Consider the following 141,985-nt stretch of genomic DNA (forward strand, 5'->3'; position numbering starts at 1 on the left):
GTCTCCCACCTGCTTCTTAAGTTCTCCCAAAGCTGATTTCAGTGGGCGTCTGCCCTCCCCCACCGAGAGCGGTAATCCCTGCTGTGTGCCTCAGCCTCCTGCAGAGTGGGGGGCAGACTGCTGGACCCAGAGCCCTCTTTCACACTTAATTTATTCGTGCAATGTGGGTGCTTTAGGATTTTTAGAGTAAAATTTCAAAAGAGCCTACATATACATAACCCAATTTAGTGTTACATATCTGCTTGGGCCCCTGGAAAGCAGCATTTTGAAATCTGGTTACGTCTTTTGCATTGTCTGGCAATGGGTCAGCAGAGCTTCGTGAGGCCAGAAGCCCTGCACACCTCCTGACAGTGACGTTTCTTCACCTCGGTGAGCACGAAGCCACTGTTACGTGGTCTCTGTGCTCCTAGTTGCCCCTTCCTCCAACACACGGTCCACTCGCCCACTGCCTCCCAAGGCACCTGGTGGTTTCTTAGTGGATGACTAATAAGCATTTAAAGCACTAAAAAAAAAAAAATCATTAGTATCAATGTCAGCAGCAATAGGCAGTGATCATAAAAGATTTTGCTATTTAATCTTTTCTATGTGTAACGCTTTACAGCATGAAGACTTTTGTATTAAATCAAGTTTTGTATTATATTTGACAAGTTCTAAAATGCCATAGTGATTGTTCTTGAGTCACCACTGAAGAAAATTTAATTTTTTAATTTGCAGAAGAGTCCTCTTTTTATCTTCGGAATTGTCTCATGGTCTATTTATACATTGGATGATATTTATTTAATCCAATTTTGTATTAGAAATGCATAGTTATGCCAAAAGCCACTGTGCTGGCTTTTAAAAATAATAAAGATAGTTTTTGTATTATTTTAAAACTCCTGTATATTTGCTTCTTGGGGTTTGGGGCAAGTGATCACCGTTTGGAGTTGGTGGTTTTCTCTGGCTGTCGCCCAGTGAGGGTCCATGCGATGCAGCAGGGTGGCTGTGTGGCCACCTCCTGCTAGGGACGGCCATGCTCCCTCTCGCTCAGAGGGTGCTTGAGAGCAAGCGGGCACGACGCCAGCTTACTGCTTACAAGGGTGCAGACGCTGGCTTTCTGGAAATACAGTGGAGTTGGGTCACAGCTTCTCCCCCTTGGAGACAGCCTGGGATCTGGGTTGCTGTGTGTCACACGGCCGGCCAGCCGTGGGTAGTCTGGGTTGCTGTTGCCCTCCTGCCTGTGTGGCACGTGAAGAACACCATGCCTTGGACCACTCTGCTCCTCACTCGGGAGCAGGCCTGGTGTGGCCAGTGTGGGCACACGCCGGTCTCTGTCCTCAGCCCGCTGTCTTCAGGAAGCCTAGGCTCAAATGGGTCCGAGTGTGCTGGTGGGGGGGCTTTTCATATGGGCCAGGTTATACAACCCGTCTTGGATCGTCTCTGCCCTTCGGTCTTCTCAGAGTGCTCCACTCTCCAGGAAAGCCAGCTGCTTCCTTGGGTTCTGGCAGAGGACAGGAGTGCCCAGGACCAGAGACAAAGGGGTCTGCTACCCTTTTCTGGGGGGTGGGGGGTGGGACCAAAGCTCCTTTGGGGTTATTGATAGAGGTTCGTTCACTCCAGGTTCTGGGACAGACGTCCCTGGCTCAGGTCACAAAGTGAATGGAAATGTCTTCACAGATGTGATTGGCTTACTCCACACCGAGAGCCTTCCGTGATGTCTGGTACCTTTGAATATTAAATCATCCCCAAGGAAGGCACACACTCTCCTCGTGATGCCTCCCACCACTGAACGTTTCCCGTTTCCATTTCTCAGGGCCAAGCAAGAGTTACTAACAGTGTTGACAGAGTTACGTGCTGTTTCAGTAACCCTGGCCAAGCGGTCCCTGGTTCCCCTGGTCTAGCCAAGCTCAGCAGGGGACTGTCTTCCATGTGACACACGCAGCCCCTGGGCCTGACTCTGCCTGGGTTCCTAGTGCTGGGTAGCCATGGACAATGGCTGCCGCTGCTTGGGCCTTTTGATTTGGCCGTGTAATTATTTTGAGTATTTTCTTACTTTCTGGCCCAATGAATTATTCTTCCCCAGCTCTGAGATCACCCATTTTTCCGAGGAGCCCTACTTCCTTTTTGTGGAGAGAGTCATCAGAACCCAAGGCCAATCGCAGGTGTGCTTCCTGCCATCTAACCAGCGGGCAGCGCTGGGGCAATCTGGAGAGGGGCATCATCTGCAACTCCTTGTTTCTTTATATAGAACCGTGCTCCACAAAGGCGCCCTTCGTCCTGGCCAACACAGAGTCCCCCAGCCCCCTTCCACATCTGCCTCCCCTCTCCCCCGGCAGCTCTGTTTGCCTTTTCCTGCCGTCTGTCTCCTGTTCAGGCCCCTTCGCTCAGCCTGGGCCCAGCCTCCATGGCCCCCCGGGAGGGGGAGAGAGCTGTCTCCTTCTGTTCGTGCACAAGTACTTGGGGGCCCTGCTGTTCCACGGCCTTCATTGCTCATTGCTCATTGCCCTGGAGCTTGCCTGTAAGTTAGGGATGAAAGTGTCCCCAGGAGACCATGCAGCTCAGGTTGTCCCTGGGGCCTTGCCCTTGAGTGTGGCAGGTGGCAGGTGGCAGGTGCTGACCTGGTCACCTTGTTGGCAGGTTCTGCCTCCTGAGGCTGGCATGGGCTGGGACGGGGAAGGACCTGGCCGGTGCTGGGTCTAGCTGCAGGATTGCTCTACAGATGCTCGGTCTTGTCCCTCTGTTGAATCCCAGGAGGCTGTGAGCTTCTGGAGCCAGCAGCATGTGTCTGCTGCTTCACAGCAGGGAGAGCTGAGCAGAAGAGACTCAGCCCAGGGGCCTCCACCCTGCCTCCGAGCTGTGTGGGAGGCCCGTGCCAGCTTGTGAGTCCAGTGGAAGAACCAGAGGACTGATTCGGCGTCCAGTGTAGACACTGCCAGAGCATTTTGGAAACCGTAATGACAGATGAAGCACAGCCTGGACTGCACCGGCGGATTCCACCTTGGTTTCGATTCATCTGGAATCCAGTAACTGTTCACTGTTGAGAGAGACCACCATAGAAAAATGCGCTGATTCACTTTACATTACCCTTTTGGAAAAAGAAGCACTGATACTGCAGAGTCTTGGGATTTACTCTTAGTATCCTTCCACGTGGGGTTTAGGAAATATTTGTTGCATGTGAAAAACAGGCACCTGTTGTGCACTGACTTGTCCTCAGATGCAGGATTTGAAGCTCTAACTCCCAACGCGCCTCCTGTAGAGTCGGACCTTGAGGAGCCGCTGACAAAGGTAGCAAGGCAGAGCTGGTGTCCTTGTGAGAGGAGCGCGCCTGTCTTGGTCACTGATGAGAGGCCCACCAGAAACCAGCCCGCCAGCACCTGGCCATTGGACTTGTAGCCTCCAGATTGTGACAGCCTAAGACTTCATTGCTTAAGCCCCTGGCCTCTGGCACTCTGATGTGGCAGCCCTGGCAGACCCAGCCAACACCGAGAACTAACAGATGGCTTAGCCCTCGTGTTAGTGAATCGTGACGAGCAGCTTTTCCTCAGCCCCTTTCTGTCTCTCATGGTCTCCCAATTCCAGTGTCTTGTGCAGGGCCCAATTTATGAAGGCCCCTTCACTAGGTGGGAGTGCTCGTCTTCTGAGCCAGGTCCCCTCCAGCCTGGCCCAACCTCCACCCTCTCTCCAGAGCCACTTGCTCTGGGCCTGGCTGCCCACAGCCCAACCCCTGGGCTCTACCACTCACTCGTGAGTGTGTCCCGCCCCGGGGCTGTGTGGCTGGCCTTCTCCCTGGGGACTGAGCAGCATGGGAGGCTGTGTGGCTTGAGGACGAGTGTCCACGGGGCTGATTCTGATGTGCAGTTTCATGCCCCTCCCATCATCTCTAGATCACGGCAGCAGCCACAAGCCAGCTGTGTGCTGTAGGAGAGCACCCGCGTCCGTGAGGAAGGTTCTGGAACCCTTCTCACAGAACTCAGCCTGGAAATGGATTTTTGTCAGCTTTCAGGAGAAGCCCTCAGACCTGTCCTGATGCACGTTCAATGGCTCAGTTTTTGTTTTGCTTTAAAATATTTACCTGAATATTGCATGATCATGTAAATGCTTCCTTACTGTATTATATACCCTTGGTTTATTTACCCTCTAGGTCATTTCTAGGAGGGGAATGTATGTGACTTTAAAATAGACTCACCAAGTAAAAGAGCACCCGATTTTAAAATGTGATCATCTTTGCATGACTTTTGAGTCCCACATTCAGAAGGGTTTGTGTGCAGAAGGGAAGAGGGAGGACAGTGGACATTGGGCTTTGAGTCAGTGTAACAGCACTTGTAGGGCTCAGGTGTCCTGACCCCCAAATGGTGGCCTTCGGCACCCTAGGGTCCTTGCACTTGGTCCTTAAGCCCCGACTGAGAAAGAGAAAGGAACCCTGGTTCTGTTAGAAGCTACCCAAAAGGGATTCTGGTTTATCTTTCTGGAATAGAATTCTTATAGCCAAAGGCAACTGTAAGCGAAAAAAGAGAAAATCCCTTAATGCAGTCTGGGAAACACTTCCCTCTGCCCAGGAAACTGTTTATGATCCAGAATAAGTTTCCAGAATTCCTCAGGTCACATCCCCAGGGCTCTCACGCTGGCGAACAGCAAGATGGAGACCAACTTTAGCAGATTCTTTTCAAAGCCATGAAAATTCCTTCCTTGAGAGCGGGCATTGCCTCTGATTGTCGAGGTGTGGCATCTGACCATCCACCCCATTGAGGGGGTCAGAGGCTCCGACTGCACCCCTGGGATGAGTGCTCCCCTGGCCCCGAGATGAGCCTTGTGCTCCATGAGCCAGAACACCAAATGAGACAGCGTGCAAAGATGGCTGCAAGTTCATTATTTTATTTCCATATTCAAGAAGAGTGAGGTCCCCGTTGACCCATCTCCGCGGCACCCGCTGTGTGGACAGAGCCATGGATGGAGGTCACGCAGCCTGCACTGCCCAGAGAGGTCAGTGCTCTAGGGAACCATTTGGGGGGTTTGTTTCAGGGATCGGGCTGCTTTCTCTCTTACCCTCTCTTGGCGGAGGCTGGTGTTAATAGGCATTAGATAGATCCACACTGAGCATTCAGAATTAGAGTGGGATTAAGAGGAGACAGGTGGGCATCGGGCTACTCCCCATCTCTGCTGTACAGGAGATGATGCCAGTGTGGGGCTCGGGACGGGTCTGAAGACAAGCTAAATCAAGAGGGGAGTGGGCAGGGCAGGTCAGGAGGGTGCGCAGAGCCCCTCCTCCCGAGGTCGGCCAGGCCAGCCCCGCGTCAGGTTAGTCGTTCAGGAACAGGCACACTCCCAGGGGACGGGGCATTTCTAGGAGGGGAATGAGGGGAAGGTTATATTTTCATGCGGGTTAGTGTGTGCCAATGGACACTGCCAGTGTGAGCCACGCTGGCCACGCCCAATGCTAGTGGCCGAAGTGACTCTGTGAGGCCGCCCAGAGAACTCCTGCAGTGGCACTCTGAGATGCACAGTCTCCTGGACTCTCCTTGGGCTCTGGGGAGGAAGCAGTGCTTCACAGTGGCTGCTCCGGGGCCACATGCACGACGTCTCCAGTGCCTAACTCCCCAAGTTCCCGTTTCCTGCCTGGGGCCCTCGCCCAGCCCGTGTGCCTCCTCTCCCTCCCTCTGCCGCGCTCGGATTCTGCAGGTGGGGTGTGGGGGGCCGGCCTGGAGGCGCCCCCCTCTCTGCACCGCCCCACACTGGTCTCTCTCAGCTGCCCAGCCTGCGTCCACGTACCAAAAACTCCCTGTGTAGTAAGCCACTCCTGGACTGTCTAATCCTGTTAGGAAACAAAAAGGTGCTTTAGGAGGTGGGAGAGGGCAGGGGAAGGAAACCAAGGAGCTCAGATCAACAGTCCCGCGCCCTGTTCTCTGCCTCCAGGCGAGCGGCTCCACGGCAGTGCCCGCAGCGAAAGCTTCAAGGGGCAGCGCTGTCCCGGCAAAAAGAAAGTCCAGGGGTGGAGTTGGGTAAACTAGGGGGACACCAGGGGCCTCGACCTACAGAGAGCAGACCCCTAAGCTTCAGGGCCACGTACAGGGCAGCGAAGGCCCCGAGGAAGCTCATCTTTAAATGAAATGTGACAGTTTTGACCTTTTTTGTTTCCATTTTTTTGCATTTAACTATGGGTCAGAAATGGGCAGTAGGTGCCGTGTGCCTGGCCTGCTGCCCGCACAGCTCCACGGGGTTAGGAGGGTCGTCTGCTCTAACTAGCTAGTCCATGCACATGGAATTAAGGTTTAAGGCAGTTATATTAAGAAGCGGAGGACAGGGTCTGGAACAAGGAGGCAGGGCTTCAGCGTCTCGCCATGGGAGATCCGGAGCGGCTGTCTTTTCCTCCCTGGAAAAAGGAAGAGACAGGAGTTAGGTGACAGCCTGTGGCCCCACTGCTGCCCCATTGCTGGGGTCACCTGATCACAAACCGCTTGAGATGCTCGTGTGGGCATCCTGTGCTGCAGGAGAGGATGCCTCCGTCGCCCGCGCCTCCTTTAGCAAGTGCTGGTCCACCCCGCAGCACTGAAGAGGAAAGACTTGACCTCGACTCCCAGATGACCGCTGTACCTCAGCCGCCTCTGTCCATGGCTACAGTGTTTTGCCTTCAGTGGGCACTTTAGTTCTTCAGCCTGGAGTCCAGGCGACCAAGGGCGATTGGAAACAACAGGGGTGGCTGCGTTGCTGGAAAGACTGCAGTGCCCGTGAGCGCAGCAATCGCCGGGTGCACCAGAAACGCCACCTGGCCGTGGCTGCTCTGGGACCTGGCGCTCCGTGTGGCCCTTCTGCCACACCCAGGCAGGCCAATGGCACAGAGGACGTGTTCACACTGTGACCGACAGGATCTCACCACCATGCCCGACGAGCCATCTCAACACGTGCAATTTGAAGGAAAAAAGAGTTGGCACTCGGATTGAGAGGGAGCCCAGGCCTGCGGTGACCACAGCGTGAGGGAAGTGAGGGCCCTGAAGAAGGAACACTGGTCCCTGCACTCAGCGCCATTCAGACAGACCTGGGGGACCGCACTGCTTTGTGTGTGTGTATTTTAAATGATCAAATTTCACTCAGATTTTGCTCTTTCTCTGTGGCTTTCTGTTTTTAATCTTAGATTGTGCATGAAAATTGATCTCTCAAAGATTTCATTTGTCCCCAGAAAAGCAAAAGGCTCAAGGAGCCTGCTGTTTGCCAGGGGCAGGCCAGCATTGGAGACAGCATGCCCTGTCTGGACCTGGTCCCCAGGTGCCCAGCAAGAGGGTGACTTATGCACGGGGCCAGGGGTGTGCCAGTCAGGGTGGACAGCTCAGGACGAGCGGCCTCGTTTCTCGGCTCTGTGCATGGTAATAGGACTCTGCATTGGAAGCTTGTCTAAGCAGTTTTATTTTCGCAGGTGACAGCTTAGGGGAGACCAGCCCCCCGAGACTCCACGCCAACCTTAGGAGTCGGCTGGGCTGGTTTGCCTGCTGACCGGCTGCTTGGCCTGGAGACTGAGGCAGCCCTCCTGGGCACCCTTGCTGCTCAAGTCCAGGAGGGTAGGAAAGAGATAGTGAGTGTCCCGGTCCCCACCAGGCCCTGCCTGCCTCCGGCCCTCCTCATCGCTGGAACATTTATGGGGTCCACTCTCTTGGCTCCGTGATGGTCATTCAGCCACCCAGCCACAGTGGGCAGTTAGGAGCATTTGTCGCAGAAGTTGATCACAACCATACTAATTGAAATGTATTTACGTTTGATAAATTAAAGCCTCTCCTGAACTACATAGAAATTTAAAAATTTTAGCTGCTCTCAAAAAGAATCTGAGGAGAGTTTTGAACCTATTTAGGAAAACACACATTTCACACACTTGTGTCACCCACACACAGGCATGGCAGACCCACGTGGACACTCTGTTCTGGGGTGGCCCCAACCGGTTCTGACTCTCAAGCATGTGGCAGGAACCAGGAGGCCCCTGCACCTGTCCCTGAGGAGCAGGACCAGGTGTCCCAAGTAGAGCCTCTGGGTGGGCAGTGTCACCAGCCCTGACTCACCGAGTGTGCCTGACCCTCGCTGAGCTGGTACGCAGGAGCTGCCTGGGGACGATGCTGCTGTGCCCCCAGGTGTCCTCACACGCTGCAGCTGGGGGAGCCCCGGTATGAACCAGGTGTCGAGAGGGTTCAGGACAGGTGTCCTCCTGGCTTGAGCATCAAGGTCACTCACAGGAGTGGCTGCCGGGCACTCTCTTGTCACAGCATTTTATAGCTGAGGCAGAGCACCTCAGAATGGCCCTCTTGCTCGAATGTTTGGGGAGTCTTTTTTTTTTTTTTTTTTTGTACTTGGTCACCTCAGACCACATCTTGAGGGGCAGAGCTGGCCCATGTTGAGCCTGGCAGACCAGGCAGCTCAATTACCTTCTGTTCATTTTGTGGGTTTGGGGCTTTCCAGGGACAGAGCCATGCTGCATAGGACCTGTCCACGTCCCAGGACCCTCCAGCTTCTAGGCTAGGGCAGACATGCACCCATGCACCCACCAGGGACATGGAGGGACTGTGTGGCCCTGCTGTGTCTCCGACAAGGGACAGAGCCTAACACACGCACAACTCAAAGAACACATGGAGTTAAAGTGTAGGTGAGCACTTTGTCACACCACAAACCGTGAAACCTGATGTTTCCACAAGGCAGTCAGGGGCACAGGGAAGTAGGTCGGAGGGGTCCCCACGGGCGACGGCATCAGTGCAGGGGCCAGCCCTCCCAGGGCTCAGTGCTGCAGGACAAGGGCGAGCATGGTCCCTCCTCCAAGCTGATAGACCTCAGCAGGGACACACAAGAGGACCCCTTCTGTGGGCCAAGTTGCCTGGGCGAGCCCCACAGAGATGCCCAGGGCAGCCGTGCAGACAGTACTCACTTCTCCTGTGAAATCCCACCTCCCCGACGTGCTGCCACCTCTGGCCTGAGGCACAGAGTAGAAAAGCTGCAGGCGGAAGGATCCAGGCGCCGTCGTCCCCAGACACCACAGGGAGAGCCGCGCAGCCCGGCGTGGGCGAGGTGGTCAGGGGCAAGAGCAGGCGCCCAGCCGACCCCCACTCAAGGCCATCCTCCCCTGTTTTCAGAGAGTCCTGCAGCGACGCTAGTCCTTCACCAAGAAGATGGAAGGGGTCTCTCAGGGCACAGTGGCATCGTGGGCTCTAGGCTTCCTGTCATGACAGACCAAGTGGCCTGGCCTCTGCCTCCTTACTGCGTGGCTTGGCTAATCATGGCGTGATGATTAAACCCTCATTTGCTTGAGAAAACAAATCACAGGCGGAAGAGTCCAGGCGATTCCCCATGGAGAAGCGGGTGGGCCATCACTCAGACAAGGCTTCTTCCGTGACAGAGACCGTCACTGGCCTCCTGGGGTCACTGACCGCCTGGGGCTGGGAGGAGAGGCGCTCTGGCAATGACCGAGATCAGCATTGCCTGGGCCGCCTCCATCAGCGTCCCCGAGGTCCTTGGTCTCACCCAGAAGGCACCATGTGAAGTTTTGCTGGAACCTCGCCTCGATCGATCGTCACCTCCCAGTGCTGCTGTGCGACTCCCAAGGCCGCCTCCCCTCGTCCAGCCAGAGAACCCCAGTCCAGCCACCACTCCTGCCACCATTCTCACTAGTCCTAGCCAGAAACTCTTGATTGTCATTTCAACACTAAAATTCAGGTCGCACCTGTCGCTCCATCCTAGAGCCCGGTGCCTCATTCGTGGTCATGGTCAAGCCACGTGATACCTGCCGCTGTCCTCCTACAAGCCCATGAGGCCTTCTCCCGCTCTGTTCCTGCCCTCCTTCAGGTCTTTGCCAAGTGTTCCTGCTGCGGGGTCCTCTGTGGCACCCGATGGGCACTGTGGCCTGCTCCCCAGCCTGCGGCACACGACCACTGCCTACGCTGCCCTGCCGTCCCCCGAGGGGCCCTAACTCGCTCTACACCACTGGGCACCTCTAGAGCAAGGCCTCTGCCCAGGTGCTGCTTCGCCTGCACTGCTCAGGTGGGCATCCGGGCACCAGGCACATGGTGGGTGCTTTGAATGAGCATCCTACAGGGTCACACCTGGCACCCTTGCCCCGTCCATGGATGCACACCAGCCTGGGTCCACAGCCCCTGGCCAGCTGGGCGGCTCAAGGCCCAGGAGCCCAGGTCATGTGCTTCCGGGCAGTGATGGTCCTGGGTTGTCCCTTTCCCCAGGTCAGAGCATCTGGCTTCCAGGCAGCTGAGGACACTTCCCTTCTCCAGAGGACCTGGGCCTTGGCCTTGTCTGGATGTGACTGTGGCCTCCCCAGGCCCTGGATGGACAGAGGTCAGACAGAGCCCTCCCCACACTGAGAGCTGATCTGGAAGTGAAGGGTGGCTGAGCTGGGCAGAGGCAGGGTCCCCCCATGTCAGCTCCTCCTCTGGACGGGCAGAGAGGCCGAGGGAGGCCCTGGAAGGAGGCAGTGAGGCTGATCCTCCTGCTGTCGCCTCAGAACTGTGGGCCCTGGCGCTGCCTGATGTCCCGGAGGCCTCCCCTGTCTCAGCCAGGGCTGTGCTCACGTGTCTTGCCTGCAGACCTCTGGGGATGTGGCATGACCAGGCACCCCAGAGGGCAGATGTCTTTATGGGGCAGCTTGGGACTTGGCTCAGGATCAAGGCATGGGCTGGGGGTGTGGTCGCACTGCCCCCAGGAAGGAGCCCTGTAGGCCTCCTGACAAAGGCCCCCAAAGCCAAGGAGAGTACCCTGAGAGACACTCCCCGGGCCGCAGCTGCCCTGTCTACCCTTCCACGAGGCCCCTGGGTGGTCTGCGCTCTGCCCGGTTTTCCTGAAGCAGCACTCTGGGCCCCATGGCCGTCAGCAGTGTCCACAGGGGAGCCACGGCCCCTCCAGCTGTGTCACATTGGCTGTGGCTGGCTTTCATGATGGTACAGAGGTGCGTTGACGTCACCCCTTTCATGGATGAGGAAACTGAGTCTCAGAGGTTGGGGGCCAGGGCCACAGGCTTAGGGCCCCGAGCTCTGGGAAGAGAGTGCCTGGGGGCCCTGGTGGTGGACGTGACCCTTTGGCCAAGCTAGCTGGGGCTCCTGGAAGTGACCTGTCTATTCACCAAGGCTCTTTCTGGCTCCTCGCCTCTGTGCTGGGCCAGGCTTTGGCCTGAGCCCCCTTCGGGGTCCAGGGAAGGGGCGCTGTGAACACTGCGTGAAGCTCCAGGCCCCTGCCTCCCAGGGGGGAGGCCCCAGCGTTCCCAGGGAAGGAAGGTTACGTTACCAGCTTAAAGATTTTGGAAAGCGTGCCCTGGGCGTCGTGGGCCCCCTGGAATCCCTTGTGAGCCGATTTATAGTCAGAAGCTCTGCCTCCATAGCCAAATCCTGGCTTCTGCCCCTCGGCCCCCTGCAAGAGAAGACCAGAGCTCAGTGTCCACTCTCAGCTGCCACTGGGGCGCACCAGGGGAGGACCCAGGCCACCAGGTCGAATTGGCGAGTGGCTGGGGAGTCGCAGGTCAGCCCTAAGCTAAGAATGGAGGTGTTGGAGAGGTGCCTGTCCCCGAGTCCAGCAGACAGGGCTCTGGCTTGGCCAGGCTTTGGTGTGAGGCCCAAGCACATGATTTGGCAGACCAGAGCCACCGTGGTGCAGCTGCTTTCCTACACGCTAGGGGTCCTGAGGAGAAGTCGGCCAGCACCCGGCCTGCCCCGGTGCAGGGAGGGTCCCTGCGGCAGCCGCACCTCGCGGACACCGGGAAGAGCGCACAGGCCTGTCCCCACAGTCTGGAGGCCGTTCCCACCCGCCTGGGTCTAGGCACCTGAGAGGATGCGGAGTTCTCGCACACAGTGAGATTTTGAGGCTCATCCCTTTTCTAAAGGGCAGAGACACGCTTCCCAAGTCTCTGGTGCAGAGGAAGCTCTCCAAGGGAGTCAGGAGACAGCTTCGCTTGCCACGGCGTGGCCTGGGCCCAGGCTCTGTCAGCCCTGGCTGCGGGCAGAGGGCAGGGAAGCCAGCGGCACCCAGACGGCAGGTGGGGGCGCAGCGACCTCACTTTCTAGCTAGGTGACCTGAGGCTGCTGTCAGAAAGTCTCTGCTTCAGTCTCCTCATCTACTCCTGGGCTAGTGCCATTTCTTCCCCAGGCTCCTGCCGCTCAGGGCCAGACACCTCCACCCTGGCCACCAAGACCCCGAAGCCTGCCCCTCACTTCAGGAAGGGGCGCGGTTCCTGGCGAGTGATCACTGAGGTGTCCCAGACTTTTCAATACACTGATGGCCAGACGGGAGCTCCCACGGCCAGCGTGAGCTCTACAGGGACATGGACATGGGAAGACCAGCCCCTGGGTGAGGGCCTGTGCCCACAGGAGGGCCACGGGGAGGGCCCAGGATTTTGCCTCTTGCTTTATAAACAAGAATGGAGAACCGTCCTTCCCAAAGACGCTAGTGACGGGATCAGCCACCTCTCGACTGCGCCTGGAGCCCTAAGCATCAGTCCACGGTGCTTTACTAAAGTCACAGAAGGGCCTCGTGTCAGGAAGGACCTTGGAACTAATATGACCGTCCCTTCCTTTTGGAGGCCTCTTCAAGGCCACCTCCAGGGATCTGGGCAGCACTGAGGCTGGACCCAGGGTCCTCTCTTCAGGCACTGTCCACCCTACGGCTGCCTCTCCAGCGCCTTTACTTTCAGCCTGCCTGCCAGAACACGTGTCTCCTTTCAGGTGAAACTGTCACCAGGGTGATCAAGCAGGGTTGGGGACAGGGACCGTGGCACAAAAGGTCCAAGCACCACATACTGGAGTCAAGCCAGCTCCGCCCTCGCACCCCAGAGGTTTCCACAGACACGAGACTCCTTGACGGCACATGGGGACGGTGACAGTTAGGAAGTGCTGTGCCAAACAGACAGACACCGTTAAACGACAGAAACCCACACTTCCCGGACCAATACTAAGTCCTCTGTCTCACTCTGGTGGTTTTCCCCAGAAATAAAGCGCTCTGAGCACGGAGTTCAGAGACTGGCTTTCAGGCCCACCATCGGCTTGCCGCCTCCTCCTCTGGAACCCTTGGTCACTCTCATCTTTGCATGACCTAGAGTTTATCAGGAAACACACAGCAGAGCGAGCAAGACGTCAGTGGGACCGTCTGGAATCCAGCCAGGGAAACAGACGTTCCCACAGCTCCAGAGAACCACCCCCAGACCACGTCGGAGAGGGAGTTTGCTTCAGAAAGAGCGACTCCACCAGCTTTAGCAGGACCAAGCCGAGAGCAGAGGGCATGGAGGCTGTTAGCCTCCGACTGACTGGAGAAAAAGGGGGGTCTTCCCACCCGCACGGCCCCACCAGAGATGGTGTGCATGGCACCCGGCAGTCCACGCCTAGAAGGTAAGAGCAGGTGAGGCAGTGGCTAGCTCCAGATTTCTGGGTCAAAGATGATTTCAATTTTCAACATCATCTTCATCTCCTGCTGGCACAGAAAATCAAAATTAATCAGCTGTGAGCTGGTCCACAGTCATCTCCCACGTGAGCATCACCTGTTTTGCAAACTCATTAGAAGCCCAGAGGCAGCCCCAGCTGTCTGCACACAGGTTCCGGCAGAGGTCTCTGCTCGTCCTTGAGGGTCAGAAGAGTTGGGATGTCCCAGAGCTTCAAGAGCCCTGCTCCTTCTCCCAGTGGTCATCCTCCCTGCCGCCTGCTTGGGCTGCCTTTCTTCCTGTTCTTCTTCCTTGATACTTTTTGGAAACTCATTTATGGGATGCTTATTAATTGAGCGCACAGGTGGCTCTGTACTAGATGGAGGCTCATTGGTTCCCCAGACAGATCCGGTCCCCTGCCACAGGTCGGTGTTTACGCCTTCATTTTATTCTGATAATAATAATTTTTGAAGTAAGAACCAACTGTGTCCGATATTCAGTAGTAATTGAAGTCAAAGAGGTGGTCAGGGTAGACTGGTAGGAATTTTAAGTAGTCTCCGACACTAATTTACCACTTCCTGGAAACTGAACAAATTAACCATTTTATAAATCTTCATGAAAACTTTGCTGTTGGTATTAAAGACCCTAAAATTCCTAAGGAGGCGTTTCTGGACGGCTTTCTGTATGAGTTTTAGTTATTACTGAACACACACACACAAAACCACGGGATCTGTGGGTTAATGGGGTTATCGTAAATCACAGAACCAGATTCAGCATCTTTAGTTTTCCTCAGCTGCATCGTTCCTTAATAAACTTCAACATTTGGGATTAAACGTCAGCCACGGTTCCCCATTTGACCTGATGAGACCTGTTCCCCCCTCAGCGGTACTGGAAGGGAACTGGGAATTCTCTCCAGCACGGGTTGCCCGGGGGCCCAGGCAGCTCTGCTGGGAGCCCTCAGGAGAAGAGGCACTGGCCTCCCAGTGCCTGGTCCTGGAGCAGCAGGGTCTCACGGGCCGGAGGGGAAGACCACGCCTCACCCCCAGCCCCAGGAGGAAGCCACCGTTAACTGCTGTGTGCAAATTGGTCTGGGTAGGAAGAAAAGGCAGGACTGTTAAGCAACTGAAAGAGAACGAACACAAGCGCGGGGACTGTGCAGAGCAGAGGGAGCAGAAGCTGAAGGGGGATGCGTGTCACCTACCCAGCTAAATCTGCTGAGGGACAGTCCTTTGCCCTGTGTGAGGAAGAGAAGCAAACAGTGACATGGCAATCATGGGAAGAAAGATTCTGATAAACAAGCATCCGAATCCGAACGGCAGAGCCCCGAGGGAGTGGACAGGGTCCATCCGGCTCCAGGGACCAGCAGGGTCCCCGGAGCTCTGTCCCAGCCTAGGGTTGTGGGAAAAAGTGCGGGCATCTGCTGGGCTTGTCTTCGTGGTCAAGGAGGCACACGCCCTGGTCTGCCAGCTCCCTCCAGGCTTTGGGGTGGACTTGAGTAGCCCTGAGTCCACCTCTGCTTTTGGTGCATGTTGGAGTTTCCAGGAAGCCCTACGAACAGAGGGAGGACTAACAGGAGTGTTCCAGGTCTTACCTTTCCTTGCGATGGAGGTGGCGTGCGTGGTGTCACCTGGAAGACACACAAGAAGGCTGGGCTGAGGGGAGCCACCCTCCCTCCCAGCATCCCCACTCTCCCCAGGGTCGGAGTGGCCATGTTTGCACACGGGGCTCACACCAGTGGGCAGGAGCCCGCCACCGTCGACCCCGTCCCCATTTCTGTCCAGGTGAAGGGGGGCCGAGCCTACAAGTGCTCCAGGGATGAGCAGGGAGGGTGGGACACACACGCGAGGGTCTCCAGCCGGAGCCAGCTCATCTTGGTCCCTGTGACACTCACCAGCCACACTTGGGTGGGGGAGGCTGGAGGCAAGGCACCCTGTGACAGTTGGGCTTTGAGGGGAAAGCCCCCGGCCCGTGGCCCCCGAAGTTGCTTACCAGAGTCTTACCTTAAAGTGTCTGCTGCGTCAGGTGCTCACCATTGGAAGCCCACCATTTTGTTCTTGATTTATTTCATTTTATTTATTTTTAAGGTTTTGGTATTGGGACTTGAACCCAGGGGCACTTAACCACTGAGCACTTTTTATTTTTATTTCCTATATTATATAATATTTATTATTTTCAATTTTATTTTTATTATGCCCAGTCCTTTTTATTATTATTATTATTTCTAAATTCTGAGACAGGGCCTCACTAAGTTGCTGAGACTGGTCTTGGACTTGCAATCCCCCTGCCTTGGCCTCCCAAGCCATAGTATTATAGGTGTGCACTACTATGCCCAGCTGTTCTTATGTTTTAATAAACTTCATTATTTTGTTAAGCAGCTTTAGATTTATGGAAAAATTGTGCAGAAACTGTACATTTCCCATATACCTATGGAGAGTTACCAAACGCTCTGGGCAGTTTCTGCCATTAACTCTGCACATTTGTTACCACTGAGGAACCAATGTGATACATTATTACTATTAACCAGATAGTATAAGGTTTGCTGGGGTCGCACATCCTAAGGCTTGGACAAATGTCTGTCCCTCCCTCACAGTGTCACCTGGAGCAGACGCCTGTGCTCCGTCTTCCTGCGTCTCTCTCCCTGACCCAGGCAGCCACTGACCCCTGTCCTGCCTCTCAGTCCTGCAAAGCCTGGGCCTGGTCTCAGGAGAAGCAGGCTCCTTGGTAGCGTGCCATCTGCAAGGGGCAAGGTGGTTGAGAAGTGCTGTTTGTGACCTGGGGTCCTGTGGCACGTTCCTGCTGAGGGCTGAGTGTCTGAGGCCACCACACCCAGGGAGGCCGCACGCCAGCCGTGGGGGGGTCCCCAGCCTCGTGACCCCCCTTATGATCTCCGGGTTCCCCTGAGCCCTCACTTACGATGTTCTTGAAGAACTGGACTACAGGGTTTTGGTCTTGGGGCCGGCCATGCTGTGACTTCTGGGGCAGGGAGCCGTAGTGGGCAGTCTTTGCTGCATGTGAGTCCTGAAAGAGAGAGGGTATGACTCAGATGGGCAGGGGCCTGGTCTCTGTTCCTTTGTGGATCGAGATTTTCTTTTTTCTTATCACTAAGGACCTTGTGACAGGAGGCCCCCCGGCAGGTTTGGAGGTCAGGGCAGGGCATTTGGTTGTGTGACTGCGACTTGCTGGGTAGATGTTTGTATCACTGACTTAGCGGCTGGTTCTCCTGAAGCCAGGAACTGACCAAGCAGAAGTGACAGTAATTAAAGGCAATTCATCTAGGACCGGGGTAGGTGAAATGCTAATTACCCCCAGGCTTCTGGTCTGGATAGAGAAAAATGCTCAGGAATGGTGCACAAACCACCGCTAACAGCAAAAGAGGACCCTGACCAGGTCTGAGGCTGTTGGCAACATGCGCCGGCCTGTTTCTCAAAATGTCCCCTGCCACCACGGTGCCAGGTCTGCCCGATCTGGGGAGACGCTTCCTCATCTTGAATAAGAAGGATGTGAAGAGGCACTAGCTGCAGTATGAGCTGCAGTGTGAGCTGCAGTGTGAGCTGCAGCTAGGCGGGGTCCACAGTGAGCAGAGGTCAGCCCTGCACAGGAGGCGCCAGCCAGCGCACCATTCATCTGTGCAGAGCCTTCAGAACAGGACGGTTCTCAGAAAACCAAAGGAAGGACTCAGGAGCTAGCAGTAGAGCACAAACTCAGTTTGACTTCTCCCCTGACCTTTCACGGTCCCTCCCAGAACCCACGTGGACATCACTGTAGTACCTGTGAGAAGCCTGCAGCTGTCGGGCAGGAGTTACACAGGGACGCCCTGGAGACCATGGACAGCAGAGAATTCTGCCATAGCCAGGCAGCGGGCTGTGAGCACCCCGGATCTGGCTCCTCAGGGCATGTGGGAGGGAGGACCCTGCCTTCACAGACAGTTTTACCACCAAAATGCCTGAAGGTGCATCTCTGGAGCTTAAGAGAGCTCGTCTTCCGGGCTTGGCTCAACGGGTGACGATTGTCTTTAGAGGGACAAGGGCCATCGGCCAAGTGTGCCGAGTTTCCCAGGCATGCACTTGGTGACATTTGTGGCTACTCCCACCTGTGGGTCTTTGTCCCTCAGACCCTCGGGCTTGATGCCTCCTGTGCCTCGACTCTTCCTGGTCTACTGCTCCATCACTCCCTTGACGGCTTTCCTCAACGTATTCCTTGCTCTCTTCCTACCGGCTCCTGTCATCACAGGGACACAGAAGCTCAGGGATTCACCCACCAGGTGGAGACCAAGGCTCTAGGCCCAGCCTCTAGTCACTGCCTCCTAACTGATTTCTCCTTCTGAGTGTCCCCTCTGGCCACACTTCACAGGGTGGGCTGCAAGCTTTCTGGGCCATGTGTAAGTCCAGTCCCTTTCTGTCACACAGGCCCAGTGGCCTGCCCAGAGTGGGGTCCAGGCCCCAGGGCTGATGAAAGGCTCTACCCTCTCCTTGCCTGTACCTACCCGCCCACCAGGGCGACACCCGACACCCGCCCTCTCTCCGTTCACAAGGGCAGGCGTGCCCTGGAGGAGGGCCGGAGCACATGCACCCGTTGGGACTTAGTGAGGCCTCCTCACTGACACCTCTGCTGCACAGGTACCTGTGGATGGTCTGTCCACCTCTCCAGGCTGTGAGCGCACCAGGAATGGGGCACTCGTGTTGTCCTGATGCATTGTGTTGGTCCCACTCACTCCTGACCCACGGCCAGGGCAGGTGTGAGCCATGCTCTGCAAATACGGCAGGAGCAAAACAGACCGGCCTGCCCAGAGTTTGGGAACCAACTAGTGGGTGAAAGAATGATCCTGTTTTATCCCTGGATTTCTTAATAACTGAACCATGTGTTGACCTCTTAACTGTTCCCTTCCCTCGCACTTCTCGCTTATCAGCCTCCTGGTCCCAGCTGGGCCTTCAGCCTTGCTCAGCAGAGGGGCTGGCTACCTGTGCTCTTCTCCATACGCAGGTTCTTCTCTGCCTGGGCCCAAACGTCCGCAGTGCCTTGTCCTCTTGCTGGCTGCTGTAGGGAGGTACTTGCTTGTCCTCCTCAGAGGCAGAGCCTGTGACCTTGAACCTGACGATGTTGCCTGGTTCCTGGTCCAAGAACCATGCTATCTGATTCTCATGGGGTCGTCTGTCTCCCACCAGGGCTGGGCTTGCTGACCAGCTGCGGTCAGCCCATGACCAGCGTTGTACCTCCTTCCCCCAGTGGGACGGGGGTGCAGAATGAAGAGTCAAAATGCCCGGGCCAGGGAGCTGGTGAGGTTGTTGCCCTAAGAGGAGTGACTTTGCTTCTCTGGTCTGTCCGTCAGGCGAAGTTACTGCCTAGACCCAGCCCTAGGGCCTGAGGTAGACTTTAACAGCCCTGAATCAGCTCAAGCTGACCCTGCCTGGACTTGAATACCACGTCCACCAGCTGAGAGTCAGGTCTGGAGTCCACCGTTAATCCCTCACCTTGTGATAAACTTGGAAAAATGCCTAGGACCTACGTGGAGGTTCTGTCGGGTAGCTCTCATCTTGTCAAAGCTTGTTCATGTGGTGAGAGATTTAGTGAAGAATTATGTAGACCATGTTATACACGTGCACACCCACTTTGAATAAATAAAAATTATGATTTTTGTAAATTATATTTATAATGAATATGTCACCAAACTTTGGAGGGGGGGGAGCAATTTAAATATTTTAAGGAGCTCCTGAAGTCGGTAGGTTGCGTGTTAGCTGGAAATAGGAAATCAGGCATCAGAACTGTTCACGAGAAAGGAAATCGGAATATCGAGATCCCTCAGCACCCAGTTAGTATGCCATAAGGAACAGCTATCTAATCAGCATGTCGACTGTTCAGGTCACTTTTAATTCAGAGCTTAACACAAACAATAAATCCATGTGTTAGGAATCACACAGACTTTGGTTATATATGCACTGAAGAGTGACTGCATTATTTTGACTTAGGCTTTGGGTCTAGATTGTCAGTTGCACAGATGATTTGAGGGTAGTCATGTAGCTATAATTGTACTGTTATGCTACAGTTGTAGTGGCCTTTTCCCTAAAAGGACATTTAGAAAATCATAGTCTTATATAATAGCAATGAAGAGTTAAGCAAAATTTTTATAGGTTTTTGTAAACAGCACTGTATAAAACAATGGAGAAGAAACAGGATATTAGGTATGAGTCTAACAAAAACTGTCTCCTACCAGTGCTGGGCTTGCTGACCAGCTGAGGTCAGCCCATGACCAGCGTTGTACCTCCTTCCCCCAGTGGGACGGGGGTGCAGAATGAAGAGTCAAAACGGCTGGGCCAGGGAGCTGGTGAGGTTGTTGCTAGATAAAGGCTAGAAGTTCAAGAAGACCTAACTGGAGAAGTCTAACGTGGTAATGGGTTAGAAGACTCCCCATGGTGAAGAAGTCAACCGTCCCCCAGTGACATAGACAAACTGATTCTAAAACTGTACGGAAATGCAGAGGAATCAAAATGACCAAACAAACAGAAAAAGAAGAACAAGTTAGAGAATCCCACTCCTGAAGATCCACGACTTAGTGACAGCACTGGAGCAGATGGCCCTGGAGCAGGGAGAGGCCAGAAGTGTACCCTCACAGAAACACCCCGTGGATTTTTGACAAGGGTTCAATCACAGTTCGGTTCAAGAAGAGAGGACCGTCTTTTCAACAAATGCTTCTGGAACAGTTAAATATCCATATGCAAAACCCCAAACCCAAACCAAACCAAAGAACCCCTTAATCCAGATTCACGCCTTCTATACAAGCTAACTTACAAACGGATCCTAAATCTCTATTGGCAACGCTAAACTCTAGAACTTTAAAAGGAAACAAAATAGTCATGGTCTGGGGGTGGGCAAGAAGGTAGACCTGACACCAAAGGGGCCAGCACTGGAGCTGAGTGTTTGGATGCATGAAGGTCAGGAAAATGGTCTGATTTTAAAAAGTGTTTTCTCCAGTTTAGAAAATTAATACATACTCTACAAAGTGCCAAGTAAAGTTGAGTCTGTGGAAATGATAGCACTCGGGGGACTCGGGTTGACACTTTGATGACCTGATTTTTTGACCTGGCTTTATGCACAAACACAGATAGATTTTCAAGTGGCTTTGAAAGTGATCATGATGTGCACACTATTTTGTTAGCCTGGGTTTTCTCTTTTATTGACTACTATCTCAGGGACCTCTTTCCATAAAATAGAGGTTTGCATCATGGTTAACAAAACAAACAAACAAACAAAAAACCACCCCAACTTCTTAATGGTAAATAACACGTCAAGAGCTTTAGAAACTATGGGTGGGAGTCACGGCCTGACCATTTTATTTATCTTTGGAATAAATGCTTTCTCCTGGGCCCTGTTTCTTTTAAGATTCTTTTCCCTCAAGCTGTGACAATGCCACTCACCAGCAGGGGGTGCTCGCAGACGGGGTTGCAGGTTCTCTAAGTCGGGAAGGGATTTTCATGGTTTTCCAACCTGCTTTAAGGTTGGGGAGAGCCGGGAGTTCTTACATTAGCAAGTCATATCAGACAATCAGCATAGGTGCAGGGCCTCTGAGGTGGTCAGACTGGGTATCCAGTGGCTCCTTGGAATCTAGAGCCTGCTTCAAGGAAGCAGGGCAGAGATGTGTGCACCATTTGCATCTGGGTCTTGTGAAAGGAGACAAACTCTCTGCAGAAGGAAACACGGCATCATGAAAGCCTAACTGGTGCCTGGGTTCCACGGTTAGGAAAGAAAGAGGTTCCTAGCTCTTACTGGGCGTCTTGGCTGTGAGTTCCCTCTCTCCTGACCGACCTGGACCACCAGTGATGAACCTGCAGCCGTACAGGCTTCCGCCAGTGCCCTCCACTTGCTCCTCTGGGTGGGAGTGGGTGGGAGAGGCCCTGCGCCCCCAGGCGCCCCTGCCAGCCCGCTGCACTGGGGCGCTCTCGCTGCTCGCCCTCGGCTCTGGTGTGCTTGCTGTGTCTTCTGGACGATGAGAACCAGCAGACACACGGCATGAATGCGTAGCTGAGAGCCTGCGTGGGCCGACTCGGCTCCCTGTGGCTGCTAGTGGTGCCCGTGGTTCAGAGTGAGCAGCGAGCCCACCGTGGGACTCACGGCCGTCTTAAGGCCGACTCCTGTGGTGGCTGGCCTCTCCCATGCCCCGGGGATCGTCCCCGATGACCTGGCCGCATGCCACAACACGTGTCATATCACTGAAGAGCTCCGGCCCCATTCTGATCAGGAAGCTCATTTTGTTCCAGCACTTTCCGTAGACTTCCTGGTGTGTGAGCTCTCGGGGATCTGGTCCTGCAAGTGTCTGAGTGCCGATGAGGGCTCTGTCCTCATGGCTTGTGGAGAACAGGGGCCCCTGGTGGCACTGTGTCTGCAACCTGAGGACCCTGTGAGCCTGACGTTGGGCTGCTCATGGAGGGTCACCTGCGCTGGGTCCCTCACTCCAGACTTTTCCCACCCTGACCCCGTTGAGACTCTGTACTGTAGAGACAGGCGGATGTGCTAGGAGTGTCCACCTCAGAAGCACTCGGTCCTCCGTGTAAGGAGGTCCGTGCTGCCATGTTAGAATGATACATGGGAGAAATGTCTGTCAAAGATGCCCTGAGAGTCATCTGCAGAGTTCAGAGACAACGTTCTCACTAGCGCTCTCTCAGGTAAGTCAGTGAGTCGGCCGCAATCTTGGAACACACATTTCTCCTGTCCCTCCCCAAAGCCTCAGGGGAAAGAAGTGAAGAAAGCCGTCCCCTGCCTTCTAATCACAGGCCAAGCCTGGCCTCCCTGGCCTCAGTGCCGCCAACCAGAGCTGGGGCTCCGCCCCGCTTTGGGCAGCACGTCCCCGTACAGATGTGGAGACCGAGATGCAGAAGCAACCAGGGGTCTGCTGCCAAGTCTCCTGACCTCATTGCAGGCACCATGCCGCCTGCGGTGCTGTTTGTGGGGGCTGCATGTGGGTGGGACCACAGGCCCAGGGCACAAGCCAGAACCTAGCAGCAATGAAGAAATCCCCTGACTGGTTATGACAGAAGGAAAAGATGAGAAAAGAATGCAGTGTTAAAAATTGTGTGGGGGGGGCTGGGGTGTGGCTCAGCGATAGAGCACTCGCCTAGGACGTGCAAGGCCCTGGGTTCGATCCTCCGCACCACATAAAAATATATAAAATATATTGTGCCCAACTACAACTGAAAAATAAATACTAAAAAATTAAAAAATGAATTGTGTGTGATTTCTTTCAAAAGCTTATAGACTTACCTGTACTAAGAAGCTAAGAGCTAGAAATAACAACATGCTCACATTTGAGAAAAAGAGGTCGACGTCTGCCTCTGGAGTCCGCCAGATGTGCTGGTCACTGTCTCGGGCGCCTGAGGACTCAGATGCCACAGGACACTCCACACTAGAAAACCAGTCCTAATTAGTTTGCTAAACACTGAGCATTTGATCCACAGATACAGGCCTGGTTAATGAGACGAGGTTTTTCAATTGTATCGTCATTTTAATTGATTAAAACAAGGAAGGTGTCATTTCCCGCTTCAAAGGAAAAGTTGAGCCTCGACACTAGCAGGTCGCACTGTGCGGATCATTTCGTGTCGTCCGCGTGGTGGGAAACCCACCCGCCAGCCAACATGTTGCCGGGTACTTGCTCCTTTAACTTGCGACGGGACATCTCAGAATGATGCCCTATCTAGAGGGGACGTGGGGACGCCCTCCATCCTGTGGTGTTCTACAGGGGACGTGGGGACACCCTCCATCCTGTGGTGTCCTTCCTCACTGTCCTCAGAGTGAAGGAGTCGGTGAATCTGTGCTTTCCTTCTTGTCTCTGGAGAAACCTGGGATTCTCCTGCGCTCTGGAGAAGATGGGGCGTGGTGCTCAGCCGCTAATCTGCACAGCTGTTCGAGACCACAGAGGGTGACAGCGCCGTAGTCTTCCTGAGCAGCTGTGATAGGTTCACAGGCGGTGAGGATCGCCATCAATAGCATTATTTTTTTGTGACGGTGAAGATAAAACCAAATACGCTCCTGTGCAACGTTCTTCATCTTTGAGAGCCATGAACCAGTCCTTCTGCCGGGGGGCGGGGGGGGCGGTCTGCTTTTCTTGTGCCCTCACTGTTCGTGACTTATGGGATACTTCCTGTCCTTGAAGACTTCCAGAAACGACCCTCTAAAGGCCTTCTTGCTAGGTAGGGGCCAGCCGGCAGGGCAGTGGCCTGCCTGCCCCGGCCACTGGAAGATCAGGGCCAGGCCATTGTCCACCCCACGGCTCACATGAGCAAGCAGCTGAGAGGCCAGCCTCCAGCAAGCAGGTGTGTTGCAGGTTCCGGATTGGGGCCAAAGACCCAGCCCACCATGGTGTCTGAGACTGTCTTTCCGCCTTCCTTCCTCCCCACGTTCCCAGCAGCGGTGACGCCCGGCCGTCCCGAGAACTCCCAGGCTCCTTGTTCATGGGCTGGTTTTGACTGTGCACATTTCCAGAAGCTACCATACCACTGGTCACAGCGTCCAGTGCATCTCAGGAGAGAGCGTTGGACTTATTTTTCCCAAGACATTCTAACCTGCGATGTGGGGAGGACTCTCTGCTGTCTGAGCACACATACACACCTGCAGATTTTCTCAGGGTGAAGAACGTGCCTGTTTCTGAGCCGGTCTTGGGTCAGTTGTGTCACGCTGTGGGCTTTGGTCGACAGCCAGCCGTGTACTACCAACAAGGAGCTTTCTGATCGCTGGAGTCCCTCCAACCTTTTCTTAAGGTGCAGTTTCCGGTGGCCTGGCGACGGTGCTGTGGTGGATCTCGTGCCTAGGCCATGGATGGAAGTCCACATCTGCACCCCGGGCTCCTGCACTCACACACATTGCCAAGTCCACGTCCTCTGACCTCAGAGGGACGGGCTTTGATGTCTGTTTCCAGCTCTCCTGTCCTGGCCAGCGGCTCCTCCAGTAGAGGACCAGCACGGGGGCCCCCTGGGAACGGGGAGCTCTGTGGGGTTGGTGCAGGGACCATGGCGGGCTGTGATTCCCCGAGCTCTGCCGTCTCCTCTCTGATGCGGATCAGCAGCTAGATGGCCGCTGGCTCCCAAGGGTCATTTTGCTGAGCAGCTTCGCGTGCACCTTGGGTGGTGGTCACGCCCTGGAAGCAGAGCACAGATCTGGGGTGGGAAAGGCAGTGTCTCCTCTTCTTTTTTATTTTTTTATTGGTGGTTCACAACATTACAAAGCTCTTGACAGATCGTATTTCATACATTAGATTGAAAGTGTCTCCTCTTCTGCTGGCCGAGGAGCCCGGCCTCTTCTGCAGCAAGGTTCCTAGACACCTGCTGCCTGCCCTCAGGGCTGTGGGAGCTGGAGCACAGGCACCTGGTCCACTCCCTGGAACGCGGCGTTTCTGACGCTTTGTCCCTCTTCCTGCTAGGACTGTTGGGGGGCAGGTACTGGGGCGGGTCTTAATGCTGCCCAGAATTAGACAGCCCAGTCCTCGGGAAGACGCTGGGGTCCTGAAGTCAAAGACTCCCGCAGGGAGTCTGCGCTCAGTGGAGCTGCCCACAGCCTGGCACCCGCCTCTCCTTGCCGCGACGTCTCTGATTTCACAATGCGCGGGTCTTTCTTACTCGCCCGGACTTTTGCAGAGACAGATTGATAGACGGATCTGTCTATCTGCCTGCCTGCCTGTCTGTCTATCTACCTGTGGAAGTGGGGTGCTGGGCCATCAGCTGGGCGTGGCTGCTCAGCACCTCGGATTCTCTGGTTGGTGAGGGAAGGGCGCTCACAGTTCCTCTCAGTGACTGTGAGCCACTGCCCAGCCCGTGCCTCCCCCAGCAGCTCGACGTCCTCCACAGGCCCACATCCTCTGCGGTAGAACCCTGGGATGTCAAGTAGCTTGAAACCGTTGAGTGCGCTCCTTTCCCTGTAGTCGATGCCATTAAATCAGATCTAACATTCCAACACTTTCTTGAAATAAGAACCCCTCAGTGCCGCAGAAGACCTTCAAACCACCAAGTCTTCCTCAGGGAGAAGAGCCAGGCTTGTTCTTTGCCCCCTGTGTCAGCTCGGCAGACCAGGACTGGGGGTGCCCAGCCTCCTGTGCCTCTGCGTGCTTCCTCTGAGGCGGCTCCGTTGGGCATCTCTGGAACTCGGTGCGCTGCAGAGGACTGGGTGTCTCTGGCACAGGTGCCAGGAGGGTCCTCTGTCCACCAGGAGAGTCCTGCTGGTGCCTCCCACCTCGCCTTTCCCTGGGTTTAGCTTGGCCGCCCTGCTTCCCTTCACGTAGCAGACACGTGAACACCACACATGGCCTTCTAACACGCTGTGCCCCAGGACTGGGGACCAGCCGCGGGTCTTGCGCACGCTGGGCAGGTGCTCTACCACGGAGCTACACCCGCAGCCTTTTAACTTTATTTGACACAAGGTCTTGGTAAGGTGCCCAGGCTGGCCTGGAAATTCTGATCCTCCTCCCTCAGCCTCCTCAGTGACTGGGACTATAGGAGTGTGCCACCGCGCCTGGCCCGATGTTTCCTTATGTGTCCTAAGACGATTCTAGGGTATGCTCAGGAAAGTCGAACCAAACCTGATTGACCAGAATGGGGCATTGGCAGGTGGCAAATAACAGACAGAGCCTGGTACAGGAGCCCCGACGCTTGTCCCCCCAGGCCAGCTCTCGGCAGCCACAGCGGGCACCGTGGAGAGCAGTGATGGGCTCTGACCAGGCTTAAAACACGCATGTGGACATCTGGGACGGTGTGAGAGCACGGGCTGCTTTCCCTCTTCTTGATGCCTTTATAAGGGAGAAAAGTGAAGCGCTCTGTTCAGAGTCCTTGCTGTGTTCTGCACTGTGGTGTCTTGGGATCCCTGGCTTCTCCCTCTGTGCACGGGGCCTGCTTTCTCAGGCCACGTGCCTCAAGTGCAGGGGGGAGGGGTGGTTAGGCTCCTCAGCACCTTGGATTCTGGCCCCTTGGATGTGCCACACACACACTCGTTACAACAGCGTTTCTCACCAGCAGGGAGGTCAGGAGCCTGCCGGCCCTGGAGGGACTGAGCACCCCAGAAACCACTGGGAAGTGGTGCTTGCTCTTAGAATCGAGTCACCAAGTCCTGGAGAACCAGGGGCAGCTACACAGCCAGGCATCAGTCAAGGAGGGGCCGACCGTGGACACCTCCCTGCCTCACCACCGGGACCCTGCGTGGAGTGTTTCCCCTTCCCGAGGCCCGATGAAGGACTGCTTCCAGGGAGCAAAGCCCACGAGCTCACAGGTCATCAGGGTGGCGTCAGAGCTCTCTGTTCCCACAAGGCCCTGGCTCCATGGACCGTGAGCCTTGCTCTGCACCTGTAGGCCTTGGTCCTGGACTGGCCACCCTGGAGGCCAGCAGCAAGCAGGCCCTTTGTTCCTCAAGGACCTGCCTCTCCACTGAGAGGAGGGAGACTCTCCCGCATGATAAGCATCCACTGGACAGGAACCTGCACACTCTGTCGGGGCCCAGCCCTTCCCCGTCTCAACACGAAGGCTTCTGTCCTAGGGCCCAGCCAGGCGGGGTGCTCCTTTTGCTGGGCCCAGCTCACTGAGAAACAGGGCACCTTTCCTTCCCTGTGCTCACCTCAACACCAGCAGAAGGAGGTGCCTGGGCCCCGCGGCTCCCCCGCGGCCCCGAGAAGCAGGAGGAAGATGCTCTAGTTTGGGCACTCGGGCGCACACTGTCAGCCTCCCACATCTGCCCAGCGCCCAGGCCCGGGCAGTGACTTTACCTGAGAGCCGAGCACGGCAGCGTCCATGTGGTGACCCTGGACGTGCGTGGGCAGCAGGCCTGGCTGAGTCAAGTGCAGGCTGCAGGACCCCCTCCCTTCCCCGCCTGCCTGGACATCACTCAGGTAGGCCCATCTCAGGGGTCCCTCCATCCCAGGTAGGCTTGGTTGCGCTTGGTCAGGGCCGAGCCCTGGGGGACGGGGCTTTCTCAGGGCACATGTCACTTGGGAGTGAATTCGGCCGATGTCCAGCAACTACCAACTCCCTGTGGGGCACTGGTGTCCAAAGCAGGTCTGGGCACAGGCATGCCCCTGGCCATTGTCCAGGGCAGTGTCCAAGGCCAGAGTCTCTACTGCCCTCTGGCCTGTGTTGGCACTGGTGGCCACACCATGGTCCTGTAGCTTGTTCCTCTGACTTTTCTATGACGCTGAGCTGACAGTCATGCTCTTGTCACCTGAGCCATTGAGGGACCCTAGCAAGGACTCGAAGGCAGAGGAGGGTCTCTACTCCTCCCCCCCCCAGGGATTGTCCTTTGCTGTATCCCTCAGGACCTGCCGGCCTAGCTTTGCTCCTCTGAAGCCTGCTGTCCTGGGACAGAGACAGCCCCCCTGCAAGGACCCCGCCCACTCAGCTGCGCCCCGCACTTGACGCGTGGGTGGCCCTGGGCGGGGGACGGCGGCCGCCTTACCTTGTACATGTTGCACAGCCCAGGCTGGCTGCGGGCATAAGAGGGCAGAGGGCTCCTGCTCTGCTTTAGCCAGGGTACCTGCCGAGGACACAGAGTGGACGGCGTGAGTCCTGTGTGGGCACCGCTGGCAGAGCCCCACCGTCCTCCAGCAAATCTCCTCTAGGACGGGCCTGGCAGGACCCCAGGTGGGGCAGAGAGGGCAGGGAAGGCAGGACTAAAGGGCGAGTGGTCAGCAGAGAGGGCACGTGGGGGTAGAGATGGTGGATCCAGGAGAGGTGACCGGGAGGACGGCAGGGCAGGGCCAGGGAAAAGGAGCAAGAGGAAGGATTTAGGGAGAAGTCCCTTCTTCCAGAGTCTGTTTTATGGCCCTACTCCAAACTATGTGGCCAAATAGCCTCTCGTTATGACAGGTGCGGCTGCTAGGCTTCTCGGGGCGGAACGAAGGGAAGCGCTTTCCACCCGGGGCACAGGGCCAGGGCTCTTGCAGGCCCTGATGGACAACTCCCACACTCAGTTTTGTTGTGGAGACTTATTCATCTTCCCGTGCAGCACTATCTCAGCTTCTGCATTGGATTTACAAGTAGGGGCTGTTCCTGCTCCAAGGGTACCTGCTGTCACCATGTGGCCTCTCAAGCCATCTGCAGAGCCCCAGGAAGTGTCTGCAGAGCAGCTCTGCACCCTGCACCCTGCCGGGCAGCCCTGGTCCTGCTCCGCCAGGACACCAGCACTCTCCTCATTCCATCTGTTACAGGAGACTCTACCCCTTCATGAAGTTCACGTGACATGGTTGAAAGAATAATATTATAGGACCAAGTTAAAGGTAGGAAGTGTCTATTTTTTGACTATCTACAACAAAATGGAAAAAGAGAGAGAGAAATAGAGAGAGGGACTGACTTGGGGTGGTCAAGCAATGAAGTCAGTGTGACAGGCTTCGGGAGACTCAGTGTGCTGTGACAGATGAAGTGGATCCCTGGTAAGCTGGTTAGTAGGTACGTGGGATGACACCCTGTGACCCAGGGCTTCGCCATGCAGAGGCAAACCTGTGGTGACCGTGTCTCATGGACGGTTCTCCCACCTGCATGTGAGGAGGGACTATCTCCACACCAGCAAAACTCATCAGTGACTTTAACCCATGATGCAGGGGCCTAGAGTGAGGAATCTGAGTGCATTTTAGAGCATGCCCACTCACGCAGGCCTGTGGCAGTTATTGTCTCGCTATGACTCGAGAGACCCCATAAGGAGTGACCCCTCAACTGGAGAGGTGCAGGTTAAGTCCATGCTATCAAGGTGGTCAGCTAATGTCCTTCTTTGTGAAGAAGACTGCCACTGTTGGGCTCTTCCACCTAGCTCTGGTGGGCTGGTGTTGAGCCCCTCTCCCGTCACACCCAGACTTCTGGGGGCCCCTGGCTGTCCATGCACAGGGAAGGCAGATGGCTGGGCTGGAGGCTACATGCAGCTCTGAGAAAGGACACCCCAGGGACAGCTTATAGGAATGCAACCTGTAACCCTGGCCTTGTCAGCAAACTGACCTCCTGGCAGGACACAGAGGGACAGCAAGCCTCTTTCCAGCTCTCTGCACCTGTGTGGAGTGGGGTGCAGTCTGACCAGAAGACAGTACCTGCAGTAGACTGACTGACTGGGGGACAAGAGATTCCGTAGCCCGAGACGCACACCGGGCTGAAGCAGGCCGGCAAGGCTGCCTTGGGAGAAAGTGCGGTGGACCATGTTTAGGGGCTGCCGCCGAAGGCTTTACGTTTCCCTCCCCTCTTACTATTTTGTATGAAGGAGGATATTTCAGAACACTTAAATTTCTGGTGATAGACATAATAGGAAATCTTGAATCTGACAGACTTCTCCAGGTCTTAAATACTAAGTCAGTTCTTGGCGATCTCCTCGGAGCCGGGCTTGTGCCTGTGAGGACTCACCTCCTCAGCTGTCCAGCCGAGCTCCCACTGACCGTCAGAGCTTCCTGTTACTCAATGGCTCTCACTTCACCAAAAGAAGAAGCAGTGATGGAGAAATGTAGGCCATGGAGTGGGACGATGAGAGGAGGGGAGGGCTAGGGCGGGCAAGGGCCATGGTGGGACATGTCACACAGATGAATGGCAGGCCACATCAGAATTAACTCCGTGTCTTTGCTTTCGTTTCTAACTTATCAGCCCTTCAAGTTTCCCCGTATGCACGAGGCACCACACTGGAGAAGAGGCAGCCACCTCTGACTTCAGGTTCTCTAGACTCCCTGTCACCTGGAACATGTCCCCGGGGTGCACAACATGGCCACTGTAGGCCTACTTAGTGCCCAGGCAGGAGGGCGCATTGAGAGACAGTGGAGCAGTGGAACAGGAACTCTTGACAAGGAAGATGAGCCCACAGGCCCCAGAGAGAGAAGACGGCCTCCTTGGGTCAAAGCACAGGAGCTCGACACTGTGGCCTTCGGGTACAGAGGCTGCGGGAGCCCACTGTTCCGACTTACCTGCACATTGTGTCAGGAGGCCATGGAGATGCGCAATTAGTTGGGTAGGGACACCAAAAGAGACACTTAAAAAGTCCGTTTGCAATTCATGCACCGTCACTGGTGTGTTAAACTGTTTAATGTCATAAAAATGCAGAAATATACATAAAGCAGAAGTTCATAACAAAATAAAAAAAAAATCAAGTCATAATACAACCACAGGGAGGCAATCGTCATTAAATACACAAATGCAGCATACAAGTGTATCACTTTTACAGAGGGCGCGGCAGAATCACTGCCAAGACAGGTCCTCCAGGTCCCCCACTGTCCCCCATTTAGATAGCAGTGAGTGACTGTGGCCAGGAGACAGAAGGGCACAGGTGCAGCTGGAGACACCTGTGATCAGTGACTTCAAGAGGAACTGCTGTCCAGAATCTCAGACAGTGCCGGTTTGGGTGTAGGAATGGACACACCAGCATGTCCAGACTTGCTCCAGAAGCTCTCCGGCCAGAACATGGCCTCAGTGAGCGCTCAGAGGGCTCCAGCTTGGGGTGTCACCTGCTCCCTGGACAAAGCCACTGCGAGCTGGTATGAGGGAGTGTGGTCCACTCCCCGTCCACACAGCCCTCCGTCCACACAGCCCTCCGTCCCCACGCGCAGGCGGCTGGCACACACCATCGGGGCTGCCATGCAGGGACCTGTGTCCTTCATGTCACCTCAACTATGATGCTCTGGTAAGACTACAGGCCTGTCTGTGAAATTAAGGTGTGGAGATAACAGTGGACTTACTGTAACGGGCCACTAGAACTGAAATGCTGTGAATCAGGAACAGAGATGCTGGTTCTCTAAGACTCATCAGTAGCACTGAATGACAGTGGCTTTCCTACCTTGTCACAGTTAGAGGCCTAGGAGCAATCTGGATGCTAAATAATGAAATGCTGAGACTAGGAGGTTATAAGCAGAGCTTTTAATGTAAGATACATAGAGGAAATCGGGAAGGCCATCAGTACCGAGGCTTTAAAACCCTTCAAGTGAGATGCTGTGGAGAAAGGGCTCGCTCTGTTCTGTCATTCTTGTGTGAGAATTATGTGGGAGTAGACCACGTGTCCAGCTTAGCTACTCTGTGAAACTGGGCCTCCCCTAGGTGAGAAGCAAGAGTGCCCAGAGCTGGTGTTGCTGGGCACTGGCTCTTACGCCCATAGCCTCAGGGGTCGGTGCTGGCCCAGGTGAGAGGTGAAGGGACAGGGCAGGTACAGTCCAGTCTTTTTCCTGAAGGCCCACCATTCTCCAGGGGGCCTAAGGAGCCTGCCCCTTAAAGGGAACAACACGTCCCCCTTTCTTTCCTCACAACAAAGGAGAATGTCCTTTGTACATGCACTTTCATTATGGCTCTCAAAAGAATATGCCTCTTCAGGGATTTTCTAAAGCGCTTTTCTGAATGTCAGCTCTGGCTGCACAAAGACTGGGTGTTGTGAGTGCATTCCGGGGCCTGGGGGTGGCAGCTGCCTTGTGGCACCACAGGGCCCACGTGACCCAGGGGAAGGAGGACAGGAGGCTCTGGGGATAGGCGGCCCTTTCACGTGGTACTCAGGCTGCATCTAGAGTCTTGCTGGATTCTACTATGAAAAACCTACTCTAAACAGATGTCAGGATAAGCAGTTTCCCAAGGGACGTGCGTGACCCAGGTGGTGGTCTTCAGCACCCCAGGTACACTAGATGCTTATTTTAGGAATGGAAATGGAGAAACGAACTCCCTTCAGGAAAGACAGTAAGCAGGCCCAAGAGTCTCTTCTCTGCGAGTTTCCTAAGTCTATTTATTCAAAGACCTTCCTAGCATATGAGAGCAGAGCCCTCCTGATTTATAAATGGGGCAAAATAAAAATAGAAACTAAAAGAAATTTAAAAAATCACTCCATAGCAGCCCACACCAATGAATATCCCAGACTTCTGGGGAGATAGCGGGTTGTTGCTGGGTATAGGCTATGTAAAGTTTGCATCTCCACGATTTATTAACAAAGAGCCCACAATAAAATAGCTGAGCTGGACAGGCATTGCTGACTCCAACTGCTTGTGTCCCAGCGTTCCCTGAGGATGCACCTCTGGCCTGTGTTTGGAACAAGCAGTTTATGATCACACATGTAAATACCAATGGATTTTTTGGGGTATTCAAAGAAAAGGATATTAATTTAAAATTTTTGTTTATTCAAAATAGTAATGAAATAATTGCTATCTCAATTTTTTAAAAAAAATAATTATTTAAAAATTGCTTTTACTTTTAAAAATCCTTATTTTCCCCCAGGGTCCTTGATACAAGAGACATTATTTGCAAAGACCTTGGCTGCTTCTGAGCCTAGAACTTTTTCTTTGAAATACTGAAAAGCACAAGAGATTTAAAACAATGAAGGGTATAATTATGCATGAAGAAAGAAAAACATCTTTGGAAATGTAGCTCTACTTTGACAGATACACATGCTTTCAAGGTTTTGTTTGAAATTAAAGCCATTGCCACTGAAATAAAGCTTATTTTAGAACATATGCTGGCCAGCTATTTAATCCTTTGTGCACAGATTGAACGCATTCTCCCTGCTGCTCCAGCTGAGCAGAATAGTTGGCGTTTTCAACTGGACTGCTTATATTTGGCTGCCTCAAATAACAGCTGGACTTCCCTAGGCAGCCAGGACCCCCAACAGCTGGGGTGTCTGCAGAGCTGTGCTTGAAAGAGCACCCATATTAAAATAAGGCAGATGACTGAGATTGCCCCGGGGTGAGGGGGCACTGACAAGAAAATGTCTACAAACATGGACAGTGAAGGACGCCAACAGAAGGCCAACCTATCAACACTTAAGACACAGCAAGAGTTATCTGTAAGCAAGTCTCGGCAAGTGTCAGAACCAGACAGCTCAGAGCAGATGACAGGGTATGGCTCCCGGAAGGCCAGTGTGCTTGGATGTGCCCAGAGAAGGTGCCACTGGCATCCGTGTTCATCCTTGACAACTCACTTTGACATCTGTCACCGTAAGAAATGTGGCTGAAGACTAAGCTCTAACACTCCAGGGTTCCGAACTGCCTGGGGTGCTTGGAGGGCACCTCCCACGAGGGGACCTCTGTGCCACACTTTGTTCACAAGCCTCTTGCATCCCCAGAGGCTTCAGGACAAGCATGATACACAGGCAGAAAAATCTTACAGCTGCTGGGAGAATACCCAACAGCAGGGGGTGTTTCTGTAACACCTCTCTGGCCCCCCAGTTACCCAACTCTCCCCAGCTGTGACATGACACCCATTTGCAATCTGAATGCCTCTTGAGGTCCACTCTTAGTGGAACCTCAACCACAGGCCAGTCCAGGCCACCCGCTTCAGAGCCAGCTGGGAACCGAACCACAGGGAGGGTTTTTCCTTGTGAGACGTTTTAAACCCCAGAGCATTTGCTTTTAAATAATGAAACTCCCAAGGTTTGAGATTCAAATCAATGAAATCACAAAATAATAGACTGTTGATTCACAGACATTCGTTTGTCACTCCACCCCATTCCAATCAACAATCCAAACAAAAGAGAAAGTTTGCTCACAGCGAATTGAAATGCAGGAGTTTGTTCAAAAGGCCTCAATCACATCATTGTTGAAAGCAAGGAAGCAGCAGCACTAACTCCAGGAAAAATAAACATGACCCAAGAGAAACCCCAAAGTGCAGCCCAGAGGCCAACCAGCCAAGCTCCAAGCACAGGGCACAGAGACCAAGAACACGGCCCTCTGCAAGGCCCTGTCCCGGGCACCTGAGTCTCATAAGGCAGAAAGTCCTTGAACTCCTGAGCCAGACCCCGAGCACAGTCCCTTGTAAGTAGGGAGATAGGGGGAGTCACATGAAAACAGCCCAGGGGGCCCCCAAGGTCGTTCCTGGGGCCCCCAGCTCTTTCAGCCCAGACAAGCACCTTAGATACTCAGGGTGGTCAGCGCCTCCTCCACTGGCCCAGGTCACCTGCTGACCTTCCCTTTCCTTTTTCCAGTTAAACTACAGCTCCTCTACTCCACAGAGCTCACCTTGCCCCGTTTGGGCGCACCCCTGTCACCACCAAAGAAGCGCCCGATGGAGTCAAGGATGCCCGTGTCTCTGTGCTTCGGGAGGAAGCCATGCCTGGCATGGTCCATGGTACTTGCTGTGGCCAGGTACTTGGACCCGTGTCTCTGTGAGGGTCTCTTCTGTGACGCCATCACATCCAGGCTCTCGGAGGCTCCTGCAGTGTCTTCTTGGATGATCTGGAGTTCGTCGGACTCCGAGGGCCTGTCTTTGAAGGTGTTGTCCTCCCTCCCCGGGGCATCTCGGGAAAAGAGGCGGATCAAGTGGGGGCGGTTTCCTCGGTCAGCTGGGTGGGCATCCTGCCAGGCATTCTTTGGGTCCACTGTGCGCTTGGAGTCTGTCACCGCCGTGTCCTCAGACGAGGGCCCATTGTCCTGGCTTGCATCTGCCTCTCCTGCAAACAACAGTGAGATATGAATACGGGCCTGTGCTAAGCCAAGCCTGGGACAAAGCCGCTTTCTTCCAGGGGTCTTGAACTAGCTGTCTCCTATAAAACCCAGAGCATGTGCACTGCCCATGAAGCCACATGGCAGCCACAGACTGCCTCTGGCAGAGACCGGCCTGCACCGAGCACCTTGGGCAGCTCTGGTTTTGCAGGAGGCCCTGGGGTTACCTGGTGGCTCATGGTTTGGCATCTGGATAAGACACACCAGTGCTTCCTAGCGAGGTGTCTGAGCAGGCACAGCAGTCATGTCAGAACTGCCCCCAGCACTGTGCACAGCACCTGGAGAGCCCAGGAGTGCAGGCACCCAACAGGACGTTTGTTGTCTCCAAGGCCACGGGTGCAGAAGCTCAGCATGCTGGGAGCTTCTATTTGACAAAAGGTGTTTTTAATGTTCTTGGTAAAAATGGAACTTCCCACATCTTTTTGCAATTCATGCCTTTAAGAAACAGGGCATTTAGAGTTTTTCCATTCCCAGATTCCACAGGAGCCTCTAGCATTAGAGAACTGCTTATTCAGGACATTTTGATTGGCTTCTCTTCTGTAAGCAGCAACAATTAGAATGTTCGATGTGGGAATGGGCTATTTCATGATGTATGCTACCATCTCATAGCTTTCAACAAAAAATAGCCATTTCTCTCAAGAATGGAATGAATCTTTTTTGATCTCAAGTTATTGTAAATTAGTAAATCATTTTGTTAATCCCCCCAACTTACTACTTACCTGGACTAAATGTGAATTCACCTACACTTTCCTATAATACCATCTGTTCCATGTATTCATCCACTGATGTTATTCAACTCATCATTCATTCACTCACCCACCTATTCATCCTCCCATCTATCCTCCCATCCATCCATCCATCCATCCAACATCCAAATACTCACTCACCTGTTCATTCATTTATTCATCCATCCACCCATCTACTACTGATAGTTCCCAACTCATCTACTCACTCATTCATCCTCCATTCATTTATCCACCTGTCCATCCATCCATCCACCCATCATTTATTGAGCACCTAAAAACTGTAATGCATTGCTCTAGATGTTTCAGTTACAGTGATAAATAAGACATGGTCCTTGTGCTCATGAAGTTTATTTTTCTTTCTTTATTTTTTTAGTTGTAGATGGACACAATACCTTTATTTTGTTTTATTTATCTTTATTTGGTGCTGAGGATTGAAACCACATGTGAGGCAAGCGCTCTACCACTGAGCCCCAGCCCCAACTCTGAAGTTTACATGTTGGTGGGGGAATCAGATGAAAATATATGTTTCCAATTGGATGGTGTCCCCTACAATGACTTATCCATGTCCTAACTCTCCTACCCACGAGTGTGACTTTATTTGGAAATAGTTGTTGCCGATCTAATTCGATAAAGATGAGGTCATACTGTAACTGATGACTGGTGTCCTTTTGAGAGGGCAATTTGAGCACAGAGACATTGATGCACAGGAGAGAAATGTGGGCTGAGTTGCACAGCCACAGCCATGGACGCCAAGGAACTCCGGCACCGCCCGAAGGCATGACTGCCCCTGAGCCTGCAGACACCTTGGTGGGGGACTTTCAGCCTCTACCCTTGGAGAGAATGAATTCCTGTTGTTGTACACCCGGGCTTCCTGCTGCCTCATCTGCAGTTCTGCAGAATCTCCACAGAGCAAGCCACGGCTTCACAGCAGTAGAGCTGCTGGTCTCCCAGGCTGCTGACCTCAGGGGACTGTGTAAGAAAAATGGCACACGGGGCCACCAGGACTGACTCCAAGGCACTAGCCACTCCTGCAAGGGCTCTGGGTCTAACCACCATGTCCTGCCTTTCTATTGCCTGAGCAGGGACCCATTCTCCTTCTCTGCTCAGGTCTCATTTGGGGCCAGGAAGAAGACAGGCCATCAGCTCTGGGGACAGTAGCCCATGAGGGCCGGGAGTTTGTTTGCTGTGTACATTGTGGAAGTTTGTATAACTGTAACACATACTCCCTCTGAAAACCAACGTGTGTATAATATATCTATACCAAAGGAAAAGGACTTCACACTCTTTCCTCAGAGTCACATGGGTTGAGAAACTGCCCCATGATATTGGCCATATAGTTGATAAAGCTGATCCATGCCACAGATACAGGACCTGTTTCTCAAGCAGAGTCACTCCCATCCTCAATGATCAATGTTTGCCAGTGACAGAGTGTAAGGCCAAGGAGGAACTGGGATCCCTGTGGTCTTATCCAAGACCCTAAGATAGTATGTAGAGCTGTCCGGAGTGTCCACGCTGGCCACGCCAGACACCTTTGACAGAGGCCCCCAAGTCAGGAGGAGTGTGGGAAGACAGGGCAGGTGGGTGCAGCTCTCCTTCAGGACCACTGGCTGAATTCAACTACACGAGAACATAGTTCTAAATGCACCATTGCACTGTGATGTTTGAGGAAGCAACATAAAGAACACTGGGGTTGATACAAAGCTGGGGCCTCTGCAGGGGCGCCGTGCTGATTTATGGGTTGCAGGAGCAGCAGAAGTAACTAAAGAGCCTGCTCTTGTAGCTGAACTTCATCCTCCGTGGCTGATATAAATTAATGCAAATATGAAAGGAAAACAACAGCTATACTGTGCACAATTAAATGCATTAACCAAACACAAGAGCATCTGAATACTAATGTTTTCACAACAGTTGGGCTTTGTGTCCCTGAACACAGTTATTTGTGAGGCACAGAGAAGCCATTTATTTCCCAAAGTAGTTTCTCCCAGCGGTAAGAAGTGTGATGTGAAGTCTAAATCTGTGGACGTGCGACAGTTTTGGGACAAGTAGCATTGAAATGCCTCCGTTTACACATTGAGGCTCCCGAAGACTATTATTTAGATGTTATTTATGGAACAGAGCATTTATTACAAAAACCAGTGGAACACGCAGATCTGATTTTACCTGAAGAGGTGCTCCTATTTCCCGTAGGATTGACCAAATCCTACAATCACAGGAAAACTTCTTTAAAGAAGAACACACCCCAGTCCTCTAGATAGGAGGACCCCAGCTGGGGGAAGCGTCCTGGCCTTCAGCAGGGCCACAGGAGAGGCAGAGCCCATGGGGACCTAGGCCAGTTCTCAGCGCTTCTCAACAGACCACACCTTCGTCCTTCCTGCCTTCGCCGCCTGTGCTGGGCTTCTGCTGCAGCAGGGTGGCGGCTCCCTGCCCTCAGGTTCCCTTCAGCCATCAACAGATGGGAGGGTCCCCTCGGGCTTTGCAGGGGAAGGCCGCAGCGCGGCGCCTGGCCTGGCCCCCTTGCTCGGCTCCCTCGCCCATCCAGGACAGGCTCCTCCTATTCTTCCCTGGTTCTCTAACCAGTGCCAGCATGGGCCATGCCAGCCAAAGCCCATTATGGCCTGCGTCCTGGCCCTGTGCTGGCCCATCCTGGGCAGCCTGACCACACCCCTCTGGACGTGCCTTATCTTGCGGTCAGTGCTGCAGTGATTGCTGTTTCCTTGGAGTGGCTCCCGGTTTGCTCACCTATTCTCCCTGGTTCGGTGACCACCTCTCTGGGGACAGGAGCAATGCAATGTCCAGCACAGTGCTGGGACCTTGATGGAAGCCAGCAGGTACTTACTGTTGGTAGTGGAAGATGCTGGTGCTTCCTGGAGCCTTCTCCAAAGGAAGTAAAAGGGGCCCAAGTCTTCTTCCAGAAGAGCTTGGAGATCGGCTGCTGGCAGTTAATTTGTGGTTTTATTTATGTTCATTTTTAAGTGAGAATTTTTCCTAAATCTCTAGTCTCTATACCTGTAGTCTAAAACGCCCTGGTTTAACAATGCACTTCAGCTGTGTGATTCTTTATGTCCACGCAGAGCCTTTGTGATACTCTAGACAAGACGATTCAGCAAAGCTCTGCAGCGTCAGCAAAGGAACCAGCCACGCCCCTTCTCAAACCGCACACCTGAATGCAGCATCTGAACTCGTCGCTCGTTTGAAAAATGATCTGTGGCGTGGCACAGATTTCCACAAGGCCTTTAGTACACATGTGCCGAGCCGTCTGTGGGGAGCAAACCAAGCCCAAAGCAAAAGAAATGGGTGTGGCAAGGACCAGGGGTCTGTAGAGGATGCCAGGGAAGGGCCCCTGAGGCTGACCTCTATCCTCTGGTAGCCTGCGATATCCTTAGGTGAGTCTGAGCCAGGAGAACCTGTGTTCATGCATGGGAAGGTGTAGCTACATTCTAATCTCTTAAAGTCCCTCTCAGAAACAGCACACTACTGTCTGGCTTGACGTTTTCATCCAGTGTCGCCTGTAGCTGCTGCTGTCCACAGAAAGTGAGAGAAATCCTCGTGGGGTGTCTTCTCTGCCTTTCCAACGACCTGTGAAGCAGGCGGCTCTGTTGGCCCTTTCATCCACCTGTGGAAACCGAGACCTGGCAAAGCCACACAGGGCTGATGCTACTCCCGTCCTCTCCACGTCTGGAGACTGTGGGCCACTGCCCACTGTGGTCGCCTCACACCTGGCCCTTCTGCACCCTGAACTGGCCTGAACCGGCGCAAGGCTTTGCACCTCAGGGTAAAAGTAGCTGCAGACAAGTGACAGCCACACATTCCAGATGACAACTACATGAGGGTGGCCAGGAGGCGAAGGCAGTCACCAGTCCTGACAGGAGAGCTCATCCAGTGTCCCCTGTAGCTGGCCAACAGCAGAAAGCCTGTGTGCACTCCGTGGCCTGTGCACACAGACACCTGCTTGCCGGCCTCCCTGCCCCTCTGGTTACAGTTTACAGTGCTGTCCTTGGCAGAATCCACAAGTGACGTTCAACCCAGCGCCAGCTCAGGAACCCCACACATTCTATCCCGACAGTCTGTCCATCCGACATTTCCCTGGAGTCATCTGGAAACACACCACAATAACTCCGGTGCTTGTTTAGAACACAGCCACTCAGCCCTCAGCATGCTATGACCAGAAAACGACATCCATGACAACCTCCAGTGAAGTTGTGGTGACACAATGAATCCCGTCCTATATTCAAATACGTTTTTGTAACCTAGAGCGTATTTCTTATTCTCTATTCAGTCGTCTCCATAGAAATCGCAGCCCATGAATGGCTTTCATCAAAGCCAAGTGGGCATGTGTGGGCGTGTGTGTTGTGTGTGTGTGTGAGTGTGTGTGCGCGCGTGTGTGTGCGTGTGTGTGTGTGTGTGAGTGTGGTGCAGGTTCCTAGGCACACCCAGGCCTAGCAGGGCAGAATTCGTGCTGCCTGGTTGATGGCAGGCGGGGTGCAGTGGCAAAGGTCCTCTGTTCTCGGGCTAACCAGGGCCCCTTCCATGGCGCACGGGAGCCCAGAGCCGTCCCGAGGGCAGGCCTTGCGGGGAGGCTGCAGCTGCGGAGACACCAGAGCCTCTGCCTCCTCCTGGTCAGGTCTGCAGGCCTTTTGTCCGGCAGGCCATGCTGCCTCCTCTTCAGGGCTGCTGCCCACCTGTCACACATGATGGAGGCCTGAACTTGGGGCCTTTCCACCTGAGGGCCTGTGGGCAGCGGCTCTCACCTGCCTGGAGGAGGAGTGTGAGGCCACAGGGGGCCAGGTCCTGCACACTGGGAGGGGGCAGGTCACACTGTTCCTCCTGGGTTTGCAGTTTTGTGCAAACTTCCCGTGGTTTTCAGGCCCACAGGAATATGAACTGTCCTGTAACACCAGAGCACGCTGTACTGCTGGCCAAGCCGGACGACCCGGTGGGGAAACCTCCCTGGATGAGACTTGTGTTGCCACATTTAACTGGAGCAGGGCTTCTGCAGAGAGATGTGACCCTGTCGTTTTTCTTCTATGATTAGAGATCAAAGACGTCAGACCTAGATCATCCAAATTCAACGTCAGTAGGAAAGTCCAGTGAAACGTCACATTCAGGGCCAGTCAGACTTCAGCAAGTGGTGGGCGTTTTGCTGTCAGGGACCTGAGGCTTTCTGCAGGTGAACTCTGCAGACACGCGGCAGGGGCTCAGCCTACAGGACGGGCACCTTGGCTGGTCCACTTACAGGCACATTCTCATCCAAATGGGGCTCTCAGACCCACAAAGTAGCAAGAACTCAGGAAATGGCCAGCCAAGAATAGATCTATAACTACCACACCAGTCCTGTGACGCTGTGTGTGTGTGTGTGTGTGTGTAGAGAGAAAGAGAGAGAGAGAGAGGACAAGCGAGCGCAATAGGAGGTATGGGAGTCTCTCAGGATAAGGCTGAGGGATGGATTTAGCTTCATGAAGGTCACACTAGGGGTCACTTCTGACCTGCCTGCCAGAAGATGCATCTGCCACACAGCCTTCTGGGGGCCACCAAGCTGGAGGTGGCCAAATCAGACCTGCCAGTGACTCTGGGCAGGCTGGGGCTGGGGAAAGCCTGAGGAAGCCTCAGGTCTCACTTGGAGGGGACATCCGGCTTGCACTCCCTGACCCTCTGGAACATTCCAAGCCCCAGAGACCACAGGGACGCTTCTGGGACTAGCACTTGTAATTTTTCTGCAGGTCACTAAAGAAATTCCTCAGTGGGCCTCTTGGAAACCACTTTCCACACATATTGTCTCCCACATGACATCCTCAGATATTTTGACAGAAATAAAATCAGTTTGGAGGGATCAGTCTAAGAACAGACGCATGGCTTTCTCCCCGGCTTTTCATCTGTTTTGGTGGCGCGTCTAAGTTTACAGTCTTGAGTACATTTGGGTGTTTTGAGTTCCCGTGAAATCACCACGCACACAGCACATGATTGCACGGAGACACACACAGTCACAACGACACTGACTTGATGGGTCTCCACCCAAGAATCAGGGACCCCAGCTTCACGTCCACATGACTTCCTTTTGGGAGAGCTGACCCACAGTGCCCAGATGCCAGTTCAGCATTCCCACAAGAGGCCATCCCAAGTGACCTTCCTGATTATCTTCTTTGGGCCTTGGGTCCAGATGCCTGTCTAAGGAGATTTTGGAGTTCACTGAGTTAACACAGAAGTGACAAGACACTCGGCCTCCCAGAAGCTCAGGCAGGAGTTAGCAGGCTCAGGGGGCAGGAGGTCACACTGCCATCTGTCCCTTATTTCCCAGTTGGGCAATCTTGCCACATGGTGCCCTCCAGGGAGACCTGAGGCAGGTGGCACTGTTTGCATGGGGACTTGGTGTGGAAGGCACTCTGGGGAGCGCAGCCTCCTCTGAGGTCAGCAGGACCTTCACAAGGTACTGGACACGGAGTGGCTTTCTTTGCAGATCCACACATAGTGGTGGAATCCAGAGGAGCTGAGTGGCCATGTTGGGTGGGTATTCTGAACAACTCTCTCTTACATTGATTCAAAATCTTGTCATCTAGCTTACAGCCTCTTTAGAAAGTATTCCCCAAATAAATCCACATATCCAAACATGCCAGAATATGCCAGTTTCCATCACTGTTCAGAGTAATCCCTGGCTGTAACTTAAAGAAGCCCACATGGAGTAAATCGAGAATTTTTAATAATTTGGTGTTTTTTTTTAAGAGAGAGAGAGAGAGAGAGAGAGAGAGAGAGAGAGAGAGAGAGAGAGATGAGAGAGAGAATTTTAACATTTATTTATATTTTTTAGTTCTCGGCGGACACAACATCTTTGTTTGTATGTGGTGCTGAGAATCGAACCCGGGCCACACGCATGCCAGGCGAGCGCGCTACCGCTTGAACCACATCCCCAGCCCAATGATTTGGTATTTTTAAGCTCAGGCTTTTAAAACGTTTCTGTTCTTCCCTATTTCTCATCAGATAGTGTGTCAAAGATTTCTGAGGCTATGGAAGCCACCCTCTGACCTATGCCACAGGGTGACCCCTATTTCAAGTCTCCCCTTATGGGGACCAGTTGTCATGGCCAAGAAAGAATCTGTACCTCCCAAGTTCAAATCCTTGAACCTAGTGCCTGAGCAGAAGAGGGGGGCTCTTAGGAGATGCAGATATAGTTTGAGGGAGCTAAAGAAAAGTTATCAATACTCCAACCATCGCAAAAGAGAGCCTATTTTTAAAAAAATCAAGAGAACGTGATGCTTCCTATGAGCTAAGAAAACCAAGATGAGAATCCAGCAGGCTTCCCTGAAGTAAGGCAGTAACCTTCTATGGTCTTCCTAAACTTCAACTCCCAATTTGCTTCTGTTGGTGGGAAGATGCTGCTTGGAATCTTACCTGCAACAGCTTTGCAGGTGAGCAAATGAACCCCAGAGCCTGTGAGCACACCACCTGCCCCGGGTGTTCCCGGCATGGCCAGGCCTGCAGCCCCTCAGTGACGCTCTGGATACCGGCTCCCTTCTGCAGACACGGCCTTGTACTCCCCCACTGCATAGGTTTCAGAAAAATACCAAGGAAAGCTAAAGAAGAAAGAAGTGGAGATGCTCCTTCTGCTCAGAGCCGTGGCCTGGGGATTCTTGTTTCAAGGTATGAACAGGTCACCCCCCAGTTGGAGAGAATCTGTAGGTCCCTCTCCTATAAAGAAGGTGTCCTGTGTGCTGGGAGGCATTATATAGCAGAAGAGCTTCTGGCCCTACTTTCTTGAAAAGCTGTAGAGGAAGGAAACACTCCAGCCCCAAGGGGACCAGTGTCCCTGTCTGTGGCGATTGTCTGGTGTGTGGCTCGCTGGCCCAATGGGCTGAGGTGACATGTCTAGTGCCCGGGTCATGACCACCGAGTGTCTCCTGTGTTGCCTCCTGTGTGCCCTGTGATCTCACCTCAGGGCGCTGGCCTGAGCTCTTGCCTCCTGTAAGGACACTGCTGGCCTGGGCAGCAGGGTTATGTGCCCTGGGCACCTGTGTGCCTCCAGCCGCCTGCTCCCTTGGGACGCAGCCAGCCTGTAGAGGAGCTGTGGAATCTGGGTGTGTGGGCCCAGGCTGAGAGAACCCTTCTCATCTGTGGAATACTTCTGCCGCTGGATGCCGCGCTCAGGGTCACCAGGGAGCGCCCGGGAAACAAAAGCGCCATGGTATGGCCTGCGGACTTGCTGTGGCAGAAATTCTGCATCTATGAGAAGCATGTGGCCGCCCGCCCAGCTACCCGCAGAGACTCCTTTAAAACATTGCCACAAGCAGATCTTATCCACCCACCCATCTCACAGCAAGGCCTCCTTTGTGTGCCCAAAACTTATAGTTTTTATTTGCTCTAAATAGCTCACCCGGGGCCCTCCCACTGCAGGCAAGGGGTCACAGGAGAGGCAGTCAGTGTGCCCAGGGAGCCTCGGGCAAGGGCCGCAACAGGGCTCTTCAGGGCTGGGGACCGCTGTAGGCCTGCATTCCACCCAGCAGCTCTTTCCTTACTGCCCAGCGGGGGCAGAAGACCCTCTGTCCTGCGTTCCTAACCTGAGTGGTGTAGAGACAGGAAATTGAAAAGGAGCCCGATGTTCACACAGGACCGGCTCCATGTGCAAGCCCAGGTGGTGCTCACTGTGACCACATGGACAAGGGCTGGGCCCAGAGCAGCTGAGGTCCCCAACACAGCAGCATCAGAGGCTCTGCCACAGACTGCTCTTCTCCAGGGAGGACACCAGCTGAAGTCAGTCCTAAAATCATTCAGCTCTTGGCTGATTTTCCAGAGCTGGGGCTTTATAAATACAAGTTGAGCTCAACTGAATGTGAACTCATGAGGCAAAGGTCAGGGGTCAGAGGCAAGGACCTCATTCTTGTTTCTACCACCTGCTACGTGACCTTGAACATGTAATTCAAGCTCTTTGAGGCTTGGCTGCCTCCTGTGCACAGTGAGTAGCTGGGCCCCTGCTGTGCTGTCCCAAGGAGTGTGCCTGGGAACATGCGGTCACGCCTCGGGCTGCTGCTCTTACTGATATTATAAACCCTGTCTGGAAAGGCCTTGTCCATAGGAATGAGAAACTGTTCATCTTCCAACCTCCCCTGCCACCCACCCACCCACCCATCGTCCCATCCACCCACCACATCTTTTCACCCACCCATCCACTGACCACCTATTCATTCACCTACCCACCCATCCACCCACATCTATGCATGCATGCCTCCATCCACGCATCCAGCCACCCACCTACCCACATCTGAGTCCATCTGTCCATCCATCCACCCACCCATCCACATACTCAGATCTATGCATACACCCATTCATCCTGCCAGCACCCATCCACCCACCCATTCACCTATTCGCCCGTCCATCCACCCACCTACCCACATCTGAGTCCATGTGTCCATCCATCCACCTGTCCATCCATCCACCCACACCCCTACCCATATCTATGCGTCCATCTGTCCACACATCTACCCACCCACTCATCCCACATTCACATGCAGTTCTGATGTAACCATCCGGGGTCCAGGCACCCCTTTTAGATTACTGAGATGGTTTTTACACATAAAAATCTTAATGCATAAAAGTACTTAACAGAATTGCGAGAGGAGATACTGGACTGCCCCTCTGAGCTTACGATTTCCCTTTCTACTGAAAAACCAGACATTAAAGTTGCCATAAAGCAGCTGCCGCCATCCAAGAGCCACCCGTGTGACGGCCACAGCAGATCTTTGCAGAGGCTTTGTTCGGGCAAGCTGGTGAGCGGCCCCACCCCGTGCTCACGTCCTTCTTCCCCTGGGCCCACTGCGACCCTTTGTCTCTGTCACACTGAGTGGGAAGGACCCTCCAGCCACGTTCTGTGCCCTGCGTCATTGAGGGAAGGCCATGTGGCCCCTGTCTGTGTCCTGACTGACAGGTGACACGTCGTGGAAGGGGCTGGAAGAATCCTGACCCCACTGCCTGGGCTCTGGCTGCCCTCCTGCCCCTCCCCAGGGTCAGTGGGGACGTGCCTCCTCAGGCAATGCTCGTCCACTGGTGCCGGCTGGAGGGCTCTGTCCTTCTTTCTCCGCTTTGAGGCCTTTTCCGTGGACTCACCCCTCCAGGCCCCGCCGTCCAGCTCTGGCACTTAGTCAAGTGAGCTCCACGGCCTGGGGCCTCTGCCCCCCATGCCCTAAAGGAAGTGAGTGGCCGGTGCCAGTACTCCTTGTGTCCTGCATGTCCGTGATGGTCACTCACCTCCTAGGCCAGTGACCCTGGACATCTCCTGCCCCACCTTCCCCCTCCTGAGCTCTGTCTCCATTTGGACCTGCCCCCCTCTCCTGCGATGCATGGAGAGCCCACGTCTCACTCTCTGGCCTTGCCTCCTCTCGTTCCTGCACCCTGATTCCACTGCCTCTGACCTCTGCCTGCAGTCGGTGGCTGGGCTTCTGACCTGGGCAATCGCTCTCTAGAGCCGTCCACTTGCCTTCCCGGTCCTCATCCTTGGGGCCAACCGTCTTGCCATTTTCCCTCTGGCCTACCAGGTGCCCACCTTTAACCCCAGCGCTTCTCAGGACACTGTTTCGATGGAGAGCTAGGCCATCACATGCTGCCCACCAGAACAGTGTCCTACCCCGGGCTTGCCCCAGCCCCTGAGATCCTACCTCGGTCACCTCTGCAGCCACTGTCACCAGAGACGAAGGCAGGATCTGGGTCCACAGGCACCCTCCCGCCCTGAAGACATTTCCCTCTTTGCCAGGCTGTAAGTCCACCGGCCCCAGGATCCCATCACTATTTCCTTAAGGAAATTTGACATTGGCTGCTGGGCCCTTCCCCTGAGAAAGCGAGCATCTAGACTGCCTGTCGTGGGTGGTGGCATCTCCCCAGAGCTCCGCTCACCCAGGCTGGGGGCACACAGGGCCCGGGCAGGTGGACTAGTGAAAACGCCTTTATATGGACCAGCGAGAGCCCCATTCAGTGACAGGAGTCCTTGTAGAAAGAAGGAAGCCTGGACAGAGACACACAGGGAGGACGCCTCCCGGACCCACAGAAGGTGGGCAGCCTGTCCCGGGCCTCCAGGACGTGTGGCCTGCAGGCGCCTGGGCACCTGCATTTGCGACGCTGTAACTGAGAGATGATGTGCACCAGTTGCTTTGTCCTTCCAGCTGTGTCCACTGTCACAGTGGCCCCAGCAGCTAACAGGGGGCTCCTCTGTCTCACCCACAGTGAGCAGGGCCCACTGACGGATGCCAGGAACATTCTGTGGCTGCTGTCTTCATGCGCGCCCCCATTTATACACCTGTCACTGCCTCTGCCCCCACGGGATGGGTGGCCCTGAGCCACCATTGCTGATGACACTAGGAGACCTTGCCAAGGCCTCTGATGGCTACCACGCTGGCAGATCAGCGGCTTGCTTCAAGCACTCTGCTCACTCAGACCCCTCTGCTGTGACGGTGCTGGCCAGGGACACCCCTTGTCTCCATGGCAGGTTCCAGGGACCCCAGCTTCTGCCATATCCTCTTTCCACCAAGCCCCCTAGCGCCTCATGTCTGCTCAGCTTTCTGTCAGCTTTTCCCAAAATGTGTTTCCCGAAACGCTGGTGCATTGCCCATGTTCAAAGCTGCTCTTTGGAGTGAATCCTGCTCCGTTGTTGAGCTGCAGGGAAATGTTCCTGCAAGGCTTTGCTACAGGGCTGCAGGACGCAGCATCCTTGACTCTCCCTCGGCAGCGCACTTTCCCTGGAGACCTGCCAGCATGTTCAGGCTCGGCCCTGGTTCCCGTGGCTTGCTCAGATGCCAGCTCTTACACACCCTGGGCGCCTACCTGGTGCCCATCCTACGGGCATCTGCAGTGACTGACACCCGCTAAGTCCTGGAACTCTGCAATGCATTCTCTGCCACACTGCATTCTCTGTCAATCCCCACATCACCACCAGGAGCCCTAGACTCACGTCAGCCTCTCCACTACGGCAAGGTTGTGTGCATGGTAAATGCTCAGTGCATATTTCTGAATAAGTAAGACAATTCAATTTTCACTAAGTGCCATTTTTCTCAGTTCAAAATAGGCTTCTGTCCCTGACATAACCCTCATTTGTGTCTCCATAGAAACCAGCCTTTGGCTCATGTAGGCAAGTGTCCTCTCCTCGGTAGAAGGTCACATGTGTATCATCCATGAAGAGCCACCTCTTGACTTGTCCTATGAGCAAGGAGATAGCCACTGCTGGCAATGCTAACACAGCACCCTGAGCCTCTCAGATGCTGCAGGGACTGTAGGAAGAACCAGGAGCCAACAGAGCAGGGGTGAAACTGTCACCCATGCTACCCCAATGAGCACCAGAGGGCTCGAGGACCTCAGCTTGCAGACATGAGAAACGGGCCTGCTAGGACAGGTGCTTGCAGCAAAGGAGTCCCGACACTGGGCTCTGAAGTCAAATCAAGATGGAAACCCCAGCTCCACGGCATTCAGGGAGCAGAGGCAAACCTGCTTTCTGATGCCACGTTGTCAGTGTTCTGCTTTTGATACCAGCCCTTCACTGTGCCTGGGAATTAGAGTCCAGATCTACCTCTCTCTTTCCAGCCCTGGGTAGTGGCTGTGCACAGATGCATGTGTGTAAGCACATGTGTGGGGCCGTACGGATGGAGTCATGCAAACACATGCACGCACATATGCTTACCTCGTGCTTAAAGAAGGTGCTATTCACCGACTGTTTAATATGATGGTGCTGCTTTGAGCTTTCATGTAATATTTTTAAACATAAGAAATTTTATAAGTGGCCAGTTTTTCTTTTGTGCTTTGCACTGAGCAGACCGGTTACGGGGGTATTGGAACCATCAACAAGGTGTCAGCAACTGTGTCCCTGCCCTAAATCTGGCCGTCAACTGCTAAGAATTAATCTTTTTTTTTTTTTGGTTGTTATCTTCTTAGATGACCAGAAAAAAGGTATTTTATCACACATGAAAAAATGCTTGATTCAACTTTGAGTGTCTGTAAGCAAAGCTTTATTGGAACAGTCACCATCGCTTGCTGGTGAGTCTATCCCTGGCTGTTTTGTGCTTCAGCAGCAGAGCTGAGTGGGTGTGACAAGCTGTGGACTGCCCGGCCTGTGGGCTCTACTCTCTGCCCTGCAGGAGAAGCTGTGTGCTGCTCTGAACCATGGGAAAGTGAGGCTCGAGGCCCGGGGACAGAGCCCTCAGAAGCCAGAGCCTCGAGGCACTTGGTGAGAAGCCAGGCGGATGTTGATGACAAACTGTGCCTGACACACAGGCATTTTAAATGTGCTTTTGGTTTTAATTTCATTGGCTGAAGAGGGATCGAGAGTCTGCAAGTGAGCTTGCTCTGGTTGGCCTCCCTTCTCTTGGATGCAACACAAGACCAACTTCAACTACCGCACTTCTACAAGCAGTTCCATTATTCTGAAAGTATTCAGAGAGCACTTTTATCACTTGTTACCATTAAAAAAAAAACCCCTGTAAAACCAAACTGTAACCCCTGACATTCACTCTCCTTTGTGGGTGGGCTCATGATGTAAAAATAACTGATACAAAAAATAACTGACACATTTAGGACTGGGCGGTTCAGTAAAGGAGAGCTGTCTCAGCCCTTCTTGGGGACAGTTGCAGGTCTGTGTGCAGCACTCGCTGGGTCTGGATGCCACGGGGACAATGGTGTCAAATGTCTGCACGGCCACGGAGGGAGCTCACACAATGTCTGTCTTTCAGAATCGCTGCTCCAGCTTCGAGGTAGCGCACGCTGTGCCAGCCCCGTACCAGCTGGGGTCAGCCCCTGCCCGCTTGTAAGGATAAAAATAACTTCAAAGTTTTTCAAGTGGAGCAATATTCAGTGAAACTGTTAAAATCCCCAGGCAACAAAACAGGATTTTCCTGATAAGGAGAAGGTGAGACCAGACAGTGGGAGTGCTGAGATGTCCCCTACAAAAATGAGCTCAGGTAAAGCGTCTCCACCCTGTGCCTGGTGTCCCCTCACTCCCCCTGCACACAGCGGCCACAGTCCGCTGCTGCGTGAGCAAATGGTCAGGTCCAAAGTGCTTAAACGCAGAGGAACCCGCTGTCGGGGAGACCGCGGTGCAGGTGACAGCTGCACTCTCTTCTCTTGGGAGTGTCCTCGACAGGACTCGCGGGGTGGCTCTGAGGGTGTGTGGGTGGGTGAGTGTGAGTGTGTCTGTGACAAGGTCCCCGGGACACTGATAAGTGGATAGATAACAGGACATCTTGGATACTCTGACTGAGGGTGGTTTTTCTAAGTAACCTCTTGTGTCTGAGGCTGACCTGTTGGAAAACAAGCATTAAGCTGGCCATTACGAAAGGGACATTGTGTTGCTCGGAGGAAATCAGGGCAAGACAATGGCAAAGGGACAGAGGCTCTGCTGCAGGCCCCTCTGTCTCCACGTAGATCAGCAGACCACGTGTCCACACACCAGCTGATTATCAATGAGCTGGTCATTTGGGTCGAGCACAGCTGCCAACCCACCTGGGCAGAGCCTGCCACCCAGCCCTTGCACCACCTGTCCAGGAGGAGTGCTGAAGGCGGCTCTCACTGGAGGCCGATGGTGGAGCACACAGTCTGGGGCTCTGGTACACGCGTGCCTACGTGTTTTAGCAAGGCCACTACCAGAATCACCACTGCAGATCTCATCATTTTGTTTCTGCTAAGAAGAGTGCCAAGTAACAGGGAGCTGCTCAGACATAGCCCCAGGCAGCCAGGAGAAGAACAGAGCCTGCACACCACGGATGCTTTACCCCACAGAGCAGTGTAGGGGCACAGGGCGTTGACAGACGGCCCAGCGGCCAGCGGTGAGGTGGCTGGCGTCTCTGAGGTGGCTTCCTGGTGGATGGAGGTTTGTGCTGTGTGCAGAAGGCAGGGTGGGGCACCACACAGAGGGAGGGCGCCGCCCGCAGCCCTGCTCACACTGCTGACCACATGCGGTCTGATCAGTGGTGACATGACAGCCTAGAGGGACTTCAAGTCCCGGGAAGTCAGAGGTGTTGTCTACTCAGGCCCATCACCTTGGCTGTTCTGGAACATTCTCAGAGATGGAAGTCGGTGCCTCATGAGCCAGCTATCCAACTTCCTGGAGTGCCTCAGTCCTCGGCCCACTCTTCTCCCCCACCTTGGGAACCTGCTCCTGACTGCAGACAGCTGGCCCTGTGACACCCACCCAGCAGCAAGGAGGGTCGGGGTCCGGCCCGGGCATGTCGGCCTGGTTTCTGGGCAGTGGCTGGAGATCAGTGGGTCACTTTCTCAAACTGCTGCTGCACAAACTGTCCTCCTGGCAAACAACCCCGCTCTGGGCACCTCCAGCCTGGGCAGCTATGGGTGAGGCTGGCAGACCGACCCGCTGTGTGAGGGGTGGGGCTGGGGGAGGCAGAGCCAGGCGGGCATCCTGCTACTGTGCTCCTTAACATCTCCAGACCCCCAGCCTCCCTGCATGGGGAGAGGCGGCCTGGAAGACGGGAGGGGAGCGGCTGGGTTGGCCGAGGGGGCTTCCACCCAGGACCAGCCACTGGGGGGCAGGAAAGGCCATCTCTGCAGCCACAGAATGGCACCAACTCCAAGTGTGGGAGGAGTGAATTCCATGGTCAAAGGGACTTTTACCTTTTTAGGAAGGACGTTTCATAAACACCCAAATGCAAATAATAAAGAAACCAGTGTTCCCGTGAACAGCCCCTTCCCTGAACACAGCGGGACAGGAGGAAGCAGGCACTGCTGGGCATCTGCCCAAGAGAACGAGCACCTGCGCCCGGGCAGGCCACGCACCGAGGCCCACCACAGCTCGGTCCACAGCAGCAAGCGGAGTCACCTCCGGATACAGAAGTAAGGACAGAGGCTCTGCCAGGTCGGGAGAGGAAACCTCAGTCCCACATGTGCTGGGCGCAGAGTCCCTGATCACTGCCCCTCACCGCCCCTGTGGGTGATGCCGGGGGCAAGAAATGGCTCCCTGAACATTGGCAGAACGAGGACATGTTATTTCAAAATATAAAAAGAAACCTCACACCTGGACTCAGAGGAGGCGGCTTTCTGCACAGGTGCAGCTCCACAGTGCAACACAGCCTCAGGGCTGCACCCGCAAGGTCTGGTCTCAGGGTGACATACCCATGGGCCGGAGGTGCTGCTGCGTGAGCCACGGGTGCCAGTGTGTGTGTCTGTGTGATCGTGTGAATGCAAATGAGTGCAAGAGAGTGACCATGTTAATGTGTGAATATGTGTGTGAGTGAGTGAGTGGGAGTGTGTGCATATGTGAACGTGTTACAGTGTGTGTTGGTGTGTTCATGTGTGATTGTGTGTGACTGCACAGAGTGGGTTCATGTGTGAATGTGTGTTGAAGAGTGAGTGTGTGGGGGGAGTGTCCTCATGTGTCAATGGGTGTGGGTCAGAGTGCGAGTCTGGGAATGTGAGCAGGCGTGTCCTCGTGTGTCCAGTGCTGTGTGAAAGAGCGCGTGTGTCCAGTGCTGTGTGAAAGAGCGCGTGGGTCCAGTGCTGTGTGAAAGAGCGCGTGGGTCCAGTGCTGTGTGAAAGAGCGCGTGGGTCCAGTGCTGTGTGAAAGAGCGCGTGGGTCCAGTGCTGTGTGAAAGAGCGCGTGGGTCCAGTGCTGTGTGAAAGAGCGCGTGGGTCCAGTGCTGTGTGAAAGAGCGCGTGGGTCCAGTGCTGTGTGAAAGAGCGCGTGGGTCCAGTGCTGTGTGAAAGAGCGCGTGGGTCCAGTGCTGTGTGAAAGAGCGCGTGGGTCCAGTGCTGTGTGAAAGAGCGCGTGGGTCCAGTGCTGTGTGAAAGAGCGCGTGGGTCCAGTGCTGTGTGAAAGAGCGCGTGGGTCCAGTGCTGTGTGAAAGAGCGCGTGGGTCCAGTGCTGTGTGAAAGAGCGCGTGGGTCCAGTGCTGTGTGAAAGAGCGCGTGGGTCCAGTGCTGTGTGAAAGAGCGCGTGGGTCCAGTGCTGTGTGAAAGAGCGCGTGGGTCCAGTGCTGTGTGAAAGAGCGCGTGTGTCCAGTGCTGTGTGAAAGAGCGCGTGGGTCCAGTGCTGTGTGAAAGAGCGCGTGGGTCCAGTGCTGTGTGAAAGAGCGCGTGGGTCCAGTGCTGTGTGAAAGAGCGCGTGGGTCCAGTGCTGTGTGAAAGAGCGCGTGTGTCCAGTGCTGTGTGAAAGAGCGCGTGGGTCCAGTGCTGTGTGAAAGAGCGCGTGGGTCCAGTGCTGTGTGAAAGAGCGCGTGGGTCCAGTGCTGTGTGAAAGAGCGCGTGGGTCCAGTGCTGTGTGAAAGAGCGCGTGGGTCCAGTGCTGTGTGAAAGAGCGCGTGGGTCCAGTGCTGTGTGAAAGAGCGCGTGGGTCCAGTGCTGTGTGAAAGAGCGCGTGGGTCCAGTGCTGTGTGAAAGAGCGCGTGGGTCCAGTGCTGTGTGAAAGACCGCGTGGGTCCAGTGCTGTGTGAAAGACCGCGTGGGTCCAGTGCTGTGTGAAAGACCGCGTGGGTCCAGTGCTGTGTGAAAGACCGCGTGGGTCCAGTGCTGTGTGAAAGACCGCGTGGGTCCAGTGCTGTGTGAAAGACCGCGTGGGTCCAGTGCTGTGTGAAAGACCGCGTGGGTCCAGTGCTGTGTGAAAGAGCGCGTGGGTCCAGTGCTGTGTGAAAGAGCGCGTGGGTCCAGTGCTGTGTGAAAGAGCGCGTGGGTCCAGTGCTGTGTGAAAGAGCGCGTGTGTCCAGTGCTGTGTGAAAGAGCGCGTGTGTCCAGTGCTGTGTGAAAGAGCGCGTGGGTCCAGTGCTGTGTGAAAGAGCGCGTGGGTCCAGTGCTGTGTGAAAGAGCGCGTGGGTCCAGTGCTGTGTGAAAGAGCGCGTGGGTCCAGTGCTGTGTGAAAGAGCGCGTGGGTCCAGTGCTGTGTGAAAGAGCGCGTGGGTCCAGTGCTGTGTGAAAGAGCGCGTGGGTCCAGTGCTGTGTGAAAGAGCGCGTGGGTCCAGTGCTGTGTGAAAGAGCGCGTGTGTCCAGTGCTGTGTGAAAGAGCGCGTGGGTCCAGTGCTGTGTGAAAGAGCGCGTGGGTCCAGTGCTGTGTGAAAGAGCGCGTGGGTCCAGTGCTGTGTGAAAGAGCGCGTGGGTCCAGTGCTGTGTGAAAGAGCGCGTGGGTCCAGTGCTGTGTGAAAGAGCGCGTGGGTCCAGTGCTGTGTGAAAGAGCGCGTGGGTCCAGTGCTGTGTGAAAGAGCGCGTGGGTCCAGTGCTGTGTGAAAGAGCGCGTGGGTCCAGTGCTGTGTGAAAGAGCGCGTGGGTCCAGTGCTGTGTGAAAGAGCGCGTGGGTCCAGTGCTGTGTGAAAGAGCGCGTGGGTCCAGTGCTGTGTGAAAGAGCGCGTGGGTCCAGTGCTGTGTGAAAGAGCGCGTGTGTCCAGTGCTGTGTGAAAGAGCGCGTGTGTCCAGTGCTGTGTGAAAGAGCGCGTGTGTCCAGTGCTGTGTGAAAGAGCGCGTGTGTCCAGTGCTGTGTGAAAGAGCGCGTGTGTCCAGTGCTGTGTGAAAGAGCGCGTGTGTCCAGTGCTGTGTGGAAGAGCGCGTGTGTCCAGTGCTGTGTGGAAGAGCGCGTGTGTCCAGTGCTGTGTGGAAGAGCGCGTGTGTCCAGTGCTGTGTGGAAGAGCGCGTGTGTCCAGTGCTGTGTGGAAGAGCGCGTGTGTCCAGTGCTGTGTGGAAGAGCGCGTGTGTCCAGTGCTGTGTGGAAGAGCGCGTGTGTCCAGTGCTGTGTGGAAGAGCGCGTGTGTCCAGTGCTGTGTGGAAGAGCGCGTGGGTCCAGTGCTGTGTGAAAGAGCGCGTGGGTCCAGTGCTGTGTGGAAGAGCGCGTGTGTCCAGTGCTGTGTGGAAGAGCGCGTGTGTCCAGTGCTGTGTGGAAGAGCGCGTGTGTCCAGTGCTGTGTGGAAGAGCGTGTGGGTCCAGTGCTGTTTCTCTGGGGCTGCGGCAGCGGTGGCTTTCTGAAGATGGGCAGCGTCTCCGGTGCCCAGCTCCCCAGGCACTGCAGGGGTGTGAGTGTCAGTGTGAGGAGGGCCCAGCCAGGCAGCTGCCTGACCTCCTGGCCAGCCTGAGCCACCCCCTGGGAGCCCGGCCGCCCTGCCTCTCCCAACAGGCCGCCAGGACCAGGCTCCAGTGATGGGAGCGCTGGTTCCATTCACCCACAGCATCTTTGGTTCTTCATGAAGATGCCAAGAAAAACAGCACATGGATGAGTATTCAAAGCCATTTCAATAACAAAATTTCAGGTGGAGGCAACTTCAGGTAAAATAGGTAAAACTCACCCAGCTAGGCACCGCCCCTGTTGTTAGAGAAGCACAGCCGGGAAGGGGAGTGCCACCCTAGGATCTGGTCCCGGAACGCCACATCTAGCCTTGCCTTAACAGCAGTCAGGGAGCGCAAGTCAGCCTCCACATTGGGATCTGTGTGTTCCCTTGCTGGTGAGTGACTCGGCATCTCTAACTTGCCTTTTCCTCCATGATAATTCTTTTTTAAAAGTCCACCCACCACTGTGGACGTGGCTGAGCTTGTTAGCTGGTGGGTAAACACTAATGCGTGGTCACTTCAGAGCTGGGGACATCTGGTCTCCAGGGAGGGGGCTCAGGGTCCAGAGGCCTCAGTGACAGGAGGGTGGAGGTGGGAAGCTCCGGGAAAGGGGCTGAGCTAGGTCCTCTGCACTGACCTCTGAGGTCCCCCAGTGCATGGACCTCTCCCAGGGCTCTTCCGTGCAGGGCAGAGAGATTCGGGGTGATAATCACTTGGTACATCAAAACAAGTGGCATGAACAGGAAAGCCGCGCGTGCAGGGCGTCGGTGCTGATCTGAGGCTCCGCGCCCCTGAGCGCGAGCAGCAGGCCTCGGCTTCCTTCTCAACGCTGCTCTCCACTCACAGGAGCCCTTGGTGGAACTGAGGCCACTGCCCAAGGCTCAGGTAAGAAAGCAGGGATATGCCCAGCTCTCAGTTATGAAGTGGGGCGAAGCCCTCGGATGACCGAGATGCTCCCCCTGGAAGTGAATTGGGGTGGAGGAGGGACTGGCTGGGAGACAGGCTGAGCCGCTGCACTGTCGGCATGCCTCTAAGGGGGTCCTTCTTCACGATGCCACGTCCAGACTCTTGGTTCTCAAGGAACAAGGATGACCCCATGGCACACTGCAGCTCCCAGGTCCCAGTGACAAATTCAGGCTGGGAGGAGGCAGAAGCAGAAATAGTAACTTTTGCTGGTGGAGAACAGATGGAGGTGCTTTCCTATTGGAATGAGACTCAACAGGCTGGAAGGATCAAGGGAATCCTGGTGGGGAATGCGGGTCCCCGGAGGGGCCCCGGGAGCCAGGAGGTCTCTGAGCATCCTGGGCTGGGACACGCCGCCCTCCCACTGGCTGAAGCCCATCACATCTGCTCTTTGTGCCATTGTGAGGTCTGTATTCCTCTTTGTTCTGGAAATCTTCTAGCTGTCCCATTGTGCTCTGCTGACCCTAAGTGACTCTTAGTGGCATGCTGCATTTTGAAGGCCACGCTCTGCTACAGCAGGAGCACAGGAAGGTCCCACTTAGGCTCCGCAGCTACGACCTTCTGGGTGAGCCTCAGGGATACAGCCCAGGCTCTGAGGAGTGGCTGGCCAGCTCCACCTGGAGTGCCCTGCTGGTCCTCGGCTGCATGCTGGCAGGAGCCCGTGGCTCCCTGGGGGAGTGCTCTGTGGCCCGGAAGGCCCTGGCCCGGCCACTGCCTTGCTCCTTGCTGGCAGCAGGACTCCCTCAGCGTGTGTGGACCACACTGCCCTCCAGACACGTCCCCCTCAGCGTGTGGACCACACTGCCCCCCAGACACGCCCCCCTCAGCGTGTGGTCCACACTGCCCCCCAGACACGTCCCCCCTCAGCGTGTGTGGACCACACTGCCCCCCAGACACGTCCCCCCTCAGCGTGTGGACCACACTGCCCTCCAGATACGTTCCCCCCTCAGCATGTGGACCACACTGCCCTCCAGACACGTCCCCCTCAGCGTGTGGACCACACTGCCCTCCAGACACGTCCCCCCTCAGCGTGTGTGGACCACACTGTCCTCCAGACACGTCCCCCCTCAGCGTGTGTGGACCACACTGCCCCCCAGACACGTCCCCCCTCTGCGTGTGGACCACACTGCCCTCCAGACACGTCCCCCCTCAGCGTGTGGACCACACTGCCCTCCAGATACGTTCCCCCCTCAGCATGTGGACCACACTGCCCTCCAGACACGTCCCCCCTCAGCGTGTGGACCACACTGCCCTCTAGACACGTCCCCCCTCAGCGTGTGGACCACACTGCCCTCTAGACACGTCCCCCCTCAGCGTGTGGACCACACTGCCCTCCAGATACGTTCCCCCCTCAGCATGTGGACCACACTGCCCTCCAGACACGTCCCCCCTCAGCGTGTGGACCACACTGCCCTCCAGACACGTCCCCCCTCAGCATGTGGACCACACTGCCTCCAGACACGTCCCCCCTCAGCGTGTGTGGACCACACTGCCCCCCAGACACGTCCCCCCTCTGCGTGTGGACCACACTGCCCTCCAGACACGTCCCCCCTCAGCGTGTGGACCACACTGCCCCCAGACACGTCCCCCCTCAGCGTGTGGACCACACTGCCCTCCAGACACGTCCCCCCTCAGCGTGTGGACCACACTGCCCCCCAGACACGTCCCCCCTCAGCGTGTGGACCACACTGCCCCCCAGACACGTCCCCCCTCAGCGTGTGGACCACACTGCCCCCCAGACACGTCCCCCCTCAGCGTGTGGACCACACTGCCCCCCAGACACGTCCCCCCTCAGCGTGTGGACCACACTGCCCCCCAGACACGTCCCCCCTCAGCGTGTGGACCACACTGCCCCCCAGACACGTCCCCCCTCAGCGTGTGGACCACACTGCCCCCAGACACGTCCCCCCTCTGCGTGTGGACCACACTGCCCCCCAGACACGTCCCCCCTCAGCGTGTGGACCACACTGCCCCCCAGACACGTCCCCCCTCAGCGTGTGGACCACACTGCCCCCAGACACGTCCCCCCTCAGCGTGTGGACCACACTGCCCCCCAGACACGTCCCCCCTCAGCGTGTGGACCACACTGCCCCCCAGACACGTCCCCCCTCAGCGTGTGGACCACACTGCCCCCAGACACGTCCCCCCTCAGCGTGTGGACCACACTGCCCCCCAGACACGTCCCCCCTCAGCGTGTGGACCACACTGCCCCCCAGACACGTCCCCCCTCAGCGTGTGGACCACACTGCCCCCCAGACACGTCCCCCCTCAGCGTGTGGACCACACTGCCCCCCAGACACGTCCCCCCTCAGCGTGTGGACCACACTGCCCCCCAGACACGTCCCCCCTCAGCGTGTGGACCACACTGCCCCCCAGACACGTCCCCCCTCAGCGTGTGGACCACACTGCCCTCCAGACACGTCCCCCCTCTGCGTGTGGACCACACTGCCCCCCAGACACGTCCCCCCTCAGCGTGTGGACCACACTGCCCCCCAGACACGTCCCCCCTCAGCGTGTGGACCACACTGCCCTCCAGACACGTCCCCCCTCAGCGTGTGGACCACACTGCCCTCCAGACACGTCCCCCCTCAGCGTGTGGACCACACTGCCCCCCAGACACGTCCCCCCTCAGCGTGTGGACCACACTGCCCCCCAGACACGTCCCCCCTCAGCGTGTGGACCACACTGCCCCCCAGACACGTCCCCCCTCAGCGTGAGAGACCACACTGCTCTCCAGACACGTCCCCCCTCAGCGTGTGGACCACACTGCCCCCCAGACACGTCCCCCCTCAGCGTGTGTGGACCACACTGCCCTCCAGACACGTCCCCCCTCAGCGTGTGGAACACACTGCCCTCCAGACACGTCCCCCCTCAGCGTGTGGACCACACTGCCCTCCAGACACGTCCCCCCTCAGCGTGTGGACCACACTGCCCTCCAGACACGTCCCCCCTCAGCGTGTGGACCACACTGCCCTCCAGACACGTCCCCCCTCAGCGTGTGGACCACACTGCCCCCAGACACGTCCCCCCTCAGCGTGTGGACCACACTGCCCCCCAGACACGTCCCCCCTCAGCGTGTGGACCACACTGCCCTCCAGACACGTCCCCCCTCAGCGTGTGGACCACACTGCCCTCCAGACACGTCCCCCCTCAGCGTGTGGACCACACTGCCCTCCAGACACGTCCCCCCTCAGCGTGTGGACCACACTGCCCTCTAGACACGTCCCCCCTCAGCATGTGGACCACACTGCCCCCCAGACACGTCCCCCCTCAGCGTGTGGACCACACTGCCCTCCAGACACGTCCCCCTCAGCGTGTGGACCACACTGCCCCCAGACACGTCCCCCCTCAGCGTGTGGACCACACTGCCCTCCAGACACGTCCCCCTTCAGCGTGTGGACCACACTGCCCTCCAGACACGTCCCCCCTCAGCGTGTGGACCACACTGCCCTCCAGACACGTCCCCCCTCAGCGTGTGGACCACACTGCCCCCAGACACGTCCCCCCTCAGCGTGTGGACCACACTGCCCCCAGACACGTCCCCCCTCAGCGTGTGGACCACACTGCCCTCTAGACACGTCCCCCCTCAGCGTGTGGACCACACTGCCCCCCAGACACGTCCCCCCTCAGCGTGTGGACCACACTGCCCTCCAGACACGTCCCCCCTCAGCGTGTGGACCACACTGCCCTCCAGACACGTCCCCCCTCAGCGTGTGGACCACACTGCTCTCCAGACACGTCCCCCCTCAGCGTGTGGACCACACTGCCCCCAGACACATCCCCCCTCAGCGTGTGGACCACACTGCCCCCAGACACGTCCCCCCTCAGCGTGTGGACCACACTGCCCTCCAGACACGTCCCCCCTCAGCGTGTGGACCACACTGCCCCCCAGACACGTCCCCCCTCAGCGTGTGGACCACACTGCCCCCCAGACACGTCCCCCCTCAGCGTGTGGACCACACTGCCCTCCAGACACGTCCCCCCTCAGCGTGTGGACCACACTGCCCTCTAGACACGTCCCCCCTCAGCGTGTGGACCACACTGCCCCCCAGACACGTCCCCCCTCAGCGTGTGGACCACACTGCCCTCTAGACACGTCCCCCCTCAGCATGTGGACCACACTGCCCTCCAGATACGTTCCCCCCTCAGCATGTGGACCACACTGCCCTCCAGACACGTCCCCCCTCAGCGTGTGGACCACACTGCCCTCCAGACACGTCCCCCCTCAGCGTGTGGACCACACTGCCCTCCAGACACGTCCCCCCTCAGCGTGTGGACCACACTGCCCTCCAGACACGTCCCCCCTCAGCGTGTGGACCACACTGCCCTCCAGACACGTCCCCCCTCAGCGTGTGGACCACACTGCCCTCTAGACACGTCCCCCCTCAGCATGTGGACCACACTGCCCTCTAGACACGTCCCCCCTCAGCATGTGGACCACACTGCCCCCCAGACACGTCCCCCCTCAGCATGTGGACCACACTGCCCTCTAGACACGTCCCCCCTCAGCGTGTGGACCACACTGCCCTCCAGATACGTTGCCCCCTCAGCATGTGGACCACACTGCCCCCCAGACACGTCCCCCCTCAGCATGTGGACCACACTGCCCTCTAGACACGTCCCCCCTCAGCATGTGGACCACACTGCCCTCCAGATACGTTCCCCCCTCAGCATGTGGACCACACTGCCCTCCAGACACGTCCCCCCTCAGCGTGTGGACCACACTGCCCTCCAGACACGTCCCCCCTCAGCGTGTGGACCACACTGCCCTCCAGACACGTCCCCCCTCAGCGTGTGGACCACACTGCCCTCTAGACACGTCCCCCCTCAGCATGTGGACCACACTGCCCCCCAGACACGTCCCCCCTCAGCATGTGGACCACACTGCCCTCTAGACACGTCCCCCCTCAGCATGTGGACCACACTGCCCTCCAGATACGTTCCCCCCTCAGCATGTGGACCACACTGCCCCCCAGACACGTCCCCCCTCAGCGTGTGGACCACACTGCCCCCCAGACACGTCCCCCCTCAGCATGTGGACCACACTGCCCTCTAGACACGTCCCCCCTCAGCATGTGGACCACACTGCCCTCCAGATACGTTCCCCCCTCAGCATGTGGACCACACTGCCCTCCAGACACGTCCCTGGCGCTGCCTTCTGTTTCTTTTGAGCTGTGCTCTCCTGTGCAGAGGAGCTGGAGAATGTGGGGGCCCACCCTAGGCACAATCGCACAACTCTTCCTCTAGAGTTAAAAATGGGGGACACCCAGTGTCCTGCTAGGAGGAGGCCTGAAAGAAGCTAGCAGGGGCTGCTCCGCGGTGACAGGCTAGCGGGCTGCCTCAGAAGCAGGAGGAATCATGCTGTGTTGTGCATCTCCAGGGAGGTCGGCACCAAGCGGCCCACTGTGGGGAGCCCAGGAGCCGAACTCACAGCAGATTCCCTGCCCGGCCCTGGGGTGGCCTGTGAGCGAGGCTGCAGAGCTTGGCAGTGCCCAGCTCCTCTCAGCCCCAGGCAGCCATGTGAGGCCAGCGCTGTCGGGTGTTCTCCCAGGGACTGGTTGTGGTTTCACCTGACGTAGAAGTACGTGTGACAGGGTGGTCTAACTGGGCCAGCAGCTGCAAACTCTGTGGGCAGCCATCTTAATGAAAGTGCTGGAAGGTGAGTGGCCTTGGAAACTCCCAATTTCACAGAACACCAGCACTCCCTGAGCCAGAGACGTATTTCCTACCGCATCAACACTTACACACATGTGCAAGTGTGCATCCCCACAGTGCACACGCGCACACATGTAGGGCACCCATGCTCAGGCATACACGCCCAACGCTGCTGCACATCACATACTCAGCTGCAGCCAGAGCCAGAGCATCTCACAGGGAGGGTGCTGGGAACAGGCTTTGGTGCTCTGTGGGTGCTGCTGCAGTCTGCAGGGGCTGAGTTAGACAGAGGTGAGGAGTGAGCAGCAGGGAAAAGGTGCCCTTGGTCACTCACTCATGAGCTCAGCGTCCAGGAGGTTTCTGCATGAGCCAGGCCCCTTCTGGAGCTGGGGTTCAGCAGTGAGTGACACAGACCACCGTGCCTGGTCCTCCAGAGTGGCGCCTGTTCCATTACGAGTGCCCACCCTCTGTGTATCTGTGCGCCCGCCCCAGGGCCCCTGAAGCAGGGAGGGCTCCTATGATAGCTTTGAGCAGTGGACCTGGAGGGAAGTGATGAAGGCCACCCAGCAGAGGTGCCTTCCTCTGCCCCTCTTCCTGGACCCTCCCTGCTCTGCCCCCTGAGCCACCAGGGTCTCTGAGTCATGCCGGGTGGGTGGAGAAGTGCCCTACCCTCACGGGGCTGTGACAGCAGAGGTGACCACAGGGAGCCTCTGGGACTGAGGAGCTCACACGGAGCAGGCCCCGCTCACTGTCCTGCAGCGCATGCTGCTCAGCGGGACACATCACAGGGAGGGGGACACGGGTGAAGACTGGCGTGTGGGAGCTCACTGGTGGTGTTGGGGAAGAGCGTCCCAGCAGGAGGGTGCTGCAGCAGCATGAAGAGGTGTCGCTGGGACACCCAGGGCAGCGGGGCTGAGAGCGACTCCGGGTGGCCCCTGGAGTCCCTGAACACCAGGCATTAGTTGGCCCGCAGAGAGGCGGCAGTGAAGGTTTAAACCGTCAGAAGGGCCCTTCCTACTCAAGGCCTGTCATGGTCTACACATCAGGTGCCCCTGAAAGCTCACGTGTGAGACTACGCAACAAAGTCCAGAGCTGAGAGGACGTCCTGAGAGCCTCGCCGGCCAGCCATTACTCCCCCACGGGGCTAGCTGGGTGGTCACGTGGGCAGGCAGGTGCGCCTGGAGAGGCGGGTCCTTGGAAGGGTACCTCTGGGTACACACTTTGTCCCTGTTGAGCAGAGTGTTCTCTGTGCCAGGCTCCCAGACACCTTCCTCCACCACACGCTCCACCATGACGGCCACCTCACCTCAGGCCTCCAGGAACGACACCAGCTGTCTACAGACTGAGGCACTGGAACCGTGAGCCCCAAATCAACTTTTTCTTCTCTAAAATTGTCCTTGTCAGGTCCATTGGTCACAGCAGCTGACTAAAACAGCACACTTCTGGGTTGAAGGAGAATTTTACGTGGGTAATGGCAGCGAATTTCTAGTTTGGAAGCTGAGTTCATGCGCCAGGATGTGTTAGACACAATACAATTTGTAAACCAAACGTCAAAAAGACAATTTCTCACCAGGCAGGGTGGCACACGCCTGTGATCCTAGCAGCTCGGGAGGCTGAAGCAGGAGGATTGAGAGTTCAAAGCCAGCTTCAGCAAAAGCCAGGCGCTAAGCAGCTCAGTGAGACCCCGTCTCTAGATAAAATACAAAAAAGGACTCAGTGGTTGAGTGCCCTGAGTTCAATCCCCAGTACCCTGGTCCAAAAGAAGCATTTCTCATGGAAAGTCCTTAGAAACAAAGTTTAAACAAAAGTACAAAGATTTTTTTTTTTAATGCCACTTGAAAATTCTTAGGGAAAGTATCTGACTGAGGCAGACAGCATTTTGCAAACTTGTCCAGAGCACCACCTCTGGCGTCCAGGCTTTGCAAGGACTCTCCATGGGGAAGGGCACCCACTTCTCCGCGCTTGATGTCCCCCTGTAGGGGGTGGCAGGACGGATGCCTGGTGCTACAGGCTGGGGCAGGACAGGAGGTGGCTCCTCTTGGGTTCTGCCTCCTGGACACTCACAGGAAGGCCAGCAGGACCATGGCACACACTCTGGACACTCCTGACTGGGCCGTGTCCACCATGTGCAGCTTGCCAGTGGACGAAAGGGGTGAAGTCCAGCCCAAGGCACAGGTCACGGGCTGCTGGGTGCTCAGAGGAGCAGGGTAGGCTGCCTGCCCTGCTGGTGAGGCCAGGCTGGATTCAGGAGCAGAAGCAACACTGTCACTCAAAGAGACCAGAGGGTGCGTGAACTTGGTAGGAAGCCGTAAGTGGCGCCAAAGTCATTTTAATCCCTTACAAGATTAGAGGCCAGGTCACAAACTCAAGCAGGTCACCCTGACAACCCTGATGAGGGAGAAGAATGTCACTGGCATGGCGAACCAGGGACCTGGTCCCCTAAACACCAGCCCAGTGCAGTGTCCGGAGCCAACTGTGCGGTTGCCACTGTTAGACGTACCCTCCTAAACTTTCATGTGCAAGTGTCTGATTTTTTAATGACAAAATCAAAATCAAAAGAAAAAACCCTTCTCCCCCAGACATAGCAGAGCCGGCCGGGGCCGAGTCCTGCGCGCCCTCCAGCTCTCTTCCTCTGGGTGCCGCCTAAACGGAACAGCCGCACCCGGGACACCCCCTGGGACCCCAGAGCTCTGTGGAAAGACCAAGGTGGGAGAGACAAGCCCGGCCCCACGGCAGGACAGCGGGAGCTGAGAGGAGCCAGGCAGGACAGTCAGGACACTGACCACCCCAGTGAAGGGGTGGGACAGAGGACCAGAACACCAAGAGGAAGCAGGGATACAGTCACGTCAGGGGATTGCCCTTTAATCACCAGATGATCTAAACTCTGCCAAGGACTGACTTTGGATTTAATTAAATTAACTTTTTAAAATGAGGATGGGTGTAAACACCACGGTGGCATTCTTAAAAACGGGGGGGGGGGGGTGGTCAGGAGGAAAGGCGCCCAGGACACAGTGCACGGATTGTCTGGAGGAGCTTCAGGGCTGGACCCCGGAGCATGGCCAGTGACAAGTACACCTGCCTCCCAGGGCAGCCAGGGGCCCAGTGTGGAGCAGGACGCGGGTGCCATCTGGAGGCACTTCCTTGTGGAAGGAGAAGGATGTTATACGTGCCAAGGAAGTCACGTTGGGGCTGGGGACGCAGCTCAGTCGGTGGAGCGCTTGCCTCGCATCACAAGGCCCTGGGTTCAGCCCCTGGGTTCAGGGCCTTGTTGAGAAATCAAATTTAGGTATGTGATAAACCGAGGGGGTGGAGGGTGAGTGGAGGAGGAGCCTCCGTCCCACCCAGCGCCCCTAGGCCTGCTCTTTCAGTTGTAAAAATCGTTTTTCATTGGAAAGCCCAAACCTGCCAAAAAACAATGACCCCATGACACTGTGAAGGTCAGCCCCTCCTTGGCTAGCCTTCCCTGCCCTGGCCTGGTCCTGGAAAAGTCCCTGCTTCTCTCCCTGTGGCCTCCCCCAGGCCTCAGGGCCTCTTTTTGAAGGGTCTGTCACCTGCTAGGATGCGTCTTGCTACTCCATGGCTTGGTGACACTGATCGAGCACTTGAAGAAGAACAATGGAAGTCACGGCTTCCTCCACCTGTTTTGCACAAAGAGGCTCCTTCCCACCTTCGTCCACCTGACACGGTGCGCTTCCCACATGCCCCTCCACATCCTACTGAGTCTCCTCTCGGCTCAGTCCCGAAAGCCCCACCCCTGGAACGCTGCACGGGTCCTGCCAGGTGCTCAAGACCGGGGGAGCCCTCGGTGAACCTGCACTAATGTCACCTCAAGGCACTTGAGCACCAGGTAGCCACAGTCACGAGTCCACAGTCAATGGTGCACTTATGGGGACACTCTGTGGGCCGGTGACGATGGGATGTGAGCCCTAGACGTGACTGAGCCCATCGCAGGCACGTGAAATACTCATGAGCGGGTCATGAGTCTGGCTGAAAGCTGCATAAATGTCAGCATCCCTGTGACAATACTCAAGTGCAGGTGGAGACCAGCTTGGTGCAGGGAAAGGCAGGTGCAAGCACGTGGAGGTGCGGTCCCTTTACATGGGGGCCTGTGGTGGAGCCAGCCTCTCCTATCCTTCTCCTGGGACCTGCTGCTCCCTCATGGGACTGTAAGGGAGGTCCCTCCAGGGCCAGGAGCACTGGGCATGGCCTCCCGGTCCTTCCTGTAGCAGGGACCTGGGCCTCTGTGCCAGGGACACCCAGCCAGCCTGGCTCAGGAGAGGGCCGGCGTACCTGCAGTCCTGCCCCTGGGCCAGCCAGGCCTGTGGTCAGCATGCCTCACCTTTCAGTGCTCAGACCTGTGCGGCGTCGCTGGCCTTGGCTGAGGTTTGTCACAGTAAAGGGCCTTACGCAATGAATCTCTGCATTTGCTATGAAACCTCCGTGAGGCCACCGAGTACCACGTGACTCTGCCTCTGATAAAACTCTAAACAGGAAACAAATCTTAGAATTTGTTAAACCAAGCTCGGCATGCTTCAAAAAGCCCGCGTGCTGTCCCTGTGAGAAGAGTGGCTCCTGTTCATGAACGCCGCCCCAGCCCCGCATCTTGCCTCTGTGCAGGCATCGACCCCCGAATGCTCACAGGCAGCCCCCAGGAGCCCCCCCTCACAGTGCAGAAGCCAAGACACAAAAAGACAAGTGAACTGCCAAGCCCAGCAGCTGCAGGGCTGTCCTGCACAGGGAGGCCCTGCTCCTCCCGGGGCAGCGGGCAGCTCTCAGCCAAGGTGGAGTTCAGCTGCAACACGTGGTCGTGGTCCTTCTGAACTTGACCTGGGTGTCACCCTTGCACCAACACCTCACTGTTTACTTGAGCGTCTCCTTAGTGTAAGCTCACCCAAGCTCTGGGAGATGCAGAGGGACACAGGGGGACCAACAGGATTCTGAGACGGATGCTCCTCTTGCTCAGCATCACACACAGCCCCGTCTCCGGGGCTGAGAATGGACCGTGTTCCCAGGCTCTCAGCAGACTGTGGTAGGGACACGTGGCTTAGCTCCGGCAGGGAAAGGTGAGGCCTTGTGGACGAGCCAGCCCTCTGTGCCTGTAACACTGGTCATTGAACTTGTGTGCCCAAGGCAAGGAGCGCTCGGCCTTTCAGCTCGAGACTTTCTGACCCGTCTGGGAGGAGCCGGTCCCTGCTAAAGGACAGTGGCGCCCTCTTCTGTGGGGCTCCTCTGCATCGTGGGTGTGAGGAGAGCTGAGCCTGGGCGGGTGATTGGGGAGCTCCTGAGGGGGCGATGGGACCCTGCTGCCTTCCGTCCGCATGGTCTTCAATGACAAGGACGGCGTGTGCAGGGTGTGTGTGTGTGTGGTCTAACACAGCCCCGAAAAGGCCCACTGCAAAATGACCTGGTTCCCCAAAGTTTGGACCGATGTGTCTCTAGGGCACTGCGCCCGAGATGTTTCCTTCCTCCTTGTGGAATGCGGCAAACAGCTCCGAGGAGGAACAGAGCTGTCTGAGCAGAAGGACAGGCGGACTTGAATTGTGCTGCTATTTGCTCAGCTCTGAGGTGACCCTTCAGCAGGATTTTTACCAGGAGATGAAGTCCACACGAGCGGAGACGCAGAGGGGCCTGCCTCATTTCAGTCGGGCACTGCAACTCTGAGCACCCAGGTAAGCTGCGCGCAGCACACCTGTGGGGACGCACCGGCCGCTTCCCTTCAGTCCTCCAGGCCAGCTCTCAGACGGGGACCCTCATACCTGGGAACCCGTTTCCTCCTGGCATTCCCAGAGGTCTTGGGCAGGAGGTGGGGGCTGCCCTGCAATGGTCTGCTAGCTGAAGGATCAGGGCTTTTTCTTCCTTTTTCGTATCTCTGACCCCATTTTCCTGATGAAACGAAAATAATTCACCAAGAGCTTGGAGAAGACTGTGACGTGGTTGCTGATGGCACAGGGGCCTGCAGACGTCAGTGAGGCCTGCTTTCCTGCCCCACTTGTGAGCCCTCTGGGCAAGGAGAGGCCGTGTGAAGGGGTGGCTGCTGCTCTCAGCAGGAGCACACTCTGCACCACACACGCAGCCTGAGAGGACCCGCTCACACTCTCTAATCACACAGCCCAGGTTAGCAGCAATCTGAGCTTCGCTTTTCTTGCCACTCTGCACCTTTAGACGAGTTCCTGTGGCTTCCAGTGAAGACATAGGAATGGGAGATTACCAAGTTCAAAGGCAGAAGACCAGCAGCTCAGAGCCTCTGGTTGGCACCACTGGGGAGTGTTGAGCAGATCACTGGGGCCAACAAGGCCCCCAGACCCACTGGCTCATGGCCAGGGGAACGGAGGACATCTGAGGCTGCAGGCCCCTGGGTTCCCCTGCACTGAGCCTACAGGGAATCGAGCACCAGATGCGCGCAGCAGGGAGACAGCTCGATGGCACAGGGCTGTGGCATGTGACAGGCTGGGCTCTCCACGGTCCTAGGCCCTGGTGTCACAGTAAGCAGGAACAGAGCTGGCTTCTTCTCAGGTACACGCGGACGTGCGTGTGTGGAGAGACCGAGGAGCTGAGCGTCTCTGTGGCTCTCATGCTCAACCCCAGGCAGCACCTGTCCACACTGATGCTGGCAGGGCTACGGGGGCTGCCGTGAAACAGTGTCAGGACTCACAGGATCTCCAGGGTCCCAGAAGAGGGTCTGCACAGGGCCCTTTTAAGTGACAACAGCGCACACACACACTTATGTCACGTGCAGGCCTATCTGTTGATGGCGACAGGATGGCTGCTGTAGTTACACATAACCCTAAAGCCACTGCTAATGATAGAGATGTGTGTGCTTAACAAGGAACCCCGGGTGGACGTTCGCCCTCCGCACTCCCACGAGGTCTCGGACACGTCTCTTCTGCGTACGCTAGTTCCTTGTGCACCTGGAACATGAGTCAAGAGGCACTGAGGAGACTTGCTCTGCGATGTCTCGGGTAGGTTTACTCTGAACATGGCCAACACTTGGCCTCTCCGTCCAACAGAGACCGTGCCTGGCCTGTGTATTCTGAAGTGCGGGCCACGGTGCCAGGGCACCCACGCTGCTGTCTCTGCCCTCTCCTATGCCACTCTGCAATGGAAACTTACTCCCTACGGGCAGTGCATGTGCTCAGGAAAGCCCCCACAGTTCCCTGACCACGGCCAGCAGCAGCAGAGGTCATCAGGGTTCCACGAAGCGAAGACTCCTCGTCCTCTGAGGGCGTTTCGGTTACGCGGTTTTCACAGAGGCTGAAGACACGGGAAGTGGCAAGGACAAGGCTGTACTTAATGTGTGTTTTCTCAGAAGAACACAAGTGCAGAAAAGAAGGGACTTGGAAAAAAAGTCAGGAACAAGAAAACTGGGGTCGACTGACCTGCCTAAGAGGGGAAAGTAGAGAGACCTTGGCATAGACAGAGGCCAGGCAGGGCACGGCCAGGAGGCGCCACCCCTGAGGTGTCTGCCCCATGGGCTGATGCTCCTTTACCCCCAGCAACTCGCTCCCCTTTCCCGTGGTGGCCTGGAAGCTCTGGGACCCAAGCACATGGATGCCGCAGGAGTAAGTGGGGACAGGAGGAGCCCCGCTCCAGGTCAGCCCTCCTGCCTCCCGGGCACCCTGCGGTCCGAGGTAGGTCACCGGGCTTTGGCATCAGGAAGAAAGAACGGATCCCACCACTTGGACACACAGCAGATGAAAGCACACTTCTTCACTCCTGGGGAGCAGGAAAGAGGAATACCCACACGTCCAGGCAACTCGTGCCCAGTGAGGCGCTACGGAAACGAACACACTGCGGCCGTGGCCGTTTCCCCACCGCCCGCGTCACTGCGGGGGGCACGTGGGCCGCAGCTCCCCAGGGTGGCACTTCCCGTCCTCCGCAGCTGTTTCAGACGGCCCACACGCAAGAGGATGAGAGAGAGGATGAGAGAGAGGATGAGAGAGAGAGGAGAAGCCCAGAGGCTCGGGGTCTGTGTGAGGAGAGGGCCAGAGAGGCAAACCTAGACAGGACGAGGTCACAGGTCACAGTGGTCACTAGGAGATCGGGAGGCCCACTCTCCATACCCCTTCTCAGCCCACGACTGTGCCAAGGGGAACAAGCCCAGGGTGGCCCATGAGAAGGTGCGTGTGCTCCAGTGCCACTTGGGAGCCTGCCCAGGCCACGTACGTACGTACCGAACACCTCGTTGTCTTCCAAGGACGCCTGGGCGAGCTCACCAAGATGCCTTCTCTTCCTGGGCTCTCCTCTGTGAGCTTCACCGTCCTGGAAGAGAGCACAACAGAATCCTTCAGCTGAGGAGCGCAGGGCGGGTTCCTCCGTGTTCTTTTTAGTGGATAATTGCGTTCTCACATCTGTCTGCAAGCAGCAAAGGGAGTCCTGCTTCAAGTTCTGCAGAGGATCTTTAATTCTGCCATGTTCTCTGCCTGAGCACGAGTTTCTCTTGGTGCCATTGATTGTCTTCGTACCAGAGCAGCTGAGTGCCAGCCTGGATAAAGTGAACCAGCTGGGCCTCATCCCTTCCCCGGGGAGGGTGCCCATGTGGCCTGGGGCAGGACTGAGTCCTGGAATCTAGACGCTGGCTAACTAGAAGCCAGCTCCTTCTCTGGGGAGAGAAAACAGTGCTAGGTCCAGGGGCACCATGTTCCTGTGGGGCGGGAACTTCCCCTGCAGGGAGGTGGGCCGCGCCCCCTGCCTCCCCAGGGGCCGCCTGTCTGCTGTGTCTGGGACCCTGAGGCAGCAGGAGGTGAGTCTGCTGGAGTGTAGAATGTTCAGGGCGCGGTTTCAGCACCAGTGTAGGTGGCAGATAGGGCTCTGCTCCCTATGTTTGCGCCTCAACTTGCTCAACCACTTTCTTGGGTGGTGCTGCACGGGAGACCGGAGCCTGCGGCAGGAGCTCAGGCTGTCCTGGGTGGGAAGGTGCTTCCCCTCCTTCAGGGCCTGCCCGCCTGAGCCTCCAAGGGCTGCACTGAAGTAGGCCCCTCCTGTTGTCTCCCCCTCAGGGCTCACACTGGCCGCTCCTGACCTCTGCCCTTTGCCTGGGAGGAGGATGGGGTGCTGCATGTCCTGCCCAGGCTGCACCCTGGCCATGCTGCGTGGCTCCCACCTTCCAGCTGCAGGAGGACCCGGTCAGCCTCCTGGGTGCCCCTCGGCCCCTCATCACCAGCACTGCCTGGCCCGTGTGCCTCCTCACAGCGCCCGAGGGCAGGGCAGCTTCTGAAGCTAAGGGAGCCAAGGTGCACCTTTCCAGACCCGCCCAGCACCTCTGGGCAGCAATGTGGCCCCCCACCAGCTGCAGAGGCCCCCCAGGTCTCACTCTGCACTTACTTTGCTCTACTCTTTTCCAGACCAACCTCTCATCTCCTGGAGCCTCTAGCCCAGGACCCTGGGTGTGCATGGCTTTGACTGTACATTCTTCCCTTCTAGAGATGGGAAGGCACCGCCTTGAGTGAGACCTCAGGGTGCACATTCTGGTTGTTTATCAGCTGTGTGACCATGGGTGTGTCTCCTAGCCTCTCTGTGCTTCAGGCTTCTCATCAATGAAAGGAAGGAGGTGTGAGTACTGCTCAGTAAGGTCGTAATGAGGATAAGTTAGTGTTTCAAGGTGGGTAGGACGTGCCTGGCCCATGGAAACTGCTGCTGTGTGTTTGCTAAGTGAAATGGAGATTCTAAGGAGAATCCTGAAAGGATTTGGTTGGGTGTCTCCCTGCACCTGGCGCCTGGCAGCGGGCGGCTCTTCCCAGCTCCTTCTTTCAAGGCCAGTTTCTCTGCTCTACTCTCTGATCAGGGAGATTTCAGTGTGCTGCGCCCTGTGGGCCAGGAGAGCAGCAGGTGGCCCCAGGGGCCTGGAGAGTGGCCACCGGCACAACTTGGAGCTGGTCCTGCAGGGACACGCACTCCATCCACCCTGCCCCGTGGCCCAGCAGAGGACAGAGCTGCCACCCAGAGGCAGGTGCCAGCACTTGGGCTGGAGGGCAGAGTGGGAGCTGGGGCGTCCTGGTCTGCTGTTCTCCCATGTGCAGTTGGGCTGTGTCTGAAGCCAGTGCTGGTAAACCACCCAAAGGCAGCACACTGCCCTCTTGGGAACTCCCGGCCCACCCCAGACAGAGCCCGTAGCTCGACTGGAACACAACACGACTGATCTGTTTAGACGGGATAACTCGCTGTGCTCACCTATGGCAGTGAGCACGCCGGGAGAAGAGGGAGGGCTCAGGCCTGGCATGGATGACTCTCACGTCCTGCTGGAGACCAGGAGGCTCATTTGCAGAGCGCCCTGGCCTGCGGCACCTAACCTGTGGCACCTAACCACGGAGGCACTGTGGACCATGGGCCAGGGCGCTCCATTGTCTCGAGGGCAAAACACACGTGCAAGTCCCGCCACGGCCTGCTTCCCCAGAGAGCACTTCATATGTGAGCCACCCCAATTCTGCCCAAGGTGAACAGAGTCGGTGCACTACCGCTTACTTTGACGCTACCAGGCAAACCAGGCACCAAGCTCACGAGCATGCAGTCATGTACATACGTCATATGTTCTACCAACCGGAGCAACGGATCTTTCCTTTTCTGTTTTTCAGTTACTATCAATTACCTTTCTCCTGGGCTTTGGGATCTGGCTGGGGGCTTTCCCAATATGTTGCTCTTCCATTTTGGCTGAGCAGAGTGTGGCCCAAGGCACTGTGCTCCTACACTCCCTCCAACTCCACAGTTAGCCATGAACTTTCACTCTCACCATAGGTTGACTTGTGTCCCTTGAAAGATATGTGCATGTCCTAACCCCTGGTATCTGGGAACACGATCTTATTTGGATATAGGGTCTTTGCAGCTGTCTGGCCCCCAAGTTAAGAGGGGGGTCAGAGTGGATAAGAGTGGGCCCTAAGCCAGCAGTCAGTGTCCTTGTGAGAAGGAGACTTGGAGGCAGACACATGGGGGGGGGGAGTCTGTTGTGGCCACAGTAGTGCAGGCAGAGGGCTGCTGCAGTGCAGAGGCTGGGGGAGACCAGCCCTGGCTACAGTGGGGGCTAACTCCCACCAAGTCGCCAGTGTCTCTGCAGGTTTGTTGCAGAAGTCACAGGAAACACAGCCCCCACAGTAGTGCAGACCCTGGAGACGCTGACACCGACAAGGAAGGACGTGGGGAGAAGAAAGGCTGGCTCTGGTGCCGAGGAACTTCTAGTCTCTGGTCTGCTAGAACCACAACAGGTTCATTTGTCTATGAGTAGAGCAGGGGAGAGACTTCACTCGGCCTTGACCTCTAGTTTTCCAGGGGCAGCTTCCCAGGAGGTCATCGTGAACCCTATGCCTGATGCAGATGGACTCACAGACTGGCCTCCTCCAGCCTCCAGGAATGTCATGCACTTTCCTCTGTCAGGACCGAGTGGGGGCAGCAAAGGAAAATACTGAGCCAGATATACCACACAGGCGCCAGCCACGGCCCTGTGCAAGGACTCTGGTGGGTGCAGGAGGCCTGCTCAGCCTGGCACCCCTTTGTAACGGGAGCATCTTCTAAACCCTGGCCATCCATGCCCTGGTGGTACTCCACCTGCCACTTGAGATTTTCTATGCAGTAGAGCTATTTATGCACACAGCACACATGCTCGCACACATATGTACACATGTATTCACATGCACATGGGTACACACATGTATTCACACACAAGACACCCATGCACATATTAAAAAATTTTGATTGAACTCAGGGGCACTCAACCACTGAGCTACATCCTCAGTCCTATTTTATTTATTTTATTTAGAGAGAGGGTCTCACTGAGTTGCTTAGTGTCTTGCCATTGCTGAGGCTGGCTTTGAACTCGTGATCCTCCCATCTCAGCCTCCTGAACCATTGGGATTATAGGCGTGTACCACCGCATCCGGCTGGAGGTAGAATTTTCGTAGGAATGACACCAAAGATATTTCTGTAGAAAACTCTCAAAACTAACCAGAAAGGACCTGGGAGAGGAACAACACCTTGTGGTCATACTGTGAAAAATTTATTACCAAAGTTCTGATTCACTTCTCAGGAGAAGGAAGATGTTAAAATTTGTCCTTAAGTGACATTAACAAAGTGTATGTCACACTCTGAATCATCGCCACCACAAGCAGCTGTGGAAGAACATATGTGCAGGAGTGGATTCTGAGAATTCGGCAGAATTCTTAGAGCCCCCCGAGCTCCCAGAAATCAGCTCCCAGGGGGACCCGGACTCCAGGCCTGCAGCCAGGGCAGAATGCCCCTCCGTGTCTGAGTGTCAGCGGGTCCAATATATGAGACCCAAAATGACAGCCAAGTCGCTCAAAGGCCAGGGGACCACATGGGAGTCACAGACCAAGGGTTTCATGGACTGCGACCAGCTGCTGGGCCGAGTTAAGGCAGCACCACTCTGGATACAACAAATTATGGGTCTTTAAAAAGAGTCTTGAGGAGGAAAACAGGAGAAGGCTCAGTGATAGAGCCTGCAAGGCTCCCCTCCTCCTCTGCAGATCCAGGGTGGGCCGGTAGGCTCCTCCATGGGCAGGTTGAGAACTCACTCACTGGCTCCTGCCCTTTTTGTCCAGGAGCCTCTGATAGGAGGTCTCTGTCCCCTGCACCCAGTGCTGGAACCCTGCTCTCTGGGGGTAGTGTTGTGGCTGGTGGGGCTGCAGGTGGATGGGGTGGTGGGGTGGCTCCAGCCATCACACACACCTGCCCCCCTGCCCTTGGTGCCTGGCCCCCTGGGGGTGAGACAGCAGCACAAGATGGCGACGGAGCCAGCAGGTGTGGGTGGGTCCACGGCGACTCTGCCCAGGTGAGCAGAGGTGGCTTGCTGTTCCTTACACACCAGCCCAGAGGAGGCCTGGAAACCCCCGGGGTGAAGAGCCACCACCCCTGCCCCCAGCCATAGGCTTCAGAGGGGGTCAAAGAAGAGCCTCAGAGTGATTCTGGGGGACACTGGCCTCTGGAAGAGGGTTAAAGGCCTAAGGCTCTTTAGCTGAGGAGAGGTGTCACCAGAGCACACCCCCCAGGACCCCAAGCTTGAAGGGATGCAGAGCTGCTGCTCTGATGGGCGGATGGCAGTGCCTGGGTAGGTGGCCGGCCACCTGGGTGGGAGGTGGGGTCCAGGCCTGCGTCCACATCCATGGTGAAACGGCTCAGGGTGGGCCAGGAAGCTGAGCAGGTCAGTCTTCACCTCTGGGAACACACTGTATTCCAGGGAGCTGTGAATCCTCCCTCTGCAGTTCTCTTTTTCGGAAGCAAATCACTCCTTGCACCTGGAGCACATTGAGGCTGGGCAGCTGGCTGGGCAGAGATCGAGACTCTCTTCCAGATTCTCCAGGACCTCAGCTGCTCCGCAGCAGGCAGAGAAGCCACCTCGGCTCTCTGCAGGGCCCACTGGGCAGCTCACAGGCAGCACCCAGCCTCGTCTGCTGGTGTTCGTGTGGGTGGAGAGCCTCCTGCCACGTTGGACAGTCACGTCTGTGCTAACATGAGGCTGGAACCCTATGGTACTGAAGCCTCAGCACAGGGCACCAACAGTGCTACAGGTTCACATCCATCACTCTGCATCTTTGTTCCTTGGGGGGGGGGGGAGGGAAAGAAAGCCCACGGTCTTGTTTTTGCTCCAGGCTGGGTCTGGATAAGTAACAAGACACCAGCAAGATGCTAACAGCTTTTGGGGTCAAAGCGAAGTCTACAAAGGAAAATGAACACCAGAAGCACATTCCATCTCCCAGCCCTGCCCCCTGTGCAGCGGCAGGACAGGTGGGGCTGGCCACCAAGAGCCAGGCCTCCCCTAGCACGGAGGCCGGTGGAGGGCAAGTCCCTGGTGGGCGTCGAGGCTCAGCAGCCGCTCCGGCCTCCATCTCACCGAAGGCTAGTGGAGCCTGCAGCTGAGATGACCAGAACCTCTCCCTGCGAGGCCAACAGCCCTAGTTTGGAGCCACTGGTCGGCCAGGAGCAGTGCTGGAGGAGGCCAGGCCAGTCTGCTTCCTAGGACTTGGAGGAGGTAAGTTGTTCACAAAGGCACTTAAAACAGCGGCACTTTACTTCTTAAAGAAATCGATAGCAGGGGCAACAGGACAAGAGCCGGAGACTGACCAAAGGTGAGAAGCTCCATAAAAACAAGGCCACTAGCAAGGTCCTTAGATAGGACCCCCAAAGCCTGAGCAACACCAGGTCATGTATAAGCAGAACCTCCTCAGGATTAAAACTTCCTCCAAATAGAACCAACAAGAGAGCAAAAAGACCACTCAGAGCAGGAGGAGACACTAGCATCGTAAGTCTGGCAAGGTCAAGTGCCCACAGTATATAAAGAGCCCTCCAACTCAACAACAACAAGAAACCCAATTTAAAAAGATGAGCCAAGAACTTGGGTAGACATTTCCTCAGAGAAGACATACAAATGCCAATAAGCACATGGCAGGAGGCTCAAGGTCTCCATCCATCAAGGAGATGCAGATCAAACCCCAAGGAGCTCGACTGCACCCACAGGGTGGCTGGGATCAAGAAGGCTGAGAGCAAGGATGGCGGGTGGAGGTGTGGTGAACTGGAACCCTGGGACTGTGCTGGGGCACGTCAGATGGTGCAGCCACTGTGGAAAATAGGCTGACAGTTCCGCAGAGCAGCACGCAGTCGCCCCATGACTCAGCGAGTCTATTCCTAGGTACACAGGCCAGGAATCGAGAACATGCCCCGGGACAGGAGTGCACCCAGCTCCCTGCACAGGACCACAGCAGCCCAGGGGCAGAAACGACGCGAATGTCCACCAGCTGAAGGACAGACAGTGAGAACACAGGATGCTACTACAGGGCGTGCCATGCAGCAGAAAGACACGACGCCCCGACACACACCTCGACGTGGAGGAGCCCGACAGCACCATGCTTGGGGAAGGAAGGCAGCCGCGGAGCTGCCAGACGCTCGCTCAGGGATGTCTCATGGGATCCAGACGGGTTGGTGGTGGCTGAGGGCCAGGGTGGGGGTAGCTGACCCCGAAGGGCACAGGTGCCCTCATGAGGCACACTGCTTCCTACCACGGGCCTGAGACAGCTGCACTCATCTCTGGCTATGTTAAAAACACTGCTCACACATTTTAAAGGGGCGAAGAGTATGGCATTTGAATTCCACCTCAGTAAAGCTGCTTAAGAAGATGCGTGTAGGGCTGGGGGTGCAGCTCAGGGTTAGGGTGCTGGCTTAACCCTGTGCGCGCCCTGGGCTCCTCCCCGGTACTGCAGACCAAACAAAGCCCACAGAGGGTGAGTCTGCAGGAAGGTAGATGGCATCCCCGGGGTGGGGGGGGGGACACTGCAGGCAGCCCCTGAAGCCTCTTCCTGTAGGAAGCAGCCCAGATCAGCAAGTGGCCCATTTAGCTACTTAGTTTTAAGGCACATTCTCTGTGAGATCACGCTAGAGGGTGATTGAGATTGTAGTGCTCTTCAAAAAACAAATGCAAAGAAATGTGCTCAGGGTTGTATTCAAAGGTTGATTTTTAGAAGCCACACCAAAAGAAATATTACCCAATGTCACAGTGAAACTGCTTATCAAGGTCTGTTATGCAACTGGACCCTGGCTCCTATTTTAGGAACTCGGACACCTTGCCACTTACTCCATCTCGGCTGGCTATGTGGACAAGGAGGATGGTCAGCCAGGAGGGATGGGGCAGAGGGAGCGATTCTGCTTGGCACAGTGCTTTCGCTTTAAGAGCTGGATAGTGCAGTGAATTTCAAGTTTGAGTTGAGTACACTTACAGCTAATTCATGGAAGGGCGTTCACTCCTTTCACAATATTCTCCATTACTGAAAATGAAACGAGGCACAGGAAGCTCCCATCTTAGGTTGAAAGTGGATGCATTTCCTTTAGTTTAGATCATAAAGTCATCCCTGCTTAATTTTCCTAACATTCTACTCTCTGCTTTCATGTGATCTTTATTTAATTGCTTCCTGCAGTGCAGGTAACTCAGGGTGATAGGTCAGGGGCTTGGAGCAAGGCCTGTCTTTGCTAAAAGAGAAACACCAACACGTCAGAGCCCAGACGTGATTTCTCTGAATTGCACGCTTAGCTCTGCCCCTCCTTGGTGTCCTCTTCCACTGTGAAACAGCTCCATGCAGCTGTCCAGAGGGCTGTGGGACATTCAGTGAGCTCACAGGTGCAAGCTGGACCCTCATTAGTATTTACTGTTATTCATCTTCTGATTCTTTTCCACAGTCAGGACTTTGGAAAGGTGGAAATAAATCCTCTCAAGTAAAAACAGGTCTTGTGAGTGTCAATGCGATGAGATTTAACAGGTGGAGAGGCTCACATGCACTTCAAGGGTGCCACACTCCTCAAGGAGCACAGCAGGCTGCTAAATGGAGTTCCACTTCTCTGTGCAGAGCTTTCCTCCAAGAAAGATCTGCTGTCCCCACGATCAGATGCATCAGAGCAGCCAGCAAACCTGCTCAACTTGTTCCAAGGGCTACCGAAGCACAGGGCTAGCACTTGGTGCTAGGAGCCACAAGCAGATAAATGATGCATGGCACCTTTGCTTGTAAAGTGACGCCAGCTAGCCACTGAGATGATATGATTATGTTAAGATTTACATTCGTATGCAAATTGGGCTCCTGCTGTTCACCTTGGCCTGCTACCGGACTCAAGTTACGGGACTCCTGGAGAGTTCCCATTGGTTGGGGAAGGATAATAGGAGGAAATTCCGGGGGAGGTCCGGCCCCCCCCCCTTCCGGGGGAACACGCGGTTCCAGCAGACACCCGCGTGGGAGGACCGGGTTTGGCTTGCCGGCGCCTACGGAGTATTGGCGGCTTTTTCAAAATAAAGTTTTGTTCCTGCTTGAGTGGCTCGTGATTCTGTGCCCAGCCAAGACTGCGGCACTTGGCTCTGCATATTTGGTAGCAAAACGGACCCCCCAGCCTTGTGGATGTGCATTGAGAATCTTATGCACAGAGTGAGTGCAGAGAGGTGCCGATCCATCAGAGGTGATTACACGTTTCACCAGCCTCTGGCCACGGCATCCCCGGCAGGAGCACATTCAGGAGAGTTATGTGGTCCAGGCCACGATTCTCGTTTGTCTCATCTTTCATAATAAAATCAAGTCAGATACAGTTATGAGAAGACAGGATGAGAAGATAGGTTACAAAAACATTTTGAAGTGTTCCATTCATTCTAACAGGTCACATGACAACTAAGACATCCAGGAAAAGAGCAGATCAGATGGGTTCCCCTGAGTTGTTCACAAAACAATACTTTTATTTTGAGCAATAAGGGAATTATAACTTCAAAAAAAATCACACTTAAGCTCCTGCTGTTTGGTTTAACCCACACTATTACATGCTCAGGAATAAAATATAGAAGACAGGTTTTCTTTTATATGTTGAGGAGTTGGCCAGAAAGGCAGGGGGTTCCACTGTCCCTAACGACTAAGTATTTTGTATTTCAACAGTGATCTGAAAAGAACCTCTTTTAATTTTTTTTTTTTTTTTGTGTGTGTGTGTGCTGGAAATTGAAGCCAGGGTCACTCAAACACTGAAGTACATCTTCTAAACATGAACAAAACAGAACAAAACAAACCCCCACACCCTAGAGTATGGGATGTGAGTGTTCTGGGGTGTTCGGGGGCCCCAGCCTGACCCTGAGATGTGCAAGTCCCTGACTGGTCTCCTGAGCACCCCGCCCCAGGAACCCTGCAGGAAGGGGCTCACTCAGGGCTCCACAAGGGCCCACTGGAAGCAATGCAGAGCCAGGCCCAGGACTGGAGTGGGGCGAAGCTGGCAGGCGGCGGAGCTGGGGGCCTGCGCACACTGGGCCGGCGTGTGGACTGAACTTGGCTTTATGTGGCCTGAGGCCGCCTTCCCACACAGCTGGTGTCACAATTAACAGGGCTGCCAAGACCTGGCCTTTTGTGCTCATCACATTTTATGTCCCCAAGGGACCCCACCATCCTCGGTTTACAAGGTCTCCGTGGTCCCAGATTATCAGATAGACCAAACACCTGCTGGCTGGCCTAAAGTCCAGAGGTGGCCTGTGGCCACTCTTGCATGTGAAGCTGTGATGACACTTTCTCTGGGTGCTCTCCCACAGCACGTGGCCAGAGAGCCGGCTTTGGACAGCTGCAGTTGAACGGAGCAGGCATCACACAGAGCACAGCATCCCTCCGTGAGGCAGCGACTCACCCCAGGTTGGAGCCTGCTCTCTGGACATCTCACTGCAACTGGCCGGGCCCGGATGCCTCGCGCTACTCTTCCTTCAGACCCCGCGAGAGCTCCTCCAGTCGTCCACCCCTGTCAATCAGACGCCATCCCTCTGGAGCTTTCCACAGCTCTAACTGGGCGCAGATTCCTCAGGTTCTCCAACGGCCCTTTGAAAGGAATCTTTCCCTACCCCTCACCCCCCTGGGTGGAGCTCAGTGCAGTTCTAGAGGGAGTACTGAGCAAATCTGCAGGGTGGGCCGTGAGTGTGCTGGGACCCAGAAGCTGCTGGAGCACGTGTGTGGTGTGCACACTGTCTGTGAGCCTGGACCTCGCCAGCCTGCCGTGACATGCTTCCCGGTTGGGGCAGGCGCAGGAGCACCCTGGGATTGCCACATCCCATGGTGCACCAGCGCAGCCTTCTTAGATCTGACATTTGTGTGTTTGCTTGTCAGGATTTTGCCTTCTGGACACAATATTCTCTTCTGCACAAACCTGTATGACTCCATGAGTGAATGGAGCTAATAGCAACCCGGCAGGCTGCGAGAGAACTGAGGGTAAGTGTCCAGGATCCAGTGGGGCCGTGCTGTCCCACAGGGCCGCCCGCATACATGGCTATCCACATCTAAGCTGTTTAAAAGTAAATGACATTAAAACTCAGCCCTTCAGCTGTGGCAGCCAAATTCCTCTGCTGTAGCCACCTGGGTTTAATGGCTACCCACTGGGCAGCCCGGATTGGACTTCCCATCCTTGTGGGCCTGAGCTGCAGTAGAGCTGCCCTAGTGACTCCATGGTGTGTAGAATAGCAGTCCTCAGGCTGCGCCTGCCCTGAGTGACTCAATGGTGAGTAGAACAGCAGTTCTCAGGCTGTGCCTGCCCTAGTGACTCCATGGTGTGTGGAACAGCAGTCCTCACACTGTGCCTACCCTAGTGACTCCATGGTGTGTAGAACAGCAGTCCTCAGGCTGTGCCTGCCCTGGTGACTCCATGATGTATAGAATGGCAGTCCTCAGGCTGTGCCTGCCCTAGTGACTCCATGGTGTGTGGAACAGCAGGTCTCAGGCTGCGCCTGCCCTGAGTGACTCCATGGTGTGTGGAACAGCAGTCCTCAGGCTGTGCCTGCCCTAGTGACTCCATGGTGTGTGGAACAGCAGCTCTCAGGCTGTGCCTGCCCTAGTGACTCCATGGTGTGTAGAACAGCAGCTCTCAGGCTGTGCCTGCCCTAGTGACTCCATGGTGTGCAGAACAGCAGCTCTCAGGCTCTGCCTGCCCTAGTGACTCCATGGTGTGCAGAACAGCAGCTCTCAGGCTCTGCCTGCCCTGGTGACTCCATGGTGTGCAGAACAGCAGTTCTCAGGCTGTGTCTAAACCTTTCCTACTCCATTCTTCAAAGCAGTAGTTTGCCATGAGCTGTTCCATTTTCAGTTTAAGTGCTGAGGTGACTCCATGGTGTGTAGTGACCACACCTTTTTTTTTGTACAAGTAAACCACTGCCATCTGCTACCATAGGGCACAAATTGATGAATAAGCAAGCTATACGTGCCAACTCATCAAGCTCTATCAAGGAGCACCTGGACTCTGGACATCCCTAATCATATCAGTAACACCAGATATGGGAGTTTTCAACCGCATCAGATGAGAACTCCTCACTCAAGACCCATAAAAGGAGTGGCACCTTGAGACTGGACACAGCAGCACGCTGACCCCATCACCTCATCACAAGCCTTGCCCAGGAAAATCACCACAGCCATGAACCTCTGAATCTCTGTCCTGCAGCCTTAGAAGAGTGTGATTTTTCCTGTTCGTGATGACCAAGCCAGTCCCTCCCCAAGCTGACCCTGTGAAACTGTCATCAGGACCTTGGCCTAGAATGAGTTCCTGCCCTGTGACTGCTCTGCCTCTGAACAAGTTCCTTGGCTGGTTCCTGTTTTTATCTGACCACCTGCAGCAACTCTGCATCCACATCCGCTTCTGCCTTTGCTCTAGTTCAGCCTCCTGGACCCTGTGGCTGCCTTGGCCCTTCTTAGCCTTTCTATAACACACGTGTGTGCATGCGTGTGCACACACACACGTGTATTTGTGTGAAGAGTGGTGTGTGACTTATAAAAATGTTAGAAATTAAGATTCGAATAAAAGAACCTGTGATGTGGCTTATGACCACCAGGTGACCCACGAGTGTCCAGTGAATTGTTACTTGTGAATTCAGCATAAATTCCGAGACTGAGGACAGACCCAGACGTGTTCCCCCTAGGTCAGTGATGCCGCTGGCTCAGGACAAGGTGCAGTCAGGTCTGCCCACAACCTAAGAATTCTCCTGACACGAGCAGGCATTTCCGTGTGTCTGTGACACACTAGGTTGCCAAGCATCTGTAGCCTGTCCTTTCTGTCTCCAAAGCTCTTCAACATTCAACTAACTTAAGATTACCGGAGTTCTCAAAAACGCACGTGTGTGGCCTGAGAAGCACGCTCCACATGATGGACGTCAGCACTGCCAACACAGCCGCCAGACAAGAGAGGCAGGACCGCACGTCCTTGTGCTCAAGGGCCGCCAGCCATACTGCTGCCACTGGGCACGTGCCTGACCCCTGGAACAGAGGGGATTCATGTGCCCTGGCTCCCACTCTGGGAGAGGGCCTAGTGACCCACCCCTCTGGGCCAAGCAAGGTGGGGAGGCCACACGGGCTTGGCCTTCTGGAGGGCTTGCATGTCAGTGCCATTCTGCTGTCCTCCCAGGTGGTGAGGATGGACAAGCTCCTCGCTCTTTATGCTGTGGCTGCAGGCATCGCTGTTCTCATGGTCACCTGCCTGCCTGGGTGGGGTGCGTGCAGGACACTCCGGGGAGAGCTCTGCTGGTCAGTGTTCACCGTTAACACACAGGTCCTCGGCACAGCAGGCCGGGGCTGCCGCCCCCCAGCATTTGGTTTTCATGGGGAAAGGACAGACGACTGCACCAACTGCAGTGAGCCAAGCAAGCACGAGCCCGGCCACTGCCCCTGCCTGAGGAGGCAGGACGGAAGCTGCACCCAAGCTGAAGGGCCCAGACACCCAGGCTGGCGAGGAGAGGCTGCAGCGATCACAGGAAGGCCAAGGGAGCAGCACCGTGCCTCCCTCGGTGGCTTTGAGGAAGACGTTTTCTCTGGCCCAGTGAAAGACGGTGTCCGTACTGCTGGAGAGAGCCGGGTTGCGGCAGTGCCTGGTGTGTTGAAGCCAAGTAAATGTCTCAGTTCTCAGAGAGTCCTTTTAATACCTACAGACTCACTGAGAGCGAGTGCAGGCTTTCATGGTGATTGAATATGTGAACAGACTTGCTGGGGTGTGGTCAGCTGTGGGGGACTGAGAGCACCTCCTGGGCACCTGTGTGCCGCGGCTTGGCTCTGGTGCACAGCTCCAACCAGCACACACTCAGGAACAGCCAAACCTGAGACACCGAGCAGACTGTGTCACTCCTCTCTACCAACTTTAGACAGGAGTTTCACTTTTGCAAGTTCTCAGATCCTGTTTTTCAATGCAGTATCTTTTTTTTTTTTTATGATGATTACACAGAAATATCCAGAAACATGTCCAGGCATTTTTGGAGAACGCTTCTGAGCCAGAGATCGCCACCAGCAACAGCAAAGAGGAACCTTCCCGGGCCACCACACACAGAAAGAGCGGGTGTTCAGAGTTCTTATGAGTCATTAGGTTTAAGTGTTTAATAGTGCAGCATCGGCCCCGCCCACTCTGCTGATGTGGGGTTTGTGGAGATAAACCACAGGTTCTTTGCCCTGCAAGGCTCCGGTACCTTCCCCACTAGCTAGCGCCTCAGGAGTTCCATGTGGGAAGAACCAGGTGTACTACCCTACCTGGGTTCACTCCCTTATCTAGAAAACCAAGCAAAGGAATTCCCACACTAACAGTTGGAGGACTCTGCAAACAGGTGGGCAGAAGGAGGATGAAAGATAGGAGGGTACAGAGACCCCCAGAGACCAGGCCCATTCCAGAACCTTCCACTGACCCCCACCGAGAGACTCTGGTGGGATTCCTTGGGCCAGCTGCAGCAGGACCTGGAGCCCAAGTGGGTTGGGGTGGTCTCCAAGGGCCGAGGTTGGTGCTGCCTAGCCTGGGCTCTTCCCTGGTGGGCGAGATGCCCTGGGCCGCTCCTCCTGCCTTGGTCAGCTCTCTGCTCGGGAGCCTCTCTGCCTTCCCTCTCTCCAGGCTTCCTCAGTCCTCTCCACAGCAGCGTGTTGTGGAGTCCTTGTCCTCGGCCCAGCAGAACACGGCCACCGGCTCCCTTCCTCAGGAGGCTACTAGGGAGACACTGGAAATAGTGAGTCCAGGCTCCCCAGGAGAGGGAGGCAGTGGGCCTCAGGACGCTCTGCCCCCCTGAGCCCCAGTGGGCGGTCAACAAGCCACCAGCCACTCCCTGGGTGACAGAGTCCAGCGGGAACGGCTGTGCCCAGCAGTCGTTCTGAGGAGTGTGGCCATGTCTGATGGAGCCAGGCCTTTGGGACTCCAGGGTCTCGAGGGAAGCTGGCCCAGGCAGAGCTGTGGGATGCTCAGGACCCACAGCCTCTCATGACCTGGAAGTGGGAGAGACTTTTCAGGAGGGGCCTTTACAGTGGTGCCCAGAGTCTCACCTTCCCTACTCTTAACACTGCCTGGGTTTGTCTCAGCCCTAAGGAAACGGGGCAGGAGGCTGGGTCCTCCTCCCTGGTCCGAGCACTCCTCGCGGCTTACCCAGTGAGCCTGGCCTTGGGCCCCGTGCCACCCTAGTGCCACCCATCGCACCTCTGAACACAGTTGCTTAGTTTTCTTGGCCCCTCCAACTCGGTAGTGAGCTAAACTGAGGATGGACACAGGCTACTTTTTCTTTTAAATTAGAAGGAAATTAGGAAATTAGTAACGACAACCGCGTGTATGGCCGGCTGTGCCAGGAGCTGCCCAAGGGTGGGACCCACGCAGCACACCTGCTCGCAGGGCCTTAGCTCCGGGGCTTGGAGTTAGGAAGCTTGGCCAAGCTCCCCTAAGTGCTCGGAGCAGGCTGGACTCTCATGAGCATCCAGCAGTGTCCCACACGGAGGGGCTCTCAACACGCTTTCTAAAGCATGTGGACGCAGGAGCACATGCTGGAATGACAAGATCCAAGGCATTTCTTTCAGTCCGACCACTGGTGGGCATCTGGGCTTAGAAGGAACACAGCCCACTCGAGGACAGAAACCTCCGTCCATCTTGGCACTCCGAGGGCTGGACAACTTGGTGGATACTGAGACGCTGGGCTCCACTCGGGCACCTGCTTTAGGACCTGCCTGAAATGCTGACCTGGGAGACTAGGAGGGATGAAGGGAGGGCAGCGTGTGGCCCTGGAGGGGTGTGCTGGCCGACATCACTGCAGCCTCACAGCAGCGCCAGGTCTGGGCACATCTGCAGGCTGGTCCTGGCTCCTCTGCACTGTGGGTGATTCAGGGCTACAGGTACCCTGTCCTGATCAGGGGATGCACAGTTGGCCACCAATGGCCCACCCTCCCTGTCCCTCCGCCTCTTTATCAGTCCTAGCTCACTTCATTTGACAAGAGAGAGAGAGAAATCAGAACTGTAAGCATCTCGTCAGGCACAATATTGATAATTTACGATCTCTTCTTTTGACTTGAGGATGGGCTACTTATCAGGCGTGGTGTGGCTCACAAATGGTACTGTGGGCCGGGACACAGACACCAGGAGGCTGAGACCCTAGGGGACAGGGGTGTGCTGCTTTGGGGCTATGCCTCCCACCTGCCGGGCCAGCGACTGGGTGCCTGGAATGTGCCCAGGCCTTGCTGCAACCTACGTGAGAGCACCCAGGGTGTGAGCAGGACAGAACAAAACGGCAGCCCTCCATCAGTCAGTTCACGTGGGTTCTAAGCTGAGTGACAGGCTGAGGTCTCTCAGGCTAAAAAAATAATATTAAAACTGATGTGGGGGGGGCTGGGGTTGTGGCTCAGAGGTAGAGCGCTCACCTAGCGCACATGAGGCTCTGGGTTCAATCCTAAGCACCACATAAAAATAAAATAAAGGAATGTGTGCACCTACAACTAAAAATATATTTTAAAAAAACCCCGATGTCAGTGTTTTTGCTGACTCTCCCTCTGGCTGTTAGCAGGTGGTGTCTACACGTGGGGCCAGCTTTCTTCTTCTCACGACCCACTACAGCTGCTGCCTGGCTTCAAACCCCCGCCTCTGCTGCCATGAGCAAGACCACCCGGCTCTGACTCCGCCCCAGGTGAAATGAAGACTGTCATGCCAAGGCCGGAACATAGAGGAGGCTGAAGAGAAGGCACCAGGGAGCAGGTGGATCAGCTGCTGCGCCCGGTGCCACAGCCTGAGACGGGGGTGCAAGGGCCTGACACCCTGCCGCAGCACAGGAAGGAGGCTGCTGCGGGGGTGCTTTACAGAGTCAACAACAGGAAGGAGACTGCAAGCCACAGAGAGGGGTTCAGAATCGGGAGTTCAGGCCAGTCGTTCTGAGACCTACCACACCAAGCGATGAAAACAGTCTGGCACTCTGATCAAAGCTGTCTTCCTACTTTCGCTTTTGGTGAGACTAGATCCTTCTTGTGCAGAGTCTCAACATAAACCAGGTCCTTCATGGTAACTAAACCCATTAGCATTCAATATTACTGCTAATTATACAAGGAAAGTATCCATAGTGTGCTTTAAGCATGTGTTAAATGGTGAGTCACCCATCGGAATCTTCTTATTTATAAATCATTTAGGCAAGGCATGCGATGGCACTGTCCTGACTTTAAGTAAGGTGGGGTATAAACAGAGCATTAGGCACTCACTTGCTTCACAGGGATGTTCTGAAAGCCACGCCCGGGAAATCACCCATTTGGCTTATACAGAAATCGAGCCCAAGCCAACCAGGGAAGGACGCACACTGCAGAGTTCATCAATAAAAGGCTAGTGCAGACCACGTGGAAGGGTGTCAAGGCCATAATTAGCTCAGCTCAGTTCCCTGGGTATTTCAGAAGTGCGGCTGTGTGGGTGGGGCGGGGTGGGCCAGGCTCAGCCTGCGAGCTCCAAGCACTGCCCTGGGTCTGGTTTTGCAGCATGCCTGGTTTTATGCAGAATACAGACAGTGCCCACGAAACGGAACCGTTTCCCATGCCCTGCGACTGAGCGTAGATTAAAGGTTCACATGCAATGCTGGGCAGACTTACTCACAATCTGAACTGATTCTCAAGTGGACAGGAAGTGAGGCAATGAGGACCCGCTGGCCATCTGTGGTCCATGTGAATGTCACGTGTCTTATGCAACTCAGAAGGAAACTGCAAGAGCCCTGACTCAGAGACATTCCTGGGAGCAAGGCAGTGCTGAGCATCCTGATCAAAGAGGGCTGAGGTGTACCTGAGGGGGAGCTGGCAGACACTGTGCCAGAGTTCAAGGTCAAGTCTGAGTAGCTGGAAGAGTTGGGATGGTTTTGAATCTGCAGTTTTCTGTTTGCTTATCTGTACTCCCCAATGTTCTATGAAGGGGAAGGGCACAGAGGGAGATGGCACCACACAGATGGAGAGGGGTGCGTGGGGGGAGATAGCACCACACATGGTTATGGAGGGGCCAGGGGCCAGGCAGCCTGTGAGCTAAGGCCCACTCGGAGTTCTAAGGTAGGAGGGACGGGCCCTTGGCTCTGGAGGAAAGCCCAGCTGGCACAAGTGCAGGGCCAGCAGAGGGAGGGACCTGGCACCTTGGTTTTGGAAACCCCAGTGGGCATCTGCGTCTGGGTCTCAGGGGCTTGACAGCTCTCTGGGAGACGCACACGGGTGGAGGCTGGGCGCAACCCCAGGAGGGAAACCAGAGGGGTGCAGTGGGTAACATAGACAGAGGGCCCTGGGCTTCCCCTAGCCAACCAGGTGGTGGATTCAGAAGGCAGGGCCTCGGGCAACGGCTCCCCTGTTTCCCATCACTGGGCGGTTGAGGGATTCAGAGAAAGTTCTCCAGCCTAGGGCTAGGGGCCTCCTGCCGCTGGCCAGAGTGAGGGCCAGAGCTCAGCTCCAGGAGAGAGAAAAGGGTGGTTGAGCTCTGGAAGCCAATATGCTGAACTGGGGTTTGAGCACAGAAAGATCTGACCTGTCTCCCAGTTCTCAGATTGGTCTAGATTCTCCGGCTTCTCTGAAATAGCAGCTGGTTAGACAGCATGGAATCTGGGAATACTACTAAAAAATAAGACCTTTGAAAACACAGAGTGTGTCTGTGTGCGAGCGAGGGAATGCGTAATCTCTCCTTTGGGAACCTTGAGCAGGGAGGGCCTCCCTCTGGGCCTCCTCCTCCCTCCTCTGTCTCGCCTTTCCTCTCCCCTCCTTCCCTCCTGGCCTCCACCCCTCTCTTCCTTCCTTCCTCCATTTCCCTCCAAGGGCAGGACCCACCGACCACACACACTCGTCCTGAATACACTGACAACTGTGACTGGCTACCTCAGGGGAGTCACCCACTGCTGTTTTGGGGATGAGGACGTGGGATCAGTGTCTTACCTTACTGGCTTTCTCTGCACTCGACTCTCTCTTTCCCACGTGGTTTCCCATCCTCAGCCGGTGACCTCAGAGCTGCAAGAGAAGGGGAGGGTGTGAGCTGGAGGGCAGCACTTCAGCTGTCCACACTGGTTTTCCACCAGAACAGGAATTCTGTGAGATGCCACACTCATCTTTAAGAAGGGAAAACCAAAGCCCTGAAAGCTGGGGAGATGTGGCCACAGCCATCTCCTTAGCAAGTGCCACTGTCTCCAACCCCACAAAGAGCTAGAAACAGTGCAGCTCCAGTGCCCAAGCTCTGCCCAGGAGCAGACACCCTCCAGCATGCCTCCTCCTACACAGAAATGTCAACACGGGTCCACATGCAGATGCACACAGTCACACCTCACACTCAGGTGTGACACAAGATGAACCGGGCGGTCAGGGAGTGCCCGGCCCTTCGAAGGGCAGTGGGTCCTGCTGCCTGGGAGAACCTATGAGATCACAGAAGGGCAAAACCAGACGGAGACTGCATATCAAACAAGTATGCAAAGAATTTGCAGAATCTGCGGGGAAGATAAAGTCAGATGAAAACAGCATGCGGACCTCCTTCTTACGTTCTGACCCAAACCTCAGCAACAAGTGCATTTGCCTTTAACTCCAAAAAATGCACAGAACTAAAGAATTTTAGCCAAAGCCATTCAAAACAAATGCCTGTCCCATCCTCTCTGGGCCTGCAGCAACCATGAGGAGCTGGTCAGCCACTTGTACCACCATGCTTGGCCTGGTCCCTGGTGACCAAAGGCTTTGGGGACAGAGACAGAAGTGTCATTTTTCATGACACATTCTTTTTAAATATGTGAGCACTGCTCCTCTGCTGTACCTAGGAAAGATGACAGGGTAAGTTATATTCTAAAATGGGGAAGAGGAATTTCCTAAATGTTAGGAGTCTTGAATACAAGGCACAGCTCATTGCTCAGAGGCAATCTCTAGACAGGAATGCTGCCAACACCTGGCTTACCTCCTCCCCACTGACCAGAGCCCTTGGTGACTGGACTATTCCCAGGGGCCGTGTCCCATCATGCGCAGGAATAGGGAGGAGAGAAGCGAGAGGCTGCTGAGCACCACAGGTGGTCCTTGCTGGGATCCATGCTGGGCTGGGCCCATGCCCAGGTAAACGTACAAAAGGAGTCCCCACGCTACATGCCAGTCTCCAAACTGAAACCGAGCAGTTATCTAACCTCCAGGAAGGAAGCGGTAACAGCCCAGACTCCCAGACCCACTGGCTGCTCTCGGCACGAGGTGAGCTCCTGTCATACTCTGCTGATCCCTGGGGAAGGGTGGCATGAAGTAGCCTGCTGCTGACCCGTGGCTTCTCCGCTGCTCTGGCCCTGAGCCTGTGAGCAGGGCAGCTCTGAGACGACCCACCCGCCCATTCTGTGTCTTTCAGTCCTCTGGACCAGGAGACCAACTTCTGCTCAGCCTGTCAGATGCTCGTCCTACCTCGTGGAGCAAAGCGTTGCTCGGTTCGAGCAGTGGAGACCAGCCAAGCAGGGTCCTGAGGAGTCCCTGTCTGACGCCCACACATGCTGGGCAGCAGGACACCTGGGCAGCAGTTGCTGGATGGCAAGACTGACCTGCCGTGCACACAGGAAGGGCATGTGAGCCACACCTCCCAGGGGCCCGCACAGGACTTGAAAGGGGCTCTCTGTTCAGCACCCTGGACCCAGAGCTGATGACACTCTAGTCAGCCAGAGACACAGCTCCAGTGGCGACAGGCACTGCCGACTAAAGGACAGAGGGAACCTGTCCATAGTTTGACACGTACATTTCCAAAGTGCAGGCTCCCACAGCACTCCGTCATCCACCTTTCCGTTTACTTGAGTGGGGCGACCAGGAAGCCTGCCCTAAACCAACCTCTCAATGGGAAGCAGAGGCCGGGGCGGCGACGTGTGACTCTGCTTGAGAAGGTAAAAGGTAAAAGGAGCGGGTGAGACAGTCTAAATGAAGAGCAGAGATGGGTCTCCTGGTCCAGAAGGCTGAAAGACACAGAATGGTGTCGAAGTGAGAGTAGGTGTGTCCCTTGTGAAATGGAGACGAGAATGCTGGGAATTTGGGGCTTACATTTGACCCCTCTTTAGATCCACACAGTGTGGTTTAAACCAAGTATTGAGAATTCATAATACAAACGGAACAAATAGAATAACCAGGCATAAAACATCGTGGATCTACCTTCTGTTCAGTAAAAAAGAACTGACCCATTCAAAAGTAACCACAGCCAGCCGCGGTGCTGCACGCCTATGACCCCAGCAGTTTGGGAGGCTGAGGCAGGAGGATCCCAAGTTCCAGACCAGCCTTAATTTAATGAGGCCCTCAGAAACTAAGTGAGACCCTGCCTCAAAATTAAAAAAAAAAAAAAAAGACTGAATGTGTGGTTGTGGCTCAGTTGTAAGTGCCCTGGGTTCAATATCCAGCACCAAAAGAAACAGACAAAACAAACTGACAAACAAGAAGGAGAACCTCACACAGCAGAAGTCGTGGATTCTGAGCTTCTCCTTGTCAGGGCTGGCGCCTGGGTGTGGGCTATTTGCCTGTCACAGGCATGGAAAAGCCCACGTCACCGTCCATCCTCTCCAGATGCCCATCCGCCTGGGCACTACCACACTGCGCTTCCTTCCACCCTCTGCTATCCATCCTCAGGCCACTCCCCAGTTGGTATCAGCCAGATCCAGAGTGGTGTTCTCTCCTCAGGATAAAACCTACGGATCTGTCCCAAATTGGAATGTAAATATTTGGGAGTTGCTTGTGGGCCAAGGAGAGGTATCTGGGGACAATGGGCCCTCGAACACAGCTGAAATCTAACCCCAGGGCATGAGCGGCTCTCCCAGTCGGTCAGTGTGTCCTAACCACACCTCATCACGCTTCACAGTAAAGCTCCAGCTCACACTGGGGCACTGAAGTCCATCCACACCTCAGAAACTCCAGGCTCCTGGACACAGAATCAGTTGAAATGACATAAGCCAGAGCAGATGTTCAAACGATCCTGTCAGGCGCTACTGGCTCTAAATGAAGACCGACTTAGGGGCGGGAGGGGGGACAAGAGACACAGGGCCTCGTTGTTTTGTGGGAATCCGTACCTGCCCTGGGTCACCAGGCCATGGCAAGCACAGTCAGGTCACAGGCCCCTCCCTTCCCGACCCTGTGGTCCCATGGAGTCGGCCTGGGTAAATTCCACCCTCTCCCTGTCTGCCTTGGAGGGGAGTCACAGAAGGGTGGAGCGGCAGCCGGCCAGTTCTGGGCTTCCGGTGGGGCTGAGAGCTGGAGAGCCCTGGGCAGGCGGCTGTGTGTTGAGGCCACCCTTACCTTACCTCATTTGTACTGTTAACCGAGTGGAGGGAGCAAGAGGAAAGCCCGGGAATGTGCGGGGGCAGCAGCGAGGCCAGGCCCACTCTCAGCCATTGGGCAAAGAAGCAGCTTCTCCTAAAAGAGCAGAAAGGACAGGGACGGGCATCCAGGTTCTACGGGGCCTGCGACAGACTTCCAGACTGACAGTGGGACCCCTGCACGAGGAGGTCCCAGCCAACGGGAATGTCTGAAGTCCTAGCGATATTGTCACGATGGCCCACCCTTCGTCTCAGTACAGGACTAGCATTCAGCACGTGTCGGCAACCGACTTACTGGGAAGCAACCCGTCTTGACTGGCTCCCAAAGCAGCTCAGCTCCTTGCTGCTCCCGGGAGGAGTGACCCACTCAGAAGCCATGTGGCTGGTGCATGGAGGCCGTGGTGCTGGGCACGAGGACCAGCCCCTACTCCTGGTGTTTGATTCCCTCCGTAGCAGTTCAGACCTTCTAAAGCGCGTGGCTGGAGACCCACAACTCGCAGTGCGACCCCAGTGACCTGGGGCAAGACCTCACTCCCTGAGCCTCCGCTGGGCTGCTGGGGACAGGTGGAGGTCAGGGTCGGGGCTGCCGTTGTGCTGGGTGCCCTGAGGGGCGCTGGAGGAGCGGTGGGGCTGGGGTCAGGGCGGGTTGTTCCTGTGGTCTCTCCTCTTTCTGGGACCAGTACTACCTGGGCCAGTGGAGCAGCTGAAGACACACGGTCCAGCTCTCCACGATCCACAGGTCCCTGGGTCTGGGATCCCACGTGAGCTGCAGCCCCTCAACTGACATGGCCAAGGGAAGGGGTGGGGGAAGGCGCCAGCCGCCCAGAGAAGCGGGAAGTCACAGGAAAATGAAAGCCCCTGCCGGCCACAGCCAGCCAGGGCCCAGGAGGGTGCGACTTGCCTGGGTCAGACCACAGAGCCTCCGGGCAGGGAGGTGAGGAAAGAGTGGGCAGGGAGACAGGCACCCCCTGAGAGGAGGGCCCCCATGGGCAGGCCGGGGTCATCTTTGATGTGCTTTATCCCTCTGGTTTCTGTCAGCCCTGGGGTCACAGAAGTACCCCCACAAGCCTGCAAGCCTTCTTCCCATTCTAATTGAGAAAGTGAGGTTTAAGGACCACATCTAGGTGAGCGTGCCTCTAGAAATGTATTTCATTAAAAGTAGCATTATTGGGGCTGGGATTGTGGCTCAGCGGTAGGACGCTTGCCTAGTACCGGCGGGACCCGGGTTCAATTCTCGGCACCACATAAAAAAGTAAATAAATAAAGGCATTGTGTTGTGTCCATCTACAAAAAAGATTCTCTCTCTTTAAAAAAATAAAGTAGCATTACCAAAAAAAGTAGGGCTATCTTGATATTCTATGCACTATGAATGTGCTCCATGTAGAAAACAAGTTTTATGGTGGGTCTGAGATGTCACGCATTCCTTAGTTATTAATTAACACAGGGTGTCAGTCAACTTTTTCACTGCTGTGACCAAAGCACCTGATAAGAACAACTTAGAGGAGGAAGATTTTATCTGGAGCCCACAGTCTCAGAGGTCTCAGTCCATCAAAGGCCCCTGCTCTGGGCCCGAGGGAAGTGGCACAGCATGGCGGAAGGGTGTGGCAGAGGGAGGCTGCCAGCCTCCTTTGGCCCAGGAAGCAGGGCGGGGGAAGGGCCTCAGGGACAATGGACCCTTTCAAGACAGCTCCCAGTGACCCACCTCCTCCAGCCACATCACCACCAGCAAGTCCCCTCACACCAGGACAGACTGGTCAGGTTACAGCTCTCACAGTCCAGCCATTTCCCCTTGAACACTCCCGCATCAACAGCCTTTGGGGGAGACTCACAGCAAAACTACACTCAGTAGAGAGAGGCCTGCCACCACCTGCTCCCACCAACCCGCGCCCGGACACATAGGACGACCGCAGGGACCTCCTATCTGTTGCCCAGTGTCGTGTGGTGAGAGTACACGAGAGGGATGATTGGGGTTTTAATTCCACGCAGTCTGTGATTCTGTCTTCCCAGCTTCTGATTTCTCATCTGTACAGAGTTCTGTGGTGTTGGAGAGCGGGTTACATAAGGAAATTCAGGGGACAGCAGCAGGCCCCTGGTGCCACTGGTTTCCTTCCGTAGAGAGTGACTTGCAAGTTTCACAAGGTGCAGAATGGAGGGTGAGACCAGCAGGGCCTTCCCTTTGTCCCCAAAGGTCAGTCTTTCCCATCTCTTTTAGGTATAAAAGCTCAACCCTCTTGCAGTAACAAATTTTCAGTAAATAAATTGCTTCACAATGAGTAGGGAGCCAGAGAGCAGTTCATCATTTGTCAGGTGCAATTATTCATGTGGATACTTCACAGTCATTTCTTCCTGCCCATAGCCCGCCACATTGACACAAGTGTGCACTTGCACAAGTGTGATTTTCCCGCGTGTCAAGCATTTGTCCAAGTGTGCACATGACGGTGACTATGCCAGCAAGACGGCCTCTGTGGGGAGGGCACAGGAGGACGGGGCCGGGGTGGGGGTCAACCAGGGAGCACAGAGGCTGAGCCCCAGGCCCCCAGTTCTGAGCAGAGGAGGAGAAGGCCAGCTGGCGCAGGGAGGCAGAGTCTGGAGTCGCCAGCCCCGGCCTCACCAGCCTTCAGACACGAGTCCAGGCCCCAGACTCTGTCCTGGAGGGAGGACCTGGGCCTGAAGGCACCGCCCACTGTGTCTGAGCTCAGAGACGGGCGGTGAGGAGCAGGAAGGAGAATGGCCAGAGGTCGGCCTTGGGAACACGCAGGGCTAGTCCGCCTGGACCTTGGCGAGGCTGTGCCCGCTGCTGCAGGATGGCCGAGGAGCGCCTCACCCTGCAGCCTGTTGACTTCACTTGGTTGACTTATAATCATGGGTTAGTAAACGAGGAGGACACACAACTTCCGTCCCTCAATCATACATTCTCAAGAGGTCTTGCTTCACCTTAAACGCCACTTTCCACAGAAACCCTCTCCAACAGCCCCATCTAAAGGAGACCCTTCAATCTTATGCTCTGCCAGGACGCTGTCCCCACCCGTGACGGACCTGCCACTCTGGCATGTGTCTGTAACCATCCAGAGCGGGATCCTGGGCACCGCCAGCTCCACAAAGGCAGGTGGCCAGTCCTTCCATTCCCCGAAGCTCACCGGGCCCAGCGCAGGGTGAACAAGAGGACAGACCCAGAGCGCGGGAGCGCGTCCTGTCTCGGCACACCTAAGCAGGACAGCCTGAGGGTCACTTCACATTCAGAAATAACGCAGATGACAGCGCTGGCTTCCGGAACAGGACCAGCGGCACTGACCTCTGCTTTAAACTCTAGTGCTAGCTGAGGTGTCACACTTTGCTACAGTTTAGCCTCCCCTCCATTTCCCATACACAATATGTATGTAAAACAGGTTACTCAAAGTTTAGAGTGTAATTGTTTTACATTTGAATTCAAAGCATTTAGAATAATCTTCCTAAAAATATTAAGCATCCTGACAACTTAGGGATCATTTTTGAGAGGCCATGAGCTACCACTGATGGTGTGTTAGTTGTGCCAGCCTCCAACCAGGCTGAGCAACAGTAGCCTGCCGTTCCCAGCCGGCTCCAGGTGCTTGCTGAGGATTCACCACGCCTAGAGGTCAACCACTCTATTTTTATGTGAGTCCAAGTTCTGAGGAACATGTTTTCTTCCTATAGATCAGGGGTCAACAAATGGTGACCCATGCCCAAGGATTCCCCGGTTTCTGTGAGTGCAGCTGTGCTGGCACAGCACTGCGGTCTTCTGTGGGCCTCTTTCCTCCTGACCCCACCTCGGCACCCCTGGAGTGGGCAGCTGCAGTGGCCACCTTGTGGCCCAAGAGTTCACAATCTGACCCTTTATAGAAAAGAGCTTCCTGGTCTCTGATTTGTAGACACCAGCAACCCTAAAACTGCCCAGCATGCTGAATGCACTGTTTCGTGCACAGATCTCCCAGGATGTGTGGCAGGGACCTTCTCCCCAACACCCTTCCTCTCCTTCCCCTTTTAGCAGACAATCTTCTGCTGTTAGCTGGCCATGAGGCCTCCGGGTGGGGACTGCACTTCCCAGTGTTCTAGCAGGCGCCTATGGGAACCTGCTGCAAGCTTTCCTGGTTCAGCCAGGGTTTAGGAAAAGTTGTTGTTATAGCTGCTTCACAACTAAATTAAAAATAAGACTCTTTCAGTATTTGGAAAATATGACACATACCTAAACAGGCAGAGAGTGATTCATTGCGAAGCATTCAAATTATGACTAATTTAAAAAAAATGTGTTCAGCACACTCTGCTTACAGGGATTCTTAGGAAGCAGGAATATTAATGGGTACCTGGGCTAACAGGACTTAAAAATCCCAGAGTACCTTTCTCTGTCTTCTCTGATTTCTGAAATCCCTGAGGCAGTGTCTGTAATACCCCACTGGCTTGGCTACTAGCCATCAGTGGGTCCGGGTCTTCACTGGACTTCAGAGGTCAGTGGACTTCATGCCCCTCATGGCTGCAGTTCCCATCTTCAGACCTTCAGTGGACCTCAGGTCCAAGTGCTGGCTCCTAGACTCTGGTCTCCTCTGGCACAAGGCACCGCCCAGCACAAGTGACCCATGGTGGATGTGGGAATCCCCTGGACTGAGCGTATTGCCCAGGGGTGACTGAGCAACTGCCCATGTGTGTGATCAGGCTTTCATAGTCATTCCAGGAGGAAGCCATTTAGGAAAGGCTGTGGTGGATCTGCAAATCTCAGTAGGGCTCTGAGACCCCTGGACTGTGTGCGGACTCCTGAGGGAGAGAGCCAGGTGGAGTCCAGATGACAGAAAGCTCAGTGTGCTGGAAAGAGGAAACCCGACTAGAAGTGGTGAAAGGGGAGGAGCAGAAGGTCCAGAGGGCCACCCTCGTGGCCTTTATAGGAGTACTGAGGGCAAGACAGAGTGGGCCTCGCGAAGGCTGCGAGCAGGAGGAAGAGATAGCCCCGGCAGGCCACCTCCTCTGAGAGGCCTCTTCTCCAGAACTCAGGGCGGAGCCCCGGGCTGCAGGGTGACATTCTGTGGCCTCAGTGGCTGCCGCTCCTGAGATCAGAGCTGGTGCTGGCCTGGGGGGAGGAGTGCATGTTGTCCTCCTGCAGATAAAATACCCCCACCCAAAATGTGGCTGCGATAGCCCGAGTCCAGGGCAGCTCTGCCTCTCCCACTGTGAAGACCACAGAGCAGACCCCAAGGCCAGGATCTCAGGCCTGAGATACAAGGTCAGAAGGAAAAAGAAGCCAAGCAAGGAGCCTCCCCTCCCTCAGCATCCCTGTCCTCCCCTCTTCCTCCCTCCGTCTCCCGCCCCTCCTCCCCTTCCTCTGTACCCACAGGCTTCACCCGCCCTCTGTGCAGAGTCACCCCTCAGGCCACCAGTGCTCGGGCCACTCTGTTCAAAACACAGGGGACAGCTGCCACCCTCAGCAAGGCCACCATGGAGGGATACAGACACACATACACAAGCATGCACACACTCACACACAAACACCAATGCACACACATGCACACAAACACGAATGCACATGCACACACACACATGCACACTAGCAAACAAGAATACACATGCACACACTGTCACATACAAGCACATACATGCATGCATTCCATGCATGCACACACACAGATACACACACTCACACACATGTACACACATGTGCACACACAACCACACACACAGAAAACACCTTTTCATAGACCAGAATGGGCCACAACTTAAGCAAGTGCCCTGTGGCCACAGCAATCCACGCCCACCCCTCTCCCAGCCCCTCGCATCTGGCACACACCTGGGGCTGTCTGTCTGGGTGTCAGAAATGCCCATGGGCCCCTTTCTCGGCCCAGTGAACTTAGGAGTGAGTCCTGGGGAGAGGAACAGGCAGCAATGCTCTTTGCCTCCCTGGACAGGAGTGCCCAGGCCTACTTATTGGGTTGGGGTGGCCCCTCCCTCCTGTCCACTCTCTCCCTGGGGCTCCTTCTGACTCATCTCCAAGAGCCCAGCCCTGCAGAGGCGCAGCTGAGGCTCTGCCCAGCGGGGCCGGGCAGGGCAGGGTGGCATGCTCCGTCTCCCTCTGGGCAGGTTCTGGATGGCCCCACATGAGCGTCAGCAGGGCCCCTTTGTCGCAGGCCGTCCACCACACCTGAGGGAGCTGACGCCCAGTCCCCAGCGTCCTCCATGAGCAGTCAGACAGGAGGCCCCACTTACCACCCCTACGCACAGTTCCCAGGAGACATCAAACACCATCCCCAGCGAATGTCCAGATGGGGTGGTGACAGCCAACGACGGCAGCCTGCTCTGCCCTCAGGCAGCCTGGATGTGGTTCAGGTGGCCAGGTTCATACGGGAGCTGTCCCCAGCCTGCAGTGCTGAGTGGTGGGAACTGGTGGGTGCTTAGTTGTTGGGGTGCTGTCCTGGAGAGGGCTAGAGCAGCTCTCGAGTGGTTGTCCTAAGAGCCAGAGCCTTGCCGGCTCCTGCGGGATGATGTGACCTCAGCCTACCACACATTCCTGACAGCTGGCACTTGAGTCCAGACTGCCAGCCTTCGGAACTGTGAATTAAATAACCCCCTTCCTTATGATGCCAATCTGCCTCAGGAATTTCGTTACAGTATCAGAAAACAGCCTAATAAGATTTCTTAGGCATCTCCTCCTCTTACTCTTGCTTCTTTCTTCTTGGTGTTTTAGGGATAACTAGAAATACAATCTGATAATGTTGGCAGTTTTTAAAAGCTTCTGTGACTATCCCAGCGTTGATTGCACAAAGCCTATTGACTGTTTAATCTTTGCTGACATCCAATATGCTTTCTGCTTTCTTTGCACAGAGAGTCTAATAAAGAAAAGCAATCAACACAGCATTTAAAATAAAGTGTAAAACTATGTTGATGTAGAAGGCACATGCATAGAGAATGCGTGGAGCCTGGGAAGGTGGGCACACAGCCTGGCCATCGAGGCTGGGGCACCTTCCCAGGAAATGTGGGTTGAGTGGTGTCCCCCAAGAGATATGTCACATTCTGTCCCAGAGCCTGGGGATGAGACTTACTTGGAAACAGGTCTATGAAGGTTCACCTGGTTATCTAGCTGAGGGTGAGGGCAGGCCTCTTACAAGACAAATAGAGGAGGATCTGGTCATGGACACATGGAGGAAGCCGGGAGGAAAGCCAGGTGACGAGGTGGGGACTGGAGCCATGTGGCCTCAAGTCGAGCACATGGGGAATTCCCAGCAGCCCCAGGCCGGGCAGGTCCTTGGGGAGCTGCGGGGAGCAGGACTCCCTTGGCACACGCGTGCTTGTCCCTCCTTTGTCCCGGGTCACCGCTGCTCTGCAGTCACACGGGTCTTACTCATTGGAATGCACGGGCCCTCTGCTGGCTTTGGTGAGCCCCGTCACGGGGATGCCTGCGTGGCGGCCCCACCCAGGGCAGGCAGGAGGAAGTTGTGGAGGCTGGAGGGGCAGACATGCCCAGCGAGCAGGGCCGTTCCTGCCCTCCCTGGCTTGCTCTGGGCATTCGGCCCACGTTCCTTATCTGTAAACCGCGAGGGCAAGTTTCACTTCCTGGAAGTGCTGTGGAGACTGCTGGTTAGCATCCTACAGTCCTGGGGTACACGCCACTGGACTGGGCCTTTCCCCGTGCCAGCCCACCCATGTGCATCTCCCTCCCCAGCAGAGCAGGGACAACTTTGCATGACCATGGGTCACATGTCCAGCATGACCCAGGGCTGGGCACTGGCAGGTGGAGGGCACTGCTCTCAGCAGGGTCAGCAATGCCGTGATGCAACAGGGCTTCTTGGGCTCTGTGAGCCCTACGTTTGCTCCAGGGCTCAGCCTCCTAGACGTCAGACGTGATGGCTCTCGGTGCCAGTGTGTAGGACCAGGAGCAGGCGCCTGACAGGCCAGAAGTTCACATGCTCCTGGCCCCAGGAGATGTCATGATTAAAAGAACCTAACCCTTCCTAAACTAGGACTAAGGGTCCTAGGACTGGAGCTCTGAAACCTGCAGATAATAATCAGGGAAATCAGAACTTCCCAGCAGGGGACCTGGCTCAGAGCCCATCTGCAGAGGCTGCGCGTCTGCATGGGCACACAGCAGTTTACTGAGTGACTTCCCCGGACCTTTCCAGAACCTGGCAGATTCCAATCAGAGGGAAAAACTGCCAGGTGAGGTCAACCCCACTCTGGCCCCGTGGAGAACGCAGCTCAGAGCCACCTCCTAAGGGCTCCTGCGTCTTCACAGGGGCACACCACCTTTCTGGCTAGTCTTGAACTTCCTGAGATGCAGAGGAAGTTCAAGAATGCAGCAAGCGACAAGGCTGTTTAAGGAACGGGGAGGGAGGCCCGCCCGAGACAGCAGGGTGAGGAGAGAGGCACGCCGGGTCTGGGCGCAGGCCACCGAGGCAGCACACACACAGGTGTCCCTGTGACCTGTGCCCACTGCTCCCAACAGGCTGTCTCCTCAGAGTGGCCACCACAAGGCCCGGCAGCAGCCCCTGGTCTAGCTGAGCTGTGTTCCTGCTGTCGTGCAGCCGGAACTGACCAGGGGACTTGGTGCTACAGAAAGAGGGTTCTCTGTGCATTAAGTCTTGGACTTTTAAGGAAAACAGGCCTGTGGAAATGTCTGAGGGGCAGTTCCTCCTCAGTTCACCCTCTTCATGTCTGTTCTGATGACAAAAACGTGAGCCACTTTGAGGAAGCTTTTATATTTTACTTTCTTCGTATGAAAACTATCAGAGTGACAATAAGCAGCGGAGCCTTCTGGGAATTGTCTTTAAGCTAGGTATTTTGCACAACTCTGTTAGTGAAAAAGTGGATTTAAGAGAGTAACTCAATAACCAAGCCCCAGGTGTGCAGCGTACATATGAGGCTGATAGCAAGCCTGCATTTTGAACTTGAACTTGGTGAGGGTTTTCTGCATGCCGCTTAATATCTAAATGTCGTCTTTGGGACTAGAAGATCAATAGACTTTCAAAAACAATGATTTATTACCTCTATATTGAGGCTTTATCATGTCATCACTCCATAAAAAAATAGAGATTTTCCAGGAATGCCTTTTGTAGGAATTGAAGATTAGGGTTTGAACTGCAAACATCTTGGCAGAGTAAATTCACAATTTTGTGGCATGACTGGTAAATTATGTCTACACTAAAATTATTTTTTAAAAGCATCTTAATCACATCGACTCCAGAGTTACACTAGTCAACAAATCATTTCTTGAAAGGGCAAGAGTGTGATGGAATGGGAAGAAATGGATGGGGGCAGGAGCCTGGATCCTGCTGCAGGCCCCTCCCCAGGCCCACTGCTCTCTGAGCCTACCTGACTTTACTTCCAGGAGCGGGGGCTGGTTCAGGAGCTCAGCTCCCAGCACCTGCTGTGATCACTGCAAGGACAGGTGTGGATTTCCTAATCACACTTGTTAAGGAACGTGGTTGTCTAAGAATCCAAGTTCTCGGGCCAGCAATGGGCAGATGCTCAGTAAGAACGGGTGCAGAAAAGGAGGGACGCACAGGTAGAGCCCTGAAGCCACCCTGGTGCCCTGACCAGGTGTGCCCAGCACACAGCAGCCCCTGCACATGAGTTTGAGGCCATCAGACTGCTCATGGGCTTGTGGCATGGCCTTTGACTAGAGCTATGCCAGGCCCACTGTGTGCTCCGCAGCCAGGCAAGCCGGGGACAGTCCAGGGCAGGAGGAGGCCTGCCAGGGAGGGACCTGCCTCAGCTGCTGTGCCTGGCACACCGCTGTTACCATGAGCCCCTCCCGAGGAGCAGGGCTGGGCACAGAGGGGAGCTGGGCAGGGTGTCTGAGGAGCCTGGCTGGTCTGCAGACAACACGCCTCCTTCCCCGAGCACCAGGCTGAACGCCCCAGGCCCCAGGGAGGCAGAGTTCGGGAGCGAGGAGGGAGCGGAGCCAGCACCCCCAGAGCACAGGGCACTGCCCGTGGCCATTGCACAGAGGTCCTGCGGGCAGCCGCCTGGCTCCCGGCATCTCCAGAGCAATCGCTGCCCCTCGGAAGGTGAGGGCGGCCTCGATTACAAGATGCCTGCACCCAGCACACCATCACCATGACAAGTCTTGGTTAAATACGTTGAAACATCCGACAGCTCCGGGGGAGGCGTCTTCTGTGAATCAGATCCTTTTTTCAAAGTCCTTGTGCTGGGAACAGAACACTCTCCTGAAAGCTCTGTCGCAGTGCTGCTGAAAAAGGGACCTCCCGGACAGGTCACTGCACACAGCCTCTGGTGCTGCTGTGACCAGCGGTGCCAGGTGACCTGCAGCTGCACAGGGGCATGGCGGGTTCCGGCTGTGGTTGGGGCTGCCACGTGGGGTGAGGTGCAGGTGTACCGGCTGGGAGGAGGGAAGGGTGGCTCTCCTGCCCTTCTCTGCCCATCACCACCTTCTGCATCTCCCCGTCACACAGGTGGTCTCTGACCTCTGGTGGTTCTGGTATGATTCGTGGTTTTCTGCTGGTGTGCGAGTCACACAACCACTGTGTTCAATCGAAGCAGAGTCCCCTAGGTGACACAAGATGCCCCCTCCTTAGGTCGGGACAGGCTGTGGTGGAGGCCTCTGCCAGCGGCAGGCTCCTGGAGGCCTCCTGAGTGTGTTCCAGGGGGGTAGATGGCTCTGCGGCTCGGGAGGTCACCTACAGCATCTGCACTTCTCATGTCCCATTCTGTGAAATGCACATAATTCACCATGAGACCATCACAGCAGAGACTGAGAACTGGAGGTAAAGTGGCTGGGACTTCTTCCAAGAGGAAGACCGGGAAACACTGGGATTTGGAAGAACAGGACTGTTACCCTCAGAGCCACCTCCTGATGGAGGACCGTGGGTCCTGAAATGTAGCTCAGTGGCAGGAGGTCCGGCACACAGCTCTCTGGGTGGAGCCCAGGGTAAAAGCTTCACATTCTTCTACGTGTGTGGTGGACAGCAAGCGAAGGCTGAGCTTGGAACACAGGACTCGGTGAGATGGCCATATCACATTCAACCACCAGAAGAGCAGCTTTTGGCTTGGTTTGTTTTTGTTTGAAATAAACAACATTTTGTCCAGGTTTCAATCTCCCCTTGTATTAAAATTAACTTGAAGTTCCTACAGCTTGCTTTATCCCCGTGCTGCCTCTCTCTAAATTCCTCACTCAGTAGCCCACATCCCCCATCACCTGGACGTGCCATGTCTTCCATGTCCCACCTCCCCTTCATGTAATGACTAGCTTTTAATATCTGCTTTAATCCCTCTCAGCACACATAAGTGTTGGCACAAGAACCCAGTGGCAGGAGGAAAGACTCTTCACCTGCTCACAGAGCCACAAAGCCTCTCACACAGCAGCAAGACCCAGGGGCATGTGCACTTCGTCTGCCTCCACAGTACCACGCCTCTCTGCACTTCAGGGAGGAAATGCAGCCGAGTCTTGAGATATTCCAAGGTCACTATGTTTTCAAACATCTGAAAGAACTAGAATAAAACAACCCAAACACCCTGTCCCCATGTCCCACCTTCCACACACACACATGCAAGAACCCTAACCCTAAACCATGAAGGATCTTTTTGTTTATTTTATTAGTAACCCACCTAAGTTACCTGATTTTTAAGCAACAATTTACACTGAGGAAATCATGTCTCAATTGCTTTGAGGGTTTCTGATCAGCAGAGAACAGATTCAGACACACAACTTCTGAAAACTCCAGGCTCTTGCTACGCGTCAGTTGGATAATGGTGATTAGCGGAATCCGCCTACCTATTCCTGCCACTGATATTAGGACAAAGGGCTCCGGTAGGAATTTGGGTGAATAAAACCTTTTAACAGTTCCCCAGCATGTCAGTGCACTATGGGTCATTCTCACCCCTTCCAACAAAATGGGGACAAAGAGAACCCTGGAGAAGAGGGCCACACTTCTCAACACCGCACAGGGAGGGACGCCTGGGAACAGGCGAAGGAGGCGGCTTCAGGAAGGACAGTGTCCATAGGATGCACCGGAGACCAGCAAGAGCCGTGAGGGTGGCTAGAGAGGTGCCCTGGGAGATCCCAGGGAGCCACCAGGAGAGTGCAGGCTGCAGACCAGGAGCGCTCCCCGGGGGCACGGGTCGCCACTCAGACACTGCCGGGCATGCCTTCTCAGCCAGAGCAAGCCCCCTCCAGAAGTCCTGCACACTCTGCGAATGTCTGCCCTGGGCAGTGTATCTGTGGACTTCTAAGCTATCAGCTCTTTGAGGGTACGAACTGCATCTGGTTTCTCTTGACTCACCTTGAGGTGCACAGCATGGTATGCGTACGGCAAAGACAGGTGGGGAATTGTCTGGAAGGGGCTGGCATGTGCTCTAGATGGCTAATTTTGGCTTCTATAGCAGGTCTAGAGAACATGCTGACTTCCAGCTGCACGAGAAACTGAGTGAGGAGTACGAGAAGCTAAATATTCCTCGTCAGTTACAGCAGCACCCACGGGCAGGAAATAAAATGCTATTCTCCAAACGTGGAGAAAGGATCAAAAATAAGTGATACAGACAAAAATATACTGCCAACATAAAACTTTGCATCAATGAGTCACTCTTTCCACATACGTGCAGTTTACTGCTGAAGCATACAGGGTCTCTTGAGCACACAAAGCAGGTGTCGGCGGGTGAGCTGTGTGAGCCTGCACACAGACGGGCCCTCGCTACCCACTCCTACTTGGGTCAGAGGCTCTGAGTTGACTGGGGAGCCCACTAACATACATATTCCCGGGCCCAGTGTCCAAAGCCCCGCCTCTGGCATACCCGTGGTGCGGAATGCCAGAGGCGGGGCTTTGGACTCGGATTTGATGAGAATTATGAGAGATGTGTGCAGGTGCCTGCAGACCACCCAACAGAAGCATGAGCCAGCTGATCCCGTTGAGAGAACTGGACACCTCAGTGGGATGGACGGCCAGGCAGGAGCTTCACCTGGGGGCTGGGTATCCTGCTACCAAGCCAGTCCGCCCCCTGTTAGGCTCCTGAACTGGCCCAGGCATGCATGTTCTGTGCCTGTTTGACCTCCTGTGTTTGGGGTTTTCTGATCAGATACCAGGTGGAAACAGGCAGAGCTCGCGGGAGGTGCTCCCTGGGTGTGGGCTGGTGTCTCCTTGGAGGGCCCCCTGCATCTGCATGCTGTTGCTGGAGAGGCTGTCCTGGGACTCTGACCCTTCCCAGTTCTGGAGGAGACACCGTCAGCTGACACTCCAGAAGGTGGGGATGTGCCCAACAGTGTCACCGTGCTGCCCCTTGCTGAAGCCCTGCAGCACCCACACCGTGAGGACACACAGCACAGGACAACACTGAATTCCTGTGCTAATAATGTTAGGTTCAGCATCCGAAATCAAGCCCAAACACTGCTTCCCTGCTGTTACCTCTGCCCAATTCTGCCTCGAGATTCTGTGGTGGGTGCAGGCAGAGGGATGGACACGTAGCTCAATGGAATGAATGGACAACCCAGGAGACCCTCAAAACTGCGGCAATGATTTTTGAGAATGGTGCAGAAGGAATCCAGAGAGGCAAGGAGTCTCTCCAGCAAGCAGTCCCCTAGCCACTGGACATTCATTGGCCGAGAGAGAAACACAAGACAAGCCAAACCTCAATCTAAACTTCATGTGTGAAACAAAAATTAATCCCAAATGGATCACAGGCTTATGTGATCCTATGAGGGGGTGGAACAGAAGAAAATGTTCCGGGCCTGAAGCTAGGTGAGGCGTTCCGAGACTCCATGTCAATCACAGTCCACAAAAGAGAAATTAATAAAGAGAAACACATCAAAATGAAAATCCTCTTCTGTGCAGAAGGCCCGCTGCTGGAGAGGGTGGAGAGAAACTGAAGTGGTGGGACGCCACTGCAGCCGCCGGGCTGGTGACCAGAAGACATGCAGACCCAAGCTAGGGCCAGCCGTCGAAAAGCCACGGTCCAATGAGAAAACAGGCAAAAGAGAGCAGCAGTCCTCACTGACGAGCTCTGAGGCGGTGATGCAGGAGATGGCCCTGTACCCCAGCCCTGGGGACACGCACCCCCCAGAGCACCTGACACCCTGCAGTGCAGCAGGAACACCAAAGGGGGATGGCCGTAGAGATAGGGTCACTCAGGACCTCCAGTGGGACCTACAGCCACTCAGGAAAGCGCCAGTGGTTTCTTAAGAAGTCACACACGTGCTATCATGTGGAGCGGCAATGGCCCTCTTGGGAAACTATCTCCAAGAAGTGAAAACCACACTGTCACAAAAGCTTTCACAAATGTTCATAGCGGCTTCATGTGCAGGAACCAAAGCTGGAGACAGTGCCCTTCAAAGGGAGAAGGTTGAACAAATGTGGCCTTCCATCGGGGAGCACTGCGGGGCGGTGAGAAGGAACGGCCTGAGCTTCAGCTGCACTCAGCAGCGGGCGAGTGGCCAGGGCACCTCCGTGCGAGGGAGAAGCCAACCTCCGGAGGGCCTGTGTATTTCCAGCATTTTCCAGAGGATGACGCTTAGGGAGGAGAGTGGAGGGATTGGTGAGGATGGGAGGATACGGGGGGGGGGGGCTCTCTGCACAGGCACCGTGGCCGACCTTGCTTGTGTTGGCTGTCAGATTCTGCGCTGATGGCGAAGAGACACAGAACCACACGCACGTGAAAGTGGTGAGGCCTAGGTTGCGGAGGTGATGGCTGCATCCTGCTGTCTCCAGCCGCGAGGCGATGCGCTCTGGGGAGGGCAGGTGGAGGACGGAGTCGCTGACCTCCTTCTTGCAGCCGCGTGTGCATCTGCAGCTCCCTGGACACAGTTCTCACGTGGCTTCCGTGATCTCTCCCCTGCTGCAGACCAGGTGCTGCCCAGGGGGTAGGCGCACTCAGGGGGGAAGCTGCTAGGACTGGGGAGGGCCCTGCCCAGCCTGTCCAGGCTGCTTCACGGAGCATTTGTCCTGCTTCCCCTCCCACCCCTGGTGCAGCTCTTCACTGCCTCTCCTCCAGTGCGTGGCACAGACAGAACGTAAACTTCTTGTCAGTGCGACACACGTGAAAAAGTATCTGATTGCTGTTTTATTTATTTTTTAGAACCAGAAATTGAACCCGGTACCTCATCCATGCTACACAAGCACTCTACCACCAAGCCCCATTTATGTTATTTTGAGACAAGAGTCTTGCTTGGTTGCTCAGACTGGCCTTGAACTTGGGACTCCTCCTGTCTTCGGAGTACCTGGGATTACAGGTGTGCACCACAGCACCTGGCATGCTGCTTTTTTTTTTTTCTTAGTCTTTATTGGTGCATTATTGTCACACCTAGTACTGGGTCTGTCTGATTTTGTGCCTGCACATATCAGGATTTGGTCAACCTCATTCCCCCTGGCATGCTGTTCTGATTTTTACTTCTCTGAGTGCAGACGGGTTGAGGTTTGTTAGGTACTATATTAGTCCATTGGGCTTTCTTTCCTGAACCACAGAACCTGTTCAGCTACATGTTTACTCTGGGGCAGCCTGTTGTACATTACTGACTTTTTGAAAGTTTTGTATATTCAGACACTCTCGCCTTGGCCTATCTTTAGACTCCTGCCTGTTTTTATAAGGGTGCCTCAGAGCTACTTGGTGCTGTACAGGGAGCCCAGGATGAAGCCACTTTCAGAACCACAGCTTCCTAGTTTCATCATCGCTAGTTTCATCCATGCCAGCTGTGGACCCTGCATCCCCAGTCATCACTGTGGCCATGGCAGGAGGTCCTGCCTGTGGACAGCAGCCTCCTCCGCAACCATCCTTGCTGTCCTGCAGACTGTGGGCCTGCCCATGGCCCTCCACAGCAGCGGCCGCTCCACTGCAATAAACTGGGAATAAAGATCCACTGGTTCTGGTTTTCTGACTGAAGTCTTCCTACTAGGGGTTTGGACAGTTAACCCTGCCCAGGAAAACATCCCTGCTGCCCGTGTGCCATCTCTGCTCTGGGGCATTGGGCTCCCTGGAAGGTTGCCTCTTCCGTCTCACAAGTGCCCGCCCCCTTCAGTGCATTAATGGGTCAACAGAAGTGTCTTGCTGCTTATTTAAAATTGCACTGTTATTGGAATGCTTTTTTCCCTTTTTTCTTGACAACAAAGGTAGCTAAGGAGGGATGACAACAGGGACAGACGACAATTCCCTCGTGGTCAAGACGCTCTGAAAAGGAAGCATGTTCTATTGGATGTGGTCACGTCTTAGGGTGGAATTTGTAAAAGAGAAACGCAGGGGACCTTGCAAGGTGTCCTCTCACTGAGGCCAGGCAGGGCAGCACTGGAGCTATGGAAGTCTCCCTGGACTGAGTGCTGTCTCTTGTCAGCTGAGTGCCCCTAAGGCAACGGACTTCACCCCCGGGCTTCGGTTTCCTGGTCAGTCGAGACCAGGCTATTAATAGAGTGGTGACCTCAGATGAGAGCCTTGGAGGGCAATTATGACAATTAAATGAAATGACAAACAGCTCTCAGAAGCTCCTGGCTGTTGTCAGTGACTGGGAGATGCTACCTGGTACTCTAACAGGCCTAGGGCCCACTGTTAAGCTGAAGCATGACATGTTTTAAGGAACCCAGAATGAACTAGAATTCGCAAAAAATAGCCTTCAGTGAATGCTTAAAAATTCAGGCAGAAGAAGGAAATTCACAGAAGGATGCATCCCTGTTCCTTTGGCTTCTGTGGATACTTAATCTGTGTACACACCTGTTTCCACCATGAACAAAAGCGAAACACGGGCCTTCAAAACCACGGCAGAGCCACGAACACCAGATCTAAAACAAGCACCAAACACCTTCTCTTCTTTGGGCAGAAATACATGACTGTAGGAAGATTTTCAAAGTGAATTTGAACCAAAGAGTTTTTGTTTAACCCCAAGTTAATGGCAGTGATCATTTTAAAAAAGTTAAATCATTGGGAGTTGCGGTACCAACATTCCCCATCATTTGTAACTGAATTCTTTGCCTCAGGTTTTGCTTACCCCCATTTAAAAAAATCAGCCCAAGGATGTGAGATTCCCTGGGCTTGTGGACACCTGCTCCACTAGGCTGTGGGCACCTTTACAGGGCTCTGTCATCACTACAGGTGTGTGGCTCTGTCCCAGGCTCTCAGCTGAGTTTTGCTCCCCAGGACCCCAACCTTAAGGGAGGCACCCACATCACTGGTAGGCACCTGCCAGGAAGCCACTGGGCAGGGGTAAGCCTCAAACAGAACCGTCTTGGGACCAATCTGTAGCCTTCTGCAAAATGCTCCCTCAGCTCGGCAGGATAAAATTTGCAACAAACCTAAGTCTTAAATGGGTTGCTACCAAAGCTCCCTTCCTTCGAAAAATTTCCTAGCCAGGTGTCCTGTGGTCAGAACAGGCAGGAGCCTGCCCTGAACCGTGTCTCTCTCCCACCACCCTAAGTCATGGCCGGCTCAGCCCCTTTCACCAAGGCACCGCCTTGTGAAGTTCACAAGCTACACCAGCACTGCTCCCAGCCCAAGAGTAGGAGCCAGAACTCTGGTCCTGCCAGGCCCACAGGCATCCCGAAAGGCGCAGAGTGATAGAGAATGACCACAGAATAGCAGGTGGATGTGGGGCCACCTGAAACCTGGCCATCCTGCTGTCAAGCCCAGGAGGGTGCCGAGGGAAGGCTGAGAGCACTGGACCACGGCACCAGAGCAGCAGGTGCCAGCTGCAGGTGTGCCCAGGAAGGCTGCCGGGCAGCACAGGCCAGGCTCAGGGGCAGAAGACAGCCCAGCGGGAGGCGGAAGCCAGGACCCAGGCGCTTGTCTCCGCCCTCATTGCTCAAAGGGAAACTGCTTCTCCTTGGGGGGAAGGGCGGGAGCCAGGATGTCCAGGGGCCACAGGTGTGTCCTTAAGAGGCACTGGCTGGAAAGGACCCCCAGCCCACCCCTCCCCTGCCCACTACACCCCTTCTCCGCAAGGAGGGAGGCCTCTTGGGACCGTTGTCACCTCCCACCCCTAAACTCCTCCCCTATCTCCCGCCGCCACCCCTAGGTCAGCGCTGCTTCAGGGACCGGGGGTCCCCAGGCCTGGCTGGAGACCTCTCCGGAATCGCCTCGGCTTCCAGTCCCCTTCTCTGTGAACTGGCGTCGACACCTGCGACCACCTGCAGAGGTCGTGATCAGGGGGTAGGGTCGTGCAGTCTCCAAGACCTCGGAGCTGCTACCTGCCCCGCCACCTGCGCAGCTGCCCAGGTGAGCCCCGCTCGCCCCGGGCCGGGAGAGGGACCTGGAGTCTGGCCGCGGGGACAGCGCGCCCCTCCCCCCACCGCCGCACCTCGGGGAGCCGGGCTCGGGTCCGCCTAGGGCTCCGCGGTGCCCGCTCCGAGGGCTTGAGACCAAGGCTCCAGGGCCGCCCCGCCCGTCCGGGAGGATCACCCACCGGTGCTGTGCTCGCGCTCCAACCCGAGGGTCGCCGCGGGTTCCAGGAGGCCGTGCTCCCCGCCGGGCCCGGCGTGCTGCTCCGGGCGCCAAGCGCGGGCAGCGCAGGCAGCGCGGGCAGCCTGGGGCCGCTGGGCCGCGGGCGCTGCCTTCCGGGGTCGCGAGCCACGGGCCACGGGCCGCGGGCCGCGGGCCGCGGGGGCCGAGGCTGTTCTCGCTGGCGCGCGGCGGCGGTGACTGACGGCGGCTGCTCCGAGGCGCTGGCGCGCCCCGCTTCCCCGCCCCGCCTCCCCGGCTTCCTGCGAGCCAGGTAGACGCCCGCTGACGCCAGCCGCGCCGCCCCACCTGGACGCCCGCGCTGGGCGCCACCCGCGCCCCCGAGGTCTTCCGGCTGGCGCAACTCCGGGGACGCGCGGGGACCCCGGCACAGGGCGAGCCCTCGGGGCCGCGGCTTTGCCCGCACCGCTTTGCGATCTGAACCGCTGCTCACTGGACTTTTGGCCTCTGATACCTGCCCAACCCAGACCGCGCCAGATGGCCGAGATGCCAGGTGTAACTCCCTGCCTCGTGTCACAGCAGGACACCGAGGTGAACGCAGAGTCTGGCCCCGTCCACCCTCCCCACGCGGTCCAGCGAACATGATTGATTGACTGCAGGGACTTGCTTACAGTGAGGATGGTGGACAAGGACCTGAAGGGACGGACACGCTGTGTGTGGTTCCTACAGAGCTGCCACTTGCTGCACCTGCGCAGGAATCAGTATCACCCTGGTGCTCCCTGGAGGGCTGGAGGGCCCACGGTTGGCGTCAATGAGGTGGGCAAAGAAAGTCCACTAAAACAGAGACCCAGAAGGGCCAGTGCAAGAGAACCCTGTTCCTCAGAGCTGCTTGGATGTGTCTCCCCCACCCTGTCGCTGACAGGAAGCCAGCTGTTGGAATATCACCCTCCGGAGCACTCCATTCCTGGAGCCACAGGTCTGGGGCTCCACCAGCCTCTCCCTGGAGGTGAAAAGCAGCAGGTGGGCAGATGCTGGAGGAGACCCTGGCATGCTTCATGACTCAAAGCCCCTGTGAGGGAAGTGGTTGGCCCTTCAGGAGGCAGCTGGGGCCTAGAAGCCTCTTTATAAAGAAGAAGAGCAGGACACCTTCACTGTGTCCCCTGGGCCAGCTGCTAGGAGGCAGAACATCCTGCTTCCATGTGGTTTGGGCTGCTGCCTCACACCGTTCTCAAAGACCAGAGGGTCTAGCAATGTGTACCTGGCATTCCTAAGATAAATGTTTCCATAATCATATAAAAACACTTAATCTGGTCCTTTTCTCAGAAAAGGTGTCTGAAAGAGAAGGACACAAGTGGGCTGTGGGAATTCAAAGTTGGAAGTGGGGAGTGTCAGGGAAAAGCATGTGGTTATGCTAAAGGTCAACTTCGTTTCCAATTTTCTTGCCATGTGATCTCACGCTCATTTTAAGTGAAGGATAAACTGGTGGTAGTCAGATGCGCACTGAGCTGCTCAGCGCAGCGATGTACACCCAGCAAGCTCCCAGATGTCCTAACTCTGGCATTTTTAAGAGAGCCATGCTGCAGTCACGGGCTCTTACTGTGCTCTGACCACCAGAGGGCAGGAACGTGGCCTCAGGGCTCCTCACTAGCAAAGTGTTCTGTGCTGACGTACACTCAAGAGGTTTTGTTGAGTTGAACTGAAAATTACCCAAGCTAAAGGAAGTTAATTAATCTAAATAATTTCCAGTGGACTTCAGAGTTTTGAGTTTTCTTTTTCTCATCAATGAATTTATGTTAATAAACATATTTTGATTACAAAAGGACTCCATTTCCATTCCTGGTCAACACTTAGCTGGGGGTTTTCACACAGCAGATAATCCGCCTGTGGTTGAGGGTCGGTTGTTTCACCACACAGTAGATAACTGGCAGGCTCTCGTATGGCACTACATGCAAGAGAATCAGGCAAGTGAATTTCAGGAACTACAGCATAAGAAAGAAGTCCCTAATACAGTGTGATCAGCACTGCATAACCAAGCTGTGTTTCAAGTATCCTGCTCAGTGACTAAATCCCACAGCATGGCCTTTGCAGGGGTGACAGGGTGATGAGCCACCGGCCTGTGGCTGGGAAGGAGCCCTACGGGACAGCCCAGGGGCAGAGCAGAGCAGGGATTGAGGTGCTGAGGACTCTATTTCATACAAGTGGATAAATGTCAGGTTAACAACAGTCCAGAGCCATCTGGCTGTGAAGGCCAGCCCAGAAAGTCCCAGAGGGAGACCCAGAAGAGGCCTCTGGGAGTCAGCCAGAGGTCATCCCTGAGGGCATGTGGGCCATCGGAGGGGCTCAGCAGCCAGAGGAGGAGTGGAGAAGCCCTGAGGGTGGGCAGCCGAGCCCTGGCTGTGCGGGGTCTGCTGGTCTCCATCTGCTTCTTTCCCAGGTGCCCGGATCTGCCTCTGCTGGTGCCCGGATGCCACGGCCTTCCCCCCAGCATGGCTCTCTGGAGTGTGTCCCTAGCGGTGGAAGCCTGTTCCTCCTGAGAACCATCACCGCTGTGGGCTGAACTGTGTCCCCTAAAGTCCTGTAAAAACATACCGCCGGTGAACAGGACCTTGCAGTCAAGCCAAGCTGAGGTCATCTCATGGTCCCTGTCCAAAGGCTGAGTCCCTGGCCGGAAGAGCAGACAGAGGGGGATCTGGGACAGGACGGGGGCAGAGCAGTGCAGCCACAAGCCCAGGGCACCTGGGCCACTGACAGGCAGCTGTAGGAAGCAAGGGGCTCCTCCCTTGATTCTTGGGGACACATCCCTGCCCACACCTTGATGTCAAATCCTCTCTGCCCTCCAGAGGCCCCTAGAATACTGGGACAGTGGCTGTCAGGTAATGCAGTGGCAGGAGACACCCAGCGGTGGGATAAAGGGAGCAGAGGAAATGTCGGGAGGACCAGATGGAGGGCTGTGGGTGCCTGCTGGAGAGAGTAGGTCCAGAGCTGGTGCTAGACTTGTCCCCTCCAGGGCCCCAACCAGCTGAGCCAGCTCCTGGGTCCAGCCAGGGACAGTCTCAGGCCCTGTTCTTATGGAACCAGAAGAAAATTTTCAGAGACTCACTTTGGTTAGGAAAGCAGGCACACAGCCTCGCTGCCGCCCAGGCTTCCAGCATCCTGCATCTCCATTGCATCAGGGATCCAGAGCTCCCTGGGGCTTCACAGGTACGGGCATTAACCACCATCCAGGACCCTTTCAGTCCTGAATGGAGAGGGCCCAGGCTCCCCTGCCTTCAGGCCCTTCCCCTCAGCTGCCGCCTCAGACCCCACCCCTCCATCCTCACACTGTGGCTGGAGATGCCCAAACCCTTTTCTGCATCAGGCCTCGGTCAGCTCTCTGCTGGATGCTCTTCTCCATCACCAGCCCTCTCCTGGTGATGTAGGTGTCACGTTGCCCACCGTATGGCTTCCCCTTCACAGGATGAGAAAGTTCTGGAGCTGGATGGTGGTGAGTGTACTCAGTGCTGCTGTAGACCTTTAAAGGGTTACCAGGGAAATTCCGTGTTAACTGCAGTTGCCCACCATTAAAACAAAGCCCAGCTCCTCCTCCGTGAGGCCTTCCTTCACCCCTTCTGAAGCAGCCGTCTGGTGACCAGGAGGAGCGTGTCCACATAAAATCATCATAGACACGTCCTTGCTTTGAGGCAGAGCCAATGTACAAAAGTTCATATAGCGAGAATGAGACCCGTCAGACTCCTGAAAGGGGCCCTGGTTCACTCTGATGATCTGTTTCCAACCTGCCCTTATAGAAGTGCAGACGCTGGGCATCGGGGCCACAGGTAACTACTCTACAGGGGAGGGGTTGGGGTGGGAGGACAAGGCAGCTGTGGCCTGCCTGCCTTCACTAGAATGCCTCTGTCTTCTGGGCAACGGCCCTGAGCCACCTCTAAAGAGCCATAGTTTGCCTGTTCTATCTCCAATGTGAGGGGCACTGGCTGGCGGGATCTACTGGGGCTCTGAGGCAGGGTGTCCAGTGGAGCATGTGAACCTGGGATGCTGTGAACTGGAAAATGAGGCGAATGTGCCATCATCAAGATGGCAGAGCAGCTCAGTAAGGCTGGTTAGGAGCGGGTGCTGCTCCCGTCATTCCTCAGGAGTGCCACAGAAAGCATCCAAGCCTGGCCGCCTCTGTACCACACTTGAGTGTGTCTGTTCCGTCTGCATCTGCCTGGCTCTAATCCTCCAGGGAAGACAGCTGCAGTGACAACAAGCCACCATCTCTCTAAGGTTATGTCCTGAAACAGGGCCCAACTCAGACGCTGTCTGGGCTGGCCACTGGGGTGACTCAGGCACCTTGTTTGGGAAACTGGGGTTATGTCTTGAGGATGCTGATTTGGTGCCACAGAGAGTCTACATTCCTAGGGCTTCGTGCCACTGAGCTTTCACCCTGTAGGCTCTCAGGAGTGGTGTGTGACCCCATCACAATCATGACAGGAGCCAGCCAGGTGCCCTAGAGAAACAGTACCAGCAGCACAATGTCTGTTTGTGTCCTTGGGCAACCATCCATCCATCGGGAGAATTATTCAAGGAAATGGTTCCTGTGGTTGAGGGTCCAGCCAGTCCAGAACCCACAGCCGGGCTCAGGCTGGAAACTCAGGGGAGCTGGTGCTGCGATCCAGAGAATCACTTCTCCTCTGGGCACCTCAGTCTCTGCTCGGAATGATGCACCTGATTGGATTAGACCCACCCACATTATCCAGGGTCACCTCCTGTACTTGAAGCCACTGATTACAGGTGTCAATCAGACCATGAGATACCCACAGCAACCTGGAGTAACTGGAATAGCTGGGGAGACAACCCAGCAACTTGATGCCTAAAATTCATCTGTTGCAGGAGGCACGGACAGTGCTTCCTGAGGTATCTTAGAAATCTGTGCAGACTTTCTTGACTAACATGGATATTCTAATATAAATGACTATGATTGTACGTGGGGCCTTTCCCTGCAGCTCTGGGAGTCATAGTGCAATTGAATGCTTAACTTTTATTGCTGGGGAACATAGATATGTGAATACTAAAATGCATTTTTTCATTTTCTCCCACACTTTATGAACATTAAAGAAACAGTTGCCCTTAGGATAGAAATCTGGATGCTTTTAAAAAATAGCATTTGTTCAAGTTGAAAAATAAAGCACTTGTAGAGGCCTCTGGGATGTGTCTGCCTGGCACGCTGGATCTAATGGCCTCTCTGTGTTAATGTGTGCCTATGAACTTCTTTAAAATGCCAAATTATTCATTGCTCGCAGGGATGCAATCAGTTTTCTGCTGACTCTCATGAAAAATATGGATGAAGGCAAAATTTCAAATGCTGTTCTACAAAATTATTTCATCATCTCTGGCCTACTGTGGAAACTCATAGAAGATGCCGTGCTGATGGGTAGCTCTGCAGATCTGCCCTGGCAGATGCAATCAGAGCCAGTTTTGTGAAAAGATCAGTTTATTCATCTTGCAATAGATACTTCCACATCAGGAGAGTGCAGACAAGGTCAGTGGAGGGGAAGGCAGACTGTGGCTAGAACTCGGAGGCCTTTAGAAAACCCTCCCCTATGCTCCCAATGACTTGAGTTTTCTACTGGCCTCAGATGGAGGTGCTAACATTCTCACATTATCACCTTATTCTAAAGCTTTGATTCATGATCAAATGCAAATGTCACTGGGAGAGGTAGATGAAATGGAAACCATCAACTATTTTCATTTAGATCGACAAACTTGGGCTCTTTCCAGATCCCTGCTTACTGGGGTGGAGGCAAGATGGCCAGAGGACAAGCTTTCCTCTAGGCTATTAGACCAAGTACTCACACATCTTCTTTCCTACCTTCCAGTGTTACGCAGAATGAGCCTGGCTGCCCAAGTTCTTCAAAAAGTAAAAACAAAAACAAATACTTCATCATCTCAATGAGCACGGAGGCCTAAGGTGGGTGTGGGGAGGGAGCACTGTGCCATGGGCCAGATGGGGAGAGGCAGGGTGCTGAGCTTGAGGACTCAGGGTCATCTGAAGGCAGCCGCTGACCATCAGAACCTGTAAGGGCAGAGTATGAGAGCATGTCCAAGGACATATGCATAAACCTGTGGAAGCAACAATCAGCTTCTGGAACAATCCTTCTGGATCCCTTGGTCCTGCAGCCATGTGCTGTTGGTTTGCACACTGTTGAGTTTGCCTCTGTCCACAGCAGCTGCAGCATCCAGCCTCTGGGCCTGCTGACCTGGGCTGGAAGGGAGGTGGGGATGCCGGACCCTGGTGGCTCACCTGCAGTCGTTTGAGATGATTGCCTCTCTGCCTCCTTCCTCTGTCACCTGGAGAGGAAAGGCTCATCACAGGCAGGCAGGGAGAGGAAGGCAGGGAAGGACTGGCAGAGACGCTGTGGGCAGAGAGGTGGCGATGGGAGAGATGCGGGAGTCTTGGAGCGGGAGCACAGCCCTGCAGGCAGAGACCAGCTGTCTGGGAATGGCACTTCCTGGCTGCAGCAGATGCTTCTGAGCAGCTCCTCTTACCCTTCTGAATCCAGGGTCACCAGAGTGGGCTTGAGTGGCTCCTGGTTCTCACACCCGGTGACGTTTCATTGGCCAAAGATGATTGTTTAAGCAACCATCTTGACTGATTGTTGTATGTTGTTCATTTTTCTAGGCAGGATAACAAGCCACTGAGTTTAATTGACCTAGGAAACATTGTGATTTCATAATAGACAAGACTGACAAAATGACTGCAAAGGAATGTGGCCTATTTTCTTAACAGAAATTACATAAAAAGAATTAAAATAAAATGTCTTAATTAAAAAAATAATGTCAGGATAAAAATAGTTTTTCGAAGAAAAGCCAGCTGATCTTCAGGGTAGTTAGATTCGTTCTCATTATGTAAATATTTACTGATGCATGTAAGTCCATACACAGAAGGGTACATAGTCCATATGCGAGATGATCACATATGTTCCAACATGCTGATAGGTGTGGATATGAGTGTTGAAAATGTAAGTCTGAAATCTCAACGTCCCATTTATTTATGGTATTGCACTGTAGGTGAGGTGTTTTTGGACAGCTGGATCAACTGGAGATTTATGTTGAACAAGTGCAACATAAAATATAGCTCTCCCGCAGGACACCTAGTCTCGTGGCTCTCCCATGCAACCTGAGTGCTGTCGCTCAGTGAGCGGCAGCTGCCGGTGGTCCCACAGGTGCTCCTCCCCTCCGCCTTCAGCCGCTGTACTGTGTAAGGTCCATACACACCACGCTTATAAACCATCCATGCATTTTCAATTTATTTTTACATTTGACAGCATATTAGTACTGGAGGGATACTATGAGCTGGATGTTTGTAGCCCCCAAATTCAGGTTGAGATTCTCACCCCAAGAGGGGCAGTGTTAGCAAGGGGTCTTCAGGGGTGATTGGGCCATGGAGCCAGAGCCTCATGGACACTGTCCAGCAGCTGGGCACCTCTGAGCAGGAAACAGGCCCTCAGCAGGCACTGCACCTGTGCACTCAAAACCATGGGCACATCCATGTGGTTTGTAAGCCACACAGGTTAAGGTATTTTGCTGCAGTAGCATGTTCAGACCAAAATAACGAACATACTCGCTTTAAGACATAGGTGTGGAATTTTGTCCCGTGAATGTAGCTCATTGACCCATTCCATAGTGCTGGACGTGAGGTGTCCCCCACAGCTCCTGAGTCAGTGCAGGAATACAAAGGTGGAGCGATGGACTGTGAGAGCTGGGGTCTCATCTGTCCTTCCTACTTGGAATGGGCTGACTGGCTGGTGAATACAGGGAGGTGGGGGTCTGGCTAAAGGAGGAGGGTCACCTTCCTTGGGGTCCTTTCTCCCCTCTCTCTCCTGCCCAGCTACCTGGAGCTCAGCAGCTTTCCTCCTCCACGTCCTTCCACCATGACTTTCTGCCTCACCCTGGGCCCAGGGCAATGGAGTTGGCTGACCCTGGACGGAACCTTGGAAACCATGATGCAAAATAAACTTTTCCTCCTGTAAGCTCTGCTTGTTGGCTGCTTTGGTCACAGTGACAAGCTAAACAGGCAGTGAGAAAGATTAATGTTATTTCTAGTGTTTTATAACATGATTCTGTAAAGAAGTACCCTACACACACGTCATGTCACGTGCATGTGAGGGTGTTTGTGGGAGGTGGCTGGTCAAGGGGTCTGTGGTTGTCAACGGTATTTCCAGCTGCCATTTTCAGACCCGGTCCCCACTGACCTGTCACACTTTCACACTTGCTAAGTGGGTACAAGGCACCTGGGAGTGGGTTCAGCTGAGGGGCTTCCTCCCGCAGAACCAACCCTTTATGCGAGTCGCCTCTTCCCAGGCTGGCACCATCTTTGCTATGAGTTTATTGGTCCTCTCTCAGTCTCTGTCATGACGCACTGGGGAAACCAGTCATCTGTGTCTCAGTTGAAAGATGGCTTGCAGCCTGTTTGACTTTGTGGTGGACCTCCCACTCCTGGGCTGAGGGACCAAGTAAAGGGCAGGGTGCTCTCTGCTGGGTTTTCAGGAGGCGAATCAGCAGGCAGCTCCCAGGGAATGGACCTCGGAGAGCTTTCCCGGCAGAGGGTCGTGGCCATCCTGGGAGCGGCCCCATCGTGTGGAGGCAGATGCTCTGAAGGGCGCAATCCGGGGAGCTTTCCAGTTCTTCCCAAAGACCCCAGACCCTGATGCCCCCAGAGAGTGGGCTATCCCTCAACGGGCCTCCACTCTCTTAAGAACTGCTCCTCCCTGCCATTGGTCTAGTGGAGCTGCCAATGGAGGTCTGAGCCTCGGCCCTGGGGATCCCTGTCCCCACCCTGCCATCATTCAGGCTATGTGGAAGCTTGCCTGGCCAGCCAGGGCACATTCCAGAATCTTCCATCTGGAGCTGTAGGAAGGAAAACCTTCTTTGTGCATGGGAGGAGAAGAGATTGTCTTCCTTTTGCAATTGGAAAATAAAACCCTGAGGTTCCCAGAGACCATTCTACGATGTCTGCGTATGTAAGAGAGCTACTTCCAGAAGAGACCCCTAGGTAAAGCAATCTCAGAGCAGAGAGGGACTCTGCCCTTGGCTTCTCGGAGCCTGGACTAGCCCAGGCTTTCTCACAGCACACAGAACGTTTCCTGGTGGACTAATCTGCCAGGCGATCCGCTTCTTTAATTTACAACTGTAAGTAGGAGGCCTAACTTAATCTCGTTCCTCAACAACACTAATTATAGTGGTAACAGTAATAGCTCTGAGAATGCTGCCTCAGGGCTAATATTTATGTGGCCCTCACTGGGCACCAGGCAGCGTGCTCAGGGATTTATATGTGTGGCAGGACACATCAACGTGGGCAGCGAACCTAGATGGGGAGGAATGAAGGGACAAGAGACACGAAGGGTGACAGCAAGACAAAAGTTCTGATCAAGCTGCAAACTTTTATTGTTCACACAGGGGTATTTATGGGCTGGGGATGGGGAAGCTCTCTAATCAGCAATTGCTGGGTGGGTATTCATATGCTGGGGATGGGAAGGTCTCTGCAATTGCTGGATGTGGGTGGTAAAACTGCCAGCTGCAAGATGTCTGATGATCCTGATAACCTCAGGATGTTCCAGGGAGATAGGTAGCTGCAGGATGCCTTCCGGGCAGGATGTCTCCCAGGGGGCTGTCAGGCTAGTCTTTGAAGGAGAATTTCCTTCTAGTTCCCGACAATCTTCAACCAAGCTCTGACAGGGGAAAGAAGGCAGATAACTGGACCAAGCCCAAGTGGTCCAGAACAGCCTGATTTCTGAGCCAAAGTTTTAAAAGTACGATTCATGCCCACTTAAGAATGAAGTCACTCTTCAATGTACTCTGATTTACCCACCATGATCGCCCCTTGCTCCATGGTCCTGAAAGTAGAAGTGTTGGTAGACCTGTTCTGCCATGCCATAAAGGTGACCATTTACCAACAACAGGTCTGCAATGCCCCACGGGGACACTCGGCAGGTAAAAGGGCTGTACAGGCCGCCCATAAGGACCTTGGTCAGGAAACAGAGCTGCACATATGCCTCCTAGGGACGTGCTATACGGTACCTCATGGAGACTTGTATCAAGTAATAGGTCTGTACCCAGGCCTCAGAGGGACCTTAACCAAGTACCAGTGGGGTATATAGGCCCCATAGGGAACTTCATCACATAGCAGGGCTGGAGAGGTACCTCATGGACCTTAATAGGGAACAAAGTTGTTAGATAAACCCCACGGGGACCTCTATCAGGTAACAGGGCTGTATAAATAACTCCTAGTGGAACTTCATCAGGTAACAAGACTGTTCAAGTACCTTACAGTGGACCTTTATCAGGTAGCAGGGCTGTACGTAAACATCATAGGGACTTTCATTAAATATTAGGGCAGTACACAGGCCTTATAGGGACTTTTGTCAGGTGACAGGGCTGTACCTGTACCTCATTGTGGACCTTTTCCAGGTAACAGGGCTGTACTTAGACTTCATAGGGACCTTTGCTTGGAAACAGGGCTGTATAGGTACCATGTAATAGGGCTGCATATAGCCCTCAGAGGGACTTTTATCAGGTGACAGTGCTTACAGCTTCCTCGCAGTGGACCTTTATCAGGTAAGAGGGCTGTAAATAAACCTCATAGGCCCTTGATCAGGTTACAGGGCTGTACCAGTCCTTCATAGTGGATCTTCCTTATGAAACAAACTGTAATAAATCTCAAGGACCTTTACCTTGGAACAGAAGTGTATGAAAACCTCACAGGACCTTTATCTGGTAACGGGGCTATATAAGTACCTCATAGTAGATCTCTGTCAGGTAACAGGGATGTACAAGTAGGGGTACTCACAGTGGACCTTTATCAGGTAACAGGACTGTAGGAGCACCTCACAGTGGACCTTTATCAGGTAACAGGACTGTAGGAGTACTCACAGTGGACCTTTTTCTGGTCAGAGGGCTGTGCCTACACCCTTTGTCAGGTAATGTGACTGGACATAACCCTCATTGGCACCTGTATAAGGTAACAGGGCTGTAAAAGTACCTTATAATAGGTACTTTTACCTTATACCAGGTGACAGGGCTGTACAAGTACCCCCTAATGGACTTTTATCAATTAACCGGCCTAGGGATCTTTATCAGGTAAAAGGGTTTACAAGTTCCTCATACTGGACCTTACCAGGAAATAGGGCTGCACAGGAACTTCCTAGAGACCTTTATCGGATATCTGGTCTGTACAGGAATCTCACTGTGGACTTTTATCAGGTAACAAGGGTGTACAAATAACTCACAGGGACCTTTATCAAGTAACAATTTTGTATACGTACCTTGTGGTGGACCTTTATCAGCTAACAGTCTGTACACAAACTTCATAAGTACCCTTATTAGGTAACAGGGCTGCACAGGTACTTCTTAGTAGAACTACATGATATAAAAAGTCTCTATATTAGCCTCCTAGGGTCCTTTATCTGTTAATGGTGCTGTACATAAACTTCATAGGGATTTTATCAGATGATACGACTGTAACTCAGCCTCATAGGGACCTATAACAGTTAAGAGGGATATGTGTGTATCTTATAGTGGATAGTTACCAGGGGACACAGTTGTACAGGTACCCTATGTGGTCCTTTTTCAAGCAACAATAGTGTTCATAAACTTCATAGTGGACCTTTATTATGTTATCAGGTAACAGGGTGGTCCTTAGACACCACAGGGACTTTGTTACATAAGAGGGCTATACAAGTTCCTCATAGAGGACTTTTTTTAGGTGACATGGCTTTTCTTGGTTCTTTGTCAGGTAATCAGACTGTACATAGGACCTCATAAGGACCTTTATCAGGTAACAGGGTTGTATATAAATCTCATCAGCACTTTTATCATTTAACCATGACATATTGAACCTTTATCAGGTCACAGGCTAAAGTTTCCTCACAGTGGAATCTTATCAGGTGGAGGATCTATGTAAGTACTTCATAGACCTTTTTCTGATTTCCGGGCTGAACACATACCTCATCAGGACCTTTATCAGGTGATGTGCTGTACAAGTACCCCATAGTGGGCCTTATCAAGTTCCAGGGCTGTACAGGTACCTCACATGGCCTTTTAACAAGTAACAGGGATGTACCAGTGTTTCATGGTGGACCTTGATCAGGTAAGGGCTGCACAAGTTCTTCACTGTGGACCTTTATCAGGTAAGAGGGAGGTAGAAGTATTCATAGGGGATCATCATACAGTAACTGGGCTGTATATAAACCTCCCAGGGCCTTCATTAGGTAACAGGGCTGTACATGTAACTATACTGGATTTTTAACAGGTAAGGAGCCTGTACATAAACCTCATAGGGTCTTCGTCAGGTAACAGGTCTGTACATAAACCTCATAGGGACCTTTATCAGGCTACAGGGCTGTACATGTACGTCCCCTGAGGGTGGGACTGTCTTCCATGTTTACATCCCATTTCTATCGCCGTCTGGAGGCAGCAGGTACTGAGTGGCTGTGTGAGGGGACTAATGAAGAATAGCTACCCAAGGCAGAGGAGCAGCTGGGTGCTACATGACTCACTACATGTCAGAGAGTTCTTCATGTGCTCCTTTCTCTCAGTGAGATTGGGGCCACCCTCCCGAGATTCATGCTCCCTCTTTTCATGCTGTTCCTGGGGGTTACTCTGAGATTTTTTTTTAATTAAAAAAGTTGCCTTAGACACAGGTTCAAATGCCTGTTTGGGGGTGGAATATTGGCATTTGTGTGTTGGCACTGCTTGTGACTTATACCTGGAGTGCCACCTGATCCCTGGACCCACGTCCTCGCAAGGCGATGGACTCTAGAGGTGCACATAACGTGAAACTTCCTATGAAGACACTACCTTTGTCAAAAATCTATTTAGGAAAGGGCAAGGTGCTGTTGGTGGGCAAATGTGAACCAGCAATAACCTAGGGTTTCAAAGCCGTGGAGATGCACACCCCAAGACCACGGCTGGAATCCCGGGGGGAACCCCTGGGTCTGTGGAGACCAGGACAGTCCTGAGATGATGCCTGGCTGCACTGGACCTCCTGCTGTGGAGGGTGGTGCTGGTGGACTTCATGGTGTGGCAGATCCTGCATGACCCCTCTCTCTAGATGTCAGTGACTTACACGTTCATCAGGGCAGCCACCAAGCTCCCCAGGACCTATCCCTCTGGGGACAGAGGTCAGCACGATCCTGGTGACAATCTCTATCTGCACACACCCCTGGACACATTAGCAGGCCACACTGTGGCTCCACACAGAGTCCAGGGCTTTGCTCTCAGGCTTGTAGCTCTGAATGGACACTGTGTAGATGGATGGAGGTTTGACAGCTCCTGGTGTATGAAAAGAAGTGGGTCTATTGTTGAGCAACTCAATTATCTGCCCACCGAGTGCCGGGCCCAGGACCCACAGGGCACAAAGCTCCCCCTGTGCGGTTAAGATCAGACATCTCAGAGTTGGATCCTGCACCCTGATGACTGTCGTTGCCATAGAGATTCCACTCCAGAGAGCGTGACAGAAAGCACTTGTGCAATCGTGGGACGAGTGCTCTGGCTGGTCACCCAGCGAAGACTGCTTCCCATCAGAGGAGATGGTTGCATGTGAATGTTCAGCCAGATGTTTAAGAAAGTGTTTAAGAAGAACCTGGTCAAGGCAGGTCCCCCCATCCGAGCCGATGGGTTCAATTCCAGAATCAACACATTCAGTTTCAGTGGTAAGTTCATCCTATGTAAAGTAGAATGGGGGCCCTTACCAGTGTTCAGCACCTAGGGTTGAGATGGAAATTTAGTGTGAGAATGCACATAGTAAGTTCTTCATATGTCCAACTTTATTACAAATGAGTTATAATAGTGACAGAGAATAAGGAATACTACATTGTTCACAATAGTGGTAATAGTAATGCCATCCCCTCTGTAAATCAGGCACATAATATGTCTCTTTAGAGACATACTGAGAAACTGAGGCTCAGAGTCCCATACTTTGCTCAGGTTCATCTGACTAGACGTAGTGTGAACTTGAATGTCTTGTGAGCCCAAGTTCAAGGCTCTCTGAGCACCATCCTGAACTTCAGCAATAAGGGAATATTTGTATGTGCAAATCAGAAGAGTGTTCCCTGACCAAGTCCTGGAGATTCCTGTTAAAAACCGACATCTCTCAGCCGTCTCTCATGTTCACAGCTGGTGGGAGGCACGGGTCTGGGTTGTTCACCCTCTTCCTGTGACTTCTCTAGCCAGCTGCCTGAGGCTGGCGTTTAGAAACTAGGTTCCCAGCAGCATCAGAGGAGCTCAGCACGGGCACGGGTGCAGGCGATCTCTCCACTGCTTCTAAGTGGTTCTCTCTCAGTCACTGGCTTGGGAGTAGAGCTCTAAAACTACCCTGTGCTCCTCCCAAACCTCTGACCTCCAGCCGTTCAGTCTTTTCCATCAGGCACAGTGTCTTCACAACGACGCACCTAGCAGCTTTTGAGACTGCTGGCAGGGAGGTGGCAAGGCCATGCCTACAATGACCATGCAGGACAGGCCCGGGGGGAGGGGTGCACGTGGCCTCCTCCTTCAGACCCTATCCACAGCCAGTTCTCCTGCTGGGTGCAGCTGATCCACAAGCTTTTCCCATGAAAGACCAGCAAGAAATGACTTCAGGCTTTGAGGACTGCCTGGCCTCTGTCAGGACTCATCTCTGCACTGTGGTGTGAGAGCAGCCAGAGAACATGTGCAACCCAGTGGGTGTGGCCACACAACACTAAAGCTGTGCAGGAGCGTGGAATCTTGGGTGGTGTGTGCCACAAAATACCACTCTCTTTTGGATTTGTTTTCAATGTTGTTAGCTGGTGGGCGTACAACACCGACAGTGGGAGGCAGCAGGCCCGATGTGCTGTGGTTTGTCAGCCCCCATAAGGAACAGCCAGCATGTCTGTGGGGTGTGTGTGTGTGTGTGTGTGTGTGTGTGCACATGATGTGAATATGCACACAACACTCCTGGTGCCCACTACACCAGCATCTTGATGGTGTTTTGGGGTGATCCTTGCATATCAGTGCAGTACTAGCTGTTCATCAAAACCAAGTCCGATAGCATTCTCTCCTGCGACTGTTGGCCCCAGTCTCCTACCCGGCCTCTGCAGAGGGCACCTGGCTTGACTGCACTGTTTTGCTAGAGAAAAGAAAGTGAGTCTATTCCATTTATATCCTAATGCACACGTGAGAGCATAAGGTTGACACAGATGGATGGAAAGGCTCATGTGCCTTTGTGTGTGTGTGGTGGGGCCTACGGGGGTTGAACCCAGGGCCCTTTATCCCTCAGCTGCATCCTCAGCCCTTTCTAAAACATTATTTTATTTTGAGGCAGGATCTGGCTAAATTGACCTCCAACTTGTGATCCTCCTTCCTCAGCCTCAAGAGTAGCTGGGATTCTACCACCACACCCAGCTATGTGCATTAAAAAATGGTAGCGGCTACTGGGGATTTTGCTACCTTACAGTTAGCTTTAATTTACATTGACACCAATAATACATGATAGTGCCTATCTCCCTTCTCAGTGTGGTGTTACATCAAACATTTTAATGTTTATAGATTTTATGAGAAATTGCATATTATTTAACTTTTCAGAGTGACTTTGAATATTTTCCATGTTTAAGAGCTGTTTGTATTTCAATTTTTGTGAATTCTTAATAACTTTAGTCCACTTAAAAATTGCCTCGTTGCTCTTCCTGTTGGTTTGTTAGAAGATTTTTACATATTCATATGCTATTTGTGCAAAAAAGAGAAGGCAGCTGCAGTCTCACATCGGCTCTGCCTTTTATCTATTAAGCTACTTTGGTTGAAACTTATAAAGAAAATTCAGCCTCACACAGATCAGTAGTTGAAAAGGGGCAGATCAATTGAATTGCCCTTTCAGATAGGTGGGTGTTTTCCTTTGATCCTAAGTGAAACTTGGCAAGTCACAGTTGCTTAATGGTTAGCTGCAACATGAGATCTGAAACCATATTAATGAACATTTCATACTCTGTTAAAACCCATGTGTCCTTCTTGCCTTTGAATTCCTCTTTTCCCTGTTCATAATTTGTAACATCAAGAATTGCCACTTAGAAAACTCCTTGCAGTGAGATGTGCAGCTCTTCCTAATATTGACATTTTGTTTCACAGTATAAATCCCACATTCCTGAGCATCTTCCGTGGTCTGACCAGAAAACAAGAAATGTTTGAAATCTGTCCAGCTCACAGACACAGATACAAGATTTCCAAAATCCAAATTTTCACTCTAGATCTCTAACGTGATTCTTCCAACAGACGTAGCATCGTCTCACTGGAAGCCTCCTGTCCTCCACTCTCTCTCGCAGGAATACTGGCCCTTTGTGGGCTGGAACATACCATCCACCCCCTGCTTCTTCCAGCAGAAATGTGCCCACCACAAAGCCCTTCCTTGAGTGGCCACCCAGCTTCTGCCTCAGCAGAATGCTTCTTGGGCACTTTCCATTTGGTGATGCAGAGCATGGAAAAGGTGCGCCGAGGAGGTAAGCTTAGTTAAGCCAGCTCTCTCTGCCATGAAGCTGCTGCCTGCAGCCCTCTCCTGCTGCACGTGTGCTCCGGGTACAGCCAGCCTGAATGCAGATGCAGGTGGTGCCTCCTCGTGGCATGCTGAGGCATGAGCAGTTCTACCCATGGTTTCTTTGGCACTATTAGGACAAATGTCAGCCCAGAGCAAAAGGCAGAGGACTTTTGGGGTCCTGATGAAACTAGCTTTGAACTGCAGAACCCCCTGGGAGGGTCTTGGGTGCTGGTGGGTGAGGGTGCTCCTGCCGGAGACAAGGAAGTGGTTCTGGGTAGGTTTGGGAATTGCTAGGTTTTGGACAAGGAAATGCAGGTGTTTTTGATCATGTCTTACCTACGTGGGAAATCGTGCTACTCAGGTTCTCTCTGAGGCCTGTGCATCTTCCTAGGAGACTCTCATGGTGTGTGCTGTCTGCGGAGACCTGCACTGTCAGGCATGTGGATGCTCACGGTAAGCCTGCTTTGAAGGGCCTGTTAGGGATGTTAGGAGAAATCTTCTCATCATCCTTCATTGGGGCTGGCTTTGATAGGCCATTTTCTCTGGGACCATATTGAATTCTTTAGCAGCACCTCTTCCAGTGACAGCAGCTTTCATGCAACCATGACAACAGGTTCGGTCCTGGGTACTTTGTATAAGGGCCATGGCTAAGTGATCATCCTCTGCAGGTTGCATTCACAGTGGAGACCAGCAAGGGGGCTTAATTGCACCACATCTATGTGGCCTGTCATTTATTAATCTATTATTTTAATTAAAGCATTTTATTTTTAAAAACCCTTATTTTCAGCTTGAAAGGTGTGGGCCAGGCAAGAAACAACAAGCCCTTGAGCCTCCAGCACAGCCCAGCTCCTGCAGCCTCAGGCTGCAGTCCTATGAGTCCTATGAGTTTGTGGCCTGTCCCAGCCCAGCGCAGGGCTCTGAAGGAGGGCTTTGCCAAAGAACACGAGATCCTATGACACTCCTGAGTCATGCCCAGAGACGAGTGGAAACGTGGAGCTGTTAGAAGTTACTATGATAAACCAGACCAGTCACTGGTGGCCTGGCCCAGGGAGGGCACCATGATGTCTGGTCCATGAGGACCTGGAGGCATTCAGGTCACCCAGGGTGAATCACCAGGACTAGCAACCAAGCTAATCACATCTGAAATCAAAAGTAAAATTATTCCACGTCCTCTGAGTCGTCTCACCTAAAATTGACTCTTGGACAAAAGGCCACTATTGCTGAGGTGCTTCAGCTTTTGGAGGAAGTTCACCAAATGAACGATGCTTCACAGAGGAGCGCGGAGAGATTCCTGGTGCGGGAAGATGTACACATGTATTAGGGCTGAATAAATGACGTTTCTGAGCTTAGCACATTGGGAAATGCCAGGTGACACTTGGGGTAGTGATTACTAGGAATATTGTCACCTGTAGAACAAAGAGAGTCTCTTCAGAGTCCCCGGGACTCTGGGTACTCCTTACACGGCTGTGCTGTGTGAAAAACTGAACGCCCCGAATGAAGCCACTCTGCCCGTGTTAGTCTCCTCAGCCTAGTGCTGATGTCTTAAGGTCCACCAGCATGACGGGCACGGTCCTGACACCAGGACCTGTCAGTGAACTTCTAGTTGGCCTGTCAGAGGGGCTTGAATAAAGGCAGTCAGTAGAAAAAGCAATGAGAGGAATCCAAGTCTTCATACAATTAACCATCGTAATAACATTCACCCTCAGAACAACAGCTGTGCACATATGTCTGAATGGGACAATCAATATGTCCTGCCCAGCTCAGAGCACGCCTGGAAACCTTTACCTGCAAAGATCAGCTGGTGACAGATCATCTCTACAGCGTGGGATCCTTTGCACAGAGGGTCTTATGTGTTAAGCTGCTGAGTCTCCCACTCAGTGCCTCCTCCTCCTGGGGAGGGTCAGTGGTCCACCTCGGCTCCTAGCGCATTCTTGCTCATTAACTCCATTGCAATTCTGTCCATCACAGGTTCTCGTTCAGTTACCCACACTGTACCAGTCCTTGTGTCCCACTGTGTCTGCCATGGAATTAAGTCATTTTCAGTTGAATGTGAAGAACTTTTAAGCAAAACTGTCACAAAATCATGATCCAGCCTCTTCAACCACAAATGTCAAACCAAATGAAGACCTGAGGATGGTCAGGGTGACCTGGAATAGATGGCTCTAGAAAGCATACTAATAACATAACAACAATTAAACAACAACCACTGGTATTGCCATAAACACCACTAACAGGTTCTCCGTGCTCAATTCCAAATCACAGTTCTGTTGGTCTGTCAGTGGTAACATCCCATTCACGGGCTAGCACATCCTGCCCATCGAGATCTCCGGATGAGGAGGCAGGCCCTGGTGGACTTCAGCTGTTTCTCTCCACATCACATCTTGCCTCTTCTTCATCATGGACACTCACTGTTACTGAGAACCATGATGGCCTAGGAGCTTCACCCAAGGCTAACTCTCCTTCCTGGTTTACAGGCTGAGGAATGGAGACAGTGCATTCCTGCCTGCTACACCTGTGGGGAGTCACCAGCTGGTCTCCAAGCTGCAAAATGAAAGAAACATTGTAACCCTGCAAACTAAGGAGGAGTCTTGTGCTGAGAGAGCCCAGAGAGGTTCTGCAGCTTGGCAGTAACCTTCTATCTATTATCTTGAGTATCTACAGGTGCTACCTGTGGACAAGTTTTGCTTTGAAACTTCAGGACAGTAATTTCTCACTGACAGAAGATTGTCTTATGAAGACAACCTTCTTAAAGTTGCTACATGTTATATGACAGCGTTTCTTTTTGACTCCTGCATGAATCCAGTATGTATAATTGCACCATAGTGTTATTGTCTTTATCGCTCAGAAGAATTATGATCTCAGGCAAATGATGTTGTTCCTCAGACTCAGTTTCCTCATCTGAAGGAGGAAGAGGCCATATCAGGTGCTCACTGAGGTTCTACAGCCCCAAAGCTGGGAGAGGGTGGGCCTCTGCTGCCCACCTGCTGGGCCTCTGCTGCCCACCTGCTGGTAGCTTCTCTAACTGATCAGGTGCCAGGAAGCACTTCATGGTCACACTCTGCCACCAGCAGTGTGTACTGCTGTTATGGAATCCCTGATTCAAGTCATTGTCTTAATTCTTCTGAGTCCTTAACCGTTTTTCAATGTAACAAAATATGTGACTCTTTCTTTAAAATTATAATTCTCTGCCTTCTAAGCATAAAAATTTCTTGAAAGTAATTTTAAAAACCACACTATTTTTCCAATACTCCTGAAAAAGTGTAAGTTCTCCATAGCTACCTGCCATTTAACCCAGTTATAATCCAGTGTATGGTAGTTGTGTCTCCACTGCCTGATTTTGCCCTGCGATGCTGCTCTGGGCTCCCCTCCATCAGCCCAGTTTTATTATGAACTTGCCCCTGCCAAGCCATGACACACACACAGTATAATCAACACTTAACGGATTACAAAATAGTATGCAATAACTTATACACTGTCTTAATGTATTCAAGGTTAAATAATATGCAATAGTATGTACATGACAAAGTAGTGTGTGTGATAATGTAGTGTGTACAACTGTGTAGTGTGTTCAATGATGTGGTGCATGCAGACATGCGATGTACTCTGAATTGTCTCAGATGCTAAGATTAAACAGGGCTCAGGCATGTTAAAAATCTGGTAGCCTGAAAACCATGTGACATGAGGCGACCTGAATGTATGGGGTTGGGGAGGGTCACCACTCCTGCATGAATGTAGAAGCCCCCTTCTTCATACTTTCAGCAGAAAGACGATGGAGCATGGGGGACTGTGAGTAGATGGCAGAGGAACTCCCCGTGCCCGGTGCCCCTCTCTGTGGGCACACTGGCATCCACAATGGTTGTTCTGTTCTGCAGTGAGACAGGAAGCTGTTGTGGTTTAGAAATGAGGCGTCCCCCCTCCCACCCCCTTCTACTTTGATGTCTTGCCTCCCCTTGGGCCTAGAGCTCTGGAGCCCGCCCACCGTAAACTGAAGTTCTGAAATCATGATCTCCATAAACTTTTCCTCCTCTGCATTGTTCTTGTTAGATCTTTTGGTCTCAGCAGCAAAAAAAACCCAAAAAACAACAACAACAACAACAAAAAACTGACTAAAATGGATACTGGGACCGAGAAGTGAGGCTGTTGCTGAGACTAACCTGATCATGTGCTTCGGAAGTTTCTGAAGCTGTTTGGAATTTGTGGGAGGGATTTTGGAAAGTTTAGAGATGCCAGCTGGAAAGACTTAGATTGTCATTAGTGGGGCTTACTGGGCAATTCTGATGGGAGCTCAACAGTATGGAATGCCAATAGGATTTGGACAGTAAGCCCGGGCTCATGAGGCTCCGAGGAGGAGGACTGTATTGGAAACTGAACTCGTGGCCACTTGTGTTACACTTTGACTAAGAAGTTGTCTACATCTTGCCTGTGTCCTGAGACTCTGTGAAGCTGAATTTATAGGTGATGGACTGATTAATCTGGCAGAGGAAATTTTAAGGCAACACAGCCGTTGTGGGTAGCATGGGTATTGCTGACAGTTTTTAGGCAGGATCTTTTTGAGATACTGTTAACATTCAGAGATTCTTCATGTACTTAGGTTTTATCTATCTAACCACCCACCCATGCATCCTCCAAACCATCCACCCATCCACTCATTCATACATCTTCCCACCCAACCCATCTATCTAACCATCCACCCACCCACCTGACCATCCACTCATCCATCCATCTGCCAATTCCTCCTACCTACCACACACTCAATGAGCACTTAGCAAGTGCTAGACATTGTGTTCAGTGGTGAGGACACAGTGGTAAGTAATTTTAAAGGTTACACCTTCCAATCTCGAGGGGCACACCAGCAAACAGGAAACAGTGATAGGCTCCTTGCTGGAGGAGCAGAGCTGGGGTAGGTACGTGATTTGGACATTTAGCACAGACCCAAGCTAGGAGGTTGCTTCCTGCAGTCACATTTCATACACTGAGGTCTGAAGGCCATTAGCAATGAGCAAGACAAGAGTCTATGCAAACCCCAGCAAGTTAGAGAACCTGCGATGAGCTGGAGGAGAGGGAAGAATCGATGGAGCAGTGTTGTGTGTGTCCGGGGGTCAGCTGGGAGATCAGCCTTGGAGAGAGGACAGGGAACATGCTGCCATGTTCATGCTTTTTAGGGACTTTAGGCTTCATCCTGAGGACAAAAGGGTTCCAGGGAAAAGAATGTTTCTGCTTCAGGGCAACCACTCTTACCTCCGGAGGAGTCGGATTAGAGAGGGGTGAACCGGGACATAAGAAGCAGGTTTAGCTGAGTGCAGTGGTGCATACGCAGGAGGCTGAGGCAGGAGGATGGCAATTTTGAAGCTAACATTAGCAACTTAGTGAGGCCCTGACTTAAAGAAATGAAAAGGCTGGGAATATGGCTCAGTGGCAAAAAAAAAAAAAAAAGTTTAGGGCAAACTTGGAACAAATGAAACAAGGCCTTTAAAAATGGTTTTCATGTCATGCGTCCCTAATTCAAACTGTACTAATCTGTTGTGCAAATTTACCAGGGACTATCTGTTTCAGTGGCCTTGTAGGTCTCCCTAAGGGGTCTGTGCCATGCAGGGCTGCTGGGGTGGGGCACCCTGGTTTGCCTTGTGATTGTTTATCGACAGGGCAATTGCCACACTTACTAACTTTAGATCACTGGCAAAGACTGAGGAAGCAGCTCTCAATTTGTCAGAGGTAGCAGCATCCTCAGATTGCTTGGCCGCTCACCTAGAAGGCACGGGCAGTCCCACTGGGGACTGTCACCAAGGTGCTTCCTGCTGTGATACAAGCTGGTATAAGCACAGCAGGTGGGTGGCCACGTCTCCCTTCAGCTCCTGGAGCAAACTGCTACCCGAGGAGCTTGCGTGGAGTGAGGGGACCAGGTGTGTTTGATATCACAGATGCAGACATTTAAAGGTGCTGGAAACATTTAAGCATCATGCCTTCTGACTATCCTAGTGTAACAACGGGAATTTTGTCTTAAACGCATTGCGGTTGGGGACATAGTAAAGCTCTACACTTACAACTTAGAAGGTGTTGGATATGTCCGATACTGTCTCACTTCAGACAGCGTTAGACCAACCTGATGCTCGTGAGTGTGTGCTCCATCCCAAGCTCTGCTTTGTGGTAGTCAGCTCTAACACACCAACCCTGCAGTGCAGCCGGCAGAGTAGAAGGGAGGAAGGAACCAGCTCTCTTAAGGAAGGGAGGAGCTGCCTCGCTGCCGGGGCCAGCAGTCCTACAGGTGAGCCCCCAGGCCAGCAGCATGGCTCGCCTGGAATCACAGTGGAGCGGCAACTGAGGCTCTGCGGACTCAGCCCCAGCCCGCTGGGTCAGACGTGGAGCCAGCACGGGAGCATGAAGAGCTGTCAGGAAGCTCGTGGGGACTCAGTGCTAAGGGCTGTCGTGTGGACACCCTCTGCTGGGCAGGTAGCCACAAGCGAGGGGCCACTGCAGGTCGTGTTGTCTGGGAAGTGAGTCCTGACAGAAGAGGGCCACGAGTCATGCCTCCTTTTTAGGCGCAAGGCTAATAGCTGTCTTGGTGAGGAGCAGGGGTGGAGCGTGACCTGCGGGCAGTGTGACAAGCCACCATTGCCCCTCCTGTGGCTCGTCACTGCTGAGGGCTCAGGGTGAGCTGCAGGTGGAGAACCGCGAGCTGGGAGCCTGCTGGCCACACACTTGGTTGCTACGAGGACGTGGTTGTGCGGCTCGTGGAGGCTGCAGAGAGCGCGGCAGGGGCGCGAGACCTTTGGGAGCCTCAGAGCAGCTCTGACGGTGGCTTGGCCTCCTTGACCTGCAGGTGCACGATCCCCACTGCCCAGGTGCCTTCTGCTCAGGTGAGGAAGCTGGGGCGGGCAGTGGCTTCTGGTGAGGGGCAGTGCCATGGGGCAGAGTCCAGGGGTTCTGAGGCGTTTGTCCCTCCCACCTGGGCTCCCTCAAGCTCTCCTGAACCCCACCTGAAGGCCCATCCCTTCCTGCGTCGTCTCTTTCCAGTAACTGCACTTGGGGCAGCCACCCCCCAAGGACTCTGACTCCCAGACTTCCCGCCCGAGGACCTTGGTTTCCTCTGGACACACAGACACCGTTTAGGTGGTGAAGAGAAAGGCCAGATGGTGGCAGGTACCGTCCACCACAGAAGTTCTGTTCTTGTCTGTCCTGAGAGGACCTTGACACCCGCCCAGAAGAGGATTGGTTCCAGGGGGACAGAGCAAAAATGATAGAGTGACAAAATCTATGGCCTGAGTCACTGACAGGGGTTGAGATCTATAATGAGCCCCAAGGGTGCTGCAACAGATCTTTAGGTTCCAGAGTGGAAATGCTGGGGGGGGGGACACCCCCAGGAAGTGCTGGCAGCACTGTGACAGTGCCAGGTCCCAGGCAGACACCTCCCTATGCTCCTTGTCCCTCCTTAACAGCTGGCAGGGTGGCATCAGGAGATCACCCATCTTCAAAATGCCTGTGTATTTTATAGGAGACAGTTTGATGAAGCGACAACTACTGTTCAGCTTACATTCATTCAGTATTTTTCCTCTTTCTTCAGGGTCCCAAAAGCAAAGAAATGATTTTTTTTTCCAAATTAAAACCTAAGAATGATGTGAAAGAGTAAAGTAAAAATACTTTTGCTTTTATTTATTTGTCCTCATTACTTTTCTCTCAGGAGGATGACAGTATTCCTCAGTCACTTTGGTCTCAGCCACCGTGGACAACAAGCTCACAGGCGACCTCTCTGTACCCACACCAGTTCTAACCCAGCTCTGGGTGGTGACCAGCTGCTTGTGGTTTGGTTGCACTGAGTTTGTAAACATGTCAAGTGAATACACCGTGTCATCAGGTAAACTTCTCAGTTCAGTCATTTTAACATCACACACTCGACCTTTCCTGATTCTTCAGCTAAATGTTTTGACAGATAGGACTCTGTCACTTCCTGGAGTGGCTTTAGGTTTTTAGAAACAACCACATGATTATCAGAAACTGGGTTGTTTCAGTATTTTATTTTTAAGAGAGAGAGAGAGAGTGAGAGAGAGAGAGAGAGAGAGAGAGAGAGAGAGAGAGAGAGAGAGAGATTTTAATATTTATTTATTTACTTTTTTTAGTTCTCGGCGGACACAACATCTTTGTTGGTATGTGGTGCTGAGGATCGAACCCGGGCCGCACCCATGCCAGGCGAGCGCCTTACCGCTTGAGCCACATCCCCAGCCCCAGTATTTTTTCTTTTTATCTCTAGATATTTCTTTAGAAAGAACTCAAGGGGGCGTTGTAAAACCGTGATGTGAAAAGGAAGCCTGTGTGTGTGTGTGTGTGTGTGTGTGTGTGTGTGTGTGTGAAGAGGTTCCATGGGAAGATCCAACTCCCTCCTGTCTGTGCTGGGCTGCAAGTGGAGGGAGTCTATCTGTGCAGGGTGCAGAGGTCCTGGTCAGCTGGCAAAGGCTCTGGGCTGCAGAGACCCGGCTGGCAGCAAGGGATGTTACTGCACGTGGTTTATGTCATTTAGTAATTTACTTTCCTTTTTTAAAATTAAAAATCACAAAATATCTGCTCAATAATCAAACAATGCTTAGTGTGTGTAGTAAAAAGTGAAAGACCCTCCTCCTTTCTGCCCTGTGGGAGTGTGCTCTGAGTCTGCCTACATTTTGCCCTTCCCAGACAAACATAACCACATACATGTGCAAATCTACACGTTCACACGCAGAACATGCACAGGCTATTTGCGGTGTTTCGCAGCCTGGTTTTCACTCCTAACGCACTCCTGCTGTTCCTCCTTGTTAGCACAGGTGAGCGATGGCCAGGATTCCCCGCTGCCCCTCACGTGGGCACTGTTTTCTTTCCACTGGATCGACAAAGTCCCTGGGACAGACCTGTCATGTTGATTCACCCAGGTGAAGACAGGTGTGTAGCTAGTGTTCAGTTCTCTTGGTGTTACAAGGGCAGCACCAGTGAGATTCTTTCACACGGAGCCACTGAAGTGTGACACACTCCTAAAGGCCAGTCTGCTGTGGTCCCTTCCCTCGCTGGACTTCTCATGTGGTGGTTCTAGAAAACTTGGCCCTTTCTGCAAAGGACTCTTGCAGGGGACTGAGTCGTTCTGCGTGTGCCAGCTGCCGCGGTGTGGGGGGAAAGTGGGCCTTGCAGCTCTGTCTCCTTCTTCTCTGTTCTCGGGTGCCAGGGTGTCACCTGCTTGCGTAGACAAGGAAGTGTCTCCTCACGTTTTGATTAATCTCAGGAGTGTTGAGCTCTTCAGTTTCCCCCGATCTTAGCTGCCTCCTCTACATGTCCAGACACCCCTCACAGGCAGGAAGGTGACAGCTCGCCTGTCCCCGGGTTCCATCTTCTCTACCTCAGCACTCTGTGATGGGTGACCAGACGGAGTTCTGATCCCTTTCTTGGCCAGATACTGTTTTTTTTGCCAGCCCTTGTCTAGTAGAAGAATTTTAAAAAGCCTTCCTGTTTTTCTCTAAAAGGGTTTGCATGTGAAGTGTGAGGTGGGTCCTCAGTGCTGCTGGCCCGGCCGGCCTCTCCCCCGCTCCCTGTGTGGCCCCCTGTGTGGCCAGGGTCTGCGCCTGCAGAGGGCAGCAGGACAGTGGTGAGTGGCCTCTCCCAGCATTTACAGGCTTCTCTGTAAGGTTAGTTTCCTCCTTGCTCTTTATTGTCACTTTTACTAGTCGTGTGCTTGGTACCTAGTTTCAGAAACGCAGTATTGAGAGCAGTCTTCAGATGCTAAGGTGACGATCACACTCTGTCTTATTAGATGGCTAGTTAAAATTCCCCACAAAAAATGGTATCAGCTTTCAATTTTACCTGAACAACAGACCCTCCATCGACATCCCCACGCTGCGTATTGAGAGCACCGTTGACTGCCGCAGCGCCCATGGCTGTCCAGACTGCGAGATCTGCCTTCCAGACGCTGCGCCCCACCCTCCCACAGCCGGTGAGCTTCTGTTCCCTACGTTCTCCACAGTCTGGTTCTTTTCTCGTGTGACCAACTCAGTGACGGAAATCGTGTCGTTATTTTCTGTGTGGAAGCAGGCAAAGCAACGCTGGGCAAGGCGGTCACGAGGCAGATCCTTGCCTCATTTCTGATGCCAAGGGGGGACGTCCCTGGGGTCTCTCTGGGCAGTATTGGGCGGACCCTGGCCTAGATACACTTTTTATCATGGAAGGAATAGAAGGGTATTTTAAGATCAGAAATGAGGATTTGTTTTTACATTTTTTTACCTCACTCATCCTATTATCTTTATTGCTGTAACAAATTGGATTAAACTATTTCTTATTCTTAAGCCATTATTGGATTATTGTAATAAGCCAACTTACTAATCAGTATTTCTTTGCCAGAATTGTTGAATGCATTCTGTCTGTCTGTAATGCTGGACTTCCTTTTACATTATTTAAGATTTATATCAACTTTATGTAGAGATGCAAGTGCACTTTTGAACACTGTCTGTCAGGCATTGATTACAGAACAGGACTTTGATTGAGATGCTGCAAATGCTGCTTTGCTTTATTGGAAAGACCAAGATGAACCAACTTCCTCCATCCAGTCTCTCAGATGGTGAAGAGCCAGGCTGGACCGACCCAGATGTCCATCTGAGCCCCTGAGGTGGAGTGCCAAGGTGAGGTCACTAGGAGGACCCAGCTCACCTGTCACTACACGTGAAATCTTTCTCTGCAGCGTGTCTCCACCAATGGCTTGCCATTGTGCTGTGGCAGAAGTCTGCTTTCTGTGAGCTTCTGCTGGGCCTGGTCTTTCTGTTAAGAGAAGCAGGTGCCTACATCCTCAGGTGCAGCCTGCATCTTGCTTATTCTGCACGGCCATGGTGCCGCTTTCAAGAACCCTAGCCCTTTAACATGCTCAGCGGGTCTCACAGCGTGAGGCCCAAATGCTGCACCACTGTCTTTGGAGACTCTTTGAGTCTTAGCCTTGATCAGCAACCTGGCTGGGTGCACTGGCCAGTGGAGGAGGCCGGTCCTGCCTTGGTCACACGGTCTGCCTCTTTCTTGTCTCAGGATTCTCCAGTTCTCTAGGTGGGTCTTAAAGTGGGCCCCGAGTGGTTCCCTTCAACCTGCACCTGTGCTCTTCCCCAGCGCTGCTGGACGGCTCTCCTGTCATCTGCTTGGTGATTTTGTCACCACTGCTGTCCCTTTTGAGGACTGCTTTGAGTTACATGTGGAATGACATCTCTGTTTCTTTGCTGTCTGTTTTGATTGCTTTTTCTGTTTCCTGTTACCCTTTTCTTTATTATTCTTGGATATTTGATTTTTCTGGACTGTTTGATACTCAACAGGAGTGTCAGTTTCTTAAACTCATTACACAGTTTTTTCTCCTTTCTCAAGCTCAGGCAGAGACTTGTGTGGCCAGTGGAGTGCTCTTGGTGCCCCTTCCCCGTCCACGTGGGTGACTACATCTCCTTCCAAGCACATTCCCATGGCTCCACGTCACTTCCACTCAAGCCCTGGGTTCCCTCAGGGTTTCCCAAGGTGACTGACTGAGAAGCACAGTTTTCTAAACCTGACTCTTGTGTCGTTCGTACTCTGAATTTATTAAGATTTTGGTGGTTAAGATCCCAGTTTGCTTCTCTACCAATTTATCTCAGAGCCCACCTGTCCAAAGCATCCGCCTCGTTCTGATTTGTCTTGGCTTCCGTTTCTTCTCAGATTTGACGTTGGTTCTGCTGCACTTGGATGTATAAGGATGCTTAGCGGGTGGAAGCCTGGGTGGGGTGTCTTTTGTCAAGTTCCACTCAGCTCTTGGGCAGTGGGAATATCTATCCACATTTCTAGCAGTTCTGCCTGCTTCTTTACGTGAGGAGGTTGGGGTTTGAGGATACTCTCCAACACCACCTTCCTTTTTATAATGTATCAATTTTTGAAGTGCTTCATGAAATGCTTAGGTTCTTCTTCGTTTATTTCATTCCCTTCAAGTTTCTGACATCAATCCAACTCCAGTCTTCCTCCCTGAGGCTGTTGAAAGCTTTCGAGGCTGTAAGTGAAATGCACATTCCCCCATACTTTAGAATATTAGCTCTTTGCTAAAAGCACAGTCGTGAACATCAAAATTCATCATATTACCTGTCGGTCTCCATTATTATCCTGGAATTAGTTCTGAACTAAAGATGCTCTGATGGCTGCCATTATCTGTGACTTGCTAAGACCTTTGAAGGGGAGGCAAAGGAGGAGGATTTATAGAGCATGTGTAGACAAACCATGGCGAGAAACTAAGTCACACGGTGTAAACTTAGGGCTCAAAATCCCTCAGAGTTACTGAAATCTGACTTTGCTGAAATAGTTGTTTTGGATTATCAATGAGTCATTTCTGTTTAACCTGAAAAAATCACCCCAAATTTGAATATTGAACTATAATGGTAAACTTTTTCAGGAATGGTAAGAGAAGAAGTGATTTATTGGCATATAATAATATGTTTTGAAAATTTGTTTGAGTTTCTAAAGCAAAAACAACTTTCTCCCTTCCTGTTTTTAGTTTTACTAAGTACAAGTTTGCACACATTTAATGTGTCCATCTCAGAGAGCGTGGACTTGTGCATACTCCTCTGACCCACCACCACCACTGCGGCCCTGAACATGACCTCTTCTCCTCAGAGTTATTGGTGTTCTTCTGTGTCATGTTGTGGGTGTGTTTGTCAAGAGCACTTACCAGGCACTCCATTCCCTTTTCATCTTTGCGCTACACAGTACCACATCGTCAGCTCTGGGGCATGATTCACTGGTCTGTGTAACAGAAGCATTTCACCCACCAAGGGAGAGTCCTGCTGCCTGGTCCGGCCCCTGGTGATGCCATTCTGCTCTCTGCTTCTATAACTATTATTGACACTTGCAATCACACAGTGACTGGCTTATTTCATTTAGCATCATGTGCTCTTCGATTCTTGCATGTTGTCACACATGGGGTTCCCTTATTTTTTAAGGCTGAGTACTATTCCCTTGTGTGCACATTTCTTGTCCATTCATAGATTTAAATTACGCATAGTGAAATAGCTTCTATTAAGTAGACCTGTTGGAATCACAGTATTACTTATGTTAATCGATGCACACTATGAGAGATGTGAGTCAAGCTGGTGCCTGGCCAGTGGCAGCACAGACCAGAGCCCCAGCCTCCTGCACCGCCAGGTGCAGAGCAGAGCAGAGCTGGAGCTGCTGTCGAATATGGCATCCTGGCGCCTGTGGATCTCGGGATTTGGGACATAGGTACAGAAAACGAGGGAAGGGACGGTTGTCCAGTGGCTTTGGGTTCTCAGGCCAGCTCACCTCAGCATTCACCTTGATCTTCCCATATTCTCTCAGGGAAGTTTCTGGCCCACGGTTATTGAACAGGTCCCCTTCAACAGGCAGCAGTGCAGCGTGACCAGCCTACGGTGGGTCTCCCATTCCTGCGCTTGCAGCCCGCACGGGGCCATCTGTGTGCAGTCTCCTTCCACAGGGGAGTAACGTGTGCACACCCAGCAAAACCAAGGCCGGCTGCAGAGTGGGTGCTGTGTACAGTCTTGTACCCTGGACCACCTGGGCTGTGCACCAATTTCATCGTCTAAACGGGGCTGACCTGCCTGCCTTCTCCTTCGGCCTCTTGCAATCCCTGGCTCTTTCTTCTGATAAGATGGTGCCTGTCTAGGGAATAGAAATTCACTTTAATATAAATTTAGGTAAATAAATTTGGGCTGTTGGTAAGTTGAAACTTAATGAGAGGTAAAACTCAGAATCTTGAGTTTAACTTAGTTATAGCAATTTGATGGTGTTTGTACTAATGGTGTTAGAGCCACAGCGTTGATTGTGTCGTCATGTGGAGAGGTGGGACGTGATGAAGGCAGGTGTCTTAGAATAATAGAATTGAGGACGTTGTGAACACAGCAAAGACTGGCATGCTGGGCGACACAGCCATTCACAAACAGAACTGGTGCAGAACTTAGAAACGGCCGTGTCTTAGTCATCTCTCTTTGCTGTGACCAAAAGCCCTGACAGAACAACACAGAGGAGGGAAGGTTGATTTGGCTCACAGGTTCAGAGATCTCAGTCTGTAGATGGCGGACTCCATTGCTCAGGCAGAACATCATGGCAGAGGGAATGGAGGAGGAAAGCAGCTCAAATCAACCAGGGAGCAGAGAGAGCTGCTCCCAGGACAAAATGTAAGCCCCAGAGCAGCCCCGGGACTGCCCTCCTCCTGTCCCACGCTCCCTCCTACACTCACTCCAGTTGATCCCGCGTCTGTTAATCCCGTGGTTAGGTCACCCCTCTCTACTCTAACCGGTTAGCCTCTGAGGCTCGGCACTATCTCACAGGTGAACCTCGGCCACCCCTCAGGTCAGCAGTCTATGCCAGGCATTTCTTTACTGTTCTGAATGACTCCGCACGGGGTCTACTTTCTATTTCTGATTTGCCGGAGGCACACCTGATGTGTGAGGGAGGAGGCTGAGGAGCAAGACCCAGCCGTAAGCGGCTGCCTGGAGCCACCCAGCCACGGAGAACAGCTTCCCTCAGCCCTGGCACCTCCTGGGCACGGCTGTTGGCAGAGGACCTCGGGGGCGAGCACTGGGCACAGTGGTTCCCCGCAGGAGCCCCGTCCTTGGGGACGTAGGGACCTTGTGGGTCCAGCCTGGCCACGCCCCTTAGGCCAGCATCTCCTTGGCTCCTGTCTGCCTGCAGCTCCTGGCCGCTCCCTGACCTCACCCTTCCACGGAGGCCCAAGTGGAATTCCTTAGCAATACCACAGACGGGAACGATTTTCCTTGACCAGAGAGCCACCATGAAGCCCCCAAGTCAGACTTCCTGCTCGAGACCCATTTCCTCACGGTCCTGGGACTCATAATCCTCTACATCTGCTGTTGCTTTAGGAATAAGACCTACATGTCTCCCTGGGCAGTGTGAGAGCTGGCCGGCAGGATGACCGGCATGAGGTGTGGGACACGTACCCGAAGACTGCACCTTTCTGTGGGGAGCCCTGGGGGGTCTGAGACCTGGAGTCTTTCTGTGGGGAGCCCTGGGGGGTCTGAGACCTGGAGCCTTCTTCTGTGGTGCTGTCACTTATGTCACTGACCACAGCTACCCTTTCACATTTGGCAGAAGCACTGGAGGAGGTACCTCAGGGCACAGAGCACCAGGGTCCATGGGAGGCAGTGTCTGTCCCTTGGAGCCATGTCTCTCGTGGGAGCAGCCCTGTCCCCTGTGGCTGCCTTCCGCCCCATCTACCTGCTGGGACCCTTGGTGAAGTGGATTCCGTTGTCCTGCATGGAGCAGGGGGTTTGCTCCAGGGCCAGCGTTCTCCTAAGAGCAGGCCTGAGTCTTCATCTGGCAGCCTTTGGCCCAGCTGCCGAGGGGCAGGAAAACCCGCACTCTCTAGGGCCCCCTTGGAAGCCAGGTCAGGCTGGACAGGTTCCCTCTGCCTAGGCACACAGACATAAAGTGAGGCATGCAGGAAACGGTGGGGCCTCTTCTCCACGTTGACACCGGACACCACCTGCCACCTTCCCTGGGGCAGCTGGGCAGGAGGGGATGCGTGGGTCCTGGAGGACTGACTCGCTCTCCTGCAGGGTATGCAGTGTGAAGACCTGTTGGGGACAGAGAGAGAACAGGATGCAGTGGTTAAGTCCCCCCAGCTCCGTTGACCAATAATGTTCTAAAAATTAAAATACAGTTATTGATTTTAATTCTTTATTTTATACATTACTTTCTTTTTGTTTTTGAACTCAGGGGCACTTGGCCACTGAGCCACATCCCCAGCCCTATTTTGTATTTTATTTATAAATGTATTTAAAGAAGCAAGGCTCCCAGCACAGTAACTTGCTTTTGCTGAGGCTGGCTTTGAACTCACAGTCCTCCTGTCTCAGCCTCCAGAGCCACTGCGCTTGGCTGTATTACACATTACTTTCCGTAAGTAAACTATTTGCTTTCTCTAAATTACCTATTAGCATCATAGAATCTGAGCATTGTATCATTTATGTACTTTCAAACATTTGTTGAATGTAATGAGAGACAGAGGACAAGTTCAAGGAGATTCACCTCCAGGATGGTCACTCTTGGTTTTCAGGTGAGGGGATGAAGGCTCATGGTGGATAAGCACTGGCAGGTGACCCTG

The 141,985-nt window shown here is 54.2% G+C and overlaps 1 protein-coding gene across 7 annotated transcripts; it reads right to left on the bottom strand.

Annotated features, from left to right (window-relative positions):
• Positions 1-4,832: 4,832 nt before the first annotated feature.
• On the bottom strand, positions 4,833-111,102 carry MBP (myelin basic protein). 7 transcript variants are annotated; one of them, XM_081263455.1, is made up of 10 exons: positions 109,381-111,101; positions 87,703-87,774; positions 69,253-69,340; positions 34,248-34,678; positions 27,761-27,838; positions 16,262-16,366; positions 14,940-14,975; positions 14,550-14,582; positions 11,230-11,352; positions 4,833-6,343 (listed from the first exon to the last, which is right to left on the bottom strand). In XM_081263455.1, the coding sequence occupies exons 2-10, from the start codon at positions 87,751-87,753 to the stop codon at positions 6,299-6,301; spliced, it is 990 nt and encodes a 329-aa protein (XP_081119581.1). In that variant the 5' UTR covers positions 87,754-87,774; positions 109,381-111,101; the 3' UTR covers positions 4,833-6,298. The 7 variants fall into 7 exon arrangements, with proteins under 7 accessions (XP_081119581.1, XP_081119582.1, XP_081119583.1 ...); XM_081263456.1 differs by lacking the exon at positions 109,381-111,101 and adding an exon at positions 96,850-96,909; XM_081263457.1 differs by lacking the exon at positions 14,550-14,582 and having other exon boundaries at positions 109,381-111,102.
• Between the last annotated feature and the right edge of the window lie 30,883 nt (positions 111,103-141,985).

The sequence above is a fragment of the Spermophilus citellus genome (assembly GCF_964194105.1).
Source record: "Spermophilus citellus genome assembly, chromosome: 12".
NCBI classification, from domain to species: Eukaryota; Metazoa; Chordata; class Mammalia; order Rodentia; family Sciuridae; genus Spermophilus; species Spermophilus citellus.

Coding starts and splice junctions, on each gene's coding strand:
- MBP (XM_081263455.1), bottom strand. CDS start 87,753: ATGGGAAACCACGTGGGAAAGAGAGAGTCGAGTGCAGAGAAAGCCAGT. Junction 69,341..87,702: donor GTGCAGAGAAAGCCAGTAAG/GTAAGACACTGA, acceptor GCTCTCTTCCAG/GACGGTGAAGCTCACAGAGG. Junction 27,839..34,247: donor GTGCGCCCAAACGGGGCAAG/GTGAGCTCTGTG, acceptor TGTCCTCGGCAG/GTACCCTGGCTAAAGCAGAG.